Below are 119809 nucleotides of genomic sequence, written 5' to 3'. Positions count from 1 at the left end.
CAGCAACGCATTACTCTAGTGATCAATGATCATTTTCAATTTGCCTGGCTTTTGTTAAAAAAAAGATCGAATTCGCTGTATAATTTTCGAAAATTTTTATCGAGGATTGTAAACAAACTGATGCTGCCGCTGAAGAACTGTTGATTGTATTCGTGAAGACAATATGAAAAAGTTTTGAGCGTCCTAAAATGGATATTAAGTCAGCTGAAATTTTTTTAAAAAGGCGGCCATCTTTGAATACCCTTTACAAAATCTTCATAAAGTGATAGCAGTTCTGTTCCAGAGGTGAATGGCCACATAGTGAGGCCTAATGTTGCACAATGATACAGCTTTGACAACCGAAAAATTCGCACGACATTGAGCACACAAACTACTGTGGGGGAACTTAACTAAGAATTAATAGAGAGCAGGCATTACATTTATCACTCATTTGAGTAAATTGGTCTGGATAATTTGCCACTTCGACGATAAAAACTGGCATTTTCGCACGCAAACTTGTGGAGACGGAGTATTTTGCGATTAATCTTATCTCGGAAAAGTTGGGCAATGCAATATGCGTGATTTGTACTATTTGGTACTCACAACCCACTGTTTATTTTTATGGTTTTCAACTGTCTCAGTTTTGTTTTGGGAAAAGTAGGACGAATTTTATCCTACAAAAGGATGTAAAAATGATTTCAAAAAATGACTAAAGTTTATTCATTAATACATATAAAAAATCGTTCAAAAGTAGACTGTAAAGACACTCACCAACCAGTGGTTCTGCATCGCGACTTTTACACACTTATTACATACATACATACATACTACTAACTCCTACTTGCTCCAACTCCACTATTTGTCACTTTGGCACCCTATTGGCATTTTGTCTAACAAAATATAAGATTTATTCATATTGACTGAGTGGGGATGCAGTGTTTGTATGGAAGCACCGCTTGAGATTTTCTTTATTGGAACTAGGCGAAATCTCCGTCAACGTACGGCTGCCATCAACTTCCGTTACTTCCAGTATGTTCTCCAATGTTACAGCAGAACGTTTGATGCGATCTGTGCAGGGTTGCTTCATGATCAATCTTTTCTCTATCACGCTTTTAACGATGTTCAACCCTCTAGCCTGATCAGTTTTACGCAGGGTTTTATCCAGATCCAAATTATCGTCCAAGTATCCTACATTGAGATCGACGCGGGGCTCGGCGCTTTTCCGTGAAGGCCCCGGACCCATCGAATGTCGTCGCCGCTGGTAACTGTCTTGACCAGATCCTAGATCAGGACAAAGAAAAGTAGATTCCAAAACAGTTTTTACCGTCACTTCAGATGACTTGGAAAATTGTAAATGATCCAAACTAAGCCGGCTCTTTTCCCTTCTTATCGGTTTTGGAACGAAGGCAATACTATTCACAACACCGGTATGAATTGCCTTTATTTTGATAGGTTCAACTAAATATCTCATATCATATCCGTAAACTTCGCCGTTTCGATTTCCGGTGCAAAAGAATCCCCCACACTCGGACACCGCCAGTGATTCGAATGAGAAGCGGGAACTGATTTGGGAAGCAATCAGTTTTTTGCGCGTGTCAAAAATGTTCATCACATTATCGTACCCAATACTGAAGAGAGTATCCGGACGGCTGGCGGCCATGATAATTTCTCGACAAGAAGTGCCATGCGCATCCAGTTGAATATAGGTGATCTTTTTAGACTCAGTATCGTACATCATTACAGCACCAGTTTTGGAAGCGACAGACAGAAGGAACAGGTTTGTCGGATGAAAACGGGCCTTCGTTGCGCTGGAAACAAAAAAACAGGTCTTTTATCGTATATACAGGTAGGTAACTAGGAATAAATACACAAATACAGTTTAAGTAGGCAAAATAATAGAAAAATATCAATATATCGCCGAATAAATCTCATATTCCATTCCTCTACGTATTTATACTCAAATTTTTAGTAAAATCGTGAATCCACTAACATTAAATTGATATTTGAATGAGTAACGCTGTATTTGGAATGACTACATTTTCTAATCTTCAGATACAATACTGGATCACTTTTACATCTACTTTTTAAGCTTGCAAGTCCCATCACAGAGAATGGAATAATTGAATTCACTTGCTCTGCCTAAAATCGTGTCACTTCCATGTAGCTAGGGAATCCCATAGAACATGGGGCTGACTTGCGATTATGGACAGTGCTCAACCTTGTCAATTACCCCAAGCTATTGTTTTGAGGGGGTGGGCGTAGCATTGAGGGGGTGGGCGTAGCATAGTTGGTACGCAGTGCACATGGGTTCGAGTCCCGACCCCGCACACAGGGTTAAACAAAAATCATAAGAAATTTTTCTAACCCGAAGAGGCGAATGACCTTAAAATTAAAACATCTATAATCGAAATAATAAAAAAAATGCTTGGCAAAATTGGAGCAATGTTTTTCTCACATTGGAATAGCATGCATACGTTTAGTACTCAATGCAATTGATATGTACAAATTAATGGCTTATAAATAAGCGAAATCGAACAGGTAGGTCTATTATGCTACAACCTTCAGTATAGAATTGCTCATATTACCCCACTCTCCCCTTAATTTTACATTATACAGGAATACAACAAAACAAAGCAATACTCACTCAAGCTTTATCGTCGCCTCCCGGCTGTGGTTTTTCATACCGTACAGATTAACCATTCCACTCTGGTAGGCTACTGCCAAAACATCGTCGGTGGTGTTATAGTCCAAAGACGTAACCCCGTCGGTAAGTCGATCCGGCTCCAGTCGTTTTGTTTTGGTAATTTTTCTGTAGTTCAATAGTCTAATAAGACCAGATGAAGAACCCATCGCAATATCTTCTCGGATCAATTTCGGACATGCTACGCAATTCAGGCCCTGCATTCCAATTTTACCAACATTCACAATAGTGGCTGTTTAGAAGCAAGTGAAGCATTTGTTACTAACATGATGATTTGTGAAAGAAACAACACTCACGTCTTCCATCGACTTCGTCGATCCTCATCATCTCGACACCAAAGTTTTTATTAGTCCGGAGAAACAGCTTCATGGCTGGAAAGAAATGGCAGTCGCTACCATTGCTGTTCGGGTGAGCGATGGTGCACAACCGTTCCAGAGCAGGAAACGTATGCAGTCGAGTGTTTTCCGCGCATGATACGATCTCGTACATCGTGGTCTTGTATTTCGTAGTTAGAAGCCACTAGAGAAAATTTAACCGAAACCGTTTTATACTGAATGTATACTTTCTTCTGAAAAAGCTCTGATCAAACTAAAATACGATCGTGGATCTGGTGGATTATGAAAAAACGATTAGGGGCCCGTACACGAGGCGTTAGTAATGTCATTACTGAGCAGTAATGTCACTTTTAATGATCGTGTAAGGTGAGTAATGACGGAATTCCCATAAGGGCCCCTTACACGAGCAATAAAAGTGTTATTACTAAGTAGTGTCATTACTAGAATTGTATGGGAATTCCGTCATTACTCACCCTACACGATCATTAAGTGTCATTACTGCTCAGTAATGACATTACTAGCGCCTCGTGTAAGGCAATGTACTGGATACTAAGGTGTGGCAATGCTGTATTGCTCTCTCGGTCAATTTCTGTAACTGTATTACGTAATAAAGTTCAACTCCATATATCTCGACAAACATATGATTAGGGCCTAAAAGCCAACTGTCAAAATCCACTTTGAATGGAAATTCTAGACAAACCGTTACTAGTCAAACACAGTTCACAACAGTTTATGAAAGAGAAAACTTTTCTCTTTCGTTTATTATCAACATCTGTGATTGGCGTGTAACGGTTTGTCCGGAATTTCCATTCAAAGTGGATTTTGACATTTGGCTTTTAGGTCGTAATCATATGTTTGTCGAGATATTTTCCATAAGCGGCCCTTACACGTTCAATATTTTTGTCAATACTAGAGAGTATTGACAAAAGTATTGTACGTGTAATGGAAAAAAAATTATTGACGATGTGGATTTCAAACGGGACTGAAATATTGTAACAATATCGTCAATACTGGTATTGACAAAAATATTGAACGTGTAAGGGCCGCTATACATCTGCTGTCCACGTGCTTTACAGAGATCGAGCGAGAGAGCAATAGCATTGCCACACCTTTGTATCAACCTCATTGCGTGTAAGGGGCCCTATACTATTCTAGTAATGACACAAAGAGAATAGTGAAAGAGACGAAGAGTGAAAATCAGTCAAAACGGCAACACTCCCTTTATGATGATTTCAACACTAGAATTTTGGCAACCGCTTCCACAGGCAGCACTTTACATGACTCCTTTTGAAAACAAACCGTATGTCGATCGTTGGATTTGTTTATCAAACGATGCGCATTTCGAAACAAAGAGATGAAATAATTCTAAAGCTTGTTTTTACTCATACATACACTGAAAAAAATCCAAACGTTAATTCTATTTGCTTCAAACCGCTTAAAATTCATATGAAGAAGAAATGCTATTGTTATCACGCGCACACATACCTTCTATGTGTCAACTGTATAAACTATGTATGTACACACATAAGTTATATGTGCATATTATTATAGAATGGGGTTTTATGTGCCTAAAAGTTATGAAATGTGAATGTAAGATTAATATTTCTTGTAAATACACACATTAGGTTTATGTGCCTGCAAATAGTGTCTATATGCCTCCGTTAATTGCAAAAATCTATGTGTAAAATCAATAGGCATAACGTTTACTTTTTTTGAGTGTATACTCTAGAATGCACCTCACAATCACGATTGAACCAAATTCTGACGAAAATTGAAATTTCTTTTTTAATAGATGTACAATACTTATCTCCTCCAACTCAGGCATGAGTAATGTTTATTTACATTGCACGATTGGTCTGCTTAATAAGGTATTTGTGGCTTCACTCTATTCGTCTCTTTCCCTATTCTCTTTGTAATGACACTACTTAGTAATGATACTTTTATTGCGCGTGTAAGGGCCCCTATTGAATAAAAATCGGCATATCCTTCTTCTTCTTCTTTTTAATTCAGCTTATGCTTCACCGAGCAAAATTTACATTGAATTCCCATAAAAACGTCTTATGACTTTCAGACATAAGGATTTTAAATGGGTTTTATAAATGTGTCTTATGATTTGGAGGGGAAATTTTCCAAATCCATCTCTAATTATTTTCATAAGACAGTCTTATGAAATTTATGAAAATGTCCGAATGAACGCCATAGGTGCCCATTTATGAAAATTGCTGACATTTATAAGTAGAAAACATAGTAGAAATAACGATTTCCATAGAACAGTCTTATGAAATTCATTACAATGTTCGAATGAATGCCATAAGTTTTTTATTTATGAATATTATTGTGCATTTATATAAAAAAAGAACATGGCTGACATTTCTTGACCATTTTTAGTAGACAAAAAATCAACAGTAAAAATCAACCTTGAGAGGATATTAGGTTTTACACCAACCGACATAACCATACAAAATGAGCCGGATGAACTTCGTTTAACAATCCTCGGTGTTTTGTTTACATGGGAGTTACGTGAGTTTGAATGTAACAAATGGGCACCCGTTGCACTCCAGCTCACGCAACTGACAAAGTAAACAAATCACTGAGAATTGTCAAACATGAACGTCATTCCTCAGAACTCAATTCGGGACAAATTAACCGCCAAGTATAGATCCCTTCAGAAGATTGAAGAGAAAACGCTCATTAAATATTAAAATTTGAACATAATGAGCAACGCTTCGTCAATATTTCTTGAGAAACTGGGCTTAGACAACTGGGAAACTGAACTTGACAACTGAATGATAATGGTTGTTACTTCTCAAATGATTTTGATAATTATAAAATACGCGTCAGGCACTAATTATATGCACAACTTATTTAATTTCAAATAATCGGATATCTTCTGTAAAAATCATAACCATGTAAACAGATTTTATGCTCACAGTAATTTATTCTTTTGTTTCAAACAGCGGTAATCAAAAAGTGCTGAAACTATTAACTCCTGGTGGGCCGTCCAGGCCAGTACTGAATTCATAAGAAACAATTATGAACTTTTCACAAAAGTGACGTTTAAGAAAAACAAAATACAATTTTATAGAATCAATAACAGATCTCATATGGGTTTCAGGAGAAAAACTTATGAAATTCTTAAAGGCATATATTGGAGCGAAGTCATAGGACTGTTTTATGAAATACATTATTTGTACGTCTATGGAGTGCATAATTAAAGATAAATGAATTCATAAGCCTGCCTATGACATTCTAAAGCGTTCAATGGAACCGTCAGAAGGCTGGTTCATATGCCGAGACTTATGAAATTCTCAGATGCTTTTTGCTCAGTGAATTATGCTCCGCTGAATGTCAGGATTGGCACAGCAGTGTTGCTATATTACCAGCGAGAAATGTTTATAGTCTTTCCCGGTCAAACCATTCGGAATCCTGAATGGAGTCAGTATGGATTCCAAATCAAATGCAACAACCGATTCTGAGTCGGAATCGGTTGTTGCATTTGATTTGGAATCCATAATGACTTCATTCAGAAATCCGAACCGGTTCCGGAATGAGTTTAATTGGGTTTTATGGCAATTACGATTGAACCTGAAACTGAGTCAGGTTCTAACCCCAACCGCTGTCAGTTCATACATTTTGACATAAAAATCGGCATATCCTTCTTCTTCTTCTTTTTAATTCAGCTTATGCTTATGCTCCACTGAATGTCAGGATTGGCACAGCAGTGTTGCTATATTACCAGCGAGAAATGTTTATAGTCTTTCCCGGTCAAACCATTCGGAATCCTGAATGGAGTCAGTATGGATTCCAAATCAAATGCAACAACCGATTCTGAGTCGGAATCGGTTGTTGCATTTGATTTGGAATCCATAATGACTTCATTCAGAAATCCGAACCGGTTCCGGAATGAGTTTAATTGGGTTTTATGGCGATTACGATTGAACCTGAAACTGAGTCAGGTTCTAACCCCAACCGCTGTCAGTTCATACATTTTGACAGCAGTTGGGATTAGGAACTTAGGAACTGACTCAGTTTCACCTCAAACAAAAACCACATTAGACTTTTCTTCAGTGCGTGATTGGTGATGCTGAGAATGCTTAGAATGTTTAGATTTTGTTTTTCTGTTGCTTCTAGAAATTTTACAACATTTTTCAGCAATTCGGTGTTTTTTGTTTGTAATATTTGATACATGCTTGTATAACTATTCATGTTGTATCTTTGTCGTGCTTGGGTGTACTTCGTGCAGAAGAATAACAGGTGTTCCGCATTTTCTATCGTGCCACAGGTTTCGCAGATACAATCCTCGCTGATATGCATTTTGTGTAGCTAGTATCGTGAGTAGTCATGTCCTGAGAGTAATCGATTTAGCGTGCGTACTTCTCTGTTGTTGAGTGATAAGTTGTGATACCAGGGGTATCGAGGTATTGTGTTTTCTATTTGGAAGAACTTCCTACCCTTTCCAAGCTCTGCCGAATATTCCACATACCATTGTTGAGCTGCTTCTTCGCTGAGCGATTTGAAATAGTTCAATTGCATCGTGGAACAGTATTTTGTTGCTGCAGATGTTTGTTTGGTTCATTGCAGCCCTCGCCAGCTGATCAGCCACGTCGTTGCCTGCCACTGTGACATGTCCAGGTATCCATTGTATGGAGGTATTTAATTCGCTTCCTAATTGCAGAATTTTATTTACTACTTCATCCTTCTCCCTTTTTCCGATGAAACTTTTTATGTATTCGCATCCAGATTTGGAATCAGTCATAATCACTGCGTTTGAAATATTGTTACGGCTAAGATATTGAAGTGTATATGGCTTCAATCTCGGCGGACATAATGCATACATTGAACTCCAGCTTCAGGCTCATCCTGATGTTTCTGGCTTCATGGTATATACCAATTCCACAAATAGAGACTTGGTCGCAGGACACATCCGTATATATGATTGCACGTCCTCTATATTTACCGTTGATTAGAGAGAGGGTTAATTGCTTTAATACTCTTATGCTGGTTTCTCTTTTTTCCAATGTCCGACGGCTAATTCCGTTTCTATCACGACATTTCCATAGGTATTCTGAGGTTATAACTGTTGACATGCGTCTAAGGATAGAGCTGTATTGCTGAGCAGTTGTTTCTAGGATTGTGTATCGTTTTTGATCATTTCGGGAATACTGATCGATTTGCTGGCGGACTGGTGTGTTATAATAATAATGTCTAACGGCTTGTTTGCCCACAATCTGCAATCGTCTGAAGCTTAGTGGGCGTTGAGCAGCAATCGCTTGGAGCGTGTTTCTTGGTGTCGTTTTTGTGCAGCCTGTAACTCTTCGGAGACATTGATTATTGATTACATCTATTCTTTTGAGATTGCTTTTGCTCGCGGAACCAAAAACGCTAGATCCATAGTCCACAAAACTCCTGAAGAACGCATTGTAGGCTAATACTAGAATCTGTGGGTGACTGCCATATTTTGTACCACTAATCACTTTCAGCATATTGAGGCGATCGGCTAATCGTCGAGTTAAGTCTCTAATATGGGCACCAAATTTCAATGCTCTATCAAACTGTATTCCCAAATATCGATGAACATTGACAGTCTCTATTGGTATATTATCAACACGGATATCAAGCACCTTCTGACTGTTCAAGAACAGGATTGACTTTGTCTTCTGCGGATTGATTGAGAAATTAAGTGTTCTGGCTCGTTCTTCGAATTTCTGCATATAATTATTCCCACGCGCGCTGATTTCTTCTACCGTTTTGCCTTCTATAATAACTGCGAAGTCGTCTGCGTATTGCACTAATAACACTCCCTCGATTTCAATGTCATGCAGTATGGATGTGTAGATATTGAATAGTGTCGGTGAGAGAACGTCACCTTAGGGTAGGCCCTGAGTTACATGTCTTGTCACCTGCTGTTTTCCAACTTGAAGTCGTTGTGAAAAGTAACGCACCAGCTTATAAGTTCGGGAGGCAGCCCAGCGTTTCCCATGATTTGCTCCAGTGTGTCAACTTTCACTGCGTTGAAGGCATTTGAAAGATCGATAAAAACAGCTGCAGCAATTCTGCCTTGTCGTTTTACCTGTGAAATCTTGTTAGTTACATATTCCAAACAAGTAACCAACGACACGACCACTAACTACATGAAATTTTGTGAAGAAAAAGTGTCCGAGTAATTTGCGGCCAGTCACTCGCACATTGACTAACCCCTCGGTATTAATGAAACTAGACAGTTCTAGATTCATAATTTTGACAGTTCTACAATATAAAACTGAAAATTTTAAAACTAGAACTTGCTGTCCCCAGCAGCAGTTTTAGCGGATGTTCTATTCAGTTTAAAATTCATGTCTCGCCATACCTTCAGCGTTACTGCATTCAAATTTATTTTTCACCAGTCTATCGGGTCTAAGTGTCTGTGTTGAAAACTTTGCATGTATTTATTTATTTATTTGTTTATCGAGTTAGAATAATGAAAAGGTGAAAAATTTCGTAACGGTAGGTCGCCTTCTCTTTTTGGTCAAATTATTTAAAAATGTTCAAACCAATGGATGTCGAAAATCAAACGATTGAGGAACATATGCTTGAAGACCATAATATGACCAAAGAGGAGACTTCTGAAATCCATGTTGAAGAACATTTGTAGTTCGAATTTGTTGAATTCGACGAGCTATATGTTGACAAATCTAAGAGACATATCACAGCTAAATAATGATAATAAGAGTGTGCTTGCTGAATTCCTAGAATCGCCTGAAACACTCACACGAACAGGAACATCACGATTCATGCGACGTAGTCCTGCTGTTTTAACATTGAGCCGAACAATTTAATACCACAAGGCGAAAACCGAAGAAAAAAGGAAAGTAAAGGAAGAGAAACAAAGAAAAACTGAGCTTAGAAAGAATAACAAGAAACCACCTCGTAAACAAAAGAATTAAAAATTAATATTTAGTACAAGAAGATTCCTGACGAACTTTGAACCTTGTTTCATCATCCATTTTTTTATATTTTGTTTTCTATTTGATTATATTGTTTTGTTTGCATTACATTTCTAATTTAGTATATTGGGTGTTCAGCCACAAGTGGTGACTATTCATCCCTATTGTTTACATAATTCAGTTAATTATTATTAAGTTATAATATGCTTTCGCAGTTAAGTATATTTTTTTCAGTAGGATGTTTAAAACCTACTTGTCTTCTGAATAAGGAGCTAAACAAATCTTATAAACTAACTTATAAACTATAAACAGAGCTAATCGTTGAAGATTGCAATTGAAGATTGCAACGAGTTTTGTCGGAAGTTGCTTATAATACTGTTCGTCATAATTTCTAATGTTTCCATGTTTGCGAGTCTGTGCAACTCATTTGTGCTAAACCAGGGAGGACGCTTCAAAATCATCTTCAGAATTTTTTTTCTGAATACTTTGAAGCGTTTTCTTCTTAGTAGCACAACAACTTGCCCAGATTGGCACTGTATGGTGTGGCCTCTATTGAAAATAACGTGATTCAAAGAAATATGTTAATAAGTGTCTTAACACATGAGATCTAAGTGTGAGGACAGATGCGGCAAAATCAAGTGTAGAACACTTGAGTTCAATGTGCGGATTATTTGCAGTGTACTTTCCAGCAAAAAGTTTCTGCACGCAGAATTTTATTTATGCATCGATAGCATACTTGTCTATCTGCCTTTATGCATTGGACATATTCGGTCTATCCACTCATTGATTGCATACTAGAAGTATATGCATGAAAATGCATAAAAATCACAGCAGAAGAAAAGAGACGGGAATAGAAAGTATGCTAACTTTGAATTTTTTTTTTCAGTGTGCACTGAGTAAGCATTCAATGAGTGGATAGACCGAACATGTCCACTGCATAAAATTTACAGCAGAAGAAACGAGATGCAAATAGAAAAGTATGCTATCGATGCATAAATAAAATTCTGAGTGTGGATATTGCTTCATCCTGGGGAAAAACTTTTCTGTTATGAGTGGCATTTAAATGTTTCCACCTTTCTGTTTCTGGTTCTGTTTGCACATAAATTTGCCACCTGGACCAATATTTGTAAAACTTCACAAATGTCACTTATTGAGAATGTCAGAAAAAGAAAGATCGATCAGAACAACATCCAAAAGCGCAAAAAGACAAACTGACGGATTAGAAAAAACCGGTACAACGGGTACAACAGTGAATCGAATTTCGCGTTGTCATAGTTAAATCGGATTCCAAACGGGTTCCAAGTTCTTTTATTGACCATTATCTACAAAATATAAGGCCAAAATGTACGATATTATATCCTGCGCGAAGGACACTCAGCTGCACACGTTCCCGGCTATGGAGCCGTTGTGTACCAGCGCTCATGTGAACAGCAATGGAAGCGACTGCCATTTCTTTCCGGACAAGAAGCTGTTTCTCCGGACCAATAAAAACTGGGGCGTCGAGATGATGAGGATAAAGGATGTAGAAGGAAAACGTAAGTTGTACCTCACTTTTACATAAAATATCTGTAAAACTTGCTTCACTCAACAGCTACTATTGCGAACGTGAAAAAAATTACAATGGATAGTCTGTATTGCGTAGCCTGCCCAAAGACGGATCGGGAAGAAATTGCGATAGGTTTTACATCGGGGCTTATTAGGCTGATGAACTACAAAAAGTCGACCAATACAAAACGGCTGGAACCGGATCGGCTTGCCAACGGGGTAACTTTTATGGACTTTAGCATCACTGATGACGTTCTGGCAGCCGTCTACGAGAATGGGACGGTTAATCTGTATGGAATGAAAACCAGCAGCCGTGTGGCGACGATGACTTTTGATAAAAAGTGAGTACTGTGCTGTATTCAAAGTCGAAACGCACCGTTTTGATTTATGGGGACGGATGGGTTTTCCGAATAAAAACAGTTTAATTGTGGGGCCCTATTCTCACAGTCACGTCACCCAGTGACTAGAAAAAAAAAATCCTTCTAGTCATTACATGACGTGACTGTGAGAATAGGGCCCGTGATGTTGTTGAGAGTGTAATTTCTGACTTTTTAAGCTAGATAACCTGCTAGTAAGTACATAAGGTCCAATGCCAATCATGTTAACATAAAATTATAATATTACAATTGGTGTGATTCAAAGTCTGTATTAATAGGTTATTTTGCTCAATAAAATTGAAAAGTTACAAATTACAAATTGAACATAAAGGACCGCTAACCGATTTTTTTTTATTTCATCGTTTACAGCACCACAAAAGCTCGTTTCCATCCAACAAGGCGTTTCATACTCTCGGTTGCATCGTACAATGGTTCGGTTATGGTGTACGATACTCAGGCTAAAAAGATCGCCTTTAATCAACCGGATGCGCATAATGCTCCATGTCGGGATATTGCCATGATCGCTAGCTGTCCGGATAATCTCTTTAGCGTCGGGTATGATAATGTGATTAACATTTTTGATACACGAAAGAAGAGTATTACTTGGCAAATTAATTCCAACTATCCATTCGAATCTCTTGCGGTGTCCGAGTGTGGAGGATACTTTTGTGTCGGAAATTTAAAAGGCTGCGTTTACGGGTACGATTTGAGGAATTTATCCGCACCTCTCACTACGAATGCAATACATGACAGTATAGTGAATAGTATTGCTTTCGTTCCGAAGCGAGTAGAAAGTGAGAAAAGCCAGCTTAGTTTTGAGCAGTCGCAAATTCCCAAGCAATCTGAAGTAATAGGAGAGAGTGTTCCCATACCAGCAACTCCAATGGCGGTCGATTCTCCACTAACCACCCCTGGTATAAGATCAGATCAGGACAGTTTCATGGGTGACATTGATTTGTTCCTGCAGCGGCGAGATTCAATGGATTATGTATCACGGCTGAGCACTTCTTCTCGGTCAAGCATCGAGCCCCGGGGCAGTCTCAACATGGGTGGCAATAATCTAATGGGATACTTGGATGACAGTAATTTAGATCTGGATCAAATTGAATCTGCCCCCACGAGTAACGCAAATCAGGACGAAGGATTTGTTAACGTTAATCGTTTGATTAAGAGAACTTCAGTGAAGAAGCAATGTTCCATAGATCGCGGCCGGCGTTCTACTATAAATTTGGAGAACATCCGGGAAGAATCGGATGTTGATAACAGTCGTGCCTTAGCGGAGATTTCGCCAGAGCTTAATATAGAAGCTCAAAGAGTATCAAACGTTGCTTCCAAACGAGATTCACACCGTCGCTCAGTAAATCCGGAGAACAAAGAAAACAAAAAGGAAAATACTTCTACACCGATCACAGATAATGTCGACCTTTCCACAGAGTATTGGGAAACACCAAAAACGGCTCTTTCGGCAAAAACCGACACGATGCCTGCTAACATTCAGGCCGCATTCCAGGAGCTGAAACAGGAGCTTTCCTACTTGCGTGACGAGTTTCGGGAGGAAATGAAAGAACACTTTTTTCAGAACAAAGTTGATCGTAAGTACACCGCCCAAGCCACGCGTAGTCATGCATGGATGGGCACTTTCAATCTTTGGCAGGAGACGCACAAGAAACTGGAACGGATCGACGAGGTCACACAAACAGGCTTTGGCTTACTGCTAACGAATGATGAGTTTACACAGCGTTTCATGGCGTTGCAGCGGGAAAATGAAGCGCTCAAGCGACGAATAGCGGAGCTGGAGCAAGCAGGAGCTAGGCACTAGTGATTATCAATATATGTTAGAGTAGGAATCGCGGCACAGAACCACTGGCTGGTAAATACCTTTTTACTGTAACAAGTTTTTTAAATATATTGTACTTTTAAATAAAAATTCACAATAGAAAGTTTAGTTACGTGTGCTATACAAACCAAGCTGAAAGGCAGATTCAAAATGATCTTGGATCGTACACATCTAGAGCAACATCAGATTCTTCATTTACGGGGTGAGCGGTAATGTACGATACTGGTTCTCTTTGGCGCACACTGAACCTTTGATATCTCAAATCGGCTCTTTTCATTTAACCATCTTTAATGCTCGGCTTGGTTAAACCGATACTTAGTTCGAAAAGTACGAGCAACGCGATGCAATTTCTATATCTGTTCGGAATGAAATGAAACCGTGGAAAAGTATTTTTTAGAAGGGCGCGATTTAGAAACACCTAACTTGAATATTGTTAATAATTTAATATTTGTGCACTAAAAGAAAGTCCATTAAAAATCGGTAAAATTGAAAAGTTCACGAAAAAGGGGAAAATTGCCAATCATGAGGCGGCTATTCAAGGCAGAGCAGTCAATAGGAAACACCCAGGTGGCTCAAACACATAGGAGGGGTTATAAATTGCATCCGCCACCAGTCTTCAATCAAAAGTCGGACAAAACCTCAAATGTTACCTAATTTAGCTGAAAATCACAATTTAAGCTGATTTTGAGGTGCTGAGCTCATTTTTGACGTCAAAAGTCGTAAAATATCAAATGCATTTTTCCATACAGTGTCATTGAATCTTTCTACATTTTTTTCGGTATATTTACATTTGTACAAGCCGTACAGCCCGCTACAGCGACGCATCACTACAGCTCTTGCCAGAACGGTAGCCAAACCGAGTACATTTTCTCGTACAGCAGTAGAATACATTTTTGTTTTGCTGCTGTACTCCGACTGCTCGGTGAGAGTGTGGCGTAGTAAAGTTTGTTCTCTCGCTTTGTACACTTTTCTCTGGGAGAGGCCCGCACACGAAAGCGTTGATGCCGGCCGTGGCGTAAATGAGCCGCATTCATTGTCGTAATTTTTGAATAAAAATATTAAAAAGATTGAAAATATTAAAAAATGTAAAATAAGGAAAGAGAAGCTGTACCGCTCGCGTCTGGTGGCTGTACTGGGGACAGTAGTTTTTTGTCATGTTACTGCTTTGCACACAGGCAGCCGTACAGCGCTGGGCGTCCTGCACTAGCGAATGACAGCAGCATCGAGAGAGAAATGAGAATGTAGGCAGAAAAATTACAGTCGCAGAAAAGGTAGGCATTTTGCATCCTTGCTAATAACTATGATCCCGTTTTCTTGATAGATTTTCCGTTACTGTTCACCAATGTCAGCTATATCATAAAAAAAGGAAGAACACTACTTTAAATCCATTGTATAACGTGTTGGTTTACTGTAACAGCGAAAATCAAAGCTCTAGCGACGAGGACATAGACACAAACACGAGCGAGGGAGTGTAATGAGATAACAGACTTCCATCAATCGATGTGAAGAGAGGGGAAACAAAGTTTTTTTTAGCAGACTGGGGTCCCGAGTGATGACTCGGGTAGCAAAGCACAATAGCTCTGGTTGGTGCCGAAACAGAAAAGTCCGTTGTGTGTCCCAATACAAACAAGCGAATTACATGGAAAACTACTCGATCGGTTATCTGCATGTATCGTTTCTAAAAGACACATTGTCAAAAATAACATGTTGAAGTAGTTCGAATTTTATTGTGATCAAAATATTTGTTTCAATTAAGCACAAATCCAGATAGTGCGCAATCTCTAGGGTCGTTTGAATTATTTATCCCCTGAAATAGAATATTACGTTTTGTTAATTCATTCTCCTATCAACTGACTCAATTTCAATCCTCAACTTACAAGCTCAGAATGCCACCGGCGATCTGGCCGATAGTGTCCTTGTTGTTCTTCACCCAGTTCCACGCGGTACTCAACCATCCATTGGCCAGCTCTGGGTTGCTCTCGATGGCGGTCTGGATGGCCAGCAACTGAGAGGTAAGGTCCTCTTCGGGAGCTGGCATTGCGCAGACTACGGCCAACAGCATTGCGAGAACTAGGACGAACTTCATCTTGCTTGATTGTACTAGGTTGAGTTTAGTGATTTGTTGAGATTTTCTTTCGTTTATATAATGATTTTCTAGCGAGCGTTTCTGTTTACTTAACTGGCAAAGAACCCATCCCATTAGACGGTATTTAACATTTTCGTCGTTAAGGTAATATTTGAACATTTGGATGGAGCTTGTTTCACGTATCGTTTACTTCGATGGGCCACCAAGTGTTCAAATACTAGGTTCGCAACGAAAATATCAAATCTAATACACGTTTTACTTCCCTTGGTTGATTAATTTATTACAAAATGCCTAAAAATAGATCAATTATGAATTGAAAAATTTAAATATGATTACACTAGTTTGCTGCATTTTTTAACTTGCTTCCGATATGTAATTGGGCGCTAAATTGTGGGAAAAAGAATAACATTGGCATACGGAAGGTACGGCCACTGACAAATAATTTGAACTAACAGGTGTCACGATCAAAAATTGGTCAATTAAGAATGTGTATAAATCGGTCAAATTTTATTTTAACAAATCAAATCATGTCACTTTCACAAAAAAATATTCACTCAAGCCTTTATTTTAGAGAAATGCGAATTACCGGGCCTTTCGTTTGACTCCTTTCATCAAGTTTTGCACATCCTCGTTGGTGTCTTTCCCCCATTTTTTTCGTTGAACTTCGCCTCGCCGACAACTGTCCTTCGCGTCTTCTTGACGTTACGCTTGACGATCGTTCAATTTTTTTTTCTTTAGGTGGTGCTATGGCGTGTTGGGAGGGTTCATGTCCTTGAGCACCACCTAGACGTTGTTCGCGATATACCACTTCATGGCTTTTTTTCGTTATGGCAAGATGCCAAACAACGAAAAGGCAACAGATGTTTATCCAGGCACTTTTGCACATGAATTTCCTGGTATATAGTCCGGGTTGTGATGTAAATGTCGCTCTTCAAGCCACAAGAACAGATGGCCTGCCAAACGAGATATTTCTTTGTGAACTTCGACAGCTTAATGTGTTTGAAATTCTCTGCGACATTTAATGTTCCAGTTGACGTATAATATTCCTGTCCATGATGCTATTAAAAGTCTGCTTTGACATAGGTTTCGTCATCCTGTACCACGCAATCGAACTCAGAACCGTAGCGTGGTCTTCTGACGCCCTTGGCGGATTCCCAGTTGTGAGCCCCTTTAGTACTCACAAAAGCTCTCTTTTTAAGTTCAACTTTCGAACAATAATGTAATGTCCACATGGCAATAAAACACTTATCAGCACTAGGTTCATCAGGCAGATCTAGATTTCATTTCTCTTCTAAGGCTGGCGTCCTTGGCGGGAACAAATTCTTCCACTAGCACGATAAGGGTTTGCGCAGGTGTAATGAAATTTTTTAAGTTGCGCCTTTGGACAACAATTTCACAACCTGTTTTGGGAAAATATTAAACAGAAGTTCGCTGCTGCTTTTTCTGTAATATCATCATTGCGGTATTTGATAGTTGACGGATGGAAATGTACAGTTTACATGTAGATTGATGCGCTAAGCAGGCGATTTCTTGGGAAATTCAACTCTATTACAGAAAAAATGGAAGAATTTATTTGAATAATTATTCCTTCGACAACCATAATATTTATTTCCGTTTGTTAGAAATATCAAACAAACTAGATATCCCAAAGATTCGGTGGAAGCTCGTTCGTGAATCCTGAGCTCTAGAATCGTGAAATCATGTTTTGAAGACAGCAGATAGATAGATAGATGCTCCCTATTTAGAATTTAGAAAACTAAATATACTCGAGAGACAATTTTTAGGACCAGTGATCTGATTAATTAGGGATTGTTAATTAGGGTGCAAATCTTTAGACTTGCTTTACCTGTCCGTCAGGATGTTCCGTTTATGCCTAAAAAATTTCCTACCCTTTTTCACCACAAGCGAGTTGAACAATGATGCTTTCATGATCTGTTGCTGTTAAAGGTTTTTACACATTCTTTTTACAAGTTACTAAATAAATCGTTAGCACACATCCTCAAAATCGATCACACTTTTGCTTTTCTGTCCCTTGACTCGTTTTTCAATTCCTTATATCTCCTGTAATTTCTATCGCTTCCTTAGTATTCTTGAAGTTTTTACCTCGCGCCCAATTGATGACAAAATGGATGTCGAACAAAATTCGTTTAACATCATGCACATTGATCTCATTCAGGCCATATCTGGTCTTCTTTCTGCTTACATAATGACAGATAATCCAAAAAGCACTCAAAACATTTCGAAAGAATAGACGCAAAGATGTCTCGAAAGATCTCCCTGATAATATTTTGCCTAAAGTAAGCAAATAGCATTACTAGCGACAAGTATTCAATGAAGGGCTACCGCGTCTACATGCCCGTCCACAAAGTTGAGATAGATGGCGTGGTATCCGAGTTTGTCGTGCATGCATCTACTGGGGATAGGGATTAGCTGCTACAAAGATCCCTTGCTTCAGTGAGCTAGGATTTTGAATGGCAATCGCACAGGACGGAACAAAATATGATGTCGCTTCAAACTCATGTTTGTGCCGCGCAAATAGACCATTGTAGCAATAAGACACGGTATGGTAAGTATATTTATATTATATTTCCTGATTATACATCATATTATCATGATTTAATCTGTTCCGCAATATTCCGCCACGTCACTCGGTCAGTTGCTGCTCGCCAGGTTCTGCTCCACTTGGTCCAGCAACCGGGAACGCTGCGCTCTTCTCCGTCTTGTACCTGCCGAGTTGGAGGTGGAAACCAACTTGGTGGGGTTGTTGTCCGGCATCCTCACAACATGCCCCGCCCGCCGTACCCTTCCAGCTTGAGCTACTTTCCGGATACTTGGCTCACCATAGAGTCGCGCAAGTTCGTGGTTCATCCTTCTCCTCCACGCGCCATCCTCCTGCACACCACCGAAGATCGTTCTCAGCACCCTTCTTTCGAAGACTTCGAGTGCTTGCAGATCCTCCTCGAGCATTGTCCACGTTTCGTGCCCGTAGAGAACCACCGGTCTAATCAGTGTGTTGTACATGGCGCATTTCGTGCGGTGGTGAGGCTTTCTGGATCTCAAAGTTTTGTGGAGCCCATAGTAAGCACGACTTCCCGAGATAATACGCCTTCTGATCTCCCGGCTGGTGTTATTGTCCGCAGTCACCAATGAGCATAGATAGATTAACTCGTCGACCACCTCGAACTCGTCGCCGTCGATCGTAATACTACTGCCCAAGCGTTCCATATCGCGATCGGTTCCGCCAGCCAAAATGTACTTCGTCTTAGACACATTTATCTTCAGTCCTACTCGTGCTGCTTCGTGCTTCAGTCGGGTATATAGATCTGTTACCGTCTCCTTGTTTCTACCGATTATGTCTACGTCGTCAGCGAAGCACACGAACTGTCCGGACCTCGTGAAAAACAGCAGGTAGGACACCCATCGCCTTGTCTTAGTCCCCTGCGTGTTTCAAACGGACCCGAGAGGCCGCCCGAAATTTTGACATAACACCTTACACCATCCATCGTAGCCTTAATCAGTCTTGTCAGCTTTCCAGGGAAGCCGTTCTCGTTCATTATTTTCCTTAGCTCCACACGGTCCACCGTGTCATATCCGACTTTAAAGTCGATGAACAGGTGATGTGTCGGGACCTGGTATTCACGGAATTTTTGGAGGATTTGTCGTATAGTAAAGATTTGGTCGTTTGTTGCTGAAACCAGCCTGATAACTACCGACAAATCCATTTACCAGCGGTGATAGACGCCGGAACAGAATATGGGATAGCACTTTGTAAGCGGCATTTGTTACTGTGATCGCTCTGTAGTTTTCACAGTCCATTTTGTCGCCTTTCTAGTATATCGGGCTGATGACCCCTTCCTTTCACTCCTCCGGTAGCTGTTCCCTGTCCCAGATTCTTTCGATTATTCGTTGCATGCATTCCGTCAGTTTGTCCGGACTCACCTTGAAGAGTTCAGCTCCTAGACCATCCTTACCAGCTGCCTTGTTGTTCTTAAGCTGTTGAATAGCCTTGTTAACCTCATTCATAGTGGGCGCCGGCACATCCCCGTCGGCTGCGACACTGACATAATCGTCCTCCTCGAACGCCCGATTGTCCGCCTGCGCACCATTCAGATGTTCATTGTAGTACTGCCTCCACCTTCCGACCACCTCACGTTCGTCCGGCAACATGCCATATTCCTTGTCTCTACACATTTCAGCCCGCGGCACAAAACCGTTGTGAGAGTCATTCAGCTTCTTGAAGGACGCCCGCGTTTCCGGAGAGCGATACAGCAGCTCCATATCCTCTTTCTCAGACTCTTCCAGGCGGCGCTTTTTATCCTGAAAAAGACGAGTCTACTGTTTTTGCTTCCGTCAATATGACTCCACGTTCTGACGAGTGGCTTGAAGCAACATCGCTGCGCGTGTCGCATTCTTCTCGTCCAATATCTCTTGGCACTCGCCATCGAACCAATCGTTGCGTCGACTCCTCTGTATGTATCCCAGGACGCTCTCCACAGTGCTGCTCATGGCTGCTTTAGTCCTGGTCCAGCAGTCCTCAAAGGGAGCATCGATGAGCTCCTCCTCCGGTGGCAGCGCTGCTTCAAGATGCTGCGCGTACGTTGTCGCGACGTTGGTTTCCCTCAGTCGGTCCAGGCTATACCGCGGCGGGCGCCGGTATCTTACACTGTTCACTACGGATAGTTTTGGACGCAGTTTAACCGTCACCAGAGAGTGGTCCGAGTCGATGTTAGCGCCCCGATAGGTCCTTACGTCGATAATGTCCGATAAGTGCCGTCCATCAATCAGGACATGATCAATTTGCGTTTCTGCTTGTTGCGGTGATCTCCAGGTGTATCGATGCAGAAGGCGGTGCTGGAAGAAGGTGCTCCTTATGGCCAAGTTCTTGGAGGTGGCGAAATCGATTAGTCTTAGGCCGTTCTCATTCGTCTGCTGGTGGGCGCTGAGCCTACCAATTACCGGACTGTAGTCTACCTCCTGGCCAACTTGAGCATTAAGGTCGCCGATGACGATCTTGACATCATGTCTTGGGCAGCGATCGTATTCACGCTCCAGCTGCGCGCAGAATTCGATACTTCCGAGGTGGGGATTATGCACGTTAATTATGCTGATGTTGAAGAACCGGCCCTTGATTCTCAACCTGCACATTCTGTCGCTGACCGGCCACCATCCGATCACACGCTTTTGCATCTCCTCTACCACCATAAAAGCTGTAACAGCTCGTGTGTATTGCCGCAGCTCTGGTAGACCCGCACCGTAGACCCCTTCCAATACACCTCCTGCAGCGCCACAATGTCGAACTTGCGGTCTTTCACTATATCGGCAAGTATGCGAGTGCTTCCGATAAAGTTAAGCGACCTGCAGTTCCACGTCCCAAGTTTCCAGTCTCTTGTCCGTTTCCGATGCGTACGTCTGTGCCAATTTTGTCTATCCGAAATTATTTGTTGAACTTCCTGAGCATGCTACTTTTATGGGCGGCTTAGCTAGGCCTGCGCTGTAACGCTGAAGGATCACGGGAAGAGAGAGAGAGAGATTTGGGCTAAGCGCTTATTTAAAAGGCGGTGCTGGCTCGCCTTGTCAGGGCTGCTTTAGGGCATGTGGTATTTTGAACTAGAACGTGTAGAGCCCACTACCTCGTCCTACCACACCCGCAGTCAGCCCCCGCTATATGGTTCGGGTCGTGAATCACAACTAGTTGCTATCGCGACTAAGCATTATCCACCACCTATGACCCGCCCGGTTGCCTGAAGCTCAGCTTCCCACATAGCGTTCCTTCACCACCACGGGGCCCGGGTATGGGTAGGGTAAGTATGCAGAGATTTATTAGGTTGACTCTTGCATTGGGAATGCTGAGTAGTGCGCTTTTATTGTGGGCAAAGTTCACATGCCAGGAAGAGTGCGACTCTGACGATCCCCTTGTCGGGACATCTGTTTCTGCTCCTAAAGCGCGAAAACAGATAGGATTCCTTGCAAAGGCCAAAAAATTTATTTTGAGAGACCACCAAATATAACAGCTCGGAGAAGCATTGACACAAAACCGTTGCCAATAACCTTTTGTCTTAGAAATTTGAGAACAAATTAGAAGATTCTGGCGTTTCCAGGAACATCAAGTGAATCAACATTTCAACTAGAGTTTCAGCTGGACTGATTGGGCTTTGGCAACTTGGTATCTCGTTTAGTCTGTCCCATTTAAGTTTTTTGTGAAATTTTAAGTATATAAATATCGTTTGTTATTTATTCTTCTATCCCCTTTACAATTAAGAACAATACGTTGGTGCTTATCTGGAAACAGCACATTTATTCGGATTTATTTTATGATTTATCCTGACTCATTCTATAAACATGATCAAGATTACAGCGCCCCTGAAAGGTTGGGGCCCTTGGCGGGGGCCAACCGCACGCTACGGACCTGATCACATTTCGTCAGCATCTTCATGTACACTGAAAAAACTTAACACGTTGACATAATGTGGAAATCTATTGAATTATTTCAATCTACAAACACATAAAATGCGCACAGTTGCCACTTGAATATCCATCCGAGTGTGGGAAATATGGTTTTCAAATGAAATTCATACGAATGTGGTGTGAAAATCACATCAACATCATAAGAAATACCATTGACTAAAACTTCCAAATGAATTACACGTGAATACCGCTTTGTTTTACTTATAGATTTCATTGGCAGAAGAGACGGCGCCGGTGGTTGAGTGGTAAACGTGGCCGCCACTTATTCCAGTTGGCCTGGGTTGTTGAGATTTTTCTGAGGTGAAAAAATCTGTGGTCACGTCTTCCTTCGGAAGGGAAGTAAAGCCGTTGGTCCCCGGTCCATGAAATTGGTGGATCGATATCTAGTCCAGGTAGTGGAATCACCTCTCTGGAGTCGGTAAAGAAGAAGTATATCCAACTATACTTCTATACTCTACTAACAAAAATATCCTCCTCCCGTGATACTTGTGGAGTGCGCAGTAGTATATACGGCCTCTAGCAAAAGCAAGTATCGGACTAACAATTCCTTCCCTTTCCTTCCGCGATCTACGTTCGGGCCTGGCCGGCGCCGGTATTGATCAGAAACACTTTAGGATTACCAGGAGTTGCACATTGAAAGATGGTTCGCTAATCCCAAGCAATTATCTACTGATTCCCTGTGCAACTTCAGCTTGTCCCGATCGATAACGGAGTAGTAGCCAGGGGTGGTCGCACAAGCTCGAGCTTATAGATTTCATTGGCAGAAAAATCGGTGAAATCGATTGTTTTACATGTAGAAATGCACTACATGTTTTTCATGCGAAAGTCATGTGGAAAGTTCATACTTTACGACTCAACATTCAATGGATAAATATGTCGTATTCACGTGGAATTTGTTTGAATTTAATTTGAAACACCACAAGAAATGCTTTTGAATGGATTTTCATGTGAAATTCACAGGGAAATCATTTCTTTTTAACATAAGAACGCCCATGAAAGTGATGTTTAATTGCATATGGTTTTATCGTGTCGATTATTTTCAGTGTACAGCTTCCGTGATCGGTCTCTGGCCGATTTGTTTTGCTTATCGTCACGATTTGGAGTCACCACCTTCTTGTAAGTCGACAGTCTACCAATTTCCAGCACAGCCGAGTGATCAGTAAATGTTTATACTGATATCTCGGAATAGTGTAATTTATTTGCTGATTTTTAGCGAAATATTTTCCGAATCTCAGCTAACACTTACAACTTTAACTGAGATCTCAGCGAAAAATGAATTTTCCGAGCGCTCGCTTGTTCAAATTTTGGTAAAAGTTGCAAAAAATGCTGTGATTCGGCAGAAACAATTAAGTGTGTGGACGACACTCCCAGTTTGCTTGCGACATTTCGGACGGAGCGGTTGGGGTTACGCTTGAAACAGCTGGCCACTCCTTTCCGACTTTGGATTTTTTCCTAATACAGTCTGCCTGGGTGTCGACAAGCGTTTTCCGAACACTGTTATTACGTTAATCACAGTTGATTTGGTCACATTCAACAATTTCGTAGTTCGGAGGGATTTTCGCGATGCGTTAGCAAAATTTTGCTCCGTTGCTCCTCGTTGCCATTTTCACAACTGAAGAGCAAATGTCAAAAACAAATAATAGGCACGCTACTACATACATACATCTTTAATATGAGGGGCGCGAAGGTTTTTTGATGTGTAATGCAAAAATGCGTCAGGTTGAAGTTGACTAATTTTTGATTTCTTAGTCGACCGTTACCGGTAGTAGACGTAGTTGAACGGCGCTACGCTACAAGTATTTATTTGATTAATTTAATTCAAGCCGCGCGCGATTTTCGAAAAAAAATAGTCAGCATTATGTCGTGCAGTGTTCGATCGTGTTCAATTAGTGATGATCGTTTTTTATGGAAGTGCGAGTTTTGCAACAAATCGTATCACGCGGCCTGTGTAGGAGTGCAACGGCACCAAGAGCATCACATCACGTCTTTTATGATTCCTCTATGCTCGGATTGTCAGCATAATCTTAAAACGGGGATTGACACTCGTAAAGTGCTTTTCCAACAGGAGCAGCTCTTTAATTTAATCAAGACGCAAACGGATTCCAATCTTCGAATGGCTGCTGACATCAAAAAGTTGAACGCATTTGGTGAACTGTTCGATAACATTGATCACCAGCTAAAAGAAGCGGTGACTAATGTAAATAATATCACCTGCGCGAAAGTTGATTATGCGATGTCAACATTATCGCGCACTATGGAAAACAACGCGGTCAATAAGGCCGATGAGCTCGTTGTTTTAAAAAATCATGTAACGTCATTATTCAACATATCTATGGAATCCACAAGGAAGCGCATTGAGGAGTACGTGGTGGAGCTCACAACTGACCTGACTCGTGAGCTAAAAAAAATATGCTGCGAAGTTCAAAATTTAAGCGTAATAACCATTGACATGGCGTCTCAATGCAACGAACATACCGGTAACCAGTCGTTTTCTGCTCGTGATGCTCTTGACGAAATAAAATCACAAGCCAGCGCTGTTGGCGACGATATTTTAGACGAAGTAAGGGCAATTGCCGCGAGAATTAGTACCCTGGAAACCAGTGTTAATAATGCTCGTTTGACACCTGCGGTGTCTCCCCCCAGTCTGATGGACGAATTGGCCGTCGTTTCCAACAAAACTGCTATCTCAGGTTCGCAGCATAATCAAGTGGCAAAAGATGGATGGCGCACACTTGGTTCGAAAAGAGTGTGGCGCTCCGACTGGTCAGAATATGACTTACGTAAACAGCGTCGCATTAAACAACAAAAAGAGAAAGATAAAGCAGCAAAGAGTAAAAAATCGAGAAGAAAACAGGGTACAAGATACAGCAATACCAACAGTAATAACAATAACAACTACAACAACAAAGACAGCAAGTGCAATAAGAACAGGAACCGCAATAAGTACAACAATAACAATAATCACAACTACAACCAAAATAGAAACAACAACAATAGCAACAAAAACAACAGCTACAAGTCCAATAATACCACCAACAATTTCAATAGAAACAGGCACAACATAAACAATAACGACCACAACGGAAACAGAAACAACAACATTAACAGCAGTAACAACAACAACAATAATAATCACAGAATAAGCAACTACAACAAAAACAGCAACTACAACAGAAATAACAACAACCACAACGAAAACAGAAACAGCAGTTACAGCAACAACAACAGAAACAGCATTTGCAATAGGTACAACAATGGTCTTAACAACAATCACCATAACAATCAACATCATTGTTCATCTTGCTCCTGTGAACGTTCGTGTTTTCGCCAATTTTAACGCACTTCTCAGAGGCAGACCAGGACAAGCATGACGCAGCTGGTAACAGTACAATAGTTTTAAACAATATTTTTACGAATAACGAATCACAACCAACTTCTTCGAAAGCCACTGAAATTTTGGTTTACTGTCAAAATTTTAATAGAATGAGGAGCGCCGTAAAGATGAACGAAATCCATAAGAATATATTAGGCTCCTCATTTTCGATAATTCTAGGTACCGAAACAAGTTGGAATGAGGATATAAAAAGTGAAGAGGTTTTCGGTAGTGACTATAATGTTTTTAGAGATGATCGTGATTTACGACTAACCCAAAGAATGTCAGGCGGAGGAGTTCTCATCGCAGTTTCATCTATATTTAATTCCGATCTTATTGTCTCACCAAAATTCAAAGAATTTGAACATGTATGGGTTAAAGCACATATCGCTGATGAAATCCACATTTTTGTCTCAGTGTACTTTCCTCCGGACCTAGCTTGCAAATCAACATATGAGATTTTCTTTCAAGCAGCTGAAGAAATAATCTCTAATTTTCCTCCAGAATTCAAAGTTCATATTTATGGTGATTTTAATCAGCGCAACTTAGATTTTATTCCTGACTCTGAAAATGAGAGCATTCTACTTCCTGTCGTTGGTGATAACGAAACATTACAATATATGTTTGAGAAAATTGCATTGCTAGGACTCAATCAAATAAACCATATAAAAAATCAACACAATCGTTATTTAGATCTGCTATTAACAAACATTAATGAAGATTTCTGTGTTGATGAATCTCATTCTCCCTTATGGAAAAATGAAACGTTTCACACAGCAATAGAATTCTCTATTTTTGTGCACAAGAATCATAATTTCATTGATTGTGACTTCGAGGACGTTTTCGATTATAGAAAAGCAAATTATGAAAATATTAAATATAAATTAAGCAGTGCTAATTGGCAGTCCCTTTTAAAGAATCAAGTGAACGTTGAATGTGGAGTGGAGATCTTTTATAATATTTTATGGCAAATAATACAGGAGGAAGTTCCACTCACGAAAAAACGACGAAATCATGCATCCAAAAATCCAGTTTGGTTCAACAAGGAAATTATTAATTTAAAAAATCGGAAGCAAAAAGCTCACAAAATTTACAGAAAACACAATAATCAGGATAATTTGGAAAAATACCTTAACATTCGTGACCAACTAACTTTGGCTATTTCTTCGGCACTTACTGTATATAATGCAAAAACTGAAAATGAGATCAAGTCATGCCCAAAAAACTTTTTTAATTACATCAAAACTAAGTTGAATTCATGCAACTTCCCATCAAAAATGTCTTTAGATGGGAAAGAGGGTGAAACTTCAAAAGATATTTGTAATCTCTTCGCAACATTTTTTCAAGAAACTTATTCTAACTATTCAGACAATGATCGTGACTTTGAATATTTTTCTTATTTTCCTGATTATTCAAGGGATGTTGGTGTCAGACACATTAATGTTCAAGATATCTTGTCTGGTCTCAATGATCTAGATGCCACTAAAGGCTCCGGACCTGATGGAATTCCACCTGCTTTCATAAAGAATTTAGCAACTGAGCTTACGTCACCTTTATTCTGGCTGTTCAATAAGTCACTAGAATCTGGTATTTTCCCAAAAGATTGGAAAAAATCTTTTTTAATACCTATTTATAAATCGGGTACAAAATCTGATATTCGCAATTATCGTGGAATTGCCATTCTGTCTTGCTTTCCCAAACTTTTCGAATCCATCATAAATAAAACCATTTTCAACCAAGTCAAACATAAAATAACAAATTCACAACATGGGTTTTTTAAAGGCCGTTCAACTAGTACAAACCTTTTAGAATTTGTTGATTACTCGTTAAATGCCATGGATAAAGGAAATCATATAGAAGCTCTTTACACTGACTTCAGCAAAGCTTTCGATAAGCTGGACATTCCCATGTTATTATTCAAACTTGAAAAATTGGGAATCGAGATGAGACTCCTCAATTGGATTAAGTCGTATTTAACAGATCGTCAGCAAATAGTAAAATTCTATGAGATGAAATCTGATATAATTAAAGCTACTTCGGGGGTTCCGCAAGGTTCACACGTAGGACCTCTTCTTTTTATTTTATATGTCAACGACATCTCTCTTATTTTAAAAAACATTAATATTCTCATATATGCGGATGATATGAAGCTATTTTTAGAAATTAGAAATAATAATGACTATAATGTTTTTCACGATGAAACACAAATCTTTTATACATGGTGTTGTAAATGTTTACTGGAGTTAAATGTTAAAAAATGTAATCTCATGACTTTTAGCAGAAAACAAATCACGGTTTCCGTGTCAATTACATTAGGTAATCAAACCGTTCAGAAATGCGATAAAATAAGAGATTTAGGAGTTATCTTAGATAAAAAATTAAAATTTGTGGAACATTACAACACAATTGTTCATAGAGCTAGTAATATGCTTAATTTTATAAAACGCTTCGGATATCACTTTCAAGATCCTTACACAATTAAAACTCTTTACGTAGCATATGTTCGGTCTATTTTAGAATATTGTAGTATTGTTTGGTCACCATTCATAAAAAAACACGAAGTGAGAATTGAATCAATCCAAAAACAGTTTCTATTATATGCACTACGCAAGTTAAGATGGACAGTATTCCCTCTTCCATCTTATGAAGCACGTTGTATGTTAATAGATATTCAAACATTGAAAGAACGTCGGGACTATGCTATGATCTCGTTTCTAAACGATATCGTCATGCAGCGTATTGACTCATCTTACATATTATCAAAATTAAATTTATATGCTCCTACTCGTCAATTACGCAATAGAAATTTGTTCGCGATAGGTCATCACCGTACAGACTATGCTAAATTCGGACCACTAAACCAGATGATGGCTGTGTATAACGAGCATTGTGAAAGTATTGACCTTACCATGCCCCGAACAAGTTTAAAACAGTTTTTCAACTCTTTACGGCATCATAGTACATAGAAATAGTTTACAGGATAGTATATAAGCAATTAATATTTATATAATGTAGTCTACATTTGATTGACGAAATAAAATAAATAAATAGATCGTGACACCCTTTAAATTACGTTGGAACAGTTGCTCAATTTGTATAACGAATTACACATTCGAAATTATTTATGCGTCTTTCGCCAACTCGTTTCAAATTTGCGTCGTTAAGTCGATTGCCAATTGAAGTACCTATTCTGATTTTTTATTTTACAAACAAAGAACTCAGGGACCCGTCAGCCATTAGTAGGTTAACATAACGGCGTCCAAGAGCCTCCGATACTAATTTGAACGGCTGCAATGCGTTAATAAGATTTTGCATGGATTCATTGTGCTCTCTTGTCATATAGAAATGCACAAGTTACAAAATGGTTGAAAGCTCAACTCATTATTTTGATTTTTCCATGCTGGGGAAATCTATAAAACAGATGTTGACTTTATCTGGATGTGTGTCCATATGAGAAAAATCTGGCCGATTCACGATGAATCTGTAACATCGATATCACAAACAGCAATACGCAATAAATTAACCAAAATCCACGTTCCATAAATCTGGTACTCAACGCTACTATCGACAACGTTTTGCATCTGTCTAAAACACTTGCTCAAACAATCAGACGCTAATCTTGCATATGAGGGAGACATATAAATTCATATGCTCGAATCACAGACTTATCAGTTACCTAGTTCCCAAATTCCTAGTCGGAACCACCAAAAAACCGAGCGACATGAAATTCGTCCTCGTTCTTGCGATGCTGTTGGCCGTTGCCTACGCAATGCCAACTCCCAGCGATGACATCAACGCTCAACTGACGGCCATCCAGGAGGCTATCGAAAACAACCCGGAACTGGCAAATGGATGGTTGGGCAAGGCCTGGAACTGGGTGAAGAATAATAAGGATTCTCTTGGTCAAATCGCTGGTGGAATTCTGAGCCTGTAAGATCGGTACATATTATTGTTCACGTAACAGGTAAAATCAAGAGTTTTTTATTTATTTTACAGGGGTTAAACGTTGAACCGGTTAAAGTTTGTTTTCATGGTGAATTGGGTATTGTGCTAAAATCAGAGATATTACTATGTAATACTGACACCTTTTTCATTCTGAACTGTTCAATAAAGTTGTAAGCAAATAATGTTTTGAATTATTCCCGAATAGCTGTCTGTCGTATTTGTGAACAGTCCTTTAAGAAAAAACGCTTTTAATCCACCTAACAGTGTGATGAGACATTTCTTATAACTCTTATCACTCTCTTCGGATATTATATCGTTTGAGAACATTTAGAACTTGATGCTTCGCGATGTTTTTGATAACACATACTACATGGGATTGTGGCAGGACACAGAGAATCGCTCAAATCAGCATAGGACAACATCAGTGCTAGAAATCTCAAACCAAATCAATGGGAAAGCGAAAAAATGGCCCATAAAATAGACATACAAACGAATTATTGCTAATGCTCTGTTAATAAAATATCTAAATTCCTCAATCAATGCATGGTGGTGGGAAAACTGAATTTTCCTAAAGGGGTTATGTATATTGTACTGAGCCAAAAAATCGATTTTTTTTTGAATTGAAATGAAGTTTATACTTTACTCAAATTTCCAACGCGACTGAGACCTAAAAATCAACGCTTTTTCTGGAAAAAAGCGATACTAGCAGTGACACCATTCAAAGAAAATCAACAGTGAATATTTCCAGACTTGGTTTTATTTTCTATTTAAGAACTATTGTGTTTTTTTACATCCTAGATTGCATGATTCAGTGATCGAAACCCCAAACTTCATGAAGTATTTGAAATTATTAAATTAAAATTTGTGTTTGCTATTGAAATTGACAAAATGATAGTATCGCCCCTTTGACGATTGTTTACTTTTTCGGTCCCACCTATCAGCATTGAAGTATCGCCCTTACATTTTTTTTACAATACCAATTTTACAATTGGTGGGGGTTTGGTGAAAATCGATCTTACTGTCCAAACGGGATAATTCCGAAACCGTAATTTTTGAAGTTTTAAAATTATGCAGAAATAATTTTTCAGAAAATAGTAACAGAGTTCGTGTTTTTAGCGAATTTGTTGAGTCTTTATTGTAGTCATGAATATTAACCTGAGAAAAATCACCATAAATACTTCTTGGACGATATACCGCCAAAATTATTTTATCAAATGTTGCGCTGTTTAACGTTTGTAAAACTCATCGAAGATACTAAACCTCCGAAATTTGCGGTTTCAAAATGATGTTATCTTGACCTTAAATTACTGTTTTTGAACATTTGACCTATACATATAATTGGTCATACAACAAAAATCAAATTTTCATCAAAATCGATCAGAACCTGCTAGAATCGAATGGAAATCGTAATTTTTCATAAATTTCTCTCTACATTCGGAAAGTGTTATCCTCGTTATTAATCATATTACGTTTTCGTCTCAACTCAACGCATTCCCAAAATAAAAACCTGTTTTAATCCACCTAGTGGTGCAATTGTGCTTTTCTCATTTGTCCAGACTACGATGGTTATGTTCAATAAAATGGTGAAAATGAATATTACATGTTCAGTACGATTTGCACATACGTACAATGGATCGACAGCCACGATCTTGAGATACTATGTGATACTGAAACATCGCTTGACCGCCGCTGGTTTCAAGCGATGTTTCAGTATCACATAGTAAGATCCGGGAGGTCCGGGTCCTGCCGAAAATTTTCAACTTGTTAAGAAATTTTAAACTAGTTTTAATTTTAAAGTAGCAACCACTCACTGCATACTCTCTCCGGGCCGGTATGATTGACGATTTTTTGAGTGATTGCATAACCTAAAGTCCAAAAAAATCAATTTTTGTCAAACATTATTTTTTTCGAGTTTACATCAAATCTCAATGTTTCATGCATTTTAAAGTCATTTGGCATCAAAAATACAAATTTGATTTTGAAAATTTTTCATTTCAGTTTATATGGGAATTTGCTGTGTGATTGCACTCTTCAACTCGTAACTCTGGAACCGGAAGTCCAATCAATAAAAAAATCAATTGCAGCCGATGGGAAGGTTGTACCTTTCATTTGAGACTAACTTTGTGCAAATCGATCCAGCCATCTCTGATTAACAGAGGTCACATTTTTTCCACATACCCACATACATATACACACAGACATTTTCCGATCCCGACGAACTGAGTCGATTGGCATATGACACTCGGCCCTCCCGGTCGGGATTAGATTGACGAATTTTAGAGTGAATGAGAAAGGCAAAAACATTTTTAGCAAATGTTGAAAGTTGTGCATTTTTTTTTGGTGCGCAGTTCTATGTTTCATAGATACTTTATTTCAATTTTAACGTCGCTTCCTATTAAATAAAGACCCTTATTACAGTACATCTCTACAAAAACGAGCTCAATTTGAAAAGAAATCTGAGGATTATGATTGATTACAGAACTCTGGAATTTTCTATTGGAATGTTTTCAGGCAGGAATTTGATATTGATGCAATTAGACAACTGTGAAATCAAGACCAATAGATCAGTTACATATCAGGACCCCATTCCGACAATTTATCAAAAGTCCTCATGATGTTTACAACAACAGGATATCAATGTACGGATCAGATAATTGTTATTGTAATATTGGATTAAATCAGTCTGCATCAATAAATTTTCAGCTTCAATCCAATTTTTTTTGGGTGTGGTGGGGGGGGAGGGGGGTTGTATGGTGTTAAACCCCAAAACCTTCTCTTGGCAACGCTGTTGCTTGGAGTTATTTATTTCGCTTTTTATTTTCCGATATGTTTCAGATCGATCCGATGGTCATGAGTTAGAAAAATTGCAGTCAGAAGGTTCGCACAAATGAACATTTTTGCACTGATAAGTTATCAAGTTCCTTCCAGACAACTTGGAAGTGTTCGGTGATTATTTCTAGCGGTTGTAGATAGAAAAATGAAATACAAAATTCGTTTTATCGAAATAATGTTTGGCTTATTTCAATAGATTATTACTATATTGAACAATAAATAGGCGACAAAGAGTAATCCACAAACAACAAGCCATAACTTTTGAAATATTCAAAATAGATATTTGAAGGCTTCAGTAAAGTTATTCGCAAAAGTAAGAGCTACAAATTTGCTGAAGGCATCATTTCGATATAATCACTTCCAAGAAAATTTGTGAAAATATCTCACTCATAGGGGGATTAATCAGCAAAAGCACAATACCAAAAGAAAGGGCATATTGCCTCCATTAAATTCACCGAAGATACTATTGTCCTAAAATAAGCCGTTTTGGCGTTAAAAATAGATTACATGTTTTTGGTCATATTTCTGGCAATGGGAAATGATAAAAATCTTTCGTCCGCATTTAATGTTAAATATCTCTTTTGATAATAGTCCGATTTCAAAAATCTATAGCTTGTTCGAAAGATATTCGTTAAAGCTGTCTAAAAATATATAAATTGTTAATCTATATTGTCAATTTCGGCAGATAATTCAAAAAAACTGCAAAAAACGCCATTTTTACGCATTCAAACATTCTTATCTTGGAAACTAAACATCAGAATCAAAAACAAATTAATAGCGTTCATACTGTTTTTCAGTTCTTTAATTTAAAATTGGTTTGGATAAGATCGGTTCAGCCATTGCTGAGAAACACGAATGAGAATTTGTCCGTTACATACACACACACACACACACACACACACAGACATTGTCCCAAATCGTCGAGCTGAGTCGATTGGTATATAAGACTCGGCCCTCCGGGCCTCGGAAAAAATCTTGAAAGTTTGAGCGAATTCTATACATTTCTTTTATAAGAAATGTAAAAACGTTTATCATGTGTTCTTGACTAGTTTAATTCGTTGGGCGTCAGTTCGATTCCACGGTACTATGACTCTGTTCCTCCATTTTTAGATGATTTTTTTTCCAAACGGACAATTTCTGTATGGCAGCAGAAAGCTAGCTGTTGGTCGAGAATTAGTGCTCTTCCCCTACGAGGACAATCTGGGCGGCAAACTTTCTAATTTACTGATCCCTTCAACTCCCTTGTGTCATTTTGAATCACTTCCTCGTTGAGCTCCCGACTTGTTCGCGAACTACCCGGTCAAGTCCCGACGATGGACCTGACCTACTGCGACGGAGAGTTCTCCGGCGAGAGAAGTTCTCCCGAAACCGAGCCAATCAGCTAGGTTCCGAGGTCAGTTCGGCGATTCCGGTGAAGCAGGGCGTCCACCGCGACTGGTGGTTTCTCGTCGCACTCGACTCAGTCTAGCTTACACTGACGGAGAGTTCCCTGGCGAAAGAAGCTCTCACGAAACCGATTCTTCTTTGGTTTCCGCTCTATTTCTATCGGGCCAACCGGAAGGGTGATCGGTCCGGCAAATCCGGATGGAGCGTGGCGTCGGGTTTGCTGGCGTTTCGACGACCCATACTCGGTCCTCGGCGGTGGATCTAGCTTATTCCTTATTATCTAGTTTATTCCCTGGCGGTGATTGTTCTCCCGAAACCGTTGCTCGATGTTCATTGACCGCGTTCCACGTCTTTACGTCGCTTGTCATTCTGTAGGCTACATTATCCGGCTTGATGTCCGGTCACATCGCTTCGAATCTCGGACATTCGAAAAGCTCATGCTACGGTATCTCCTCGGCGTTCCCACACTCCGGGCTCAATGGTGAAGTTGCGTGTCCGATCCGATGGAGATACTTCCTGAAGCAGCCGTGGCCCGACAGAAGCTGTTTCAGGTGGAACGTCACCTCTCTGTGCTTTCTATTGCCCCACGTCGACAGCTTTGGGATGAGCCGGTAGGTCCACCTTCCTTTCTCCGTATTGTCCATTCCTGCTATCACGTCACTTGTCACTGCTGCTTGAAGCACTTGATATTCTCCGCCAGGCAGGGATGCCACACTGAAATCTGGTAACCCTGCCGTCAGGGTAATGCAGATGGGGATAATCTCGGCTATAACGCATACTGCTGCCGACGATATTATTCTGTACGCGCTTGTGATTCGTACAACCACCAGTCGCAACGTCCTATTCAGCTTTTCGCGGTTCCGCTTGGTTTTTAGCGCCGCACCACAATCAGGAACCCGATATCGCAGTATCGATGACGAAACACTAGATAACAGACCGTCTTTTCGCAGGCGTAGTCATCGTGGTTGCTCAACCAGCCGTCGATTATCACTCCCAATTGCTTCAGAGCATGCTTCGATGCAATCACGCCCTCTTACGATAATCTGTATCCGCTGAACCGCTTTGCAGTTGCTGACCAACGCTGGTGGTGAGCGATCTGCAGCTTGACCCCATACAGCTCTCCATAGCGTCTACTGTCCACTACCGTTAGTGACACGTCGTCCGCGAAATCCACGATTTCCTGGGCATCCGCAGTGTGCAGACCCCATCGTACTTCCCGTTCCAAAGAGTTGGACCGAGAATGGAGCCTTGAGGACGCCTTCGTTCGTCTCGTACAGCAGCACTCTACTCTTCAGGATCAGGTTCGTTCTCTGTGCAGCGCTGCGGCGTAGGCCTATACGAGGATGGATGGCCCGGTGACTTCCCTGGCTTTGGCACAACACCAGCTTCTGTACCTTCCACACTTCTGCAGCAGCACCCTGAACATGTCCGGATATGTCAGGATCGCAGCATTCAGCATAACGTTTGGTATTCCATCCGGACCGGGGACTTTCTTTGATTTCAAGTAGTTGTATCCAACTTCGGGAAGAGACCCTCAACGATTATCGTTAGCTTATCCGGGAACCGTTCAGCTGGCGTCGACGGGTCCTCATCTTCGCCATCACGGCTCAGTACGCGTCCCCTAGGGGATGGCATCTATTTCTCAGCACAGTTACTTATAACAAATTGGCTTGCTAAGCTCGATCTCCCGTCTTAAAGCGTCCTTAGCTTTTCAAAAAGTCACTTCTCTCTCATTCTCCGATCTTGCTCTCTGAGCCCACTTTCTGGCTCTGAGACAAACAGCGTGTAGTGTAATGAGCTACTCATTTAACCAGTAAGCTGGACGCCGTCTACTGATTGGCTCGTTGCATTGTAATGTCACAATCCTTCTTGTTAGATCAGTCGCATCAACGTACTTGATTCCGCTGTCCGCCGAAGTGACTCAACAAGGAGGATTTTATTGAAGTGTTTCGTCTTCCACTTTAGCTTGCCGGTCGTCCTTTTCCGTGCTGCAGCAGGTTTCCGATGCGGTAGCGAATTGCCTGGAGGTCGCTATAAGGATACTTCTCGCACACTCTCCAGTCCATGTGCGCCGTCAGTGAAGGACTACAGAATGTGGCGAAATTTCTCTGGGTACCGATGTCCGTTTAGTGAACCAATAAGCTCCCAGATTTGTCACGATACCAGGAGCCATTTAGTTCCCCGCGGCGCCATGGTCTACTCGTTGTATTCCTCGGCGGTTGATCTAGCCTCCATAACGAGCAGACCAGTAGAAGTCGAGGTCTGTCGCCACCAGGGATGCCAACGGTACCGGTAAGCTATATTTTTTTCGGTATATTTACAAGCCATACAGCACGCTACAGCGATGCATCACTACAGCTCTTGCCAGAACGGTAGCCAAACCGAGTACATTTTCCCGTATAGCAGTAGAATTCATTTTTGTTTTGCTGCTGTACTCCGACTGCTCGGTGAGAGTGTGGCGTAGTAAAGTTTGTTCTCTCGCTTTGTACACTTTTCTCTGCATAGTCAAAGGGAGAACCCCCACACACGAAAGCGTTGATGACGGTCGTTGCGTAAACGAACCGCATTCATTGTCGTCGTTTGTGATTAAAAATATTGAATAGATTAAAAATATTAAAATGTGTAAAATAAGGAAAGAGAAGCTGTGCCGCTCGCGTCTGGTGGCTGTACTGGGGCAGTATTTTTATGTCATGTTACAGCTTTGCTTACAGACTGCCGTACAGCGCTTGGCGTCATGCACTAGCGAACGACAGCAGCGCCGAAAGAGAAATGAGAATGTAGGCAGAAAAATTACAGCCGCAGAAAAGGTAGGCATTTTGCATCCTTGGTCACCACTTTCCACAAAATACTCTCACGTGATAACTTTTGCAAATTCCATTTAAAATATTAGGCATACTTTAGTTGAACATAATAAATTTTTCAAAAAGCAAAAAGGGGGGTTTGTACCAGAACGTGCATTCAGAGTTTATCCTTCATAGGATCCTAACAATAATTCAATGGACTTTTCCCGACTAAAAATATATAAAAGCGTGGCAAAAGTTTTTTAAACCATTATCTCTGTTCTTAATAAAAATAAAGTAATTAAACAAAGCAAATTAACATTCGCTAGTTTTCTGTTTTTCATTGAGGTCCGAAGAAGGAAGTTCTGGTTTGTCCGAGGTTAGCCCAGATGTTACTTCACCGTTGGCTTGATTCGAGTTGTTCGTTTCTTTTTTCAGCAGTAATGTTGTAGCTTTGAGTCGTTCTAAATGGATGCCATTATCGGAATCACTATCCTGTGAATAAAAAATATAAAACATTCAAATATTCGGTGGTAATTAAACTGAATTCAACAAGCTACCTCGTGCCCATCATCTTCGTCTATTGATCGACATTCCAATCCATCAAACTCCCTCTGTCGGTCATTTTCCATATATTGTTGCACTTCATCAAGTACCTCTTTCATTCGCCTTGCACTACAAAGTGGCGTATCCACAGGTTCTATGGAATCCATGTGTTCATTGGCGGCAACATAATGGTCGTGGGTCCTATCGTAATGAATAATGTTCACAAATCGATGACCCCAGAAAATTTCTCCTGGTAGATAGGATGTCCTCGCTTCATTCACCTGCCCGGTGGTCATTGTTCCACCGCTTAGCGTTACCACAATTTCGAACCGCTTCTGTAGAAGATCCTTGGCCGAGATGTCAAAAAGTGGACTGTCGCTGTCAATCACATGACAAACCGTAACTGGCCACATCAGCAGAATACGACCGTTATTCTCCAGCTGCATGACCGATTCGTGTTTTTCGATTAGTTCCCCCTCCAAGGAACGGCGCTGTTCCAGCATGACGGCATATATTTTGGTTTCAATCGCGTGCTGATGCTTGAGATCACACAATCGAAAGACGAAGCAAAGCTTCCCATCGCGCTGACAAATCACAGCTTTTTTGCTGAACTTCATGTCGGAAATTTTCTTCGGTGGTCGTACCATCTTAGCGTAAACGATTCCAACCATGGCGGCGTCTATTACTAAACCGACTATGATTTGTACTATCAATAGAAACAACGCTTCCGGACACTCCTCGGTGGGAGTTTTTGCGCCGTATCCAGTGGAAACTTGCGTTTCAATACTGAATAGCAAAAACGCCACGAACGTGGTGGCACCCTCCACGCATGGGAATGTGCCGTCTCCCAGACGTTTACCAGTTTCCGGATCGAAACTCAAATCCCCGTGAGCGTATGCTATCAGATACCACAGGATGGCGAACAGAATCCAACTGCTGACGAAGCTCAGTACGAAAACGGTCAGCGTGTAGCGCCATTGTTCTTCCACCTGTAATAGTAAGTGGAATTTAATAATTATAATTTAATAATTCGATTTTAACAAATGCAATTTTGAATATGGTTATGCTAAGAAAAAAATTTCCACGATTTCTAGATAGTACGCATTCTCGTTAATACGTACCGTTGGTAGTACGTATATATTGCCTCGATAGTACGTACAGCAATTTGTTGTTTGTTTTATCAAGAAAACGGGACGAATTAAGGGTTTCAAGGTAAAGCAAACTCTGAGAAGCTTAAAGAACTCCATCAATCATTTCGTTCTTCTAGTATACCATAAGTATCTATCATTAAAATCTATCAAGTATCAGATGAATCATCTATCAAGTATCAGATGAATCAAATTTCAGGAAACAAACTGCATCGGGTTTCTTAATTTCAGAGAGGTTCTTAGAAATTCAGACAATTTAGACGAAACTGTAATTAAAGGAAGTATAAATAATTTCAAGATTATTTTTATTGAAGCTCGGAGTATCTCTGTAAACTTCACGGAAGGCTTTCAAACTTCATACCCAAGTAACAATTGAAGTTTTATAGCACGCAATATAAGTTCTATCAGTAGCTATAAAACTATCATAAAACTACAATTGTTACTAGGGTAGGAATCCTACAAACATCAGGTAGGGTTTTCCAGCGAGTTAAAGATGATCGCACGGAATTTAGGGAAATTTATCAAATTTCAACTTCTATTAACTCAAAGAATAGGGGAAACCAAGGTGATTTGATACAGAGGAGAGTGGAAACAGTGCCCATTACTAGCGAAACAGTACCGTTAGGGATAAAAAACACGTAGAAAAAAAATTAGTGAAAATAAACAAATTTTGGTTTTAAATAACAATTTTCCCGTTTGATATAGTGACAAATAAGATTCAGGTTTGATTCAATCAATACTGCTGGTTGAAATTACCAACTAATTCATTTGTTGACTTTTCAGTAGTTTCAACAACTATTTCGTTTGAAACAACAAAATCATGATAAGTTTAACCGAACAAACCAGTTTGAAGATACAAAAACTAATCTTTTGTATTAACCGAAGGAGAGAACAACTCAAATTTAGTTGAAATTAAGCAAAGATTCTGTTGGGTTTAAACGAAGGGATCAGTTAGATCTAACAAATTTTATTTTGATTCAACAATGTTTCTATTTAAAATGTAAACAGAAGTATTTGTTGAGCTAAACCAAATACATGCTTTCGAAAAACGCCCATTTCAGTTTGAAACAGTCATTCGCCACGTTTTAGATTCAATAAATCGTTTTGTTGATTCAAAAAGGCCTAATTCTTCTGCGTGAATAATGCATTTGTTTTATTTATATCATGCCCACAAATCCTCCAATACATGCCAACTACGTTACATAAGCGGTTGAGTATTTACGGTAAACACACTACAAAAAATGAGCAAAAGTAAGTTTTCGTCATTTTCTTCAAATTGGTATAAATAGGATATTAAGTGATGTTCGATCATGAAAATATCACTATTATGTAGTCTAAGCGTCAACATTTATGATTTTTGACATTAAAAATGTCTTACTCCACTATCTGGGGCTAGGTGTCATTCTAAAATCTAAACTATCTCCCATGTAACGAAACTATGTAAGGTTTGCACGCTTATAACTCCGATATTACTAGATGGATTTTAATCATTCATACACCAACCGATTCAGAAACACCTAACTTAAATATTGGTAATAATTTAATATCTCCCCAATAAAAGTAGACTTTTGGAAATTGGTAAAATTAAAAAGTTCACAAAAAACGGGAAAAATACCATTCGGTAGGCAGATTTCTCAGACACAGCCGTCAAAAGAGGGCAGCTTAGTTGCTCAATGAAACACGAAAAGTCATAAATAGAAGCAACGCATGTCCGTTTAAATCAGTTGTTGCTCTTATCCCACACGAGCAACGTCGTCTCCGGGCGATGCAATAAGCGCTATCGATTTTCGGTAACGTTGGCATTTGCACACACTCGCACCTAAGTGACTAAACCATATACGGTTAGTTTATAAATAGAGGTGACGCGTACCCGTTTGAATCAGTTTTTGTTCTTATGTCGAACGGGTAAGATCATGGCTGCAGCGTCTGGGCACTACAATAAGCGGTAGACGCTATGCATTTTCGGCAGCGGTGGCCGTGTGCGGATTTGTCGGGTACCAGCATGGTGTCACAGACAGTGTTGCCACAATTAAATCTGTACCGGCAGTTGAAAAATCTTTTCTATCTGTACACTTCTATAGAAAAATCTGCACCGGATTCTGTACCCAAATGATAAAAAGGTTGTTTAAAAAAAACATTTTTCTTAAACATAAGTATTTTTCATTCGGGGAAATCAAACCAGACATTCTGAGTCGGTTGTTTTATTTGAGCTGGTATTCCACAAGAAACCAGTTTGAATTCCGAATGAGTTTGACTGGGTAATGTCAATATCAGCTCCAGCTCAAATTCTCGCTGCTACTTTTGTTTGCAACGAAAGGTGGCCAACAGAGTGGCGGCGAGAAGCTGATATGGGGCTGGTAATATCAATAGGATAGAGAAACCTGCTTGCAGGAATTCAAATGGAGCAGGTCAGAGTAAACGTATGCACTCCGAAAAGATTCGCCCGGCTTTCACTTAGACATCATCCCTTTGATTTGCTGGAAGCATATTTCTCGCATATCGCATTCTAATGGCAGCTTCAGTTAAAGTTCAATCAGTAACGCTTCACTTCAAATTCTTGCCATCACTGCTGCCTAAATCAACGTTTACCTGCTGTTTACTGGGATGCATCGCAGGGTTAAATTATTTTAACTTGATGTTATGTAAAAAAATCTGTACCAATCTGTACTTTTTTACAAAAATCTGTAATCTGTACCGTTCAGAATATGTACCAAAAATGCTTCAAAAATCTGTATCTTTCTAGATAAATCTGTACTTGTGGCATCAATGGTCACAGAATGATTTGCAAAGTGGGTGGGCGGGGTGGTTTGGATTTAATTCAATACGGTGTGTGCTGCTTAGGAGTGTTGCGTTTGAAAAAAATATATTTATTTTTATGCATGCGTGTGCGTTGTAACTTGTTAATCCATGTTTACGGCGCTTTGTAGCTGCGTAGGGTAAAGAGCCAATTGGTTTTCATGTTTCATATTTCGGTTATATGTTTTTTATCAGTAAGGCATCTGACAACGTGCTTCTGTAGTTATTGCACTGTTCAGCAGCGTAGTATTTTATATAGAAGAGTACACTCAGGTTTTTTACGCGGATTTTGAAATTTACGCGGTTTTCATCAACGCGTTTTTTTTAAATTTACGCGGTTTTCATTTACACGGCCTGTATCCCCTGCGTGAAAAATCTGAGTGTAATTGCATCGGAAACAATCACATTCCCAGCAGAACTTTTTGTTTTCTAATTTCAAACACTTTTGTTTCGTACTGCACACAACGGAAAATTTTAAAACAGAACTTACCGTCCCAGCAGCAGTTAAAGCGGGTGTTCTTTTTCGATTCAAATTCAAGCCATGTCTTAAGCGTTACTGGACTTAAAATTGTTTTCCCAGTTTAACCAGTCAGAATATCTGTCCTACCCTATGTATTTAAAACACAGTTCTAATTGCGTTTAAAGGTATACAACAAATACGGTTGGGTATACTAATTTAAATTTTAAAATAAATCTGTTTTAAATTATGAAACAAACCACTGTACTGAAGATATAATTATGTCAGTCCTATTACCACATAAAACACCTATATAACATAAAACGCTGCAGAATTGGTTTAATAATACAATGTTTACACTACAGAGTTATAACACGTTTTAATAATTAGCAACAAGAAAAATGTCACCAAGATAGCATAAAAACCCGTTTTAACTGGTAGTGCGAACGTTGCATAACAATGTAATTTATCAAATAATTTCATTTTTCCACCACTAATCGATCAAGAAATACTTACACTTAAGATTGTTTACTTAAGTTTATTAGTACATTATTGAAAATTTAAATGGAAAATGAAATTTCATATTTTATGGAGAATCTGTATATTTCCGTTGGCGGGCGTGGGTTTCCTCATCACAGCTCTCAATATGGAACTTTTCTATTGAATATATTTTCTGGACAGACCAGCCTATTTTTACTAGATGGATCAGCCAAATAATGCCAATCACCTAGTGAGATACTTGATTAATTAATAGATTACCGTTAAAAGACCTTCAATAAATTATGTTTTAATGGGGAGGGTATATAGCAAATTGTAACATATGAAAACAGGCGAGTGAACAAGAACGTGTGTCGATATGTGTGATAGATAAAAAAGCTATATTTTTAATGTCACCGTGGTCGTGTCCTGTACACAACCCTTTAATTTTTTTTTGCAAGTTTTCGTGAGGTATTTCGCTTGATTTTGTACAACTGTGATTTCCAATAAATTATTTTGGAGTACGTACAGATTCACTCGAAATTCGATGAAATTCCGTTTAGCTTGAATCAGATTCTCCATAAAATATGAAATTTCATTTTCCATTTAAATTTTCAATAATGTACTAATGAACTTAAGTAAACAATCTTAAGTGTAAGTATTTCTTGATCGATTAGTGGTGGAAAAATGAAATTATTTGATAAATTACATTGTTATGCAACGTTCGCACTACCAGTTAAAACGGGTTTTTATGCTATCTTGGTGACATTTTTCTTGTTGCTAATTATTAAAACGTGTTATAACTCTGTAGTGTAAACATTGTATTATTAAACCAATTCTGCAGCGTTTTATGTTATATAGGTGTTTTATGTGGTAATAGGACTGACATAATTATATCTTCAGTACAGTGGTTTGTTTCATAATTTAAAACAGATTTATTTTAAAATTTAAATTAGTATACCCAACCGTATTTGTTGTATACCTTTAAACGCAATTAGAACTGTGTTTTAAATACATAGGGTAGGACAGATATTCTGACTGGTTAAACTGGGAAAACAATTTTAAGTCCAGTAACGCTTAAGACATGGCTTGAATTTGAATCGAAAAAGAACACCCGCTTTAACTGCTGCTGGGACGGTAAGTTCTGTTTTAAAATTTTCCGTTGTGTGCAGTACGAAACAAAAGTGTTTGAAATTAGAAAACAAAAAGTTCTGCTGGGAATGTGATTGTTTCCGATGCAATTACACTCAGATTTTTCACGCAGGGGATACAGGCCGTGTAAATGAAAACCGCGTAAATTTAAAAAAAACGCGTTGATGAAAACCGCGTAAATTTCAAAATCCGCGTAAAAAACCTGAGTGTACTCTTCTATATAAAATACTACGCTGCTGAACAGTGCAATAACTACAGAAGCACGTTGTCAGATGCCTTACTGATAAAAAACATATAACCGAAATATGAAACATGAAAACCAATTGGCTCTTTACCCTACGCAGCTACAAAGCGCCGTAAACATGGATTAACAAGTTACAACGCACACGCATGCATAAAAATAAATATATTTTTTTCAAACGCAACACTCCTAAGCAGCACACACCGTATTGAATTAAATCCAAACCACCCCGCCCACCCACTTTGCAAATCATTCTGTGACCATTGATGCCACAAGTACAGATTTATCTAGAAAGATACAGATTTTTGAAGCATTTTTGGTACATATTCTGAACGGTACAGATTACAGATTTTTGTAAAAAAGTACAGATTGGTACAGATTTTTTTACATAACATCAAGTTAAAATAATTTAACCCTGCGATGCATCCCAGTAAACAGCAGGTAAACGTTGATTTAGGCAGCAGTGATGGCAAGAATTTGAAGTGAAGCGTTACTGATTGAACTTTAACTGAAGCTGCCATTAGAATGCGATATGCGAGAAATATGCTTCCAGCAAATCAAAGGGATGATGTCTAAGTGAAAGCCGGGCGAATCTTTTCGGAGTGCATACGTTTACTCTGACCTGCTCCATTTGAATTCCTGCAAGCAGGTTTCTCTATCCTATTGATATTACCAGCCCCATATCAGCTTCTCGCCGCCACTCTGTTGGCCACCTTTCGTTGCAAACAAAAGTAGCAGCGAGAATTTGAGCTGGAGCTGATATTGACATTACCCAGTCAAACTCATTCGGAATTCAAACTGGTTTCTTGTGGAATACCAGCTCAAATAAAACAACCGACTCAGAATGTCTGGTTTGATTTCCCCGAATGAAAAATACTTATGTTTAAGAAAAATGTTTTTTTTAAACAACCTTTTTATCATTTGGGTACAGAATCCGGTGCAGATTTTTCTATAGAAGTGTACAGATAGAAAAGATTTTTCAACTGCCGGTACAGATTTAATTGTGGCAACACTGTCTGTGACACCATGCTGGTACCCGACAAATCCGCACACGGCCACCGCTGCCGAAAATGCATAGCGTCTACCGCTTATTGTAGTGCCCAGACGCTGCAGCCATGATCTTACCCGTTCGACATAAGAACAAAAACTGATTCAAACGGGTACGCGTCACCTCTATTTATAAACTAACCGTATATGGTTTAGTCACTTAGGTGCGAGTGTGTGCAAATGCCAACGTTACCGAAAATCGATAGCGCTTATTGCATCGCCCGGAGACGACGTTGCTCGTGTGGGATAAGAGCAACAACTGATTTAAACGGACATGCGTTGCTTCTATTTATGACTTTTCGTGTTTCATTGAGCAACTAAGCTGCCCTCTTTTGACGGCTGTGTCTGAGAAATCTGCCTACCGAATGGTATTTTTCCCGTTTTTTGTGAACTTTTTAATTTTACCAATTTCCAAAAGTCTACTTTTATTGGGGAGATATTAAATTATTACCAATATTTAAGTTAGGTGTTTCTGAATCGGTTGGTGTATGAATGATTAAAATCCATCTAGTAATATCGGAGTTATAAGCGTGCAAACCTTACATAGTTTCGTTACATGGGAGATAGTTTAGATTTTAGAATGACACCTAGCCCCAGATAGTGGAGTAAGACATTTTTAATGTCAAAATATGAAAATATCAGTAAATTTACCAATGTTAAGGAAATCTATAAACGTAAGAAAGGTTTTTCACACTTCAATCGGATTTTCGACCATATAAGGAAATTTTCAGGAGAGACAAACCATCTAAGGCTAATAGAACGACAATTGCTATCCAATACATCTAACATCAAATGCTATGTGAACAAAAGTTCAATGTTCAATTTCACATATTCTAGGAGCATTTTGAATGGAATGAATGAGATTCGAATCACTCACGCGCAGCTGCTTTAGAACTACAGGTCGGTGGAGGCTTGTACAGCTACGCTAAGCCCTCTTCTCAAAATCTTGTTTGTGACGAACAAGAAGAAAAAATATTAAAATACTGTTTAGAACCGTAGTTGACTCCCTTCTAATGCATTGTAGTAAAGATGGGCGGGTACGGGTATTTTTACCCGATACCCGACCCGAACCCGAACCCGTAGGAATCGAGGTTTTATTATCGCCGGGTTTTGTATTTTTTATAAAATTACATTACATTACATTATAGAATTATATCGACTTCATATTTGCTCTAAAATGGCACTAGATGCATATGTAAAGAATACATGCTTTAAACACAGACTAACAGACATAACACTATGAGGGAATTCCCTCAAAAAACATCGATCCGACAATTTTCCCAGAACACTAGCTCCACCTTTTATTCACAGTCCCAAACACTCATTTACTGCTGGGTTACCCCTCAGGTTTAGGAATAATTTTTCACTAGTGGTCTATCCCCCATATGCTTGTTTATATGTCAGTGGCGCCATAATTTCAAATGTGGCCACAGTCCCAACTACAAATATATTTAAAATGACCGCTAAAGCGGACGAAGCTTTGTTTTTGAGTGTTATGTCTGTTAGTCTGTGCTTTAAAGGTCATTGAAGCAGGTATGCGTTATATCAGCTTTATATACGTATACAGAGCAAGTGATAATGCTATATTTCCGCTGCGCCTGTATGCATTTATAATGCTAATATAAAGCTTGATTGCATTGTAAATACTACAATGTAGTTTCAATGCTACATTAGTGCAAATGTGTAGCCATTATTGTGCAATGGTGCGCTTTGAAAAGAGGTTTTTTGCCATAATTTATTTATTTGATGTTTTGGAAAAATGTAGACGCTTTAAAAACACATTTCAGCTCGCTGTTTCTTCGTTTTAAGCATTTATGACTGTTTTTATAATTTTTTTAGTCTAACTTTAAAGGGGCTACTGTTCGCAGAGTACCAAGAGTATCAAATGGGTATACATTACTGAACAAAAAGATAATAAGTTCAGCTGCTACTACCTGCTACTCTGCTAACTTTAGCTTCGACTAAAAAAATCCAAAAAACGGTAATAAATCCTTAAAACGAAGAGTTAGCGAGCTGGAATATTCCGCCAAAAATTGTGTTATCCAAAACAATGGAAAAATAGTCAAATAAAATAAAACAGTTACCGTAAAATGGGGAAACATTGATCATTTTTTCAACGGTTTTTCGAATAACTATGTTCAATTCAAGTAGATACAACTGTTTGCATTTTTAAGACATGTACTGGTTCCCATAGATTGAAAGTGTTCGAATTGTTGTGTATTTTATTTCGTTTTACTATAAAAATAAAATTACTTTGTTGTAAAGTTTTATTCTTTGTTTTCAGGGTAACTTTGATCAGCAAAATATGTGTATCAAAATGAGAGATAACACTCGAAATATTGTGTGAATTGTATCTCTGCAGGAAATTTCATGGCCTGATAGAGTGACGTCTCGCACGAGAACAAAAATGCCAAGAAGGAAACAAATGACTTTATCGAACTATTCCAGGAAAATAGTCGACGGGATTCAAGCTAGGGGCAGATCAATCTAAGAATGTATAACAAATTTGCATCAAATTGAAAAAAATGCATTTAATTTCCATTTTTGCATCAGCTTTGCACTTCGTCGCAAAAAAGTTTGTTTAACAAACGTCCTACGCTGATGCACTTTGTTCGACGTTTTGTTAAATGTAGGGCTAGTTTTTCTGTAGGGTTTTGACATCTTACACGCAACGCAAACAACATTGCACGCAACGCAAAAACATTGCACGCAACGCAAAATACATTATGAGTTTCTATTTTGATGGAAATAAATGTATTTAATTTAGCTGATTTTTAAAAATGCATCACAAGTGATCTGCCCCTAGGATTCAAGTGTGTATCTTCGTCCTTGCGACGACGGGTTGACTCTCGTAGAGCTCCCTTCGAGTCGGTTAATTTTCTTTATTTTCGACACAGTTTACTGCCTCCTGGTTATCGAAAGTGTGATTAACGGTGCAATTTAACGATTATACAAATTGAAGTGGTTTGAAAACGCATTTTTCGGTATATTTTGGACTGGCGCGAGTGGTGACAGTTTGTGAAAATCGAATTCCAGCAAATGAAAAAAAAATCTTTTTCTCGCATGACGGCCCGTCGATTTCCGATGCAAGGACAATAAAAGGGCACAGAAAACATCTAGAAACACAGTGTACATTCTAAAAATAGTGAAAAAAGGTTTTTCAAAGAAAAATATTCCATCCGAAAAGTGAAAAAATAAGGCAATAAGAAAAATTGGCATATTCAAATTATTGGCGTTTCACCGGCAACTAGCGACTACCAGGTGTCGCTCCAAAATTCTTCGCCCAAAAAATAGGTGGCAAACCAGCCGGCCGGTGCTCAGCTATTTTCGTCCGCGTCCCTTGTCACCTATTTTTTATTGGGTGTTTCATCGGCGGTGCTATCTTTGAAAATGAGCCGCCTTGGATATTCAACTGTTTTTTTCTGCTTTTGATTCTTTTATATTCGGGATGGAGATATTTTGTCGCATGTAAATTTTGGGTGTTCGTTGGTGTCGGCCAACTTTTTTTTGGACTAAGCAAACTAACTTCTGCTTGTTTAGGGTTTGTATTACCAATGGGGGAACTGATCCATGGAGCATTCAATGTGCATAGGGAAAACACATGGCCTTATTTGAGTGGAATGATGACTTCAATCATGTATAAGGTTTGAGAATTGACAATTCGCGAGAGGGATCGGGGACCGGTTGGCAATTACCTTCAGTTATGTCAGCACGAAGAATGAGTGTTTTGCTGTCATGTTCATTGGTTAGCTTTCAATTCTATATCATGCCTCCACGCGAGTCTAGGTTTACTGATGACATTTGGTTTTTAGACCGGCGACGACTGGGTGCTGTCGGCCTTCTGTCGATAGTGGCAGAATGAGAGGGTGCGAACAGATCTAGCCGAGAAGACAATACCGTAAAAATGAATAGTTGTTCGGAGGTTGGCTCCAATAGGACTTTCATTTGACTGGTATCGATGATCGCGGGTCAATACGTACTGAAAATTCGCCGCGTCTGTTTTAATGAATTTAATTTCAAGTTCCGTTATTGGTAACAAACCCGTTCATCAGTTTAACGATCCTTTGTATTTCCCTTCAATGTTCGATATAATCGTTCGTATACATGTATTCCACAAATAATCTAATATGGAAACTAGGAAATACTTTCGTTGATTTATAACATCTCGAGCTATCAAAGCTCTTTGTCTGTATAACGTGTTATCACTCGGTAGTATGCAAAATATATCGTAGACAAGGAATAGCGAAATTAGTCTAAATAATGTCGCAATAAATAGTGATCCGGCCTATTTCGCAGATAAGATTAGCTTTTCTAGGCAATACTCCCACGGTCGGCTGTGTGGAGTTGAAATTACTTTTATTAAGAAAACATAGGATACTCTCGGTAGCCGGCTACCCAGAATTTAAAAAGAACCAAAAACGATCGTGTTCTTGAAACATGATGAAGTCAGTGTGTATTCGCCAAAATCATCTTCACAACGCAACGCAACAACGGAAATAACGAAGTTTGCATTTCTGTTTTCACACTACTTAATAAAGCTTAATATTAAAAAAATCCCCTCTTACTACGAAATCATTATACATGTGCAATTCCAACTATCTAAGAGAATAGCACTCGACACAAGAAAAAAATAAAGACGCAGGCGAATACCTTCTGCATAAGATTCCGCATTTTTTCAAACGATCGTCGGGTAAAATCAGCGCCGACACGATAGAAACCACGAAAAAATTCGTCGCGTGATTGAATATTATTAAAAAAAATATAGGCAGTGCTCCTTATAGCCGGAGTTCAAGTTGCTTATTTTGCTGATCGTATTAATACAACAAATGAAAAATTTCCCAAATTCTAGGCAGCCGGCTGCCCAGAGCAATTAATATATGATAACGCTATTGGCACACTACTAACAACTTTCCCCTTCCCGTTGTACATGTGGAGATGCAGAGGATTTCTCTGTTTCTAGTAGCAACAAGTATCGAACTAACATTCCTTCCTTTCCCAGATCTGCATTCGGACGTGGCCGGCGTCGGTATTGATCAGCATGCAGGGATCAATGTAGATTGTACAATGTGGCTCATCATGCTATTCCCAAGCATGTTGTTCCAATCAACATTTTGCAACCTAATTTGGTACTGGTCAATAACGGAGTAGCAACTACGGGCGATCTCTTATGCTTATGCTTTTCCAGGAAAATAGTCGAAATTAAATAGTTAACAGAAAAATATCGGATTTTTAAAATGAATTATTGAACAAAAATATTTACGATTTTCAAAAAAGTGATCAGTTCAACTGAAGTTCATTGATTTCAATAATATGCAAGAGATTGTTTGAACAGATTGAAATGATGCATGAGAGCTGTATCATTTTCAATGTGAATTTTTGTTCATAAAAGGTACATTAAATGACGAAATAATCGATGCTGAACATGTTTAGAATATGGTTTGCTTTTTGTTTCAATAATTTTGTTAGAGAGAATCATTTTATCTTACGTTACTGAAAAAAGACTCATTTGATCAAACTTACCACGGTGATCAACGATACCCCGTTTTACGGTATAGCAAAAAAAAAAACATGTATATCTGTTTCAATTAATAACTTTGTCCGCTTAAAAGATAGATATTTTGTATCTTCAACAAAGTTTCTCAAAATAAGTTTGTCTACAAACTTTCAATACCAACCATTTTATGAATAAATGAAGAGGCTATTTTTTATTTGAGTATATATACCCCATTGAATTAAAATTTGCCTCCAATATATTAAAGTAGTCACGAAATAAAGAAATACTTTATTAAATTAAAATTTGTTTCCAATATATTAAAGTACTCACGAAATAAAGAAACCATTCCGAAGACATCGAAGTGCTTTCACTAAGGGATCATCCATAAATGACGTAGCATTTTTTGAGTGATTTTTAACACCCCCCTCCCCCATCGTAGCATTTCGTCACAAACCCCTAAATACCCCCCTGGTAATTACGTAGCTTGACGGTAAACTTCCCCCCCCCCCTTTACCCCGTAAAAAATTTAAAAAAATAAAAAAAGATGTTAGTTAGATGAAACGGTAAAGCTACGTAGCATGACATGACCCCCTACCCCCTGTCGTCACACATCATCACAAAACTCCCCCCACCCCCATATAATGCTACGTCATTTATGGATGATCCCTAATAGTTTAGTCGGCAGTATTAATATTCGGCTGTTTTTTCATTACGTTCCACTGTGCGGCGTTCATTGGGTGAGAGTGCTATTACTTCGTATTTGACAATCGAATGCAATCGTTTTGTTATTCGGATAAAAAAGTGATCCAGACAACATTTTTGCTATGTTTTTGTAAACAATTCATAAAAAACAATCGACAATAAGTCTTTTCAGATCAGAAAAATAACGATGAATCTGTATTTATGTTGCAAATAGTTAATAGAAAAAAAGAAAAATAGATCTTCCATTGCAATTGAAATTTTAGCTATTTTGGATAAATATCCCAACACTCTCTGTATCGAAAAAAATGGAAAGAGAATGTAGGACTGTTCGCGTTTCAAAATTCTGTTAATTTTGAACTGCTCCTTGGAAAAAAATTTGGAAAAATGTTATCGAGGATTTTTGCATACAGGTAGAGTATGTTGTATCTTTTAAATGGTAACCCCTTAACCCCTACCGTCCTTAATTGGATAGCTTATTGCTAGTATAGTATGTGGATTAATTTAGGTCCAAATATTATTTTTGTAAAACTTAATTAAAAATAAGCAAAATCAATAAAATATTGAAATTTACTCTTATGATTCGATGGTACACGAAGCACAGGTGTACGTACTATCGAGGTAGACTTGTATTACGATATTGAAATTTTAAACACCTCAGTGTTCAAAGCGAAAACTACCTGTAAATAAGATTGGCAACGCTGTTCAGAATTTGGAGATAGTAATAGCAACATTTCTTCTGGGTAAAGGTGGTACTTTCCATAGTAACCCAATTAAGTTCAGTCGGAAAATGCTGGCTGGTTCTAGTTTGTATTCCGGCTACAGTTACACAGCCGATTCTAGATAAAATCGATTGTGTCACTGGAGCCGGAATACTAACTTGAACCTGCCACAATTCCGGTAATGTACGCAACATATCTCCATTTACATTAATATTGCTGTCTTTTTCCGTACTAAAGAGGCAGTTTAACTTTAATACTCGACTGTGTATAGAAACAAAACTTACTAGCGTCGTGACGAGATCCTTTACAAACCGGACCGACTTCTGTGGCAGGTGCAGAAACAACACGTTCCGTTCGCCGGCCTTGTTGATGACCCGCGTTGATCGAATGGCACGCCTTCCTTGATGCTCGGGATCTCGCCTCAGTCGTTGCCGAATATGTTGCATATTTCGAGCACTTTGCAGGATTATAGGAAATTGCAATTGTTCCTCGTGTGGGTGGAATCCAACGGCTGTTTGGGTAAATTGCAAAGAACAGAGATCACAAGTCACTCATGTTATGAGATCGTCATCTTCTACAATCTACGGGATCCTACTGACTACTGTCGAACAGCGTGAAACAGCCCGCGACGGTCCAGTTTCTTATCCAATTATTTTCTGTGTAGGTAGGATTGAGTGAAACAAAACAAAAATGACTTATGATGTTCAAATATTTAACGCTGCGAGATTACTGCGCATAGGATAAGCATCCCTAACTGATTTCGTTTTTATATCTTAATAGTATTTAGAGAGACCGAGTTATTGTTTCAGCAGCCATGGCCTCACATTTGCGCGCGAACGTATTCACGCTTAAGTTAGTAAGTCATGCATACAATCAGAACTCTGTTGACCCAGAAGATCTCCGAAAGTACTCTAATACATGCAATATACAGATAGCGAAAAGAGATAACGTAATAACTAATCCAATTAGCGCAGCTGGACGGTCGAATAAATGGAATTAGTTACTCGAGAATGAGACAGAGACATGACTTACGCAGGCTGATTGGACATCATCAGATCAGGAAATGCATGTCGGATGCGTTTCAACCACACGTACCTTCGTCGGCGTCTCCATGGAATGTAGTACTAGGATGCTGCACATGATGATGGTAATGCTTTTGATGCTGTTGATGATGACTGTGTTGATGATGATGATGATTATGATGACCGAGATGTGTGTCGTCCAAATGTATATCAGACTCCTGACTGCCCTTCCAATCACTGTCACCAAGTGGTTTTAGTTGTTGCCGCTGTTGCTGTTCTACCCTGGAGATAAAATAGAGAATTTTGCGCATTTATTTAGTTTGAGAAATAAAAACAAAATGTGTGAAAAATTATATTGTGTGCAACATGCAACGCAATCCGAAATATTGATTGTTAATAGCAATTTTTGAATGTACATTAGTGGAGCGACTAATTTCGGTGCACGATACTTGCATGTATTGAACAATTCATATAACATGACTACTTTTCCAATCAATCAACCTAAGCAAATTATCCTTCCAACGCGTGTTTTATTTCGGACGATTACTCACCATAATCGGCTACGCTCGTTTCGTTCGACTGCTACGGGTTTCCGAATGTGATAAGGGCTTCCAGGTGAAGTGAACAAATCAAATGACTCCTGCCGATTGTAGTTGACGATAGTCATCGGGCGGGAGTTTCGGCAATTGGTTTGATTCGTGGGCTCCGACGATGCCCGTCGACGCCATTGTTTACCGTGGGCATACGGGCTGGCTGAACTGGACTCGAGCGTGCTGTAGAAGGAACAGGAAAGAAGGTAATTATGAAGTAGGCTGGTATGTAGGGTGACCATATTAAGCAAGTGAAAAACAAGGACAATCCAAAGGGGACTACTACCCTCCATCACCTCTTAATCGATTGTGCCTTCTCCCCAGGTTTTCGGCAGCTAAAAAGTTCTAGGTTCTGGCAGGCAGAGATTCGGCAGGGTCTAGCAGGCATAGGTCAGCCAAAAAGTCTCATGAGAAGTCGATAACCGAGCTCTTTTTTTCATTTACACGCACGCAGTTCTTGTTACATAAAGGCCTATTTACACCCTCGGTGAAAATGAACGTGAGCTCGATGCGCACCAAATTGTTTTTTCCAATATCTCGCATATTAGTGCATAGAAATTGATGAAACTGGAACTAAACGATAGTACATTAATATACTTAGCGAATCCATGCACAATTATTCGATATAATTGAATCAATGCAATAATATTCATATTCCACGATCATTTTAAATATTCCACGGTGAAATATGTCCGCAGTGGATAATTCACTTGTTCACCGGGAGTGTAAACGAGACGATGGGCGGAATTGATACGGAGTGGTGAATATAAATGTCATCGCTGTTCACGGTGAACGTTCGCCTTCGAATACTAGATTGCATTCTGACAAACTGTAAACTGCCAGGTGAGCGTGAAATCGTTGTTCGCTGATGAAACTGTTCACGACGTCGTCCACCGTGAACAATGGAAGGTATTCAACACATGTTCACGTTCATTTTCACCGAGAGTCTAAATAGTGCTTGAGCGTGAAATCGTTGTTCGCTGATGAAACTGTTCACGAAGTCGTCCACCGTGAACAATGGAAGGTATTCAACACATGTTCACGTTCATTTTCACTGAGAGTCTAAATCAATATTAATTCGTCAAAAGGGCTAATGAGATTTTTGTAAACAAACTTATTTCGTTTATTATTCTGCTGTCAAGTTGAATTTCATGAAAAATGTACATGAATCAACATCTTTACCCTTGGTAGAATCAATTTCGAATATTTTCTGTATTGAAATTAAAACAATTTAAGAGAAATCAGCAAAACAAAAGTTTGTTTACAAATCTCATTAGCCTTATTCAAAAGTTGATATGGAAATAGTGCTTAACTACAGCCCGGGGACAACTTGACAGCTCCCATATATTGAACTCATAAGCAAATTTTGTGGTGATTTAGTGATGTCATGGCGGCTCGAATGGAGCAAAATTTGAAAAAAGGCGCATCCCGTTTATTATTTTCCATATCTAAAAAATAAATAATTTAAGCATTTCTGTCATCAAATGTATTTCGCTGTTCACATTAGAAACTGTCCTCATTTCCCCATACCTAAAGAGAAACATATGTGGTTTTGTTTGAGGCGAAACTGAGTCAGTTCCTAACCCCAACTGCTGTCAAAATGTATGACCTGACAGTGGTTGGGTTTAGAACCTGACTGACGGCGCCGATGGTTGGGTGGTAAGCGTGACCGCCACCCACCCCAGTTGGTCTGGGTTCAATCCCAGTCGAGGTCTTCGAGATTTTTCAGAGGTGAGAAAAATCTGAGGTCACGCCTTCCTTCGGAAGGGAAGTAAAGCCGTTGGTCCCCGGTCCATGAGTTGATGGGTCGATATCCAATCCAGATAGTGGGAGTGTCACCTCTCTGGCATCGGTATTTGGCCTCGTAGCGGAAATAGGCCGACGGAAAACAAACAGAATTGGAAGAAGAAGAACCTGACTCAGTTTCAGGTTCAAGCGAAATTGCCAATAGATTCCATTTGGAATTTAAAAAAAAACAAAAGAAAATAAATCGATTTTCGGAAATACAAGATGACTTTCAAAATCAAGCCACTACGACTTATATTGGAATGTCCGCAAATCTTCCGAAAGTAATCAACATCTCCTAAAGCATGAAATCCTCTGCCAGAGCCGAGTAAAATACCAGAATAATTCTGAAGGGATCCATACCAAAACCATCGCAACATCTTCCGGACAGAATGATTGCAAAAGTCGAACAATACTCTGGCAGGAGTCGAACAAAATTGTACATTCCTGGCAGCATTCTTGCTGAAACTGAGCACTACCGGTTTGCTGCCAGAATTCTGATAAAAGCACATAAATTTTATTCAAAACCAATTTTGCTAAATGTGTAGAAAATCCTACGTACAATGTTTATTTTCCCGATCAAAGTACTAGAATTCTTGACGTTTTTAATGAACTTGAAACAAGATGTCGCAGGTTCACGAATTGTTAAGCTTGGTGATTTACTTTCATTGGCCAAAATGTTTTTCATTTATATTTCATTTATAGCACCAATGATTTACCGATTACATACTTCACACAACAAGAAAACCAAAACATTTTTGGGAAGGAAGAGAGCCGGTTGCTAAAAACAACGACTTCCAGCTAAATTTATAATAAGATTTATGTAACTTTGCTGGCGGTTTACAATCAGGGATAAATGTATTCTCTAATACTCTAATAATAGGTTTCTTTATCCACATTTTGGAATACGCTTTTTCTAAATGTTGTTCTAGCCGCATTGACGGCGTTCATAACACACGTAACGAAACACGCTTTTTTCTTGAAACTTTTTCGTTTCGTGGTTCGTGGTACTCGTACAGAAAAGGCATACTAGCGCCACCATCAAATCGGTGGTACATTTATGAAACAAGCACTATCTGTCAAGTTGTCGCTGGGCTGCATAACTATCAGCGAAGGTTACATGATGTTGTTGGAACAATCGGCAATAATTAATTTAGCAGATGGTGCGAAATATTCTGAAATCATCTGTGCAGGACCGGCGAGAGGTTATCCGCACTAAACACACGTCATTGAAGTAAAGTAGAAACACCAACTGTCCCAAGTAACTTTCCTACGCCATTCCTGATTTAAAAATTAGTAGCTGGCAATCTCCAATGACAATCATTATTTCTCGGCCTGAGAGCAAAAACCGTTGATTACAAATTTCTCCATTTTATCAATTATTGTATGAGAAATAATGGATAGATTGGTGTAAATAATATCAGTTTGAGCGCGACCTTCCATACTCGGAAGGAGGATGTTAGACTCGGCAGGTTAGTTGCTGTTTAGCGTCAAGTGAAGCCATGTTAATGCTTGCATTGACCCTGAAGTGGTTCCATAATCACCAGCTAGAGAGGGTAGTTATTCCACGATAGTTATTGATGTTTCGTCATTTCTCTTTTCATGGATTGGAAAAATGTTCGCGGACTTCCAGTAAGACGAAAAAATGCCACTGGAAAGAGATCTCAAGCAGAATCAAAGTCATCACATCGTCTTCAATTTGTCTTCTCAGAGACACCAAAAGGAATTCTTCGGATCCCGGATTGAAAGGCAATTTAAGCCTGGAATAAGCATTAGTTATCATTATTTCATCGACGACAGCGGCCAGAGATTGGTCTACAACTGGAACCATTTCGATTTGTTCGTCTGCCAAATTTCCTTGAAACGGATTAAACAGGTCATTCATATGCTATGTACGAACGCCTCGTTCTTTATCTTTTCAATTTCCACGTAAGAGAAGAAAGTTGAGAGATAAAAAATATATCATGGTACAATTGAGGGATTCGAGTGTATAAAACTATGTTTGTCGTATTTTGTTTGAGGGTTTACGTTGCCGTTATGGTTTTCTATCGGTCGTAACTGCGATCTGAGTCAGAGAAAATAGAGCGAAGACTCAGTAAAGAAAAATATCTTAGGCTTACCGGACAAAAACCAGGACAAATCAAGCGTTTTCCTGACTGTCCTGGTGTCCTTCCCAGGACACCAGGACAGTCAGTGAAAGACTAGGACTTGTCCTGGAAATCCAGGACATATGGTCACCCTATGGTATGTTCGTCCGTGTCATCCGATTCCTCAGAAAATGAAATAACCAATGAAGTCTCTGGGGCGGTGCCTTTCTAAGCATATTGGCGTAGGGGCGTTTAGACCGTTCCATTAGATGGTCTGCTGTCTCATATGATATTTCAAAAGTATAAGGAAACGAATTGTTGTAGAATAATTTATGAATTGTTTAATCAGGGGTGGGCAAAATGTAGTTGGTATATCGATTGCCTTATGTGCAGCGCACCTGAATTTTCGATTCCCAGCAAGGTTTATCTACAGACATTTTTCTAACTCGAAAAAGAGGCAAAGGACCCTAATGTTTTAAATCTCTATAAATAAAAAACAATCAATTAAGCGGTTCGAACGGCGCGCGCTGGCTCAAAATCAAGCGTCAAATTACATTGAGAGACATCTGACTTGGTCCGACATAACGCTCGAGGATATGAACCAGTAGAAGTGTCCCGGTAGACCGTAAGAAGGGGTTTAGACCGAGAAAGGAGAGGACAGCTATCCGCCTAGGCGTTCACAGGTCGTCCGAGCCATCAAAAAGAAGATTCGAGCTAATCGTCTGTATTTCAGGAGGAAAATGACGAAGAAACATGGAATCAATAACTATACAGCAAGGAAAGATTGTGGAGCCAAATCGAGGGCACGAAAAAAACACACATGATAACTAACCACATCTGGTACCTACGAGTCCACTGATGTAATAAAATTTTGAACTTTCTCAAACGAAAAAAACCGGTGATCCGGTTCACAGACGAGAGCATGTTTACCATCGATTCCGTGTTTACTTCTAGAATCGACAGTAACGTAAGCTCTCTTCTGGTAAAAGACATGGTCGACGAGTACAAAATTATATAGGTAACCAACCAATTTTGGACCCCTAGAGGAAGTGAAATAACACTAGCATTAATAATGCTTGCTTGCCTATGTTTTTTAAAGCAATACATGCACGAGTCTGCTCCAAAATTACTGTTCTTGAAAGAAAACTGTCAATGGATATTTTATACATTGACATGAACTCGAAAATGACATTTCTTTACAGCATGAATTTTTCACATTGCGGACCCTTACACAATAATTTAGATAAAACATTACAAATAAAAACCTTTTCAAACACGTAACATGCATAATAGGACATCGCAAATTATTTTTTTTGAATTCTCAAAGGCTCAAATGTTAAAGTAATCTCAGATGTCAAATTTCACATAATTTGGACAATTCTAGACCCCCGCCCACCTTCATTGAAATTTTTGAACTTGGTACTATAGAAAATATGGAGGAAAATATATTAAATGCTATAACTTTGGCACTCAGAAAATTACAATTCACACCACCTCATTTTAAAAGAAATAACCTTAGTATTTGAATGAAGATATCTCTGTTTCTCGAAAAATACGGTGGGGTACTGGGTCAGTAATTGGGTACCCAATTCCCTGTTTTTGATTGTTTTTCTGTTCCATGATGCAAATCATACATATTTTACAGTTTTTCTGATGTGAAAAAAAATTAGAAATCGAATGAAACCTTTTTGACCTTTGTCCGAATACGAGAAGTTGGGGTTATAGGGCCTTTTGTCATTCATATTAAATTTTATTATTTTCTCGTGCATATAACGCTATTATTCTTCAATCAATTATCATAAAAAGTAACTTGTTGAACAAGAAAAATTCTTAAGAATTAAACAAAAATAGATTCGTTACCGGTAAAATTCAAAAACATTAAATTTTTTGTCATTAACCATAGAACGTTGCACTGGGGTACAAATGTACCCCACGCCATCTTTGGAGCCGTGCGAAGACGAGAATTCGGCATTTACCGACCTGGGACCCTAACCATAATTCAATTTTGAGTTCATAGTAAGAGTAGGAACAGGTAGTACAGCCAGTTTGCTTTTGGTTTTCGTGTACGCAGGAGTCAAAGTTGGCGTGGGGTACATTTCTACCCCAGTGTACGGTTGCCGTTAGTGTTTTGTTCTGACAGTGGAAATGTGACTCGTGACAATACCAGTTTAAATATTAATTAATTAATTAAATTAATTAATTCAATTAATTTTGAAGTAGAAAAAATTCGTTTTCATTTACGCTGAATTTAACTTGTTTATTTTCTATTTTTTATAGTTTTTAAAAAATAGTGGCTTGCAAGTATAATATGCGCACAGTAACTACTGTAACGGTAGCGTTGCTTGTTATCAATGTATTACTGGTAAGAAATTATTTTTTATTTCAATTACCGCCCCAATTCGTGGTATTTCCCAAGTCAAAATAGCGATTTTTTCGCTTCTTTTTTGTTCAAGCCAATTTACGTACCATTGTTTCAATAAAGTCCATATTTTCACCTACACAGCAACAAAGAAAATGATATATTCTTCATTTGTTTTGTTTGCATTTTTACCTGCGAAAATTGCTATCAAACGCGTGGGGTACATTTTTGCCTTTCTCCTATAGAAAGGTTATGCAATCACTCTGAACAACGTTAACCTAATCCCGATAATAATAATAATCATATACCATTCGACTCAGTTCGTCGAATTCGGCAAATGTCTGTGTGTGCGTATGTATGTGGGTGTGAATGTATTTATGTATGTATGTATGTGACCAAAAATATGCACATCGGTTACTCGGAGATGGCTGAACCGATTTCATCAAACTTAGTCTCAAATGAAAGATACAACATTCCCATAGGCTGCTATTGACTTTTATTAAATTCCTAATTCCGGTTCCGGAGTTACGGGTTTAAGAGTGCGGACACACAGCAAATTCACATTTTTGTCTTTCTCCTATAGAAAGGTTATGCAATCACTCTGATCATCGTCAACCTAATCCCGGCCCTAATTTTTTTTGACTTGCATAGGTTTTCTGTATTTTAACAGTGTCGTAGTTAGGGGGATACGGTGAGGGGACCCTCCTACATCACTTACCACCCTTCACTAAACCGCCCTCCCCTCATCAAGTGCCCCTCTACGCGAATAAAATTTTCTAATTCCTCTAGAATAAATTTTCCTAGTGGGTCTGAAAAATCAGTGAAAATTTTGGTTTGGAATGATTTTGAGTTGAGCGACTAATTTGAATTTTTTTGGCGGGGTCCAAATCCCCGAACCCTCCTCCTGGATTCTCCGCTGGTTTCAAGTGTTTCAGCGTCGACACATAGTGTAAAAGTCGCAATTTGCGCAGGATATCTTACAGGACGCCATTTATTATTATTACTGAGGAAATCACTCGACACGTAGATGCCTCCTTTGTATATGACTTACCTCCACGAGAATCTGATGCACAATGACGCTGACTAAGGACTATCGTGGCGGATGTTGGCGCTTTGCAGTGGCAGCGGTGCCAGCACAACTAGGCATTATTGGCGGTGTAGGACACTGTTGAGTAAGAGACTGAGGGGTACGAAACTGAGGTAAATCTACACCTCACACATAGCAACTCAAGCTGTCGATTCATTGTACGTATATGTAATTCGCACTGAATATGTAATAGACATTTCCACCATTATATTAAACATAACCAGCCATGGAATAGTAGTTTGGATAAATGAGAAAGGCACAATTGCACCACTAGGTGGATTAAAACGGGGTTTTCAGTTTCGCCCCACTGCGCTGTTTTGCGAAACCCAAATCAGTTTCATCGAAAACGTTTGTTTGAAGCAACTAACCTGCGTTAGTTTCTAGGTTCTTAATCAAAAACGACATATGCTTGACAGATAGAAGAACTTATCAGAAATCCGAAAATCGCGGAGAAAATCACAAACGGTTTGTATTAGTAGGAGACCGGGGCTAGTGCGCGATACTTCCAATTTTCATTTTTTGTCGTTTTGGTTTAGGTAGATCGTGCAAAATAGAATATGTTGCCCAAAAGGGCAGATTGTTGGTAATATATGTGAATTTTATCAGTGTTCGTTGTATTGTCGGCCACAACTTCTTCAAAACAAAACGTTATGCAACATAAACACATTGGAAAATGTATTTCATATTACTTGACGTACCAACCGACAGACAGCGCCATATTTCTAATAAAAACGAAGAAAAGGGTACTCCGCCAACTTACCCCAACCGCCAACTAGCCTCGGACTACTTCGAATAAGTTATTGCTTAGTTTGACGTATTCAGCACATTAATTGAATTTTGATGGCACGGGTAAATTTTTACTCAACAACGATGATTTTTTTCTAATATTGCTTCGGACATTTTAGACAGCCAGTTCCGCCACATAAACACGAACAATAAATTTCAACTCTATATTTATAACACAGCCGGTTTTTTTCTCGACGAAACAGATCCACTGGCGTCATTCTAATTATGGGGCGCGAAGAAGATTCACATTGTTAGTACTAGATAAGATTTACTTAACAGTCCGGCATATATAAACTTATATCTTATCTTGGTGAATCAATTGCCGTTTGAGTTGTTCCACATCAAACAATTCAACGATTATAGCACCTGTATGACGCTGGTTGTATCTGCTTAGAGTCGAAATGGTAACAAAATCTATATTCGCTTGTCTTTCGCGGATTGATAGTTTAAGTTATTGATCCCATACTTGTCTGTCTAACGGAAACTGGAAGAACTGAGTTTCATGTAGCATTCGATTCAGTTCGACGATATTGGAAAATATCTGTGTATGTTTGTGTATGTATGAGTGTGTGTCTTTGGATGTGTGTGTCATATCGAAAAGGCCACATAATTTGCGTGGTTGTTATACATCACCACTGCTATTGATTTAAAATGCGCTAGGAATTGCGGTTCCGGAGATATAGCTTGACGAGTGTGGCTGCGTACAAACTTCTTAAATAAACCGAGAATACCCAAATGATATTGAATTCCTTGAATTAGCAGATCTAGCGTACAAACAAGGTTTTTTTTCGCATTAACCTCTTCTACCAGATTCAGAAGCACCGACGGAAGCGACAAAAATAGAATTAAAGTCACATCGTCTCTCGAAGAATCAGATGACAGGCACAATTCACCCATTAAGCTGTTATCGAGTATGGTTTTGATGGGATTTTCGGTTCCAGAGATACGGATTTATGAGTGTGGTCAAATGAAATTCTAATATAAACCAAAACAACAACACTGGCTAAATGATTAGAAACAGGAAACATGGGGTTCCCGATCGCTGATGGTCAATCAAAGTCACTTCCAACATTTCCGAATGTCACGGGCAAATCTAAGAGCATTTTACATATGAACTGGTACCATCATATTGAAATGATTTAAAACATTAAAATGAATATAAAGTTGTTTGCAGAAGTCCGCTGGGAGTGGTCTAATTCCAGCAAATTGGTTACGGCGATTTTTCATAGATGGTTGATCAATTTATCACAAACTTTTTTGACATTCGAGTTTCGGTTCTGACGATACTGGTTTATGAATGTCATATAAACACTTCTTTGCTTCAGCAGTGCACAATCTTTTATTGTTTTGATTATAGCGAGTTTTATATTAAGATAACACGCTTCTTTTGGGATTAGATTGATCTAATCCTAGATACGGGGGTTGGGAAACGATCCCAGGTTGGCTACATATTAGACGAGGGTCTTACAAACTACGGAATCCGTGTTTTATATGTCAAACAGTTTTCCTAATCTTTAGAACACAAAACATGAACTTAAGCGTTGAGTACTCGCAGGTATTCATTAAGATAATGTAATCCGTGTTCGATATTATAAATGAATCTTCGCACATATCACCGTTTGGGACAAACAAATTACAGCAGTGCATCCATCAATAGCTACTCACTCCAAGCTCATCAGTATACGAAGTTCCGGAACGTTCGTCCAGCTTATTCACTAATCCCGAAGAGGAAACACCAAATCTCCAAAGACGGTTTTCTAACGACACAAATAAACTGCCGACTGTTTTGAGGAACGATTATTTGGACTGTGAATTCACTGCGTTCAGTGCGAGTTGCTTACGAGGCGTATCGGTATTCGAATTCGTACGCTGATAAGCATTATCTCGCAGTGTTAGATACATTTTATCGATAAGATTAGCGCAGTCATGTGCGAATGGGCGAACTGAAACAAAAGTGCAAAATTGCTGTTATGCGTCATCAAGTGGACATATGCGAGCATCAGTGGAGCATCCGTACAGCAGTGTTGTTTGGGGAATTTTTAGCAATAGTTAGTTATTCTTGATAAATATCGGATAATTAAGCCCACTTATTGGTGTATGCGTGAGCTTTATGAATGACCTGTAAATGGCCATTTGGGACGGTGCTTGCACTTAATTATTACTTATTCAATACTTAATTAATATACGCTGGAGGCACATCGCCGTACTGGGCTCACAAAGGATAGTTAGTTACTGTGCTTTCGGCGAAGGCGCCAAATTAATAGATCCCTTATGATCCCGCTCGTTCTGAATGTGACATTTTGGTTTTTGGAAATATTCTACACATAGGCCATACTTATCACTACCAAGAAAACGATAAATGTACAAAATTAATCATCCCTTTGTTTTTCCTTCCCCTAGGTTGACGATAATGCAAACATTATCAAGCATATTTGAATAACGCGTCCAAAAGGGGCTAATCCACATTTTGAATTATTTACAGTAATGGGAAAAACTTAACTGCATTTCCAAATAACATTATTTTTATTCTAAAAATACATTATTTTATTAGTAGTCCATTGATTCGTGACTTTTCTAGGCAACACTCCCACGGTCGGCTGTGTGGAGTTCAAATTGCTTTTGTTTAGAAACCTAGATTTACAAATCCAAAAAGTTGTGGTCACATTTTGGAAAAAAATCACCTTTTTTCATTCATGCGTTGAAATCGGGCTTTTCTTGTGTTCGTACTTATCACCCTGTAATTTCGAAACCGGAAGTCGAATCAATTAGAAATTCAATAGCAGCCAATGGGAACACTTACGACCGATTTCCTAACCTTTCTATATGAGAAAGGCAAAAAGTAAAGTCAAACATCAATTTATGATCGTAGTTGAACCAGAGACTAATTGAGACGGCGGACTCGCGATTTTTTCATGGCTCAAGAGGTACTAGTTCACGTATTACTAGAAGTCCCTCCAAATGTCAAACAGAAAACGCCTCGATAATCAAGCATGCCTTGCTTTTCTGGCTTTTAATCATTGAGTGTTTATTTGTTGACGAGGATTCTAAAGAGAAAATCTTTCTGTGACATAATCAATTATTTTAGCAGACGGATAGTGCTGAGGAATGTGTATTTTCCTGATTTCGACCTTTGATAGAGTGTAAATCTTAAAAAGGATTAAATCTAAATATTTGGAGCCCCCGAACTTTATTTCATCGATGACCCTAAAGGTGCCGTGGCATTTTCTATCCTAGAGGCACCAGGGCAAAAAGTAGTATTTTAATCAGTGCGGGTTAGACAACTATTTGTACTCCATACAATAGTGACATTTTAAACTAAATTTATCAGATATTTTTATGTAGCGAACAGTTGATAAAACCGACAGGCACGTGAGAAGTTCAATTAGCATGGTTCTTTAAATATAGAACAACAATGCCACATTGTGCACTCTTACAATTACGAATATTAATTACATTGTGATATATATTCCACTCTAGGATGTAAACCACAAGTGGAAGACGAAATTTCAAACTAAACCTTGCTCGGAACTATGAGACAACCTTGTGATAATATATTAGGAAGCTAGAAGGAAGTTGTTTTGTTTTATGTGTTACGCCAGTAACATACGATTCTAGGATCATCATTAGAGATGGGCAATTCGTTCGCGAACGGTTGAAGTGAACTGGTTCTTTGAAGAGAATGAGCGAACGGAAGTTCTTTTTAAAAGAACGGTACTTCTCAATTCTCTTCAAAGCGAATGAACTGAATATGACCCAAAGCCGTTTAGCGAATTTCTCGGACCGATTTTTAGGCGAACGAATGAAAATGAACTGACTTGCCGTCCCACAAACCGCTCTCTGTGCTCTCCCAGAATAAAACCGGCGAAGAACGACTCATAAGCGAACGACTCATCTCATTCTCTATTTCTCTAGTTATACATAATGAAGAAATCGCCACCATTGATGAACTTGTTAAGCATACAGATAATAGTTTGGGCAGCATCTGTTTGGTTCCTCTCCAAGAATCGAATGTTTTCAGAGACATTCGCTAGATACAAGTAAAATATCAGCTGAACGGAAGAACGGTTCATCTGAACTAGTTCTTTTTATAGAACTGTTTAGTCGGGAATGGTTCTTCGAAGTGAACTGTTTCGCCCATCTCTAATCATCATTGTTAATCCTCGATGTTTGATGGAGAAATATGTACCTATATTAGAATTTATTCCAGAGCTTGAAAGCACGGGTGAACATTTTTCTACAAATACATGACATTTATTTTGTTTGACATACATCTTTTTATTTATTACACCAATAACAGTACTTAAATATTTGTATAACGGGATATATCTCATTAAAAAGCGTTCCGTTTGTCTCGAGTTGTTCAACTCAGTTTCAAATTTTATTATTCTTGAAGCCTTAAATATTTGATTGAACTGGCTAACATTATCAACATTGATATCATCTATAATTCCATAATTCATTGTTTTATGAGTTACAATCATTCAAATTTTAAATTTACCTCCGATTCGTTTGATAATTTTCCAATTCCATCATAAAGAGCATATGGCATTTTTTTTCAACCTGGATTATATTATTATATTGTCAGAATATAATAAAATTTTATAAATTTACCCTCTGGATGGATCAAAAGCGTCCTGAAAACAAGATTCCTCATAATTAATTGAACATATTCGTCAATGAGCTCGCCTCGCAAGGTTGTGACTTCAAGCTCACCGGAGTAGCATTCGATCAATCTGGAAAAGAAAATGCGTTACAGACGTGAATTTTTTTCAGACCTATTCCAATGAAATTGGGACTTACAGTTCCCTGGGAACTTGTGAAGTAACATTTTATTTGTATTTCCCCAACCCGAACAATTCCTCACCTGGTTGTTTTTGCTAAAATTAATTGCACTGATGGGTAAACAACATTCAAAAAAGGTTGCTAAGCAATTCAAATGCATGTAGCAACGACCATATATAATAAGTACTACTACCAACTTGAAGAAACAAAAAAAGAGCAGATAACTTGATTATTTCTTCAATGTTGGCAAAACTGAAGGGACCGTACTCCCTCTGCTACTTCAAAAAATCTAGTACACAACGTGCCATAGAATGTTGAGTGTTTCTTCGTGAGTCGGTAGTCACGATTAGTCTCTGGTTGAACAATGTTCGTAGTTGTTAATTTGTGCCTGGGATTTTCTGCAATTTGGAAAGTTACAGACATCTGGGTTATTATTAATACTTCCAAATATTTGGTGGAATGGAGAAACACGTTCGATTGGCTATTTAAATGAGCATTTCGTTTTAAAACAAAAGAAATGTTGAATGATTAAATTTAAAAAAAAATTCAAATATCACGCGTTGTTTTGGATTAGTGTAGGTATACCATCTAAAATCTGATGATCTAGTCATCTGTGAAATTTGAATCGAAAAAAAAAATTAGATAAATTTCCGTAACATCTTTCAAGCTGGTGTCGTGAATTAATTTTTATTCTTCCTATCAATTGCAAAATGATGCGTTCTACCTTACTTCCGTGTCTCACTATCGGGCAAAGATCCATCCATGCCCACCATTTTGTTGCTGGTACAAACACGACATCGGTTCGTGGTAAAAACTCCATGCCGGTTGTGGAAATGGACAGGCCGGAACAGGAGAAGTATTCTCCGTTTGGAAGAAAACAGGCTAACTGGGGCGAGTGGACCGTTGCTCGGATGGATGATCTTTTGAACTGGGGACGGAAAGGCTCGATCTGGCCGATGACGTTCGGATTGGCTTGCTGTGCTGTTGAGATGATGCACATAGCGGGCCCCCGTTATGATATGAACCGCTTCGGGGTAACTTTCCGTGCTTCACCGCGGCAAGCGGATTGCATGATTGTAGCTGGTACGGTAACGAATAAAATGGCTCCGGCGATGAGAAAGGTGTACGACCAAATGCCGGAACCCCGGTGGGTCATTTCCATGGGCAGTTGCGCCAACGGAGGAGGCTATTATCACTACTCGTATTCGGTAGTGAGGGGATGCGATCGTATTATACCGGTGGATATTTTTGTCCCAGGGTGTCCTCCGACTGCGGAAGCATTGCTCTATGGTGTTTTACAGCTGCAGAAGAAGATTAAGAGAACTAGAACGCTGCAGATGTGGTACAGAAAGTAGATGTTATGTTTTAGTATGTCTAACTGTACAAAGCAAATAAATAGATAATTTATAAAAAATAACACGCACTGTAACAAGGCTTTATATCATTGTTCGTGGCGAAACTTACCATTTTTCAAGGAAAATTCTTACTAATTGATAGCATATACAGGGTGATTCACGATTTTTTTTTTAATTTTTCGTCATTTTTTAAAGGAAAAGAGTGTGTGATCAATATTTTCGGCAAGATAAAGAATCCTAACAATTATATTTTTATGGGAAATTAAAGCCTGCTAATAGCCAATGAAAATAAATATTTGTTAGTTTGAATCCGATGAAAATTGCGAAAGTCATTCAATTTTTTGTTAAATGCCAATTTTTGTGTTTCTTTGGGTCAACTTATTGAACCATCTCGATTCCAATTTTTTCTAAGGCTTGTTTAATAATATATAAGGGACTTTCTGTTAGAATTCTGTTAAACAAGTAAATGAAAGAATTTCGAAAGAATTTAATGTGGGGTAATATTCGAACTTGTTTATCCCAATCTGTATTTGGTTCCACCATGGAAATTTGAAATCCACCCTCCTGTTGACTCGTTTCAGTGGAACCTTTTGGCGGAGTATGTCATATTAGGCAATCCATGAGACGTTTCTGATCAGCTGATTATTTCTTCTTTACTTATTCTGACGTTACTCCGAGGGGTGCGACGTCCGACAATATCGTTGATTCGATCCAACATCAAACGAATCGGACTAACAAAGTTGTTTGTCGGACGAGTTTTTCTGTTCGCAGGAGTATACTTGTTGACAGAACCCACCGCTGAATTGTCAAACAAACGTCTAATGGATTGCCTAATACTTTGTCATAAAACAGCGCGACTGTTTCGTCAAGCTCTTTGCAACACATTGAGTCGGTCCAGTCGACAGTGGCAATCATTGCGGAGATTTCGTCACAGTTGCAACGGTTAAAGTCAAAATCAAGGTCGTTTATTTACTAACAACTCATTATTAAATAGTGATTTAACTCGCCAATCGAGAATATTTAACATTTAACATTTACCCAGTGAGCAAATTTTCTGGCAGAGACCGCTCTGCTAGATTTCTGTAAGTCTTTGTTTGGCAGCCCTGTCAGATTTCAGCGCGTATCCTATCGGGTTAGTTGGGCTATGGCGAACTCTGTTTCGCTCGCGTTTTCTGGCAAATTTTGACAGGAACCGAGCTAAACCCTGGCATAACTCGGACATAAACTGTGCAAAGATCCTGGCAATTTCTATCTGGTAGAATTTAGCACGAATCGAGCAAAACATCTGACAAAGATGTGGCAGGAAGCGTGCAGAGATCTTGGCCGTACATTTCTGGCTCGATTCTGGATAAAAATGAGCAGCATCGGTTGGTTTAACCGCTTCTGTCAGAAACGGTTGTTGCATTTGAGCGAATTCGTTGCCAGAATTCTCGCACAAATCGCGCAAAATGCTCGCAGAAACTCTGCCAGCATCAATTTCGCTTTGCTCAACTTTTGTTAACTTTCTGCTTGCCACGCTGACCGGGTACTCAAGTTCGAAAATTAATGAGCAATAGCAATAATGGAAAGTAAGCACCAATTATTCTTTACAAGTAGATTTTGTTAGTCCTGAAAAGGACTGTTTTGGCAACATTGGGGACGCGTGAATTTACATCTTGCCGTCGGTGATTTTCATCGGGGCAGCTTTCTTGGCTGGTGCAACGGGCCGTCTTTGGCTTCAGCTTGTTCGTTGCTTGTTGCCTTCGATGGTTTGGTGGTCTTCTGTTTGTGGCGGCTTTCTTAGCGGCAGCCTTTTGCTTTTTCACTTTCTAACCACCACCACTAGCGTTTTGATGTAGGACTACGTCTTTGTTTTCGAAGTGGGGGTGCACTTTGCAAATTCTACAAAAATGGTATGTAACGAAAAGTGGTCCAATTTAAAACACATATAATTCAGCCATCCCACGATAACCCAGTTAAGCTCAACCGGAAATGAACCGGAATTCTGGCTGGTTCCAGTTCGTATTCCGGCTCCAGTGACACAACCGATTCTAGTTAGAATCGGTTGTTGCACTGGAGCCGGAATACGAACTGGAACCAGCCAGAATTCCAGTTCATTTCCGGCTGAACTTTACTGGGAAATTTTCAAATATATTGCGCATATCGCCCCGAAATACTTCTAAGAATAGATTCCAATAGATAAACCCAAAGATTTTTGATATCATGGCATTAAAAATTTAAACAATGTACAACCTAGCCAAATATCGCGCATTTGCACACAGAAGATAGCGCTTCCCAAGTCCGGGACGACAGATTTGTGTACCTAGCGCGCTACGCTTCTATGAATGACGTCATCATCGACTATTTAAAGAACGGATTTGTCCGGACAAGCTCAGTTGTCTGTTGAACGGCAGATCACTGCGCTGTGTGTTTTCACAGCCAGTGTAGCTGAGTTAGAAGTCCGTTACACTAGCTGTGGAGGTAGTGCCGTCCAACACTATGCTTTCTTTTGTGTTGTGCTCGTTTCCAACACACTTTTATGCACAATCTCGAACACAACTATTCGTGCACAAAATCGCTTGTACATTCGAGCTTCATTTGCAAACACGGTTAAAATAGTGTCGTGGTACTAGATGTCTCTTTCGCTCTATCCATCATCATCAGCGTTGACTCATTTTGCTTTGTGAGCTTGGGTTCGAACTGTTGGGCCACTTCACAAGAGAGAAGAAAGGCTTCTTATGTACATAATATGAAAGTTTTGTATATAATTTGACCGTCAGCAGCAGTGATGTTATGAAAATTGAAATTTTTAGCATTCTTCAGGGCATCAATCAGTTTTTGCTTAATAACGTTTTTCCACAAGCATCAGATCGTTTTGTGGTCTTCGAATTTATTTTTTTTTGACAAATTTCCTTTAAAAGTCATGCATCTATTTATTTTTAGGAGGTAACAGGCGACTCTTGAAAGAATTATTTTGCAAAAGACGATTGCTCCATACGAAATCCCATGTAAACATTAAGCAGTGGGCGCAAAAATATAGTTCGAGCTTAAAATTTGCAGAGTTGTTATGGGACCAGAAAGCAATTTTTTTTTCTTATAACCGTGTCCCACTCTAATGTGCATGTTCAGAATCAAATTTGTATTTGATACAGCCTCCTGCCAAGGACGACGTCTCTGTACAGCCAGCATCACTGCCATGAAAGGCAAAACATGGATTTTGAACCGAATGATTAGAAGCTGTATTAAGTTACAAAATGTCGATTTTCTGAATGATATGATATTAAATCATCCCATAGGATGCAATACGTCATGTAGAATGCTTGAATATCGAGCATAGTGCCGAACATAATTCTTTGTTTGGGGCTTTATAGCTATAACGCCCCATATATGTAGGTCGCTGTCAAACTCCATATGATGGTATAGGGTTGTCAGTGGGCTGGAAAAATACTTATCTTTCTTGCACATGCTTTGCAAGCATTCTCAACATTGTTTATTGCTTGTTTATTGTTTGTTTACATCAACAGGCTGTTGTGAAGCCCCAATGATGTTTCGATAATTAAAATAAATAACGTAGCATTAACAGATAAAAGTAATTAAAATAAAATTAAAATACATACAAATAACAAGGTCAAGATAATAACGAATATAGAACACATTTTTCTTCAGAGTCACGATGCTGACAGCACACTTGCAAACAAACGACGGAGCGTTTTGCGTTCCTTTGACCTTTGAAGTTAACTTTGTCCGGTTCCTTCAATTAATATGTAACCAAATACAAATTTGTATTTGATACAACCTTCAACAAAGCTGTTCGTAAAAAATATAAGCAACGCGGTCTTAAGTTCCGAGGAATGAAATTTTTCAATTTTTATTATCGATTTTATATACAGAACTCTATAGAATATAATCGAAACCTCAGTTCAGAAAAAAACTCCATTTAAATATCTCGCAATTTTATAGTTTATAGGATTTTTGATGCACTTCGCTATCACACTTTTTCCCTGTTGCCAAATGAAATGATATGAAATCGACAAAAAAATAACTTTTTCGATTACATCTATTATAGAAACCGGCAATCATGCTAGCCTAGCAGATAGTAAAAATAAGAAGAAGTCTGTTTTTGACATATTTCAATGTCAAACATATGTCAGGTCAGGTGCTCTTTTGATCACACTTTTGTTGTATCACACTTTCATTCTGTGCAGTTCGATTTGGTGTGCACTAAAGGGACTGAAATAACAAAGAGACGCCATCTTAATTCAGTGAAAACAATTTAGCTAGCAACCAAGCTACGGGTCACCAGCAACACTGCAAATGTGCAAGCCTCACAAAACTTGTTTGTTGTTATTCCGTTTGTTTCTCCCAGTTAATATAAAAATCCGATGCGACTTCTGGTCTGCTGAGTTTCTCGACCAGCTAAAGCATAGTTACCTATATCTGCAGGAATGGGATTTTGCAGCAGCAAGACCATATTAGGCCAAGATTATTGCGATTTTTTCGATTGCAATCCATGACAAAAAGAGGCGCGGTTGAAGTCTTGTGCATATGTTCCCGTCTTATCAGTGTGCTGGAAACAAAAGGGCTTTGCTTTGTTTTGTTGATTCAGACTAATAACGGAACGACTTTCAGTTTAAATGTTTGCATCATCTGGTATTCGTTACCCTCATGCTGAATTTCGTCCTCCCATCAAACCAAACCATTTTCTCTTCAGCGTTTCTAAACACGATGGTATCCCAACGAACATTTCGTGGTTTTATAAACGTTTTAACAGTTCCTTTATTCAGCTCTAGTTGAACATGGGAAGTATATGCGTAATCATATTTCTTTTATTCCACCAACGCATCTGGATTTGGATAATTTATTCAGCTTGTCTGATTAAGACACATTAAAGAGCAATTCTTCAGCATGTACACAGCCTAAAGAAATCCACAGCTCAGCTTTATCAATAAACCTTTTCGTTACTGCTATTCAGCTGATAGTATTACCATACGAAAATATTAAAAAAGATATTTAATTTCAAGTTACACACGCCATCAATCTCTTTGGAAGCTATCTTTTTTTATTGAGGTTACGTTACAGTTAGAGAAAAATTGCAATACCTTGTTGGATATCATATCACGTACCTGGACTCGAACCCGCAACCTGTTGAATACTAAGCACTTACCTTACTGTCTTGGTAATCTTGCTTAAGATTTCACCGATGTACCGAAAAGTATAGGCTGCTGAATAGAGTCTGTACAAATGCTATAGTAGCCTTTTATAGATTTGAAGGACCTAGTTGCTTGGGTTTGAATCCCAACCTACGATATTTTTTTTATTCGATAATTTTTGGAATGTTCGGTAATCTTAAATTAGACAATTTACTAGTTTCGAAAACTGATGATTGTAGACGTTCTTGTATTCAACAGAACTTACAGTTGTCACAAAACATTTAGATAAGTAAAAATTGGTGTCATATGAAAGAGGTGATAACTGAATGATGGATTGAAACCATTTATAATTGTAAGGTGGCAATCTCCTCGATTTATTTTCTACTCCCTGCCAAATGATTTTCTTTTCAATCTGATTTTTTTTGGTAAGCGGAAGTCGCTGTTCGAATTCAGTAGTTTACATATTTATATCAATTATTTTTTTATTGGAATAAAACTACGTTTAAACTCATTGTACCTTGCAAGTCGATAAGTAAAAAAATCCATGGTAGCAATGCTAGTGTCAAAAATTTACAGCAACGTTAGAACAAATAGTTTCTCTTGTAATCCATATAAGAATATTCATGTTTTACAAGTAAACAGACCATTTAGATTATTGACATTGAAACATTGAAAAATTTACTTATTACTCGGCTGTGCGGGGATTTAGCTGACTTCAACTAAGTGTATATGTATATGCAAGTCTTTGGAATGATTTTTTTTAGGTTTGCTAATGCATCGAACCAACTTGATAACTTCTTTTTGTTAGCAATGACATTTTTTCAGGACGAAATAGAAATTGTAAATCAACTACATGAAATTATAAAAAACTGTATAGATGTTATAAGAGCAAACCGTTGAAACAACAAATAGAATAAGAAAAGGGTTCTAAATGTGCTAATTTGAGAAGTTCTTCACTTAAAAGTAAAAAAAAAAATAATTTGCGTGTATTGGGACTCGAACCCAGGTCGGTTACCAATAGTCATGGTTTGCTAATCGTGTCCATTTTTAGAGTAGGAACAATTACCTTTATTGAACACATAATTCAGCTAAAAGTGAAAAGTGGTATAAAGGCAAATGTATAAGTAGAAACAACTTTTTGTAGAGCAGCTTAATAAATAAAGGTAATAGTATTGGCAACAGAATCATTTATTCAGCTCGTAATTCAGTCTAATTGGGATGGTTGAATAAAGGCATTAATATTGCTGCTGCTACATTTGTTAGTAGTATAGTTCAGCCTTTTTTGAACTGGCGAATACTGGAGTTTAAATACGCTATATAAACTGTTAATGTTCAAATTGTTCAGCTTTCATAGCCTTTAATCTGCTTTTAATCAGACAAGTAGTCTTATAGTTCAGCTCCTAATGTTTGTTGGGATTGTAACAAATTTGGTTTGAGGACATAACTTTTATCCAAGCTTTTATCTTTAAATTATTTAGTTATTTTAATGTATTGTATAACAATACTTCCTTAAAAACAATACCACATAATGCTAAACATTTACGATTGACAACTCCTTTGTTCGTTTGGAATGACATTGACAGTAAATTGGAATTCCAAACGAAACATGGCGTCTCTTTGTTATTAGTCTCTTTAGTGTGAACTGTGCAATATGCAATTTTTTTTTTTCAGTGCGTGTTTCAGTAACCCATCTGGCAGATACGAAAATTATGCGCGCCACCTGGGTACGTATGACACTGCAATAATTTTATCACTTTACTCTCCTAGTGACATCTGCCTTTTACTGCAGTTTCTGGTAGTACTATCAGCGTGAATTTTGACAACTGGATAGCATTCTATCAGCAGCCATCAGAAAATTTTCTCGATTAGCTTCGTGTCTATAGAGAGCAAAATCTTTATCAACATATTTTCCACCAAATAGTAGCGCTATAGAGGTATCAGGCCCGGTAAAAGTTTCGTGAATGCAAAAATGACCCTCTGGTCAGGAACAGATTAGGTGGCGTAGGGAAATTGTGATCAAAACGGGACGTGAAAACCATTTGTTTTCGTTTTTTGCTCGGTAGCTAGAAGCCGCAGTGTGCGAGTGTGTTCCTAAATTTGCCGCGCCAATAATCGGATTTTTCTACTGAGCGTTGAATTTTTGGAATTTTCCAAAGCGGAACTCCGGCCGTATGTGGCATAGTGTTGATTTTTGGTAAAGAATCGCATGACGTTTGTGCAATTTGCCTAACAAGTACCTTATGTTTACCTTCCCTGGTGGAAGCGCAGACTTGTGCAAGTTGACATTGAACCGGGAGTTTTCTTCACCTCTAGAAAAGTGAATACTTTGGCAGCGGATACTGATGGGCGGTTGGTCTGTAGGTACAAAACAATTCTAGTTGGCAATTATGACGAGTGCAATTTAGAAGATTGTGGCAGTAAATTCTAACCCGGATAGAAATGTCGAAAACGACAGTGTTGTCACTGACTGGAACAACAACAGGAGGAGTAGGTAGTGGTGGTGGCGGAACGATCGGAGGTGGAGCAGAATTTGACGTGCCTGGTTTCGAGCAGAGACTGCGAGATCTCAAGGATACCCAGGACAGTATTCAGCAACTTTCGGCATGGTGCTTGCAGCGGAGAGCTCACCACAAAAAGATTGTCATAAGCTGGCTGAATGTATTGAAACAGGGTAAGTACGAGTAGGAGTTTGGAACCAATGCAAAACTACTTTGGGATACATTGATGCTAGCTTTCAATAGCTGTGGTCAACTACTTACCATTCACGATTAAAACACAAAATTGAGAACAAGCCCACACTACTTTTACAGTAAACGGCAAGTTACGGCGGATAGCCTAGAACAACGTTTCAATAGCCCACTGATCCCCAGCATGTAGTTTAACCTGCCTGTCCGCCATTTCGTTTAGTGGGAGGGCGTATTTCAGGTTTAAGCACTAAGCTTGACAAGACATTTTAAATTTTTATTGATTCCGCATCGGATGAGCAATTGGCATGACATTTCCCAAAATGATGTTTCAACGAAAGGACACATGTCAATACTATTTTCATTAATCAAATGTATAATCGATAGAGATTAATAATTTTCGCTAATCGAAACAATTGTTATATAACTATCATACTATTTGGGGCTTTGGAAGAACGAAAAAGATTACCGCTTATGTACCCAAAACCGTAAAACACGAGGCTCAGTACACTTGAATGTTGAAAAAACAGTTTTGCCGATAGTTTAGCGTTTAAAAGCGAACAGCCCAAAGTATGTAATGGCTCTTGTTGATCGTCAGCTACAGGTTCTGACAGCAATTGACGATCCGGAACTTTCTTAGGATCTCGCTCAAATTTGGACAGTCATTTTTTCATGTTCATTTAAAAAATAGTCGGTTCGTTGTCCTAATGCATAGCCATAGCGTAATGGAATCACCGAATTTTGTTTCTGGAAGTAATTTATTGGCTTTAGTCCATCTATCAGTGGAGAGGAAAAAAATTTCCAAATGTATTCGCACTGGTTTTAACCCCTCTGTTACTGTTAAGTACATGGGACGGTACTTGAGTCTTTGCTAACTTAACCAAATGAGCTCTTAGAGCAATAACCTGTTAGTAGGTCAGTCCAAAGTATTTTTTGAGTTTAGTATAAATCCGTCTTGATTGAGAGCGGGTTGCTGAGGCATCAAAATGTTTCCCTTTCCCTTCATGCTAGGAGCTAATCCGCATCATGACTTAGAACCTTTGAAATGAGAGGCAGCTCTCCTATTAGCCAACTCGTCAGCCAACTACTTTCTTTCCATTACCATGTGACCTGGCACCCGTATCAAAGTGAGCCATGTTAAGATCTTATTGTACATCCCGTTCCAAAGAGTTGAACCGAGAATGAAGCTCTGAAAAACACTTTCTATGACTCGCATTGACTTTTGCCCTTCGTTCGTTTCGAACAGCAACACTGGAAGTAGCTCTTCGGTATGCGACATAGATTGCCGGGGACCCTCATTCTGTGCAGCGCTACGGCAATGGCTCCCCAGCTGGCGCTGTTAAATTTTTTCTTCACATCTATCGTAACCACAGCGTCCTATCGATCACCTCTTCGCTTCCGTTTGGATGCATTCTCTGTACTCTGCTGTGCGGTGTCACAGTGATTCAGATTTATCTGAGTTATCTCCGTTATCGCCTTCTTATATATAGGGCATTTAAAGCCACCCGCCCGAAGGTCGCTTCCGTCCGCTGGGGTGCAAAGCAAGTATTTCGTCCTCTGCGTGCAGTCTCTCGCAAGATGGTTCGTCTCCCCAAACACTTGAAGCCCAAACACTTAAAGCATTTCTCCGCTTGTTTATTCACTCGTGGGGCGGCTCTCAACCGCAACTTTGCCTAGCTCCAGTGCCTTATCGGTTACTGGTAAACGAATCTCCGCTGTTTGAGTTCCTCCGTATCCCTTCTTAAGCCGGATCGTCATGTGCACATCGCCCAGGATACACTGCTGCTTCAGTGCGTCTCTGAGAACGTCTTCCGTCGTGATTTCATCAAAGTTCTTACACACAACCACCACCTCCGGGTTTAAGGCTTTAACTTCTGCCATTTCACCCATCGGTAATAGTCTCATGCAAGGTCGAGCTACTAGTCGTGGGATCCTTCTTCAACTCGAAGAGCATCTCGCCTTTTTGGGTATGCCTGATTCTTACTATGTTTTCCCTCAAATCCTTCAGCTCCGGGTCTTTTCTGACCTTCTTGAGCAGCGCTGCATACGTCGTCGCTTCATTGGCTTTGACGAGCACGGCTTCTTTCTTGGCACCTTTTGAGTAGCCGGAGGTTTTTCTTTTCTGTTCTACTTTTTGTTCTTCCTTCTGCTTTTGCAGTTCCACGTGTTTCTTTTTCCGACCTACAATGGTAATCCAGCTTTCTCCTTGTTGGGTAATGTCCTTTCCATCAGCAACAACAGCGTCTTTGAGTGTCTGCCTATTGTACCCTACTGGTTTTCCGTCTCCTGGTGAGGTTATTGTCCTCTTTGGAGTCGCGGAAACTTGCGTCCTCACCACACAAATCTGCTTCTCCTTACCCTGCTTCGAATGGGCTAGGAAGATTCGCCGAAGCCAATGCTTGCTCAGCTGCATCAGCCCCCCGTGTTGAAGTGTTATTCTCATTCACGGCAGACAGTAGCGTCTTTTGGATTCTGAGAACCATCTTCTTAATGTTCTTATGAACATTATTTCTCGCATCCACAAACTTGTGGAGCCCCAGGCACTTCGCTGTCACTACTTTTGGCTTCTGTGGGGTGTAATGCATCATGCTCTGCTATGGTTGTTGTTGCTGCTGCTTCCCTTCCTCTTACTCTTACAGAATAATTTCAGCTCCTCCCAGTGGTGGTGACCGCACCAAACCACCTCTGGCAAACGGATTTGCCACGCCTTCTCCCTGTGTGTGAGTTTCAATGTTTTTCTCCATTTCGCTGGGTCCCAACGTTGTACATAGTCGTCTCTTGTGATCCCATGATTAACTATAAAGCAGAGAGGTTATGCAAGGGTTGACACTATCCTTCACGTGAAGTAGTGTTCAGAGCCCGATCGGTATAAAATCGGAGATACTGCAATTGAACCTAGTACCATCAAAAAAATGGTGACGAGCTTTGAACGTACCCCGAGACCTGTCGCACCTGCGTGCGTTTTTATAGTAAGGTTTAAAAAGCTTCAAAAGCCTGGCCTATAGTGCATTCTGTGGGACTCACGACTCACGTTCGTGCCTAACCACTAAAACCATTCCTTACTCTTTACGCCCTTCTTCCCCACAGAACTACATCAAGGTATTATTTCGTGGGTGGGGTTCGTTGTGTTTTCGTCGCACCTTTTTCGTCTGCTCTATAGCGGAGCCTCACTTGGTTCATAGTAGTCTCGACCTATGAGTTTTGATTTAACTCTCAACTCTTCTCTTGCTTCTTGTCTCCATCTATCACGTCGTCGTTTGGCTCTCGTTCCCGTGAGCCTTTTAGATGCTGATTCCTTGAGCCATTTAGCTCCTGTTTCCGTGTGTTATTCAGCCCCCGGTCTTATCACGCTCCGACCGATAGTTTCCCGACGCGACGAAGGAATTTCCCCCGACACCAATACCCGCTTCTTTGAGCCATTTAGCTCCCAGCTTAATCGAGATCAACTCGAATATTATCCTATTCTGGCTGAGAGTTCCTCGGCAGCGGAATTTCTCTCGGTACCGATATTCATTTCTGTGAGCCATTTAGCTCCTCGCTTCGTTCCGATTTACTCGGTCTAATACCCCGCGGTGGATCTAGTCTACTCACGAGCTACCCGGTGTCGACGTCGGTCCGACAATTCCGCTGAAACCTGACGTCCGGTTCAGTGGCGCCCCGACGGCCCGAACTTGGTGCTACGTCGCGTACTACTACACTGGTTCCCGGCGGTGGACCTAGTCTACACTGACGGAGAGTTCCCGGGTGGTGCAATTTGTCCCGAAACACAATTTATGGTTTCACAGCTGCTTTCTAACCAATGGCGCTACTTTGTTGGTCCCTTCGCCACTTTCTCAGCTGCAGCTCAGAGAGTATACTCGTAACCACTCTGTAGACAGCATCCCAGGTATGCTCATCGTGGCACATCTCTTCGACAATATTGTCAACTGTCATACCAGGCATATGAACTTCTTCGTACCTAGGGCATTCGAAGACAACGTTTTCCGGTGTCTCTTGCACGTTCACACACTCCGGGCAAAGGCGTGACGAAGCGTGTCAAAACCGATACAGGTACTTCCAGAAGCTTCCGTGCCCAGACAAAAACTGCGTCAAATGGAAGTTCACCTCTCCATGCTTCCTATGTACCCAAGCAGACACATTTAGGATGAATCAGTGGGCCCACCTTCTCTTCTCCGCGTTTTTCTACTCTTGTTGTCACTTAGCCAACGAGTCCGCTCATCTAACCAGTCTCCTTGCATTAAGTGCATTTCTCCGCTGGTAGCATTCCACGTCCTCCGCCAGAGTGATGCAGATGGGAATCATCCCGATAATTGCACATACCGCATCCGACGATATTGTGCTGTATGCACCTGCCTGTCTCGTTTGCAAATTATATGTGATTTACCACTGCTCTTGGTAGACGAAGCCCGCTTGGGAGCGCTGCAACTTTTGATCTGTTTCTCGGATCTCTATAAAAATTTTGGAAAATATTCTCAAGGAGTTGTACTTTCATACAAAGTAATAAAAAAATTCGAAGCAGGTTCCAGAAATTGATTTTTGGCGCCATTTTGAAATCAAAGATGGCGACTTCCGGTTTAGCGAACTTCGCTATAGCTCAATCAATATGGATATTTTCGGAATGGTCTTGAAGAGTAGGTGCCAGAAATTGATTTTTGACGCCATTTTGCAATCAAAGATGGCGACTTCCGGTTTAGCGAAATTTGCTGTAACCCAATCAATATGGGTATTTTCGGAATGGTCTTGACAAGTAGGTGCCAGAAATGAACAAATCTGCACCTTCCCCGTGAGGTTTTCCATGAAAATTGATTTTTGGCGCCATTTTCAAATCCCAAATGGCGGCTTTCAATTTCGCGAGATTCTCTACAACTCAATCAACATGAGTATTTCCGGAATGGTTTTGACGAGTAGCAGACAAACGTCGATGTTTGTCGTCATTTTAAAATTCTAGATGGCGACTTCCGGTTTACCGAAATTCTCGCATGAAAAATTTGGGCAATCGTCTAAATAACCCTCAAATATAAGATCTAATCATAAACCAGCAAAATGCAAAATATTTTTATGTGTTCATCCAGGAAAGTGCGGTGAGAATGGAAGAGAGAGAAGAAAGAGACGTATGTGGTGTGAGTTGGGGGTTTGAATTTATTCAAATTAAACATATTGCTTAAATTTAAGTAAATTCAACTGTTTAAAACTATTTGAACTACAACTTCAACTTCCAAAAATGCCAATATTGATTGGGTTATAGCGAATTTCGCGAAATCGGAAATCGCCATCTTGGATTTAAAAATGGCGTCAAAAATCAATTTTTGGAACCTACTCGTTAAGATCATTCCAAAAACATTCATATTGACTGAGTTATAGTGAATGTGGCTAACCCGGAAGTGGCCATTTTGGAATTCAAAATGGCGTCAAACATCGATCTTTGTCTACTATTCGTCAAGACCATTCCGAAAATACCCATATTAATTGGGTTATAGCGAATTTCGCTAAACCAGAAGTCGCCATTTTTGATTTCAAAATGGCGTCAAAAATCAATTTCTAGTACCTGCTCTTTAAGACCATTCCGAAAATACCCATATTGATTGGGTTATAGCGAATTTCGCTAAACCGGAAGTCGTTATCTTTGATTTCAAAATGGCGTCAAAAATCAATTTCTGGCACCTACTCTTCAAGTCCATTCCGAAAATATCCATATTGATTGGGTTATAGCGAATTTCATTGAACCGGAAGTCGCCATCTTTGATTTAAAAATGGCTTCAAAAATCAATTTCTGGAACCTGCTCTTCAAGACCATTCCGAAAATACCCATATTGTTGGGATGCGGGCCATAAGGAATCTTCCAGACCCGTCTCTTCCATCTTTCCGAAAATCTTTTGCATTCAAAAGGACTTAGAATATTTTTGCAAAAACCAACTGTTATGTGCTAGTCGTATGTCTATCTATGTATGTAATCGTCTGAGTATTTATGACAGTTGGGTCAGGGAATGGATGCAGAACTGACGTACATGATAGAATAATGGCTCTGGTGATCAATCTGAGCATTTGGTTCTATTCATTCGAAAAAATCGGGTTGGATAAATTAGGGTAAAATAAATTTACCGACGCACGCGAGTCATCCATTCCCGGCCAGCATAGCGTTGCGTTTCGTTGCGAAACACGGTGCTATTCGTAGATTGCATACTAACGATTATCATGTTGCCTAAAGGCAGTTCAACTCATCTTGCTTGTGAGATAAATGATCGGGAATGAACTTTATCTCTTTTGAGTTCAGTAAACCAATAGCATGAGAATCATTATTGCCGGCCACGACCATCTTCACCGATACTTAGGATAGGGTAGGAAATGTTGATGTAATATCTACTTAGAGAAGGCCCCCGACTCAGCGACGCTTCCATATGTATTACGGAGTTGGATTGAAGGACAGGTATAGGTCTAGGATTCACCACAAGCAGGCAATGCGACCACGAAATGAATGTTTTTATGCGGTGGGTTGTTTAGTCTTCGAGTATACGAATGCTCATCCATTCCCGGCCAGCATAGCATGATGAAAGTCTAACAGCATGCAATTTTCGTTAATGATAAATATACAACATTTGCTGCATTTAGACGAGTTTGATTGCATGTTACACATGTTTTTCTGTTCTACTTCATTAGTCTGTTTCTTTTGTACATCTATTAGTTTGATATTCCACTATTTATGTATACCAAAATAGTATTGTTCAATTTATACACTTCTAGTCAAGCTCTTTGCATTTTTTTCGGCATGTTATGATTCCTTTTATTAGTATATCTCTACTATACGCTATCTATACTCATATAGGTACAAACGCTCGTGGCCTTCGCGATAACACAACTACATGAAAACACCCCGGTAGTTAAGTAAACAGTAAGGCATCTTTAAACTTCCAAACGCGGTCTCAAACATTAACTTACCACTCGCGCGATCATGAAACGGTCACGTCCTAAAGTTTTACCAGTCTGGACTAATGCTTCCAGTTGAACCAAATAAAAAAAAAGTGACGCTCATATTCACTAAACAACACGTTCCATGGTGACATGACCTGGAACTCAAGTTTCCTCATAGGGAAACGGACTACCATCTGTACCATACACTAAAAATTAAGCATCAGATTCACGGTCCGCGCGCGATCAAGCAAGAATACACGCTACATCATTATAAAATCAAAATTATACACGCGAAGTCACATACACGTGACAAACACGTTAATATACAAATGCTTGAGCTCTTCGCGACCATCCCCGGCACCTACACCCGCGGTCTCGTAAACATGATAACATCCTGGTGATAAAGTGAATGTCCCAGCTCCTATAAATTTTCAAACGCAGTCTCAAGCGTGAAACTAAAAACTCCCGCACTCGCACGATGATGAATCGGTCACTTCCGGATGTTTCTATCCTTGATATCAGCAGACTAGGTCCATGCCTTCAATTGGATCAATTAAAAAAAGAAAGCATGTTACATGGCGACATGACCGAGGGCTCTAGTGATACGGGGTAACTTACTCTCTGCCAGAATGTGAATTGTACACCGAAAACTAACTATCAGAATGAAGGTCCGCGTGACCATCCAAGAACGCACGCGTATATAGGAATGGCCACACGGTTACAAAATCCTGCCTTGTACACGCAAAGTCACATGAACGCGAGCACACGTGACAAACACGTTTATATACGAACGCTTAAGCCCTTCGAGATGAACAACGCACACCTACGTTTGCGATCGCGCAAACTTAATAACACCCCGGTAATAACACACCAAAAAACCTGTTTTAATCCACCTAGAGGTGCAATTGTGCCTTTCTCATTTCTCCAAACTATGATTTAATAGCTGGTTCGTACAATATAACTTTATGGAAATGTCTTTCATTCTTATTACACTTGGTAAGTATATATAAGAGCACCTTTTTGCATTCATCGCGGTATCGGTTTGAATCGGAGTTTTCTATGTGATCGACCTCCACAACCCGTAACTCCGGTGCTGGAAGTCGGATGGAGATGGAATTTAATATCAGTTTCTGGGGACGCAACACCTTTCATTTGAGACTAAGTTGAGCAAATCTAGCCATTTTCGAGAAACCAATATAACCGTTATTCTGACTTTGGATGCTTCCGGATCCGTCGATGTGGCCAGTGTGGCCAAAGAGACTTTGAATGACTGTTGGGGACCTAGATCTACAAATTCAACAGTTGTGTTTACATTTTGGAAAAAAAATCACCTTTTTACATTCATCGCAGAATTCGTTAGAATCGGGATTTGCTGCGTGATCGTACGTATCACCCTGTAATTCAGGAACCAGAACTCGGATCCACACAAAATTCAACAGCAGCTGATGGACCTTTCATTTAAAATTAAGTTTGTCAAAATCGGTTCAGAAAATTCCGAGAAACCGATTTGGAAAAATCAACAAATTTTGTTTTGTAACCATACTCTTCAACTCGTGATTCGGAACAAGATATCGGTTGAAAATGAAATTCAATAGCAACCTATGGGAATATTATACCTTTCATTTGAATCTTAGTTTGTAAAAATCGGTTCAGCCATCTCCGAGTAACCGATGTGGACATTTTGTTAACAAATCCGCACATACACACACATACATACACACATACACATACACACATACATACATACACACATACATACACACAGATATTTTGCGATCTCGGCGAACTGAGTCGAATGTTATATGAGACTCGGCCCTCCGGGCCTCGGTTAGAAAGTCGGTTTTTGGAGCAATTGCATAACCTTTCTATATAAGAAAGGCAAAAGAATAATATTTAATTAGCTTAATAAGCATGAGTTCAATGTTATCTTCATGTGATTATAATTTGCAAAGGTTGGTGGAATGCGTTTGAACGTGTAGGGAATGGGGGTTTAGTAGAGTGGGTGTGGAGGATGCGTCAGAAATCCTTCATCTTATTTCGGTATACGGGGTGGATGAAGGAAATCTGGGCGTGAGGATGATCCAAGAAGAGGGGAGTGATGAAGGAGGGAGGTGTAAGGGCAAGGTGGGGAGGGGGGGGGGGGGAAGGGGCGGCTACGCAATACTCAACTGCATATTTTGCCTTCCATTTGAGACTTGGTTTGAGAAAATCGGTTCAGTCATCACCGATGAACCGATGTGACTTTAATTGTGGAATATGCCCGGAATTCCGGACTTCCGGAATCGTCGATAGTGGACAATATATTCAAAGAATGTTTGATTGGCAATCAGTGATCTAGATCTACGATTAGAAGTAATTTGGTGACCATTTCAATAGTTTTTAGCCTCTGAGGTATTACGATTGTACCGATTTATATGGGAAATTCCAGTGTATCCTTACTAACACCCCTGTAACTCCGGAAGCAAGAGTCAGAACCGAATGAAATTCAGCAGCAGTCAATGGCATTACTGTATCTTTCATTTGAAATTAAGTTCGTAAAAATCGGTAGAGAATTCGTTGTGGAATGGGTGTGATATTAGCTTAGGAACTTGGCGGGTTCCCCGAGGGCGTCATGAAACGTCATAGGTGGCCAATGTGGTCAAAGCTGCTTTGATTGATCATTAGTGATCCAGACCCGCAAACTAGAGTAATGTTACATCAATTTTAATATGTTTTACATCATTTGAACATTATGGTGGTACCAGTTTATATGGGAATTTGCTGTGTGACCGCACTCTTCAACCCGTAACTCCGGAACCGGAAGTCGGATCAACTAAAAATTCAATAGCAGCTTATGGGAGCGTTATACCTTTCAGATGAAACTAAGTTTGCGAAAATCGGTTCAGCCATCTCTGAGAAAATTGTGTGAGTTTAAATGACACACACACACATACACACACATACACACACACATACATACACACACAGACATTTGCCGATCTCGACGAACTGAATCGAATGGTGTATGATACTCGGCCCTCCGGGCCTCGGTTAAAAAGTCGATTTTTGCAGTGATTGCATAGCCTTTCTTTATATGAGAAAGGCAAAAACATGACACAATTCAACAAACCGTAATTTATGATATGACGGAACATTACCGTGTTCAGTTTAATTTTACATGAAACGTATACTTTACATGCGCAATAACATAAAATTACACTTCCTACCATTCAGAACAAACGCTGTATGTGGAGTTAAATTACATGATTTACGAAATTAAACGTCATGTAAAATTAAAATCAAACGTAAAACTAAGCCATTTTTAATGCTCGTATATGTAGGGTCAGGAGACGGAAATTTACACTATTTTTTCTAGGTGTGAAGGATAACGTTTTAGCACTCACGAAGTTTCAAATGCTGTCTCAAACACGAACCTACAAACGTCCATTTTCGCGCGCTCATAAATCGGTCACGTCCTAATAACTTAGGTCCATATCCACTAGACAACACGTTCCATGGCGACATCACCGGGAACTCTAGTGATATGGAAGATCTCACACTGTTTTAGCATCTTAGCAGTACACCAAAAAATAAAGTATTAGATTCACGGTCCGCGTGCGATTATCCGAGAACACACACGAATATGCAAAAGGCACACGGTTATAAAATAGAATTCACACACGCGAAGTTACATACACGTTAGCACACGCGCCTCATACACATAGCACACATACAAACGCACACGCGATCGAACACGTTAACGTACACATGCTCGAGCCCTTCGCGATGATACACGCGAGTTCCCACGCCCGCACATACCTGAACCGTACAATGAATATCACATTCAGAATCACGGCCCGCTACAATTGGCCTAAAGCAGTGTTTTAGTGGGCGACATTGCCTGTCTCGTCTGCTAATTGTAGTATGTGATTCTGACGGGGAGCCCTTCCGAGAACCTAGCTCTACAGCTCCAGTAGGACAACGCTCGAAAAAAAAGAATGTTATCGAAATGAAACATTGTAATGCACAAACATTTTTATTGATTCGCTTCACACAAAATTGTAAAAAGGGTTTTTTTCACGCTGAAATCTTTACCTTTACTATTCTTACGCCGAAAGTCCGGCTTTTACATAATGGTCGTTTGGCCTTACGGTCTTTTGGCGTAATTCTGAATACGTGTGTATATTATCATTCGGTATCGAATTGTGTGCAGTAATTATAGGGTTCTATATCATTCCCCCGAAAGTCATTTACCCGAAAGCCATAAACACGAATATACCACTTGCCCGAACACCGCATTCACTCAAACATAATATGAAATCAAATTCAACGAATGGTAACCCTATGCTTATAACACCGTTTGCTATTGTTACAATTCCAACAAAAGGATTCTGCAACAGGGGAGAGAGAGGGGTGGCAAGCTGTTTCTCTAATCTTTCGGCCATCACATCACATTATTTGGTATTCTTAGTACGTATACCAACATAAAGATGTGATATAAGGTGCTAAAACGGCACTTAAATCCTATTTTTCATTGGATTGTCTGCTCTAAATATATCACCAAGGGGCCGTTCATAAATGATATCGCGTATTGACAGTTGGGGAATAGCGTGACGTATAGGGTTGCCACCCCTCCGGGTTTGACCCGGAAACTCCGGTTTTCGGGAGCGATCTCCGGGTCTCCGGGTTTTACATCAATTTTTCCGGGTTTGGTGGGAAGAAGTATAAGTTCAATTTTTTAGAATTAATTGATTCTTTACAAAATATTTTTAAAGTCTAAGTTACTTCTATTACTTTAGTTCAGATTTGTTTTGCCCGACTTACCCTTCGTTTCAAGGTGGCGGTGGCGGTTAGTTCACCAAATATTGCTAATTTCATAAGGCAATGAAAATGAAAAACAAAATTACTACAAATTAACCTTCCGGCAGTCGCGCTAGTGCACTGAGTGCACTCTGCTCTGAAAATCTAGCGAAATCGTCTTAGGGTACCAGCGGCGGCTCGTTCGGTAGGCGATATGCGCGACTTCCGGAGGGTTAAGGAAAGTAATATTTCGCCATGTGCTACAATTGAAATGTTGCATTCCACTAAGTCGTTCAAAATGGTGTAAAAAGTTATTTTGCTGCAATTTTACCAAATCATTTCACTCATAGTGGTGCTTATCACCAGCTGCACTAAGGCCTGGCAGTTTTGTTCTAATCCAACTGACTAGATCAACATCAAACGAGTTCTTCCGGTGTAGTTACTACTCCGGCAGCGATCCTTAACTGGGCTAGGAAGGTGAGTTTCGCCCCTTTGTTGCGAAATGAAAATTTGTTGCTGATGAATAACCGGCACCACATAGTGTGATGCCGCAGCTCTGCCTCCTTTGCTCTCCTTTTCCTGTCAGTTGTGGAGGAGAGCAATGCACGCTCGACTTATCCTCCACAGTGAGAGTAGCTGGTGCTTTTGTATTCTTGGCACTTAGTCGGGGAAGTGAAATACTACACCACATTAAACCGATAAAACCGTTCTCAAACGTGAAAAATTTACAGCTTTACTTTAACGTAGTAATAAAGGGCGAACACGAAATTATTGCAACACCGAAAATGTCATGCCAATTTTCTTATAATGTTTAAAATCAAACCAAAATTTTAGGGTAGTTTTATACATATATTTACTTCAAAAATCAAAAGAAAAGTTAATTGATGGAGCCTTGAGTGTAAAATTGAACGCATTTTCGCTTGATGCCCTCCATCAAAGTGTTTACAGTGTCATCCGGTACCAGTTTCTCAGTTTTTTTTCCATTTTCCTAACATGTCCTTCTCGTTTTTGACTGTCTTCTTGCTCTTCCGAAGTTCCCGCTTCATCATTGCCCAGTACTGCTCCACCGGGCGCAGCTCCGGACAGTTTGGCGGATTCATGTCCTTTTTTCCAAAATGGACAGAATTGGCCTCATACCACTCCAGGACACTTTTAGAATAGTGGCATGATGCCAAATCTGGCCAAAATAGCGGAGCTTCGTCGTGCTGCTGCAAGAACGGCAAAAGGCGCTTCTCGAGGCACTCAGATTTGTAGATCTCGCCATTTACTGTGCCCTTTGTCACGAAAGGCTCACTCTTCAGTCCGCAAGAGCAGATGGCCTGCCAAATGAGATATTTCGAGGCGAACTTCGAATTTTCTTCTTCTTAAATTTTTCGTCCACATAGAACTTGCTCTTGCCGGTGAAAAACTCCAACCCCGGAATTTGCTTAAAATCGGATTTTATATACGTTTCGTCGTCCATCACACAGCAGCCATATTTTATCAGCATCTTCTCGTAGAGCTTTCGTGCCCGAGTTTTAGCCGTCGATTGTTGCCGCTCATCGCGGTTTGGGAAGTTCTGTACCTTGTATGTATGTAGTCCAGCTCTCTTCTTTGCATTCTTGGCGTAGCTCTGCGACATGCCGATCTTTTTAGCCAAATCACGGCTTGAGACGTTGGGATTTGCTTTAATCATCCGCTTCACATTTCCGTCTTTTTGTTCACCGGTCCCGGTTTTCTTCCAGTTCCTTTGCCGTGGTCCAACGTCAACCGCTCCTGGAACCGCTTCAACACTCTGGAGACGGTTGAATGGTGAATGTTCAACATTTTTCCCAACTGCCAGTGCGACAGGTCAGGAAATTCCAGGTGTTTGGAAAGAATTTGTTCTCTCGACTCGCGTTGGTTCACCACCATTTTCGTTGAATCGAAAAACACGACTTCGAGTTTGACAACATGTAAACAATACACATCAATGAAAAAGTGTGCAAAATTTGGTTGATTTTTACCCAATGGTAAAAAAGTTATGCCCTGTTAAATGTGTCGCAATAATTTCGTGTTCGCCCTTTAAAAAGCGATTAAAGTGCTCTAAAATGCCGATCAAGCGCTTTGATTCGAATTTCTCTCTCGTTCCACTCAAAATCCTCCTGGGGATCAGTGAAAATCTCCGGGTCAAAGCCTCTCCAGAGGTGGCAACCCTAGTGACGTAACATAAATTATCGAGATAAAGACTAAAAATGAATTGGAGACGTACTGGTTGAGCGGGGATAATAAAACCAACAACAATTTGCAATATGCCTGAGAAAGTGTATTTTAGACTATTTTTTTGTTTATGAATTGCCCCCAAACAAACAATATTTCATACCGAATATCACGTAACATCGATGAAAGAGCAGTAGGATTAAGGCCAAGTTCCCTCCGGTTCTTGCAAAACTGAGAAGCAATGTCAACTTAGGCACAGAGAACAGACGTCCATCTCAAGCGTAAAAGATGAGTTAAAAAAAACTACGGCATATCCAAAGGTAACCGTGATGTTACCATCGGAGGGTGTTCTGTTGTTACACCGTTTAGTGCGTGAGTTTTACGGAATTGACAGTGGACCACACAATTGATGTAAAAGAGACCGTCATAATTTTTTGCCAGTATGGTCGCCGTAGCGTTCTAGCGAATATTTGTTCAAATTGTAAAATAAGTATTTTGAATATGTTTGTTCGAACTTGGATATCTGTTCTCTGTGTCTGAGTTGTAACAAACCTAAGTTTTAAATTATTTCTGATTATCAAACAAAACAATATTAATACACACTAGAACAGGAATAGTAACAGGCAGAATAGTAGCAGGAAAATTAGTATTCGTGGACATAACGGTTACCAGCATTCTGATTTAGTTAATAGACTTAAGACTTGGGGGACCCAAGAGGAGATCAAGTAAAGGACAGAAGCGGAATCAATGCGAAGTTGTAATTGCATAACTGACGACATAGCACGCGTTGTTAGGACTTTAGGAGCATGATACATTGGACTAGACAAGATAGAGGACTTGACGTTACACACTTCGAGACAAGCAGGCGCAAAATTTAGTCCTCCTCCCGAGGATTGTTTACTTGGTTTACTTGGCAGACAGTTGCCACTTCGACCGATTTTGCAAATTTTTGTCTCGCGAGACGGACCGAGATCCCCTAAGCTATTAACTGCAGCCCTATCAGCCCGCTAAAAGGGGAAAAACAATTTCATTTTAATATAATTGAGCAGCCTTTCCAGTTTTGCGGTCATACTGGAATATCACATTTGTTAGTCTGTTAGTCTTTTGAAGATTTTAGTTGTTGTAGTTTAATCCCGTAGTCATGGCGCATTTTTAACATCTTTATCGTTGGCCTATCATTCCAGTCAAAGTCGAAAGCCGCTTGACCCTGTTCTACCTGGCAAACGATGTGATCCAGTACAGCAAACGCAAAAACTACGAGTATGTGGACAGTTGGGGTACCTACCTGCAGAAAGCCACCACCCTGGTGCGTGATGAAAAGGTGAAGCACAAAATTTTGCGGATCTTCAAGATCTGGGAGCAGCGCGAAATCTACAACGATGAGTTTTTGGCCGATTTGAACGGATTGCTGAGTGCCACCACGGTAAAGAAAAACGATTCATCAAGCGGTATTGCTACGTCGGCATCCGGTGGCGCCACTGCCACCCTCGCTACCGGTCCGACGAGGCTAGTCGAGGCCAAGAATGCGCGGGAAACGATATCCATCGATATCGATGACTTCCAGACGGCTTCTCTGGTTTCCACCATTAAGGATTGTGTCAAAAATGAAACCGACACCGACACGACTTTTAAGAGTTTGAACAAAACGCCACCGGTGGATGTGGAGCAGGTCAAAAATTCTATTAAGGGAAAGGGTGAGTTTCAATGGTTATTAGTGCGAGATTCAGCGGCTTTCATGGATTATCTTTTTAGAACGGAAACGTGTGATGGACATTGAACGAGAGATCGAAGAAAACCTAGTACACTACCAAAGTTACGTGCACAGTCTGAAAACGGAGTTAAAATCGAGGAGGATGTTACTTAGTCTGCTGGAGCAGGCGGAAACATTCTACCACAATCAACGGGGAGAGGTGAAAGTTGTTGCTAATGTAAGTTTAAAAGTTATCAATGTCCAATCAATGTCATATTGCTAACGACAATTTCTAACCTAAATAGGCTTATCGTAACTTTGGCAATCGATTAAAAAGTATGAAAAAGAAGTTGGATGAGCTGACAACCACGCTGCCCAGTCCTATTCCATCGCCGGATATCAACGCACCATCACCTGAACCGGATATGGATCTTCAGCTGCCCGACGATCAAAGTTTCTTTAACGTCAATGGAATGATGAGCGGTTACATGGATGGTAATTTACCTTTCGACATCAATGATTTCCGGCGTGATTCTCCAACGGCTAATATGGGTAAGTGACCAAGTTTCTGATTCAATTCATTTGAAATTATTAACCGACTACATCTGTTTTTGTTCTGCCATCCATAGTGCAATCGATACAAGTGATAAATTCCCGCAAGGAAGAATCGGAGGGAGTAAATGATTTTCTTAAAACATTCTTCCCGGAATCGTCAAGCCAATCGTTTTCTGCCGGTCGAAATGGATCAGCGATTGGTCAGCCAATTCCACCCCTTTCGATAACTTCTTCGACACCGGTTGGATATGTTCCGTCGCACAGTAGCAATTCCTCCTTGGAGGAGTACGCAAACGGTGGCAGTGGCGGGGTTGACTATACGTCCAGTCTCAATAGCTACGGCGTTCCTTCCAGCGTAGTGGGTCATGGTTCCGATTATGGACTGCCGGGGCTTGTTCCACGATCGAACAATCATCGTCCGGCAGGAATGAGTCGGAACTTCGGTGGCGGTCCTCAGTTCAGTCAACCCATGCTATCGGATTATTCGACGGGACGGCCACAGCCGGGAGGTAGGGGTCCACTGTTACCCCCGCCTGCCCCGATCAATTTGGATCGTTCAGATGAGTACAATTCAACGTGGGATATGTCGATGACGTGGGATGGACCACATGTGAGTTTTTTTCTGGTTCTATTCAGGCTATTTTTTTAGAAAATTTACTTACAATGGGCAAATCACAATTTGATATTTTTGTGCCACAAAATTCTTTACTTTTAATGTCACTATCTAATCTTAAATCCTTTAGGACCAATCCGGATTCCAAAGTTTGGATACCCCGGTATCGCCTCCACACTACGAGCGAAAAGGCATCAATTCGAACGTGATCGAGTACATTGATGGGGTGAACGAGGACGGTCCCCTGCAGGATGTGGATCATCGGCAGCTTCCTAACATACCGATTGCAGCCTTCATGAAGGACAAGGGTCGGCTGATGGACGTTGACCATCGCAATCTTATCTCGCTAACCGGTTCACCCGGGCCACTGCTCAAGTCCAGCTTGGATTACCTGGAAGACATTGACGAAGGAGATGACGATGATGATTTGTTGTTGACGGCCGATAGTAAAAGTGACTCACAATCACAGATAGAAACGGCGCCAGAACGTGAAAAGTCACCAGCTACGAGTGTCCCGGATCTTGGCTCTTTCTGGGGTGGAAGTGGCGATGTTGATCTTCGGCACATTAACATCGTGGAATCATCCCCAGCGCCTGTACCAGCTCCGGCAGCCGTAAGCAGCAGTAGCACCAGTAGCATTGCCACCACGACGACCACTGAATCAAAAGATCTCGATATGCGGATACAGTCGATGCAAAAAGAGCTGAGTTCGCACTTTGAAAGAACCGTCTCGCCGAACGGCAATTCCAAAAGTGGCGAGGAAGCGGAAGGCAGCTTAGCGTCACTACAGTTGCTGCAGACGCCATCGTCCTTACTTGAAATCGATGACTTTTTGGTAATATTTGCTCTCCAAACGGTAACTGGTAAATTTGTTCGATTCATGTTTGTTTTATTTCTGCGCAGCAAAACTTTGAACGGGAGAACTTTGACTTGACCAAACCGCCAACAGTACTGATGAGCAATCAGAAGGAAGGATCCCTTTCACCAACACCTTCGCTTCTGGACTTGAACGCATCGACACCTTTGCGAACGCGGAAGCATAGCGACGGTAAGTTATATGCATTAACTATAGTGCATTTAATGGTTCACATTGTTTCGTTTCCAGACGCCGACCAAAATGATCCAACGGACAATAATGAGAGCGTCGATATGGATCTCTCCGACGAGGAGTACGTTCCAGAACACCCAACAGAGTCGGTGTCAGGTAAGAGTGGCAATTCGTCCGATAAGCCTTCTGCTTCGTCTCCTCCTTCGACTTCTTCGCTAATTGCGGTGGCGGGAGTTAGCAACATAAATTCACCCGAAAATCCTTCAACGACCGGTACAACAACTTCAGCCGATTCGACGATCAATTCTCTTTCAGCGACACTACAAGAATCCGACGAAATCATCGAGGATTCAACCGAACCCTACGAACCGTTTGAAGGCGAAGATGTCGACGATGATCCGATTCCAGATGTACCCGATTTTGGAGAATCTATTCAAAATATAGCCACGACAACATCTACGCCAACAACACCCAGTATGCAACCGCGACCGGCGCTTTTACCTGATCCAGAGTATCCGCCATCCTTCGCTTTCCAGCAGCATCAGCAGCAACAACAGCCCCCACAACACCACCCACAACAGCACGAGCAGCGGAAGCCCTGGGAATTACCCCCTCCTCTGTTGAATAACTTTGGCTCTGGTATGCCTGGTTTATCTGATCTGGCTAACTTCGGGGAGTTTCCGAATCTAGCTGCAGGGTTGAACAGTTTCAATCAACCACCACCGGGTGAATGGTCACCGCATATGTGGAACAATCAGATGGGACCTAACGGTGGTCCGATGGGCGGTGGCGCTAATCAGTTCGGTGGTTCACCGAATCGACCTCCCTTCGGAGGATCACCATTCGGCAACAAAAACAATAACTTCAGAAACCCGTGGGGTGGACGGGGAGGAGTTGGTGGTGGCCCAAGGCACAATTCGCCCTATTTCCGCGGAGGAGGAGGAGGAGGCGGCGGTGGTGGTCGAGGTGGTGGACGAGGTAATTTCCGTGGTTTTCGGGGCGGGGGTCATCACAATAATCGAGCATGGTAAATGGCCTCAAGTTTTCGTTTTCTATGTTTATCCGTGTGTATGCGTGAATGTGAGCGATCGGAATGATTGAAAATAGTTGCAACAATATGCAATTTCCGTGAACTTAGGCATATGCTAGGTACTAACGCCGAAGCTTACCAAATTTATTTGAAATAATTGTCAAATTGTGGCTTCAACATTCTAGTACTAATTTGACATTAATTCAATTTTCTCTTGTTGAATCATTCTGGAAGATTTTCATTGATGCTTATTCACGGGCTGTGAAGGGTATCAGCAGCATGAGTGGATTAATTACTTATATGTTTCAGCGATCAGAAGGAAAATAGAGCAAAAGAAAATCAAATTCCTTCAAGCAGTATGGTGAAAAGTCTGCTCAGTTGTGTAGGTTAACGGCCAACTCAAAAATAGGAGAAGATGAAGTTTGACTCCTTTTCTTCTTTGTAAATAGAAGTATGTAAGTCTCGGAGAGAAACGGTAAAGTTAGGCTCTGTCAGATAAGACAGAATTTAGTGAAGCAGGATAAAATAGGAATAACGTTTCCTCTATTTGTCATTAGATGATTTCGCTTGGACAGACTTGTTCACACAGAGAGACGTTCTTCAGCTGATCGGGCAGTTTATTCTCCGACAAAATCTGAACGGAAAATTGTAAACTAGCATAGCTTATTACCCTATCCTATATTTTTTGTTGAAATAAATCGGACTAGACCTTGTTGGCAGATAAATTTATGTTAAATTCAGAGATAAAAAAAAGGTCGGTCATCGTTCGTTGCTTTTTAAATCTATTGAAAATGAAAATAGAACACAACAATTTAAGCGAGCAACTTTCCGATTTGTAAATAGATCATTGTATGGTTAATTTCCTGTACCACAAGCAGTGTGCATGTGTTTCAATACGACACAATATCTCTAGAACAGTAGATCACCTGTAAGACAGAGTTGTTTTTTTTTTCTTATAAAGATCTTGAGTTCAGTTGAATTGTACGTATTAAGGTAGAAACAATTTTGAAATAAAATCGTAAAACTAATAACAGATTATCTCCGAAGTAGAATGAAATCAAGCCTGTTAGGACACCTTCGTGATTTTTTTTCTTGTTTTGCTTGGGCTATCTTCGCTTGTTTACTTGGCTCATATATTTCGCGACTAACAGCAGGCATTTTAGTCTTATAAAAATAATACAAAAAACAAACATTGGTAGAATATTATAACTAAGTGTTTGATATTGGTGAAATAAACTAATTGTGTTTGAATTTACTCAGAGGACCGATCGTTACGATCAATTCACTGGTTACAATGAATTCACCTTCTGGAGGGCAAGGGTATTTTGTGGTTTTGTTGTGTTTACCTTTTATGTTCGCGATTGCCTCCCGTATGATTTCGGGTTATTTATTGTCTTGCTCAAAATGATCTACATTATGTACTTGGACTGCGAAAAGCCTTGGGTTGATCTGCAATAAACTTCGCATGCCCGGAAAAACCCAGTCTTTCTTTAAGATATGACGTACGACAAATGTTTACCAAAATTAATTTGTCAAAAATACGTCATAATCATCATCGTGGCTAAAAAATCCAGGTATTCCGAGTCATGACCGAAAGTGTTGCAGAAGTTGCTGTCGTCACACTCCAGCCTGCTTGTACTCTAGCCGCACGAGTATTTTTCTTGTTTGGATACAGCATGTCAGTGGAAGGGACTGGTTTAAAATCGACAAACTCTCTTCAGCTGTTTTCTTCTCTGGCAATAACACTACATGTACCATCGTCTGTCCCAAGTATACTGAGAATCCCACAGAAAATGTGATAATTACGCCTTGAACGACAGTGTAGTCCGCCATTGATGTATCAGCCATTGGATGTCAACATGCCTATCTTGTATTGTACCGTCGAGTATGGATCGCAGAGTTCCTCTCAAACTCGCCGAATGTGTGCCAGCGGCTACGCCACGCCTAATAACTGTTCATAACGGCATGAAGCATCAGAGCTAATCACAGCGCAAGTCTATTTATCGCAATAGTGTTCCAAGACATACGAACTCGTACCCATCCATTTTCACAATGGAATCAATATCGCTTGGCCTGAGTCGTTCTCAATCTTATACCATGGCTTGTCCTTGTTTATAGATAGTCTAATAGTCGCTGGCTCTTTTTAAAATGTAAACACCTCTACCACTGATCTGCGATCGCCACCAACTATGTCAAAGTTGTCCGCGAGAGTGCATTGCCTTACTTCGATCCATCTAACGGCACAGATAAGGAATCAGGAATCAGAATATATTGGCTTAAATGGCACGTTCCCCGTACATAGTCGGGTTTTTGAGCCTCGCCGTGTGTTTTCATCATTTCCTGAGAGGAGTAGGTGTGGGGAAGTAGAATTGGAAGGATGGGAAAAATAACAGCACAAAAACAAAAATAAACAACAGGTAAGTTAAACTCACAAGTAGTTCAACTTGCCTGCGAATAAGCCTAAAGCTCTTTACCACATTGGATAAGAAACTTTAGTACGTCTCTGAGTTTCAGTCGTCCAAACATGGTTTCGTCTATATAAGGACGGCCGAGGACTCGAAATCGCAATTGCGCTACCGCTGGACAGTTGCATATCACATGATATGAGGTTCTGTAGTCGGATTCACAAAGATCACATGAAAAAGACTCAGCGCGCTGAATAGTTGCCATGTGATAGTTGAGTTTGCAGTGGCCGGTTAAAGCCCTGGTCAGCATGCCGCAGTGGAGCTTCGAAAAATGTAGAAGATTTTTCGAAATCACTGGGCACGGTTGTTCTAGAAACGGCTTTGTTTGGTGACACGTTTGTAGATTTCTCCAATAACTACGGTGCTCGGACAAAGCCCAGGACCGTATTTTGTCCCTTATCCAACTTGTGGAAATTGGCAGCGCGGGCTCAGGACCAACGAAGTCAATCGCTGAACCTGCCCTGGCCAATTCGTCAGCCCATTCATTTCCAGTAATACCGGAATGTCCGGGCACCCAGTCAAGGTAGATAGTGTTGACAAAGCTTAGTTCTTCGATTTGAGTTCGGCACGCGATCACTAGCTTGGACCGGGATTTGTCTGAGCTAAGGGCCTTGATTGCAGCCTGACTATCGGAGCAGAAGTTTATAACTCTGCCGGACAAACTCAGTTGAAGGGCCGATTGTACCCCGCACATAATTGCAAAGATTTCTGCTTGGAATACAGTACAGTATCTACCTAGTGAGTGAGATTGTTCCAATCTCAATTCCCGACAGTACACACCAGCACCAGCACGTCCCTCTATCAGAGAACCGTCAGTGTAACAGACCACTTGCGTTTGTTGTTGTCTTTCCATAAAGCCAGACAACCACTCCTCTCGACAGGGAATCTTCACATGGAATGTCCTGTAAGGAAAACTACAAGTGAGTGTAATATCGCTGGGAGCAAGATGGTTACTGTTCCAAAGCCCAGTACCTGCAGTCTGTATGCACGGTTCTATCACATTCGTCCGAATGACATTCGCCCGAAAGTCATTTACCCGAATGACGTTCGCCCGAAAACCATTTACCAGAATGGACCATTTACCCGAATGTCATTAACCCGAATGGACCATTTACCCGAATGCCATCAACCCGAATGGACCACTCGCCCGAATGTCATTAACCCGAATACCACATTCACTCATAAGCATAATATAAAATGGGTCATTGTCTAGTTTACTGCCTTTAGTGATAGAAGTCCGACTTTAATGCGGTTTTTTGCCAAAAGGATGTATTTTAACCTAAATAAACAAAATCCGAGCGGGAAATGTGAAATCTTTAACCCATTATAACCCAGGAGTTTGAAAAAGTGAGCCAAATGCAGTGATATCTTCAATTCCACCAAAAAATGTATCAAGGATTATGGGAAAAATAAAACCACCGCTTAAAATGGTTTTGAGAATGAAAATATCTTGTGCAAAAAAATTCGTGCGTTTAAATAAAAACAACAAATTTTAAGTTTTTTGACATATTTCTTCGGATTTTCTGATAGACAACACTTCTTTTACACCTGTAGGAACGTTTTGTCACATAATGGAATTATTAGCACGAATTCCAACAATAAAATTCAATTAAACGTATTGCTTACTTTTCAGCCGCCATTTTCCCCAACTATACATGGTTCAAAAATGTAAACAAAATTATAAAAAATGGCAGTTGTCTTGTTTCACAATGAAATATGAGGTGCAATGATCCCATTAGTGCAATAATAAAGCAGTTAGATGCCAAAATTCTGTAGTAAATATGCGTAAAACGATGGATAGTTCTGCGTATGAAATTTCATACGCTAGGATATAATGGGTTAACCAAAGTTTGATAAACTGAACAATAACAGGTGAGCTTATACAGCAGAGCTAGTCTGATGCGGCTTGGCCGCATATCCGAGGCCAAGGATCCGAAGCGGCGCAAAGCCGCTGAGGTTCCGTTGGACGAGGCGTTGATCCACCCGTCGCCGGAGTTATAAGCAAACCTGTGATCCTCTTGTTTGCCCGGTTTACTCAAACATATGGGCTATAGCTAGTTTAAAGCCGACTGAGCGGCAGCGAAGTCGGACAGTGCCCCAGAAAGCGATGTGGCGTAGCCACATTAGTCAACCGTACACTGACCAATGTGGCTATGCGATATCGCTTTTAGGTGTACTATCCGACGTCACTGAGGTTCTGTTGCCAACGCCACAAATGCTCTTCAGGTGCTGATGCATATAGGACGCAGTTGTCAGCTCGAGCGGTGAAATCTTGTGATAAACCGGACAAAATAATAAGAAATCTTTCGGAAACACCATCGATCGAGGTAAATATATATTTAGATGTTCCGTTAACGAATTGAATCAACTAAATTAGTAATTATATCTTGCATGGTGGAAGTCCATTTGGTACAACACCGTTAGTAAATAGTAGCTCATAAATGTTATGTGGCGAAGCTAGTGTGATGCGGCTTTGCGACAATTACCGAGGTCGAGGAACCGAAGCGGAGGTCCCTACTCGGCAAACCTGTGATCCATTGGTATGCTTGGTTTACTGAAATATAGGGGTTGATTCCTTCTTTAAATATGAGCAGTTCTTTGAGTTTGTATACCAAATAGCCCTCGCAATCAAACCGGTGATCCACTTGTTTGCCCGGTTTACTCACACTTAGGGATTGATTCCTTCTTTTAAACATGAGCAGCTCTTTTCCCACAATTAGGAGTTTATTGCTTCTTTCAAACATGACAAATCCTTGGATCTGCATGCCAAATAAGTTTGCAAAGAAACTGTTGATCCAGTCGTCTGCCAGGTATACTCAAACATAAGGGTTGATTCCTTCTTTTACAACAAGAGCAATTTCTTGAATCTATATACCAAATAGCTCTACGTAATATTGGATTTCGAGACAGGATGATTCTTCCACCTAATTCACGGATGATTCTTCCATCTAAACCAAAGTTTTTTCAGAAAAATAAAACAACTTGGTCTTCAGACAAAATATTCGGAAGATCACAGAATACAACTAATGTACAAACAAGTTGTTGCCTTGGCTTTCTTGCCCCATCAAGGTATTCCAATGGCACTCGAAGAATTGAGGAAAAGTTGTCCAAAGGCTCTCGACGATTTTTTGTATTACATTAGTAAAAATTGTATTTTTGGTAGGAAGGAAACTAATCAAAAAGTTTCGCGATAACCCTTCTTTGCCCCCTGCTTCGTGGTCAGTTTTCGAAAATGTATCGACAAAGATTCCTAGAACCATCAATAATGTAGAAGACTAGCACAAGAAATGAAACGGTATGTTCAGCCGTGGAAATTCTATGGTGTGTTGAAGCAGTTGCAGCTTGAAGAGAAAAACCCTAGTACGTATGTTTTACGTACACTACAAGCGGTACCAACAGCTAAAAAGTCTAAAAAGAACTCACGAAAGGATCTAAAACTGGAAACCCTAGTTAAATCATACAAACCAGGTGATTGGATTAACTATTTTACTGGTATAGCTTTAGTGTTAAATTCTTCATAGCATCAAATGTAATAAAATTTGTATTTCATCTTAATAAATTATTTTTTTTCGATTGACATTTCGATGTTTTTCGGGTATATGGAATTCGGGCGAATGGCATTCGGGTTTATGTTGCATTCGGGCGAATGTCTTTCGGGTGTTCGTGGCATTCGGGTGAATGACATTCGGGTTTATGTGACATTCGGGCAAATGTCCTTCGGGTAAATGGCTTTCGGGCGAATGTCATTCGGGCGAACGTGACAGAATCGTATGCACATGATAGTGCTTCTTGTTTGAGGTGTATGTGTAATGGTTTGATATTTGGAAGTGCTTCAAGAGCAGCAGTCGGAGTCGTGGTGAAAGCACCAGTCAACGCCATGAGCGCCATTCTTTGCAGATGGTTTAGCTTTGACTGGACTGTCACCACCTCTCCCCTCTGCCACCACACAAGGCATCCGTATGACAGTATTGGACGTACAATTGTCGTGTAAATCCAATAGATGTATTTAGGTTTGAGACCCCAGGTCTTTCCAAAAGTTCGTCTGCACTGCCCGAAGGCCATAAGGTATTTTTGAAGCCAAATGACTTTAAAATGCATGACACATTGAGATTTGATGTAAACTCGAAAAAATATTTGTCGATTGACTTTTTTGGACTTTGGCACATTTTTGCCTTTCTCATATAGAAATGTTATGCAATCACTCTAAAAAGCGTCAATCATCCCGGCCCGGAGGGAGTATGCAGAGAGGGGTTGCTACTTTAAAATTGAAAATAGTTTAAAATTTCTTAACAAGTTGAAAATTTTCGGCAGAGCCCGGATCTCCCGGATCTTCTTCCTTGATCCGCCGCTGGTTCCAAGCGATGTTTCAGTATCGACACATAGTATCTTAAGATCGCGGCTGTCGATCCATTGTATGTATGTACAAATCGTGCTGAATATGTAATATACATTTCCACCATTGTATTGAACATAACCAGCCATGAAATCATAGTCTGGACAATTGAAAAAAGCACAATTGCATCACCAGGTGGATTAAAACAGGTTTTTATTTTGGGAATGCGTCGAGTTGAGACGAAAACGTTATATGATTAATAACGAGGATAACACTTTCCGAATGTAGAGAGAAATTTATGAAAAATGGCGTTTTCCGTTCGACTGTAGCAGGTCCTGATCGATTTTGATGAGCATTTGATTTTTGTTGTATGACTAATAGACCGGCAACAAAATTGACTTTTTTTCGGAACACTGCTAATTCGAATGGTAATTGGTAATGATAATCATATGCAAAATATGAGCTTTTTCCGATAGCTCTAGTTCACCCACAAGCGGTTTCAATAAAGTAAAAACTAATTCCATTACAAAATTTCATAGTAACTCTGCGTACCATAAAACTTACGGTCGCGTAGTTTATTTTATAATGAATAGCTTTGTTGAAGATCGTATGTTGATTGGAGGTTCCCTTAAAAAGTTATTTAACTTTGAAGACCAATTTTTTTGAAAGAGAGGCAACATATAACTTTATATGAGAATATCTTTATACTGCAAAATCGGATCAATTTGCCGTCTGCGGCAATGTTGATCCTTACACCTAAGCTACAAAACTGCAGATTATGGGATGCACAAGATACTACTGGCATTTTGTACTGAATTTATTGTTTCAATTGTCTATTTTTCATATGTTTTCACATACAAACTTGAATACTCTTGTGTGTGAATTAGAGCTCTCGAAAAAAGCTCATATTTGACAAGTGGTATGAGAAGTCAAAATTGTTGCCGGTATAATGACCAATTATATGAATAGGTCAAATATTCAAAAACAGTAATTTAAGGTCAAGATAGCATCATTTGGAAATTTTGAAGGTTTAGTATCTTCGATGAGTTTTACAAACGTTAAACAGCACATCATTTGATAAAATAATTTTGATAGTATATCGTCCAAGAAGTATTTATGGCGAATTTACTCAGGTTAATATTCATGTCTACAATAAAGTCTCAACAAATTCGCTAAAGACACGAACTCTGTTACTATTTTCTGAAAAATTATTTCTGCATAAAACTTAAAAAAATACGCTTTCGGAATCATGCCGTTTGGACAGTAAGTTCGATTTTCACCAAACCCCCACCAAGCCGAATTTCTGGCTACGCCGCTGACTTCAAGTAAGTAGAAACAAAGTCGTTCTACAGTCGTTCACAAGAAACTTCTTCGAATACTGAATATCTATTATAATTCAATGTAACCCGATTTTATCAGCCAAATATGAACATATGTTTGATGGACTCTAGCAGACGAACAAGACTGAATTCGAGTAAATCCTTTCTTGACCATGTTTTCCTTATCATGAAGATAGAAATATTCAAAAATAAAAAGTTCATCTTTTCTAAATTTTACGCTAGAAAACCCCTTTAAAAGAAAAGTATATTAAATAATCAGAAATAGTTATCAGACTACATCAAGGGACGGGAAGAATATTTTAACAGTTTCAGTTTATTATAAAGAAAAAGAAAATTGTCCGATTTAGTCAATGTCCCCATTTTGTCAGCCAAAAATACACAATGAGACTGATAAAAACGGGTCTTTATTGTATGTATTATTCACTGTGTTCCACATTAATAGGTACATTCCATTTTTGAGGATTTTTTTTTATTGCATCGAACTACAACAATTTTTAGGTAGTTTTCAAGGCGTTATTTTAACGAATTCTTCCTTAATTTGGCGAACCTATTCCAATTCGTATACCAATTAATTAATTAATACTTAAGGGTTTATTTGTTGCAGATAGAGAAAATACTGAAATTTTCAGCTTTTTTCCTACACAATATTACAAAAGATTATTAAACATTTTACCCTCATAAATTTGAGAAAATTATAAACTATTTGCAATTTTTTAATAGTTTTATTTTTTATTATACTGTGATTTTTTAATAAATAGTGACCGTCGCTTAACAACGCAGTTTATTTTTCATGGCTTGTGGTGAGCACGATCTCTCGAATTGCTGAACTGAAAACTATGGAATAGAAGTTAATTTTAGTATTCTTTACAGATTTAACTCGCTGGGCAAATGGCTCTGAATGAGACCCGCTGGTGCCTTAAGACGATTTCGCTAGATTTGCAGAGCATTGTGCACCTAATGCATTAACGCAAGTGACGGCAGGTTATCGAAAGGTTTCGAGAGGTTTTTATTTGTTCTTTGGCATTAGGATTAGCGATAATAATTTAAATCAAGGATAGTACTGGGAAGTCACTTTTAGAAAAAGTCGATGTCGAAGTAAAGTTTGAACTATGCATGCATGCACTTTAGAGGTAGCGTGATATCAGGAGCTGAGATTTCATTTCTTACTTCTCAGTCGCGTTGAAAATTTGAGTAAAGTATAAACTTCAAATCGATTAAAAAAAAATTCGGTTTTTTTTAGCTCAACACAATATATAACCCCTTTAGGAAAATTCAGTTTTCCCACCACAATGCATTGATTGAGGAATTTAGATATTTTATGAACAGAGCATTAGCAATAATTCGTTTGTATGTCTATTTTATGGGTCATTTTTTCGCTTTCCCATTGATTTGGTGTGAGATTTCTAGCACTGATATTGTCCTATGCTGATTTGAGTGATTCTCTGAGTCCTGCCACTATCCCATGTAGTATGTGTTATCTAAAACATCGCGAAGCATCAAGTTCTAAATGTTCTCAAACGATATAATATCTGGAGAGAGTGATAAGAGTTATAAGAAATGTCTCATCACACTGTTAGGTGGATTAAAAGCGTTTTTATTAGAACATTTGCTGATCTCACTTTCGTCTACTCACGGGCTGGCTCAGGATTGGTTAAAAAAGAGGACAGAACTGGCGGATCCTATCCTAGGTATATATCTGTGAATGACTTAGCAATACGAAAGATGAACCCAAGGTTTCATATTAGACGTGTTGCTTGAAATTGAGCTTAGAATCTAATGTAACCCCAATATCTTTTACGGAACACTCCCGAGGAATAAGCAATCCTGATAGATTATAGTCGAAATTGATAGATTCTCTTTTCCTACAGAAGGTGATTGCAGAACATTTTGCAGGATTTAGGATCATACGATTATCTATACATCATTCGCTGAAGACATCGAATTGTTTCTGCAAAACATGAGAGAGTAGTCGTTGCCTATATTCACGCTAAGTTGGCGGCTGACGAGATAGACTGAAACTAACGAAGGAGTGATCCATTCAATCCCACTTTGGTCAACTTGGCAATGGCGATGTCGTGATTAATTTCGTCAAAAGCGGCGGATAGACCGGTGTAGATAGCATCAGTTTGCAGGCCATCCTCGAATCCCTCAGAGACGAATGAAGTGAACGACAATAGATTCGTCATAGTTGATCGGCTTGGCGTGAATCCATGTTGGTCTTCGGAGATATACTGCTTGCAGTGAAAAAACACCGTCTCCATTACAACTAACTCGAACAATTTAGATACAGCACATAGTTCAAAAATTCTCCGGTAGTTTTCTATGTTCTGCTTATCTCCTTTCTTATGAACCGGAAACACGAATGCTATATTTCCGGTTTAAAACTTAAACTGCTTTTTAGCATTGAAAATGCTTTACTAAAATATATGGGGCTGGGACTAGGTGTAAAACTAAAACTCGATCCGCGTCACGAAAATATGGCATAATTTTAAACGACTGTAGCGCTGTTAATTGTTGATGATTTGATTCGATTCAGAGAAGTCCAACTTAAAAATTGATTGCAACTTTAAATTGGTATTTCATCTGTACACTATCGAAAATCCGTATTATTGTAAATCCATTGGGAAAATGTAAGAAAACAGACAGTTTTCACCTACGTTTTGTTAATTGTTGATGGATTTTTATGATTCGAACACCAATCGAATCAGAAAATTGCTAGTAAAAAATTGTTATCAAGTTTATCTGTGTATTTTATTAGTATACTATTGAAAAATTCGTAAATCCGCAAAAAATAGAGAAAACATATACAACTTTCACAAATTTGCGCAACACTTTCCCAAACACAGACCTCATGTCGACAATCATAAACGTCTTACACATTTCATCGCTTGATATAAAATGTTTCTGGCCGAATTCTTTCATTGCCATACCTACTCTGCTGATAGAACGAGGTAGGTTATCGCTACTGCCGCTGGTAGGATATCTGTTATATCTTTCATTTGAACCATGGAAGGGGAGCGTTTGTGTGTACGGGAAGGATTTTGCTCGCAGTTCCAAGCGAATTGATGATAAAAATTCCTTTTGTTAACTTGTATTAAGTTTGTGCTTGTTAATTCTGTACATTTACCAGTAAACTATAGTATAAGCAAATATTCTTCAAATTACTATAAATAAACCAGAAGGCTTTTGCAAAATGAATGAATGTGGCAATCCTGCCACTAAGCCAAGCCACACCAAAAAGATTGATGAACATATTTTTAATTGTCGTACAAAAGGATGGTCTTCCATCTGCATCAAAAAGTTGATAAAAGATTTTGTTTTATAAAGTGCTTATTTGACATGAGCTGCGAAAGGGGAATGTTTGTGTGTGTACGTAGCAGAAGCGAATCATCGGCAAGGTTCGAATCGTTTCAGAGGATTCTCGTTCCTTATCACAAAACATAGTTATCAGCAAACTGTCCTTATTAGGACGAATGGGAAAAGAAATTTAATTAGAAAATTACTTTTATTAATTTGTATTAAGTTATAAACAAATATTCACACATGATGCAAAAATCCCTTTTATTAGACTGTCTTAAATTTGTGTTAATAATCAATTCTGTATCTTCACCAGTGAACAATAACATTAAAAGTATCAACGTAATGCGTGTGCCCTGAAAAATAATGCTATATTGATGCGATGATGGTCGTGTCGTGTACACAACCCTCTAATTTTTTCTCACAATTCTTGTATTTTTATTTTGAAAATGTTTATGTCATTATATTTCATAGATATTTTTTTTTTGAGAGTTGTCCTGCTGGAGCTGTAGAGCTAGGTTCTCGGAAGGGCTCCCCGTCAGAATCACTTACTACAATTGCAGACGAGACGCCCACTAAAACACTGCTTAACCCTTTATAAGGCAGTGGCAACTATATTTCCACCAACAATTCTTAATTATTTATTCTTATAACTACGCAGCAACAACTTATTTTTCCTCCACTGCAATCATATACTTATTGGAAAGATTTCATAATTTTTTTGGATCTTAACAAACCCAAAATAACGCATTGCGAACAGTTTGTATCTCTAAAGATGACCAATATTGACCAGTTACAAAATAAAAGCTCAATCTTTCTGTAAAACATACAATTCACCAAATATTTTAAGATAAATATAATTGTTAGGATCACTTGGACTAGAATATGTAGTTTTTTACATTAATTTACATGTAATCTTTAGAAGAAAAACCTTTATGATTGCTCAAAAATACATCAGCGGCAAACATATTACCACCAATGTTATTGGGCATCGCGGGCAGTTGCAACGACACTTTTAGATTAACATTTGTCACTATGAGAAAATATCCTTTGACGTTTCCATGTACTTACTTCTGTGAAAAATGAAAAACAAAATTAACCATTTCATAAATTTTACTATACATTTCTTTACAATGAGAAAACAGCAATACTAAACTATTTTGTCATACTGATCGCAGAGACAGATGCCAAATCGAACATTTTATGTAATTTATTTTTTCAAAAATCCATGCGAAATTTTAAATATCACAAAATCTCATCGATGAGAATGTGGAAAATTTTTGTATGTCATAATGAATGGATATTTTCGAACCTGATCCGGGGCAATTGTGCCATACACCACCAATGTTTTTGGACTTCGCGTGCGGTGGCAACTATATTGTCACCAAGACTAATTATTATTTTTGACAGAAAAAATACTTACGTGTATTAAATGATGTAAACTTTGATTTCTATTATAGTATGTATTGATTCCGTACTCAATTTTCACGGCCTTATAAAGGGTTTAGGCCAATTGCAGCGGGCCGTGCTTCTTAATGTGATATTTATTGTACGGTTCATATCGCGAAGGGCTTCAGCATTTGTATGTTAACGTGTTTGTCGCGTGTATGTCACTTCGCGTGTATAAATTCGATTTTATGTCGCCATGGAACGTGTTGTTTAGTGGATATGAGCGGCATATTTTTGTTTGGTCCACCTGAAGGCATTGGACTTATGCTACTAGGGCCGAGGATAGGGACTTCTGGACGTAACCGATTTATGATCACGCGAACACGGGCCGGTTGTTGCCATTTTTTCGCGTGTGCTAGCGTGTATGTAGCTTCTTGTGTATGCATCATTTTTTAATCGTGTGGCCATTCGCACTTTCGCGTATTCTTTAATGATCGCACACGGATCGTGGATATACTTAATTAGTGTATGGTTCAGATACTAGAAGAGAGTGAGTTCTCTTATTTCACTAGAGTTCCCGGTCATGTCGCTATGTCGTCATGTCGTGTTGTCTAATTTTTTTCTGTTGGTCCAACTGAAGGCATGAGTTTGGGCTGCTAGGATCGAGAGTAGAGACTTCCGGACGTGCCTGATTCATGATTGCGCGAACGGTGGGTTGGTGGTTGAGACCGACGTTTGTAAATTTATATGTGCTAAAACATTCACTTAATTACCGGGGTTATTGAATGTTGGCGAGATAGCGGGCGTTCGCGTGTGTGGCCAGGTTTGTGTTATCGCGAATGCCACGTTGGTACGTTTGAAATGAGAGATGGCGAGTGTATATGAGCGAATAAGCATTTTATTGTGTTAGTGAGTGTTAGCATGGATCTAATTTTAGATATAGCAATAAAAGAATAAAAAATAACATGCCGAAAAAAGAAAAGAAAAAGAAAAAAAATTAAGTAGAAGCAAAATTGATCGATATTACTTTTGGTACACATAAGTAGTGGAAAAGCAAACTACTAGAAGTACAAAACAGACTAATTAAGTAAAAGAATAGAACACTGTAACATGCAATGAAACTACTTGAAATCTTTTAAATGCCAGCAAATAATACTTATTTACCCTTAACGACAATTGCATTCCGTTAGAAGATTTTCATGCTATGCTGACCGGGAATGGATAGTTCGCGTTCGTCGGTAAATCAATCGAACCTTTATTTATCCAATCCGATCTTCCCTGAATGAATCGAATGAACGAACACCTGTAAAAAGTGACCGACGAATCCCAAGAAGGATTACCCACTTATCTATGATTTACGCCAGTTCTGCATTCATTCTCTAATCCATCTGTCACAAATACTCAAACGAACACATACACAGATAGACATACTACTAGCACACAACAATTGTAGACTAAAAAATACAATTATTACAACACAACACAACTAACAGGGTTCAACTGTTATACATTTTTAATGCACCTGCGCACGTTAACGAAGCTGACCAATAAATCGACACACAATGACTCCCCTCGCGAGCTGTGCTCACAAACACTGCCATTAAGCTGTTGAACAATGTCTGCAAACACAGCCCACAGAAAAAGTCAATCCACGGTGACCCGCCAATCGGTAAAGCCAGTGTGCACAGGCTGTTGGCTGACCTGGTGCAAAGTATGAAAAAATACAAAACATAAAAAGGCTGATCTCCTCGATGCACCACTATCGATGCGTAATGCAATAACCATCTAGAAACAGTTGTCTGTCAGAGGTTCTTTAAAACTGATGCATAAATATGCTCGATGATATTGGCAATACCGTCAAACCCGTCAAGCTAGGGGAGGGATTGTGTTTCTCAGATATTTTTACACAGAAAACATCTAAAACATCAAGATAACTTGAGCCAATCCCAAGACACAGTCATTTGAAGCAAAAACTCACAATTTCTCAGCACGTTTCGCGCTATATCCCAGTAACCAAGCATAATGTCAAAATTCTGAAAACGCAAGTGATGTGGCATATCTAACTTAGTTTACCCCAAAATGGCGTTTGTCATCAGATAGCACAACAGCGACGATTTTTAGTACACAGAAAGGCTCTGGTCCAATGAACGGTAAGCTTGAGTCTTGTCTGTTCCTACACCAGTTATCTAGTGCCCAATCTCTACCTGCTCAAAACAAAACATAGCCAGTGAAAATCACCGACTAGGATATGGCATATACAAATTGCAATGAACTCTGATTTCGCAATCGTACTAGACCTTGCTTGAACAACCACACAACCCAACCACGTGCGACGATGGAGATCTAGTCCGTATATGCGCTTTCCCATGGCTCAAGTTATGAGTTTGCATACGTGGCTGACAAGTTACGGGAGGACCAGATTAATGATAAGCTTAGGAACAGTAATCGCACAGATAAGACCTGTTGCCTAGCTTGGTATATGTACACAATAATGCATGGTATCAGGCCACAGCTAATCGAATCTATGCTTTTATTGCGGACGACAGTTTTTTTAAATTCTCGACACGCGAAGGGTTGTTCATAGTTATAAAAATTTGCTTTGCTCCCACGTGATATCGAATCTTTTTGTTGCCATCGTTTGAATAAAGCGGCTTGGCTGGCGTTTCCGCATGTGCCAGTATAAATCGATAAAAACTTTCACCGCGTGTAAACTGCTATCAAATGACATCTAGTTGAAACATACCTATATGGACTTTTAACGATGCTTTCTCCTTTGTTTCAGAGGATTACCCATTTGCTAAGCCCATTATGTGGCCCGGCTGGTCCGAGTTAGTTTGATATAATCGTCATACGACTAGCTTTAGTTACGAGGACATACAGATGCTGCTGATGCAATAATCATTGATGGTGAAGTACAAACTATATTCCACTTGAAAGCGGTATTATTCCAGGACAACATAACAGGCCTATTAGTGCCACGCACTGTAACCTAGTCTATCGTTGTTGTTGTTGCTAAATTACCAATCATTGTCTCGTCGAATGCTCGCTTTTGTGCCTAAAGCGGATCGCATTTCACACCCACATTCACACACATCACCTGATGCTATTGAAAACGTGAACCCGTTAGCAAGGATAACAACATGTGCAACTAACATCTTCAATATGAAAATTGGGGGTTTCATTTTTTATCTTTCTTCGGAACTCCGACGACGTCGACGCCGACGCGACGACCGACCTAACACTATTTTCGTCTAATAATTGGAAATGCAATCCACTGGGTGATAATGATACTGATTGGCGTTACAAGATGTGGGCGGCGGTCGAATTTCAGTTTCGGATGTCACCGACGAAAATGTTCGATTTATAGTCTGATCGATGGTGTGAAGTATATAAATATAAAAAGTTAAATTTGTTTTTATATGTAGATGCTGTTTACTGGTGAAAATCACCGGAAAAATACAATTCAATTTTGAAGCTAGGTAAAAAATGCAACAGTAGCTGATACCCAACCTGCTTTATGACAGGCCTGGCTTGTAAAAAGCACCCAATTTTGCATTTTCAATTTCATCGCATTATGCTAACGAGAGTTGAATCCCGAGTGGAAAGAATCGTTTGCTTTTACGATTCCTCTTACGTTTCACACTCACCCACGAACTTTTCACTTTCAAGAAGGGTAGCTCGTCAATAGCGGTTCGAACAATACGACCCGGGAGATTAAAGTGGAATTTCATAAACGTTGTTGAATGAAACAGCCTCACTTTTCCAAATATACAAAATCTGTTGTAATTCACCTAGTGGTGTAATAGTGCTTTTCGTTGGTATTTTATATATTTGCATTTACTAAGATATTTTGCCCAGAGAGTTAAACAATAGATCAAAGGCCTTTAAGCACGAGGATGACGGAGATTGTCTTCTTTTAATGGAGAATATAATTTACGTACTAACCCAGTACACGTGCTATTAGTAGATGCCAAGCTACCACACGGGGTGTACTGGAGTATCGGGCTGTCATGGTGACGCCACCATGACTAGGTAATACCGACTAAACTCCATTGGGAACCGCCATTGTTTCCCCCAGGGACTACCTCTCGGTATTACTTCTGGGGGGATGGCTGTACTTGATGTACTCACTCACTCTCGCTCACGCGTTCATACATCCTGTGTGAGGGTTACTTGGGTGCTCTCTCTGTCACACTTCGATTCGCTCTCTAACACTCTACATGAGGCTTACTTTTGTGCTCGCCTCTAACATACCATGTGAGGCTGACTTGGATGCTCACCCTTCACTCCTCTGCCATGCCACGAGGCATCGATAGCTAAGTCCTAACGTACTACGCTACGACCCTCCCATCTTGGCATGAGGCAGTCCACATATACGCCTATACACTCGCTCTTCTGCCTTGCTTCGGGGTGGCTGGGTTTACCCCTTACGCGGTTGCCAGTCGCTGAACCAAAGCTGCCTCAGCATGAACAGACCATTCACTCACTTTTCTGCGCTCGGCCTTTTTCGCTCCAACTAACCAATCACTAGTTAATCGTGCCCGTCGTCTGTTGCTCGTTGCGCAAGATTCCCTGTAGCCTGCTGGCAATCTGGGTGGATGCAGTCGAGACTGCGTTCCACTTCTCCACCGCTTGGTACATTCGCTGAATAAGGGTATCAGGGGTTGTGTCCCAGCCGCAGACGTCAAGCATTGCTCTTCTTTTGACGTCGAAACGAGGACATACGAACAGTATGTGTTCGGCAGTTTCGTCGACACCTGGGCAGTCAGAGCAGACGGGGACCTCCACGTGCCCGAACCTGTGGAGGTACTGTCAGAAGCAGCTATGGCTTGACAGGAATTGTGTCAGATGGAAGTGAACTTCCCCATGGCGTCTGCTCACCCAGCTCGATATGTTAGGTATCAGCTGGTGGGTCTACCTACCTTTCGAGGGGGATAACTCACGCTGCCATCTGGCGACCGAAGCCATTCTGGTGTGCTCGCGGGCTCCTCTACTTCCACGTAGCTCGAAGCACTCCTCATCTTCCTGGATAACCAGCCCGACTGGCATCATGTGCGGTAGGCTGATATCACTCTGAGGTACATCACGCGGTAGGTGCTCTCCATTTTCTGTAGGTAACTGGTTACCCTCAGTGCTCTTGACCATGACGGGCCGCCATACCTGAGGATAGATACGGCAACGCCTGCCAGTAGCTTACGTCTACTGGCGCACACCTTTGAGCTGTTAGACATCATCCTCGATAATGCCGCGATAGCAGTCGACGCTCTCTTGCATGTATAGTCGACATGGCTGCCGATCGTCAGCTTATCGTCTATAATGACTCCGAGAGACTTCAGACTCAGCTGTGAGGTGATCACGACTTCTCGCACATGGAAAACTGCATGTTGTGCCGACTTGCGGTTGTTGACGATAACTACCTTCGTCTTATGCTGAGCGAGCTCCAGGCCTCTCGCACTCATCCATTCCTCCACCGTGTTGATCGCGTGTTCTGCAGTTAGTTCTACCTCAGGCATTGACTCCCCATAGACCTCCAGGGTTACGTCGTCGGCAAAGCCGACGATCTTGACCCCAGGAGGGAACTTCAGTCTCAGAACCCCGTCATACATGAGGTTCCATAACACCGGGCCTAGGATCGAGCCCTGCGGGACTCCGGCGGTAATAGAAACCCTTTTCTGACCGGCATCGGTCTCGTATAGCAGTACGCGGTTCTGGAAGTAACTTTCCAGGAACCGGTACAGACCCACCGGTAGGCTAAGCCGGTGTAACGAGAGCGCGATGGCATCCCAGCTTGCGCTGTTGAATGCGTTCTTCACGTCGAGTGTCACTAACGCACAGTATCGAATACCTCGCCTTTTTCGTTGGATCGCTATCTCGGCAGTATTTATCACTGAGTTGAGAGCGTCCACTGTGGACTTACCCTTCCGAAAGCCAAACTGGGTGCTTGACAGACCGTCCGTACCTTCCGCGTACGGGGTGAGCCCGTTGAGGATGATCCTCTCAAGCAGTTTGCCAGTTGTGTCGATCAGACAGATTGGTCTGTACGCCAATGGGTCGCCTGGCGGCTTCCCGGGCTTCGGCAACAGCACCAATTTCTGCCTTTTCCATCTATCGGGGAAACGGCACTCGTCAAGGCATCTCTGCATAGCTAGCCTGAACATGTTCGGGTTCGCTATGATCGCTGCTTTGTGAGCGTTGTTTGGAACTCCATCCGGCCCTGGAGCTTTGTTCATTGCTAGGGAATTAGCCACTGCGAGTAGTTGCGCCTGGTGACTTACTAGGACGCTTCGTCACCGGAGCCACGCCCGCATTGTCTCGTGGTGCAGGTGGCCAGGGGCTTGTGGCTCGAGACGGGAAGAGTGCTCCGATAATCGTCGCCAACCGGTCCGAAGACCGTTCTGGGGGTGACGAGCCCCCTTTGGTCTTGGCCATCACGATTCTGTAGGCGTCACCCCACGGATTCGCGTTGGCACTCTCACACAAGTTGTCGAAACACGCTCTCTTGCTGCTTTTAATGGCCTTGTTAAGGGCCAATTTCGCAGCTCGAAACACTTCACGGCGGTTCTCTCTTGCATCCTCGGTGCAAGCTCTTTGCATCCTACGTCTAGCTCTGAGGCAGGCTGACCGTAGAGCTGTGATCTCGGCACTCCACCAGTGTACCGGGCATCTGCCGTTTCTTGGCAGTGTTTTTCTCGGCATAGTGGCGTCGCACGCACGTGATAGAACGGATACCAGCGCATCCTCGCTTAGACTGTCGGTGTTGACTTCCAGTCCCAGGGCCGCGGTGAAAGCTTCGCTGTCGAAGTGATTGGGCTTCCACCCGCATACCTGACAGGGATCTCCCGCCCTCGGATGCTGCACACCATAGTTGATCCTAAAGCGAATTGCTAAATGATCGCTATGGGTGTAGCCCTCGTCTACCCTCCATTCCATACCTGGAACCAGGCCCGGGCTGGCAAATGTTACGTCAATCCATGCCTCCACCCCGTTTCTACGGAATGTGCTAGCGGAGCCATTATTGGCTAAGACGGCGTCGAGTTTCGCAAGCACCTCCAGTAGCGCTTGGCCCCTGCTATTTGTACAACGGCTGCCGCACTTTACTGCCCAAGCGTTAAAGTCTCCCGCTATGACTACCGATTTCCGGTTCACTAGGTCTGACGAGAGCCTGTCGATCATTTGGTTGAATTGTTTTATGGGCCACCTTGGTGGAGCGTATCAGCTACAATAGAACACACCATTGATCTTGGCAATCGCAACACCCTCGGCGGAGGAGTGTATTACCACTTGAACCGGGAACCGTCCCGTTGTACAGATTGCCACCATCCCAGACCCGTCCGACACCCAATTGCCGTTGCCGGCAGGGATGTTGTACGGGTCGGCTAGGAGGGCGTCATCTGTCCTCGACTCCGAGACCGACTGCCACAACAGTTGTTGGGCTTCTGCACAATGATCATACTTAGCTGTGTGACGTTCACGGCTTCTTCTTATTTGCCTCACCGAAGGGGCACGAAGGTCCACCCATAGCATGGTTACGGGCTTGCTTCTTAGCGGTGCAGATAAGGCATTTATGCGCCTTAGTGCAGCCCCACTCCTTATACTCCCCTCCTCGCCGCAGTGACGACATAGTTTGCTCCTGTCTTTTTTTATAGTTCGTTCGTCACGTTCGTTCCTAACCACTAAAAACATTCCTTACTTTTTACGCCCTTATTCCCCACGGAACTACGTCATTGTATTACTTCGTGGGGGGGGGGGGGGGGGTTCGTCGCACCTCTTTCTGCTGCTCTATCTCGGAGCCTCGCTTGGTTCATGGAGTGACACGACCTATGAGCTTTGATTTAACTCTCGATTCCTCTCCTGTTTCTTGTCTCCATCCATTACGTCGCCGTTTAGTTCTCGTCCCTGTGGTGAGCCGTTTAGGTGCTGATTCCCTGAGCCATTCAGCTCATGTTTCCGTGAGTCATTCAGCTCCCGGCCTTATCACGATCCGCTTGGATAGTGCTCAACGGTGAACTCATCCTACTCCGACTGATAGTTCCCCGATGGAGGAATTTCCCACGACACTGATACCCGCTTTCTTGAACCATTTAGCTCCCAGTTTTACCGCCTATCCTACTCCGATTGAGAGTTCTTTCGTTACCGGTGTTTGTTTCGTGAGCCAATTAGCTCTCCTTTTCGTCACGATTCTGTTGGGTAGTCCACGGCGCCGAATCTACCTATCGTGAATTCCCCGGTGGTAGACCGCTCCCGATACCGATGTACTTTTCTGTGAGCCATTAAGCTCCCCGCCTCGTCTACTCGGTCTAGTCCCCGGCGGTGGACCTAGCCTTCTCAACGGCCAGCCAGCAGATGCTGAGGTCCATTCAGCAATTCCGGGTGGAGCGTAGCTTCCGGTTCACTGGCACCCCAACGACCCACTTCTGGCTATTCGACGCGGTCTACTCGGTCTAATTCCCGACGGTAGAGTGTCGAGGCTGGCACCCCGACGACCCGAGCCCGGTGTTACATCGCGTACTACTCAACTGGTCCCCGGCGGTGGACCCAGTCTACACCGTCGGTGAGTTTCCCGGCGGCGGAATTTCTCCCGAAACCCTATTTGTGGTTCTACTGCGGCGTTCTAACCGTTACTTTGTTGGTCCCTTCGCCACTTCCTTTGCAGCTCGGAGAGTATACTCGTAACAACTCTGTTGACAGCGTCCCAGATATGCTCGTCGCGGCACATCTCTTCGACGATATTGTCCACTGTTATATTAGGCATACCCCTTCGGACATTTTCGAATCTGGGGCATTCGAAGACCACGTGTTCTGGTGTCTCTTGCACGTTCACACACTCCGGGCAAAGGGGTGACGAAGCATGTCCAAACCGATGTAGGTATTTTTTTTTTTTTTTTTATTTCGATTATAGAGGTTTTAACCGTAAGGTCATTCGCCTCTTCGGGTTAGAAAAATCTCTTATGAAAAATTTCTAACCCTATGTGCGGGGTCGGGACTCGAACCCAGGTGCGCTGTGTACAAGGCAATCGATTTACCAATACGCTACGCCCACCCCATGTAGGTATTTCCGGAAGCATCCATGCCCGGACAAAGACTGCGTCAGATGGAAGTACACCTCTCCATGCTTCCTATGCACCCAAGTAGACACATTTGGGATGAGTCGGTGGGTCCACCTTCCTTTCTCCGCGTTATCCCACTCTTGCTGCCACTTAGCCAACGAGTCCACTCGAACCAGTCTCCTTGCATTACGTTCATTTCTCCGCTGGTAGCATTCTACGTCCTCAGCCAGAGTGATGCAGATGGGAATCATCCCGGCAATTACGCATACCGCCTCCGACGATATCTTTCTGTACGCACTCGCGACACGAATTAGGCGAAAAGTGCTTGTCAACTTTGTCCGGTTCCGCTTTGAGTTCAGCGCAGCAGCCCAGGCCGGTACGCCATATCTCAGTATTGAGGATGAGACACCCGTCAGGAGACGTCTCGTGCTGCCTCTTGCTCCTCCGTGATTCGGCATGATCCTTGGATTGTCCCCCGACGCTGATCTCGACACGCTGGATTTGCTTACGGTTTCTGACCAGCACTACCTCAGTCTTGTGGTGAGCCAGCTGCAACTTGACGTTAGCCATCCAGGTTTCCACGATGCCTATTGTCTCTGCCGTCAGCATCTCCACCTCCTCAAACGTCTCGCCCGTTATCGTCAGGACAACATCATCTGCAAAGCCGACGATCTCCACTCCCCTGGGCAGTTCCAGTGTTGACATTCCGTTGTACATAATATTCCAGAGCGTTGGGCCGAGTATGGAGCCCTGAGGTACTCCCGCCGTTACCCTAATCGACCTCTGCCCCATGTTCGTTTTCATAGACCAGTACTCGGTTCTGAAAGTAACTTTTCAGAACCTTGCACAGATAGTCCGGAACCCGCATTCTATGCAGCGCTACGGCGATGCCTCCCCAGCTAGCACTGTTGAACGCGTTCTTCACGTCTATCGTTAGCACGGCGCAGTAGCGATTACCCTTTCTCTTTTGCTTCAATGCTTTCTCCGCGTTCGCGATGACTATGCGGATGGCGTCCACCGTCGATATTCCTTTCCGGAACCCGAACTGTCTCTGCGGTAGTCCGTTCTCACTTTCAGCGTAGGTCGTCAGCTTGTTGAGAATGACCCTTTCCAGGAGTTTACCGAGAGTATCCAGCAGGCATATAGGCCGATACGATGCTGGATCTCCTGGTGGTTTCCCTGGTTTTGGCAGCAACACCAGCTTCTGGATCTTCCATCTATCCGGGAAGTAGCCTTCGTCCAGGCATTTCTGTAGGACTATCCTGAACATGTCCGGAAACGCCAGGATCGCAGTCTTCAGTACCACGTTGGGGATACCATCCGGTCCGTTTGCTCCTGTCTGTACCCTTACATTCGTACGACTTATTGCCTGACTCAAGGTACCGATAGAACCTATCCACTGAAGGCGGCTGGGGTATGCTAACTGGACATACTGACCAACCGACCTTCAGTTTTCCTATCACGGTAACCTTTCTTGCTTCCGCTTTCAGTAGCCTGAGGTAGGCTACTTGCGTGCCGGAGGGTCCCGCTCTCAAGCGCACAGACGACATCATCTGCGGTCGTGAACTCGTCCAGTTGCTTACACTGGAGAGTCATTTCCGCCCCTAACGACCTCACCTGGGTGCCTTCACCCAGGACCTCTTGGGCCAAGGCCTTATATACCGCACTAAATTGTGCCCCTCGCTTCAGCACCAAAAGTATTTCGCCTGTATTGGTGCGTCTCAAGCTGCGCACGTCTTTCCCGAGGACCGAGAGGCTTTCGGCCGCCCGCATTGACTTTAGGACGTCGGCATATTTGTCCTTGTCGGTCTTTAACCACAAGGCCTCGCCTCTGTCCTTGGCCTTCTTTGCGGGCCGAGGTGCATCCGGTATCAGTGTCGGTTTGCTCCTTGTTCAGAGAACAAAAAGGTGAAATCCGAAATCTTGTTAGCTGTCGCAAATTGATGCGGAAACAGCTTAAAGCTGTAATTTTATTCAGAGTTAGATAACGCATGTAAACAATATAAGTAACTCACAAATTTCGGTGTGCGAATCAATTTTAATCCGGGGAAGACTATTCCTCCACTCTAAACTATCTGTGATCAAAATTCTAGGTTAAGCATGAGCTCCAATGCGTACAGCTTTAGTTCTACTCACTGTGATAATGATCTGTGATTTTAGTTTTAAGTCCTAGCTGTAAGTTAGTTTAAGTCAATTTAACACTGAAAAGAGCAAACAACTTTACTATTAAATTTTACAAACTTTAGATTAAAGCAAAATGAACTCCTGCCTCCTAACTTACGTCTGATCGCGTTCGATGTTGCAAAGAAAAAAAGATTGTGCAAACGGAAATAACTGCTGATGACAAGCCATGTCATCTTCCCGCGTCAATTGACAGTTCATACCGGTTGACGCGCCGCTTGCATTAGGCCGCGTTCACAATGGTTGCGTTCGCATAGTAAGGCCGTGTCCACACTGCGAAGCAGTGCTGGCGGTAACATCCTCTCCCCCGTAACACTGGTCACCGGTCCCAGTTTTACCATCTGGCTCAACCTCCAACACGGCCAATTTTGACACCGGTCTACGCAGTAACCCCCTCGCAGTCTGAACCACAGCTTGCCGAACGCGTCCGTCTTCGGCAGTCACAACTTCCTTCACTCTTCCACGTAGCCAGCCATTTCGGCGAGTGTCATCAACTACGAGGACCAGATCTCCAACAGCTACGGGAGTCACTTCTCCGAACCACTTCATCCGCTTAGTGAGCATCGGGAGGTATTCCTGAAGCCAACGCTTCCAAAATATGTCCAGTTGATGCTGTATAAGGTTCCAGGAACTCTTCACCGCATAGGCAGGGTCACTAATGTTAACAGCCGGCTGACGCACTCCCTTAGAGCTTCCTAATAGGAAGTGGTTTGGTGTTAGAGCCTCACCTTCGGCAGCGTCTAAAGGTAAGTAGGTAAGTGGTCGACTGTTGACGATACCCTCGGCTTCGACGACTAACGTTTCCAGTCCTTCATCGTCCAGCTTTCGATCGTTCTTGTAAGCAGCTTCCATTGCCGACTTAACTGACCGCACCATCCTTTCCCACGCGCCACCCATGTGAGGTGCTCCTGGCGGGATGAAATTCCACTTTGTATCTTCATTTGTGAACGTCGCTGCCAATTCGTTTTCGATTTCTTCCTGCAGCAAACGTTTGGCACCTTGGAAGTTGGTACCATTGTCGGTATAGATTTCCGCTGGCGCTCCTCGCCGACAAACGAAACGGCGAATACACTTGACGCACGACGGTGTAGACAGGCTATGGGCAACCTCAACATGGACGGCACGTGTGGTGAGACACGTGGATAGGCAGATCCAACGTTTGGCAGCGCTCCTTCCCACTTTCACCAAGAACGGCCCAAAGAAGTCTATGCCGGTGTAGGTAAACGGCCGACAGAACGATGACAATCGAGCCACAGGCAGCGGTGCCATTCGAGGAACCTTCGGGTTCGCTTTCGCGACTTTACACCACTGGCATGCAGCCGCAACTTGCTTCACCACCGTCCTTAACCGTGAAATGTTGTAGTACTGCCGAACTTCATTCACTACCGTCTCCGAGTTCCCATGCCGGCAGGCTCGATGAAAGTCGTGGACCACAAGCTTCGTTACATGGTGTTTTCTTGGGAGAATCGCCGGGAACCTGGCATCGAATGCGGCATGTGGTGCGGCTCCAATTCGTTCATCAACGCGCAGCACTCCGTGTTCATCCATTGTCGGCGTTGTTTGATACAAACGGCTTGTCTTAGGCAACTCCGTTTGTCCTCTCGTAAGCGAGGCCATTTCTGCGGGAAACTCCTGCCACTGTACCATCCGTATTATCGTGCTCTTCGCTTTTCTCAGCTCGTCCTGACTCAGATGCAGTAGTTCCGGCTTCTCATTTCTTCGCCTCCGCTGACAGTTGTCTATGAAACGGTGTACATATGCTACTGCTCCAAGAAGTCGTCTCCACCTTGAGAACCGGGCGAAATCCACCACACACTCCGGAATAGTCGCTCCTTGGATCACCAAGCAGGGCCGTAGTTCTTCTTCAGGAGCCGTTGATGTTTTCACTTGCTCCGGCCAATTGTCTTCGGACAGCCGCAAAAACTCAGGTCCCTTAAACCATTCGTCGC

The 119809-nt window shown here is 40.5% G+C and overlaps 6 protein-coding genes and 2 long non-coding RNA genes across 9 annotated transcripts in view; 4 read left to right on the top strand and 4 right to left on the bottom strand.

Moving 5' to 3' along the window:
* Positions 1-675: 675 nt before the first annotated feature.
* LOC131679075 (uncharacterized) lies at positions 676-3342 on the bottom strand. The gene is made up of 3 exons (XM_058959630.1): positions 2977-3342; positions 2624-2912; positions 676-1787 (listed from the first exon to the last, which is right to left on the bottom strand). Exons 1-3 carry the CDS (start codon positions 3167-3169, stop codon positions 887-889), a joined length of 1383 nt encoding a protein of 460 aa, XP_058815613.1. The 5' UTR covers positions 3170-3342; the 3' UTR covers positions 676-886.
* Positions 3343-11106: 7764 nt separating this feature from the next.
* LOC131679074 (uncharacterized) lies at positions 11107-13742 on the top strand. The gene is made up of 3 exons (XM_058959628.1): positions 11107-11473; positions 11530-11824; positions 12230-13742. The coding sequence occupies exons 1-3, from the start codon at positions 11281-11283 to the stop codon at positions 13677-13679; spliced, it is 1938 nt and encodes a 645-aa protein (XP_058815611.1). The 5' UTR covers positions 11107-11280; the 3' UTR covers positions 13680-13742.
* Positions 13743-15404: 1662 nt separating this feature from the next.
* On the bottom strand, positions 15405-15797 carry LOC131684939 (uncharacterized). Its single transcript, XR_009304713.1, has 2 exons — positions 15575-15797; positions 15405-15504 (listed from the first exon to the last, which is right to left on the bottom strand). It is a non-coding gene; the product is annotated as an uncharacterized LOC131684939 (long non-coding RNA).
* A 13497-nt stretch (positions 15798-29294) lies between these two features.
* Positions 29295-29757, top strand: LOC131684936 (uncharacterized). The gene is made up of 2 exons (XR_009304712.1): positions 29295-29551; positions 29618-29757. It is a non-coding gene; the product is annotated as an uncharacterized LOC131684936 (long non-coding RNA).
* Positions 29758-36464: 6707 nt separating this feature from the next.
* Positions 36465-62864, bottom strand: LOC131679073 (ATP-sensitive inward rectifier potassium channel 11-like). Its single transcript, XM_058959627.1, has 6 exons — positions 62725-62864; positions 52917-53138; positions 52439-52647; positions 51628-51854; positions 37125-38099; positions 36465-37059 (listed from the first exon to the last, which is right to left on the bottom strand). The coding sequence occupies exons 1-6, from the start codon at positions 62733-62735 to the stop codon at positions 36880-36882; spliced, it is 1824 nt and encodes a 607-aa protein (XP_058815610.1). The 5' UTR covers positions 62736-62864; the 3' UTR covers positions 36465-36879.
* Positions 62865-66478: 3614 nt separating this feature from the next.
* On the top strand, positions 66479-67196 carry LOC131684932 (NADH-quinone oxidoreductase subunit B 2-like). Its single transcript, XM_058968210.1, has one exon. It carries the CDS (start codon positions 66552-66554, stop codon positions 67194-67196), a length of 645 nt encoding a protein of 214 aa, XP_058824193.1. The 5' UTR covers positions 66479-66551.
* Positions 67197-74143: 6947 nt separating this feature from the next.
* On the top strand, positions 74144-95048 carry LOC131679071 (uncharacterized). Of its 2 annotated transcripts, XM_058959625.1 has the most exons (9): positions 74144-74996; positions 90057-90566; positions 90625-90800; positions 90868-91114; positions 91192-91727; positions 91861-92565; positions 92634-92778; positions 92836-92934; positions 93094-95048. In XM_058959625.1, the coding sequence occupies exons 1-9, from the start codon at positions 74765-74767 to the stop codon at positions 93807-93809; spliced, it is 3366 nt and encodes a 1121-aa protein (XP_058815608.1). In that variant the 5' UTR covers positions 74144-74764; the 3' UTR covers positions 93810-95048. The 2 variants fall into 2 exon arrangements, with proteins under 2 accessions (XP_058815608.1, XP_058815607.1); XM_058959624.1 differs by having other exon boundaries at positions 92836-95048.
* Positions 95049-117599: 22551 nt separating this feature from the next.
* Positions 117600-119809, bottom strand: part of LOC131679645 (uncharacterized) — a 7622-nt gene continuing 5412 nt past the window's right edge. Inside the window, exons 2-3 of the mRNA XM_058960377.1 lie at positions 117961-119809; positions 117600-117880 (exon numbers count right to left, since the gene is read on the bottom strand). The exon at positions 117961-119809 is cut by the window's right edge and continues 4934 nt beyond it. Of these exons, the coding sequence (XP_058816360.1) occupies positions 118095-119809 (1715 nt within the window). The 3' untranslated portion in view covers positions 117600-117880; positions 117961-118094. The remainder of the gene's footprint in view (positions 117881-117960) is intronic.

This window comes from Topomyia yanbarensis, chromosome 2 (genome assembly GCF_030247195.1).
Source record: "Topomyia yanbarensis strain Yona2022 chromosome 2, ASM3024719v1, whole genome shotgun sequence".
NCBI classification, from domain to species: domain Eukaryota; kingdom Metazoa; phylum Arthropoda; class Insecta; order Diptera; family Culicidae; genus Topomyia; species Topomyia yanbarensis.
The sequence above is the reverse complement of the archived record's forward strand: the minus strand, read 5'-3'. Positions and strand labels throughout refer to the sequence as shown.

Bases quoted from the DNA above. Each gene is read 5' to 3' on its own strand.
- LOC131679075 (XM_058959630.1), bottom strand. From the start codon at position 3,169: ATGTACGAGATCGTATCATGCGCGGAAAACACTCGACTGCATACGTTT. The intron at 2,913-2,976 runs GTGAGTGTTGTT...GCTTCTAAACAG, and splicing joins CGACGAAGTCGATGGAAGAC to CCACTATTGTGAATGTTGGT. The intron at 1,788-2,623 runs GTGAGTATTGCT...TTTTGTTTCCAG, and splicing joins GAGGCGACGATAAAGCTTGA to CGCAACGAAGGCCCGTTTTC.
- LOC131679074 (XM_058959628.1), top strand. From the start codon at position 11,281: ATGTACGATATTATATCCTGCGCGAAGGACACTCAGCTGCACACGTTC. The intron at 11,474-11,529 runs GTAAGTTGTACC...TTCACTCAACAG, and splicing joins AAAGGATGTAGAAGGAAAAC to CTACTATTGCGAACGTGAAA. The intron at 11,825-12,229 runs GTGAGTACTGTG...CATCGTTTACAG, and splicing joins ACGATGACTTTTGATAAAAA to CACCACAAAAGCTCGTTTCC.
- LOC131684932 (XM_058968210.1), top strand. From the start codon at position 66,552: ATGATGCGTTCTACCTTACTTCCGTGTCTCACTATCGGGCAAAGATCC.
- LOC131679073 (XM_058959627.1), bottom strand. The intron at 52,648-52,916 runs GTGAGTAATCGT...TTTTATCTCCAG, and splicing joins AACGAGCGTAGCCGATTATG to GGTAGAACAGCAACAGCGGC. The intron at 38,100-51,627 runs GTAAGTTTTGTT...TTACTATTACAG, and splicing joins AGGATCTCGTCACGACGCTA to GTGGAAGAACAATGGCGCTA.
- LOC131679071 (XM_058959624.1), top strand. From the start codon at position 74,765: ATGTCGAAAACGACAGTGTTGTCACTGACTGGAACAACAACAGGAGGA. The intron at 90,567-90,624 runs GTGAGTTTCAAT...TTATCTTTTTAG, and splicing joins AAATTCTATTAAGGGAAAGG to AACGGAAACGTGTGATGGAC. The intron at 92,566-92,633 runs GTAATATTTGCT...ATTTCTGCGCAG, and splicing joins TTGAAATCGATGACTTTTTG to CAAAACTTTGAACGGGAGAA.